At 38.8% G+C, this 140,237-nt stretch overlaps 13 protein-coding genes and 2 long non-coding RNA genes across 21 annotated transcripts in view; 1 reads left to right on the top strand and 14 right to left on the bottom strand.

Annotated features, from left to right (window-relative positions):
• Positions 1-12,072: 12,072 nt before the first annotated feature.
• On the bottom strand, positions 12,073-15,438 carry LOC116310567 (CMRF35-like molecule 8). Of its 2 annotated transcripts, XM_031727411.2 has the most exons (5): positions 15,315-15,438; positions 13,627-13,926; positions 13,384-13,425; positions 13,106-13,213; positions 12,073-12,901 (listed from the first exon to the last, which is right to left on the bottom strand). In XM_031727411.2, exons 1-5 carry the CDS (start codon positions 15,352-15,354, stop codon positions 12,600-12,602), a joined length of 792 nt encoding a protein of 263 aa, XP_031583271.1. In that variant the 5' UTR covers positions 15,355-15,438; the 3' UTR covers positions 12,073-12,599. The 2 variants fall into 2 exon arrangements, with proteins under 2 accessions (XP_031583271.1, XP_039469749.1); XM_039613815.1 differs by lacking the exon at positions 13,384-13,425.
• Positions 15,439-15,623: 185 nt separating this feature from the next.
• LOC120440760 (CMRF35-like molecule 7) lies at positions 15,624-19,946 on the bottom strand. Of its 2 annotated transcripts, XM_039613970.1 has the most exons (4): positions 19,778-19,946; positions 19,361-19,681; positions 17,748-17,893; positions 15,624-16,388 (listed from the first exon to the last, which is right to left on the bottom strand). In XM_039613970.1, the coding sequence occupies exons 1-4, from the start codon at positions 19,842-19,844 to the stop codon at positions 16,047-16,049; spliced, it is 876 nt and encodes a 291-aa protein (XP_039469904.1). In that variant the 5' UTR covers positions 19,845-19,946; the 3' UTR covers positions 15,624-16,046. The 2 variants fall into 2 exon arrangements, with proteins under 2 accessions (XP_039469904.1, XP_039469905.1); XM_039613971.1 differs by lacking the exon at positions 17,748-17,893.
• Positions 19,947-20,273: 327 nt separating this feature from the next.
• Positions 20,274-27,436, bottom strand: LOC120440707 (CMRF35-like molecule 8). Its single transcript, XM_039613850.1, has 6 exons — positions 27,106-27,436; positions 26,675-27,004; positions 25,819-25,938; positions 25,681-25,719; positions 25,454-25,602; positions 20,274-21,656 (listed from the first exon to the last, which is right to left on the bottom strand). The coding sequence occupies exons 1-6, from the start codon at positions 27,137-27,139 to the stop codon at positions 21,240-21,242; spliced, it is 1,089 nt and encodes a 362-aa protein (XP_039469784.1). The 5' UTR covers positions 27,140-27,436; the 3' UTR covers positions 20,274-21,239.
• Positions 27,437-31,532: 4,096 nt separating this feature from the next.
• Positions 31,533-35,071, bottom strand: LOC120440768. The gene is made up of 4 exons (XR_005613497.1): positions 34,992-35,071; positions 32,444-32,552; positions 31,983-32,048; positions 31,533-31,573 (listed from the first exon to the last, which is right to left on the bottom strand). It is a non-coding gene; the product is annotated as an uncharacterized LOC120440768 (long non-coding RNA).
• An 11,749-nt stretch (positions 35,072-46,820) lies between these two features.
• On the bottom strand, positions 46,821-52,229 carry LOC116310584 (CMRF35-like molecule 3). 3 transcript variants are annotated; one of them, XM_039613855.1, is made up of 6 exons: positions 52,077-52,229; positions 51,665-51,988; positions 49,820-49,939; positions 49,697-49,738; positions 49,475-49,623; positions 46,821-48,318 (listed from the first exon to the last, which is right to left on the bottom strand). In XM_039613855.1, exons 1-6 carry the CDS (start codon positions 52,111-52,113, stop codon positions 47,893-47,895), a joined length of 1,098 nt encoding a protein of 365 aa, XP_039469789.1. In that variant the 5' UTR covers positions 52,114-52,229; the 3' UTR covers positions 46,821-47,892. The 3 variants fall into 3 exon arrangements, with proteins under 3 accessions (XP_039469789.1, XP_039469790.1, XP_039469788.1); XM_039613856.1 differs by having other exon boundaries at positions 49,820-49,918; positions 51,665-52,229; XM_039613854.1 differs by having other exon boundaries at positions 51,665-52,229.
• Positions 52,230-57,335: 5,106 nt separating this feature from the next.
• Positions 57,336-65,210, bottom strand: LOC120440708. Its single transcript, XM_039613851.1, has 6 exons — positions 64,328-65,210; positions 63,882-64,202; positions 59,645-59,761; positions 59,525-59,566; positions 59,284-59,432; positions 57,336-58,572 (listed from the first exon to the last, which is right to left on the bottom strand). Exons 1-6 carry the CDS (start codon positions 64,476-64,478, stop codon positions 58,135-58,137), a joined length of 1,218 nt encoding a protein of 405 aa, XP_039469785.1. The 5' UTR covers positions 64,479-65,210; the 3' UTR covers positions 57,336-58,134.
• Positions 65,211-66,096: 886 nt separating this feature from the next.
• LOC120440567 lies at positions 66,097-71,426 on the bottom strand. 2 transcript variants are annotated; one of them, XM_039613256.1, is made up of 8 exons: positions 71,209-71,426; positions 70,804-71,124; positions 69,810-69,980; positions 69,569-69,679; positions 69,433-69,474; positions 69,215-69,357; positions 68,571-68,612; positions 66,097-68,377 (listed from the first exon to the last, which is right to left on the bottom strand). In XM_039613256.1, the coding sequence occupies exons 1-8, from the start codon at positions 71,306-71,308 to the stop codon at positions 67,937-67,939; spliced, it is 1,371 nt and encodes a 456-aa protein (XP_039469190.1). In that variant the 5' UTR covers positions 71,309-71,426; the 3' UTR covers positions 66,097-67,936. The 2 variants fall into 2 exon arrangements, with proteins under 2 accessions (XP_039469190.1, XP_039469191.1); XM_039613257.1 differs by lacking the exon at positions 69,810-69,980.
• A 6,896-nt stretch (positions 71,427-78,322) lies between these two features.
• Positions 78,323-79,846, bottom strand: LOC120440649. The gene is made up of 3 exons (XM_039613510.1): positions 79,693-79,846; positions 79,314-79,462; positions 78,323-78,846 (listed from the first exon to the last, which is right to left on the bottom strand). The coding sequence occupies exons 1-3, from the start codon at positions 79,844-79,846 to the stop codon at positions 78,541-78,543; spliced, it is 609 nt and encodes a 202-aa protein (XP_039469444.1). The 3' UTR covers positions 78,323-78,540.
• Positions 79,847-83,545: 3,699 nt separating this feature from the next.
• Positions 83,546-84,272, bottom strand: LOC120440466. The gene is made up of 3 exons (XR_005613269.1): positions 84,235-84,272; positions 83,926-84,034; positions 83,546-83,841 (listed from the first exon to the last, which is right to left on the bottom strand). It is a non-coding gene; the product is annotated as an uncharacterized LOC120440466 (long non-coding RNA).
• A 4,548-nt stretch (positions 84,273-88,820) lies between these two features.
• LOC116310568 lies at positions 88,821-95,203 on the bottom strand. Its single transcript, XM_031727412.2, has 6 exons — positions 95,170-95,203; positions 94,149-94,472; positions 92,357-92,476; positions 92,229-92,264; positions 92,008-92,156; positions 88,821-89,648 (listed from the first exon to the last, which is right to left on the bottom strand). Exons 1-6 carry the CDS (start codon positions 95,201-95,203, stop codon positions 89,070-89,072), a joined length of 1,242 nt encoding a protein of 413 aa, XP_031583272.2. The 3' UTR covers positions 88,821-89,069.
• A 5,722-nt stretch (positions 95,204-100,925) lies between these two features.
• Positions 100,926-105,123, bottom strand: LOC120440785. Its single transcript, XM_039614021.1, has 6 exons — positions 104,935-105,123; positions 103,101-103,445; positions 102,592-102,750; positions 101,391-101,486; positions 101,265-101,296; positions 100,926-101,149 (listed from the first exon to the last, which is right to left on the bottom strand). Exons 1-6 carry the CDS (start codon positions 104,972-104,974, stop codon positions 100,994-100,996), a joined length of 828 nt encoding a protein of 275 aa, XP_039469955.1. The 5' UTR covers positions 104,975-105,123; the 3' UTR covers positions 100,926-100,993.
• Positions 105,124-107,782: 2,659 nt separating this feature from the next.
• On the bottom strand, positions 107,783-111,134 carry dnajb1b (DnaJ heat shock protein family (Hsp40) member B1b). The gene is made up of 3 exons (XM_031727489.2): positions 110,635-111,134; positions 108,583-109,181; positions 107,783-108,438 (listed from the first exon to the last, which is right to left on the bottom strand). Exons 1-3 carry the CDS (start codon positions 110,843-110,845, stop codon positions 108,205-108,207), a joined length of 1,044 nt encoding a protein of 347 aa, XP_031583349.1. The 5' UTR covers positions 110,846-111,134; the 3' UTR covers positions 107,783-108,204.
• A 2,141-nt stretch (positions 111,135-113,275) lies between these two features.
• tecrb (trans-2,3-enoyl-CoA reductase b) lies at positions 113,276-127,686 on the top strand. Its single transcript, XM_031727490.2, has 12 exons — positions 113,276-113,423; positions 117,443-117,493; positions 122,939-122,990; positions 123,110-123,154; positions 123,267-123,370; positions 123,743-123,858; positions 124,950-125,055; positions 125,216-125,288; positions 125,403-125,446; positions 125,551-125,608; positions 126,064-126,152; positions 127,041-127,686. The coding sequence occupies exons 1-12, from the start codon at positions 113,409-113,411 to the stop codon at positions 127,212-127,214; spliced, it is 927 nt and encodes a 308-aa protein (XP_031583350.1). The 5' UTR covers positions 113,276-113,408; the 3' UTR covers positions 127,215-127,686.
• Positions 127,687-127,820: 134 nt separating this feature from the next.
• Positions 127,821-130,543, bottom strand: ndufb7 (NADH:ubiquinone oxidoreductase subunit B7). Its single transcript, XM_031727414.2, has 3 exons — positions 130,275-130,543; positions 128,938-129,106; positions 127,821-127,983 (listed from the first exon to the last, which is right to left on the bottom strand). Exons 1-3 carry the CDS (start codon positions 130,384-130,386, stop codon positions 127,896-127,898), a joined length of 369 nt encoding a protein of 122 aa, XP_031583274.1. The 5' UTR covers positions 130,387-130,543; the 3' UTR covers positions 127,821-127,895.
• A 4,241-nt stretch (positions 130,544-134,784) lies between these two features.
• The window catches only part of zgc:136908, a 9,965-nt gene continuing 4,512 nt past the window's right edge, over positions 134,785-140,237 (bottom strand). For both annotated transcript variants that reach the window (XM_039612968.1, XM_031727491.2), the window contains exons 9-18: positions 140,228-140,237; positions 140,039-140,151; positions 138,782-138,946; positions 138,494-138,616; positions 138,189-138,401; positions 137,890-138,068; positions 137,663-137,792; positions 135,860-136,018; positions 135,395-135,546; positions 134,785-135,312 (exon numbers count right to left, since the gene is read on the bottom strand). The exon at positions 140,228-140,237 is cut by the window's right edge and continues 126 nt beyond it. In XM_039612968.1, coding sequence (XP_039468902.1) covers positions 135,213-135,312; positions 135,395-135,546; positions 135,860-136,018; positions 137,663-137,792; positions 137,890-138,068; positions 138,189-138,401; positions 138,494-138,616; positions 138,782-138,946; positions 140,039-140,151; positions 140,228-140,237 — 1,344 coding nt within the window. In that variant the 3' untranslated portion in view covers positions 134,785-135,212. The remainder of the gene's footprint in view (positions 135,313-135,394; positions 135,547-135,859; positions 136,019-137,662; positions 137,793-137,889; positions 138,069-138,188; positions 138,402-138,493; positions 138,617-138,781; positions 138,947-140,038; positions 140,152-140,227) is intronic.

Here is a 140,237-nt window from a genome sequence, read left to right on the forward strand (position 1 = left end):
GGAGGCTGGACGGGCTCCTCGGGCCCTCCAGCGGAGACAGTCACAAAACCAGCGGGCACAGGGGCCCCTGGCAGGAACAAAACAGAACCAGCAGGCACACGGGCCTCTGGCAGGGACAGAACGGAACCAGCAGGCACACGGGCCTCTGGCAGGGACAGAACAGAACCAGCAGGTGCGGGGGCCTCTGGCAGGGACAGAACAGAACCAGCAGGCAAACGGGCCTCTGGCAGGGACAGAACAGAACCAGCAGGCACACGGGCCTCTGGCAGGGACAGAACAGAACCAGCAGGCGCACGGGCCTCTGGCAGGGACAGAACAGAACCAGCAGGCGCACGGGCCTCTGGCAGGGACAGAACAGAACCAGCAGGCGCACGGGCCTCTGGCAGGGACAGAACAGAACCAGCAGGCGCACGGGCCTCTGGCAAGGACAAAACAGATCCAGCAGGTGCACGGGCCTCTGGCAGGATTAACTCTGACTGGAGCTGAGTAACACCTAGGTTTGGCTCAGGCAGCCACAGTTGGGTGCAGTCCTCAGCTGACTTCTTTATATCCAGGGGGCCAGAGTTAACCGAATGCTGATATTTAACCTCTGGGGAGGCCCCGGAAAGAGTAAAAGTCTCAGAGTTAGCCAGGTCTGGAGGAGCAACAACAGTCGGTGTGGGGCTATTTTCCTCCTGAAAATGAGTGGGTGGAGATGGTGGCTGAGGAGCTGGCAATACAAGAGAGTGCACTGAACTCGACTGAACAGGAGGAGACTGAACTGACTGGAGAACAGGTTGTAGTGGTGGTTGTGGTAAAGGTGGAACTGGTGATTGAGTGACTGACAGAGCAGCAGGGGACTGAACCGGGGACCGTTGGGCAGCTAAGCGAGCTTCTGGCTGGGCAGCTAAGCGAGCTTCTGGCTGGGCAGCTAAGCGAGCTTCTGGCTGGAGAGTTGGTTGCAATGAAAGAGAAGTGGGTGGTGGCATAGGTTCTCCTGAGCCTCAGAGCACAGTTACCCTGCTGGATGAGCTCAGAGGAAACGGTTTTCCTTAGATTCTTCTGCTCTAAGTGAACGGGCGAAAAACAGTCTGGACTCAAGGAAGAAACAGGAGGCAGAGATGGCTCAGCTGAGCTGTCAGTGGAGGGAAGAGGCTGCACTAGCTCAAAAGTCTCAGGAAATGCTAGTTCAGCAGCAACAAGCACTTTCCTGGAATTTTCAGTCTCACAGTTGACCTTCAGTTTATTTGTTATGGTTCTGGGCTCCAAAGGAGCATGAACAAAGTCCTTTAAATTTCCTGAGATGGAACAGCCCCCTCAGACGGAACAGGAAAAGTGTTTTTCTCACTCACCCCAGCTGGCCGCTCAGGAGTTCCAGAATCCAGCTGAGTTAAGGGGGACTGGCGGCGTGAGCGGCGTTTCCTCCCAGATAAGGGAACAGAAGCGACGGAGGAAACTGGTGATGGTGGAGGGAGGAAAACTTGCTCCTCATCCTCGGACCACATCGCCGCCAAGAAGGAGGCCGGTGAATTGGGCTTGGAACAGCACGCGGAGGGATCCCGCGGCAGAGGTGTGGAAACGCCTCTCCCCCGTGACGGTCGCTGCTGCCTAGCGGGAAGCTCCGTGCCCCGCGGCTGCTGCTGCGGTGGCTTCGGGTTAGCAAACTGGGAGCGGGCAAAAGCTGCGAGCTCCCGAGCTTGTAGCACCTCCTGGGCTTCGTGCAGCTGGTCCATATAGCCCATAAATCCTCTTAGCTGGCGCAGGTGAGGATTTCCCTCCAGGATTGCTTTGATAGCGTTAATCCCAACCGCCATAGCCTTGGAGTCTTTAGTGAGGGAAATCCGCTTCATCAAACCTTGGATGCGGGTGAGATCATACTCCCACCATTCATACTGCATTAGTTGATTTTCTTCAAATGTACCTGTCAGCCAGTGTTGACAGAGCTGCCTGCATTTCCCATTACAGACAAAAAACTTGCAGCAGCTGTTACAGAAAATTAAATGAATAAAACTATAATTTCATCATAACACTTAAAATAAGTTTCAGCCCCAAGAAAATCAAACAGCAGAATAATCTTACCTGATGATTTGTAATGATGTTGTCTTTGTTTTGGTCAGAAATGTTTTATAGTTTTCCACAGTTTTAGTTTCAATCTCTGCACAACTTTAAGTTCTCTTTCTACCAAACATCTTGAAGTATTTTTATGATGTTGAAGAAAGAGGATCTGGATCTGTTTCTGCAGAAAGAGTGAGAAAACTATAGACTAAAAGGAGAAGAGATGAAGAGATAAACTGATGATGACTCAGAATATCTAATCACCTGCTGCAAATCAGGATCTCTGTTTGAAAAAACAACTGTCAGAGAGCAATGTCCCTCTTTGGATCAAAACAATACCAGATATTAACATCCCAAGTGTGTTGTTTTTCCCCTACATTAGTCTCCAGCATATTTAATGCCTCCTTTTGCATGTGTTCAACATTGTGTCTAATGCATGTTTCATCTAGAAAAAATACAAATCTATCTATCAAATCTATACACACAGAAATTCATTCAGTATATTTATTTTTTTTATGGAAAAAGTATGCATATCTGTTTTGCAGGAACAACCAATGAAACTGTGTGTACTTATTTTCTTGTATACAAATTTTCCAAGTGACAGAAAGGCAGTATGGCAACCAGGCAAACCAAGAAATAACAGACCAAAGATAAATCTAGCCATACCTTATGTTCTTGAAACGGGGTGGAAAATACATCACATTAAAAAATAAATTATTGTTTCATGTAGAAACCAGTTTATATTTAAATGCTCTTAGAATCACTTTGGAAAGTAGTCTGTAGAAAAAAATCATCTTGCAGTTTAGTAATTAATAAATCAGGAAAAGTATGATACGTGTAAATAAATTAAACTGGTACTACTAATTACAGACAACATCAAGATTCATTCCAATGCTTACACTGCTGTAACATATCATGGTGATAGTCTGGTGGCATACACACTGACAGAAAAGACAGCAAAACATGAACCTAACAGAAGTTGCACACCAATTTGTCCACAAATAGTGAATGGACTGGTTCTTATATAGTACTTTTCTGCTATGAGAATTCAAAGAATTTTAAACAACTTGCTTCATTCACCCATTCACACAAGCACTTTTTTCTATGCTCTTTCTCTGTAAGTGCTTTCTAGCTAAAATTTATACGCATTCATACTCCGATGGGTACATCGGAGAGCAGCTTGAGGTTAGTTAGTAGAGGGATATTTGGCAAGCAGACAGGGAACAAGCCACCAACATTTCAAATAGTAGGTGACCAGTTCTACCACTTGAGCTACAGCCACAAGACAGCGTTGTGGAGAAAAACAAGAAACGGGGACAGAACAGAAAATAAAGCAGAAAATAATTTAAGTCATATGTGACTTTTAGGTATAATGTGAAAATCCTTATGTCATAAACTCAATAAAATGTTTAAAATGTTATAAAATATTAACTTGTGTTATAAAAGTATTCTATACAAAAACTGTTGTTTGACTCCACATCAGATGTAATGACATACTGAAATTTATAAACAATAGGAACAGTGAAGCAAAATGAGAAACACACCTCTTAATTTATATCAAACGATGTGTATTGCATCATATAACAAAACTAAAGCCAAACTAGCTTATAAACTGAAAGTTGTTTAACATTTCTTCTTCTTTTCTAGGTGTATAGATAGGGTTTAAACATTTGTCACACTGTGACTATATTATTGTTGTCCCTGCTTTGTGACCGTGGAATAGAGATTTGGCTCTGCTGTTGGACGACCAGTGGCTCTCTTCTCCTTTTCAGAGAAGCCATTTTTATTACTGTCAGGAAGTGTGTTTCCATCCTTCTGAATATTGACAGATTCATAGTGGACCTGGTCTGCAGGAGGACTCACAGTAGCATAAACAGTTTGCAATGAAGTCTTTTGCTGTTTCTGTCCATTTGTCTCATCATAATGTTGAGAATCTCCAGTATTTCCCTAGGAAGAAAATAACAGGATGATAGATGCAGGTGTAGTGCTCATATGCAAACTAAACACACACACACACACACACACACACACACACACACACACACACACACACACACACACACACACACACACACACACACGTACCTCTTTGTTATATTGAGACTGTATCTTCTGCTTTGATGATCTCTCGGCAACACAACATGCTAAGATGGAGGAGGAGGATTTGAATAAATGTAAAGGACATAATATTTGTTTGTATGTCTGTTTATCCTGAGCGAGTAAATCATGTCATTTAAACCGTTAACGCTCTGTTATAAAAAATTGGAGCAGAAGCGTTTGTTCAGATGAACCACAAAGTGAAGCTTTACTGTAATCCTGGCAGATCTGGCTGATCTGATAGCTCAGCTAAACAACTTTTTATGCAACAAATGCAATCTGCAAGCTGCTGTTTAACATAGCTTCACCCTAGTTCTTCCATTCATGCTGTATCAAACTTAATCAGTCTCATATCTGTTATTACTGATGCCTGCTCTGGACTGTACATGAGTATTTTTGTAGCTCTCCCTTCCCTGAGCTTTACATATATGGAACATAGAAGGAGCGAGAGGTGAGGTGGAGGGCTCAGAAGTGAGTCATACCACCAAGGAATAGTGAAATATAGTGAAATAAAATGAAATATTAGCATAGCTCACATTTAAGAACTGTCAGCTAGTCAGTGATACTGTTTAAATATAGATGAAAAGTATGTCTGTATCACAATTTGCGTGTAAGCATTTTTGTCAAATTTCTAGTCCTCACCTGGCCTCCTGAGGAGTTTCTTTCTGTACAGTATTAGTGCAATCACAGAAATCACCACCAGTGTTCCCAGACACACCCCTCCAATAGGCCAGCCTGCAAGAAGGTATAAACAACAAAGCATACAATTTATTGTCCTCTGGACTGGATGCATAGACTAGTGGATCTGTCTGTGTGTCATACCTATGACGTCTGGTGCATGTGTTCCAGAACTGGGACTGGTGGTTGCATGAATGGAGGAGGATGGGTTACCGGAGCCAGAGCCAGAGCCAGAATCACCAGAACCGGAACCAGAACCAGAACCTGAACCTGAACCAGAACCAGAACCAGAACCTGAACAGGATCCGGAAACAGAAACAGAGCTGGAGTGTGCAGCACCAGAGTGTGTAGAACCAGGCATGGAGTCCAACACTCAAGTGCAGGGGTCCCCAATCCCAGTCCACGAGGGCCGGTGTCCCTGCAGGTTTTAGATCTCACCCTGGGTCAACACACCTGAATCACATGATTAGTTCATTACCAGGCCTCTGGAGAACTTCAAGACATGTTGGGCGTTTATCAATATGCGTATTGTCCTCTCGTGTACTGTGATACGTCATCAGTCGGAGACCAAGTACTGTTCCAATTGGCACGCATCACGCCGAGAACGCGAAAAAGTCCCGGATGTGTTCTCGATCCGCCCATTTTATCGAGCATGCATCGGTGTAGACTTGGGACAGCTATATATCCCAGAATGCATTTCGTCCAAAACTCAACAGCGGACTCCCCGGCACATCGCCCCCGCTCATGGTCTTCTCACTACTGAGGTTAAAGAAACCCCAGCAGCTGTCTATAGTATTGAGTGTCCACTAGAATAGAAATAAAAGCGTTCTAACATCTCACCTGCTTGTTTTTATTAAGGTATGTACACGTATGTACATGTACACTATTTTTATTAATAGAGGTTTCACTACTGAGGTTAAAAATGATATATAAGTCACGTAGATCACTTCTAAATGTTAATGTTTGGTTTATTTCAGTGTGTTATTTGTTCCTGAGTAAACCGGTTTGGCTGTGATTAAAGGTAAGCTTCATAACATGTTACTTACAGTTACATTAAGAGGGGACGGCAGTAAAAACTCCGGACCTGTGACATCATCACGCACGCTGGTGTTCCGACTGTACAAATCACGAGTCCGTGCTCGCGTGCTTGAGAATTGAAAGCGGCCAACGAGTCCGTGCTCGCGTTCTCGGCGGGTGCGTGCTCCCGTGCGTTCTCGGCGATGCGTACTCACCGAGCACGCGAGTACACAGCATGCTGGGCATTGATAAACGGCCGTTGAGAGGTAATTTATCCATTTAAATCAGCTGTGATGGATCAAGGAGACATCTAAAACCTGCAGGGACACCGGCCCTCGTGGACTGGGATTGGGGACCCCTGCTCAAGTGTATCATGTTTAACAATTAGTATTAGCAGAAAAACTCTTTTCGTATAAGATCAGTGTAAGCACAGCACAAATATTAATTTCTAATCAGCAGTCTAGAAGGGAATCCGTGAAGTGAAAAAATATTGCAGTAAAATGTCTTACAATAATGAAAGTAATTCTAAACTGCAATGTTAATTCTGTTTTCGTAATTTACACTATTTAGTGATTAACATGAATCTCATGATAAAGCTACAATTTTAAATACAGATGGTTTACAACCAGGTGCAAAACACTGGTTACTGTTAAAGCAACTCTGCCAGAAAACATCTCAAAAGACCCGAACAAATTCTGGAAAAAGAAATTCTCTTGACAGATAAAACCAAGATTAATATGTACAAAAATGATGGAAAGACGAAAGTATGGGAAGACGAGAAACAGTTTATGATAAGAAGCATACTTTAACTGTTAAACGTTGTTATGGAAGTAGGAAGATTCTGAAATGTACAAGGCTATACTCTTATACTTTGCTCAGATTCAAGTCAAGTCAAAGTTTATTTATATAACACATCCATGTGCCAAAGTGCTGTACAAGTTAACAAGTTAAAATATGAACTACATAGAAAAGGCCGCTAAATCAACAATATATATATGTATAAACTTAAAATCAAAAAATTCAGTCAAATGTTCAAATGTTCAAAGGCCAAGTTAGTCAACGGATCTCAAACCAATGCAGTTTGCTCTTTAGTTACTGAAATTCTGGAAGAATCAAAAAACATGCAGCCACATTCAGTGGCTGCAGTAAAGGCCTATAGCAGGGCATATCAAGGAAGGAAACATTTAGCATTTGGTGATGTAAAGATCTTTAAGGTGAAAGTCTGCACCTCAGTTGTTTGATTTAAAATCTGCAGGGGTAGTGGTGTATATAGTTGAAATTACAAAAGCTCACAGCAGCTGTTATAAAATTTAAAAAGCAACAGAAATGTTATTTTATCATAATAGTTCAAATAAATGTAACTCTCAACAAACAAAAACATGAGAACGATATTACCTGTCACTAAGCACTAAGTGACTTTTGATGATATCCTCATTGTTTGAGTCAGAATCCTTTTATAGATTAAATTTAAGCTAATGTTGAATTAAAAACTTCTCTACAATCAGTCAGACCTGTATTTTATTTTGATCTAGTTATATTCTCACCGCCACACTTTCCATATTGCTACACAAATGACACAGTGTCGTGCCTTTCTTTCTAATATAACTGGAAGTATTTGCATGATGTTACAGAAAGTGGATATGGATCTGGATGTAGACAGAGCTTTACACAAAAAGTGAGAGAAACAGGGGGAGAATGGTACAAGAAAAATGCTTTATACATCACAGAATCATGTCTACAGTATATTTTTTTATCTTTGCAACGAAATATTTATTAATTAATTAATTATTTTATTAATACATAAGTCCATTCACCCAGCATGGAATTATGAAGCTTACTTTGCTGTAGCCTAAAACCCGTATGAAAAACTGTGCATATCTGTCGTGCAGTTGCAAAACATGATTTGCATAAAAGTAATGCATTTGCACTCGCACATACACAAACACACACAGACCAAGTATGCATAAATAGAAACAATACTGAAGAAGGAATTTTGGTTTTGGTTTTTTTGTCCATCACATTAAAATTGTAGCTCTTCTATTGTCTTGAGAAGAGTAAGGTGATGATAAGTTATAGCAAATAATAAATCATAGAAAGTATTATATGTGTAAATATATGAGACTAATACTACTAGTAATAATAGATGATACAGTGGGTACGGAAAGTATTCAGACACCCTTAAATTTTTCACTCTTTGTTATATTGCAGCCATGTGCTAAAATCATTTAAGTTCATTTTTTTCCTCATTAATGTACACATAGCACCCCATATTGGCAGAGAAACACAGAATTCTTGACATTTTATTTAAAAAGATATTAAAAGAGATTTATTAAAAAAGAAAAGCTGAAATATCACATGGTCCTAAGTATTCAGACCCTTTGCTGTGACACTCATATATTTAACTCAGGTGTTGTCCATTTCTTCTGATCATCCTTGAGATGGTTCAACAACTTCATTTGAGTCCAACTGTATTTGATTATACTGATTGGACTTGATTAGGAAAGCCACATACCTGTCTATATAAGACCTTACAGCTCACAATGCATGTGAGAGCAAATGAGAATCGTGAGGTCAAAGGAACCTGAAGAGCTCAGAGACAGAACTGTGGCAAGGTACATTTCTGGCCATGGTTACAAAAAGATCTCTGCTGCACTTAAGCTTCCTAAGAGCATCAGGTTCCTAAGATAATCCTTAAATGGAAGACATTTGGGACGGCCAGCTCTAGGAAGGGTTCTGGTTTGGGACGACCAGAACCCTTCATAGAGCTGGCCGTCTGGAGTAAAGAAGAACCCAGAGATCACTGTGGCTGAGCTCCAGAGATGCAGTCGGGAGATGGGAGAAAGTTGTAGAAAGTCAACCATCACTGCAGCCCTCCACCAGTCGGGGACTGTGTGGCAGAGTGGCCCGACAGAAGCCTCTCCTCAGTGCAAGACACATGAAAGCCTGCATGGAGTTTGCTAAAAAACATCTGAAGGACTCCAAGATGGTGAGAAATAAGAATCTCTGGTCTGATGAGACCAAGATAGAACTTTTTGACCTTAATTCTAAGCGGTAGAAAACATAGAAAACCAGGCACTGCTCATCACCTGTCCAATACAGTCCCAACAGTGAAGCATGGTGGTGGCAGCATGATGCTGTGAGGGTGTTTTTTAGCTGCAGGGACAGGATGACTAGTTGCAATCGAGGGAAAGATCAATGCGTAATCAGGTTTGAGGGACACTTAGGAGCTCAGGGGTCAGTTGGTAAAGTAATTGTGTGTGTGTGTGTGTGTGTGTGTGTGTGTGTGTGTGTGTGTGTGTGTGTGTGTGTGTGTGTGTGTGTGTGTGTGGACGTGTATTACTTATTGTTGTGGGGACACAAATCTGTTTACACACTCACATTGTGAGGTCTCGTCTACTTTATGGGGACAAATTGCAAGGTAAATCATTAAATTTTAGGGTGAAGACTTGAGTCAGGGTTAGGGTAAGGTTAGGTATAGGATAAGGTCAGGCTTAGGGTTAAGTTCAGGCAGGGACTTGTGATGGGTGATGAATGAATGTAAGGTAATATATTGTCCCCAAAAGTGATGGAAACACAACATGTGCAGCGCTGCCACTGGAGCTGCTGCCAGAGAAAGTGCCGCCACCTTGGCTTCCTAATGAGTCTCAGTTAGTAGAAACATCACAAAATTTATTGTTCTCAGAATTCATGTGTAGACTTCAGGATCTATCTTTGTGTGTTTGTCAGTGAGATATACGTGTGACATGTGGTCTACTGCTGGAGGCAGAGCCGGCATCAGAGGCAGAGCCAGAGCCGCCGCCTGAGACAGCACCACCACCAGGACCATTAACTGAGTCACCAGCTTCACTGTGGCTGCTGGACCCACTATCGTAGCCACTGTTGGAGACAGAGGTGCTGCCATCAGAGTCACCGCCGTCAGAGCCGCTGCCAAATGAGTTGCTACTATGGTCCTTACTATGGCTGCTGGACCCGCTGCCGGAGGCAGCACTGCCACTAGTGCTGCCGTCAGAGAAAGTGCCACCACCAGGCCTACCCACTGAGTCTCAATGAGTATAAAAATCAAAGCACAAAATTAATTTTTTTCAGGATTCATGTATAGACTTGAGGATCTTTCTTTGCGTGCTTCTTAGTGAGACATACCCGTGAAATATGGTCTAGTGCTGGAGGCAAAGACAGCACCAGAGGCAGAGCCAGAATCGCTGCCGGAGACAGGACCACCACCTGGACCACCAACTGAGTCGCCAGCTTCACTGTGGCTACAGTAAAGGCCTAGTATGTCAAAGAAAGAAAACATAGCATTTGGTGATGTTCATAGGCTCAAGACTTCTGGGAGTCATTGACCTCAACAAATTTTCTTCTAAGTGTTAAAATCATTCCTTGAATGTACAATTATTTTAGTTTGTCCAACAGATTGAGGCCTGTTAAAAATTGGGGTCTATGGATAAAAGTGGCTGTAATTCCTAAATGTTAATGCAATACATTTGTTAAATAACTTGAATTAAAGGCCTTTGCACCAAGCATGTTGTGACAAAACAATAAAAAATTCAGAATTTTTTGGAAGCAAACTTGTTGTGTAACAGTAAAAGCATCTTTTGTGAAAAATTTGTCCTAAAAAAATGCAGTACAGAAAAATGGAGTAGATGCCAAGTGATGATGGGCTGGTTGTGATGTTTCTAAACGGCTGCATTAAGGAATAGGTGAGTCTATAAACATATTTTTAACCCAAATATTGTATGTGTCCAGTGTGAAGACCTTTAAGGTGAAAGTATGTTCTTCATTCACATCTATTGTTTGATTGAAAGTGTATAGTGGAGAAATTACAAAATGTTCCACTGTCCAAAATCTGTCTGACCACTTTATTTTTGTTACTATGCATGTGTGATAAATTTTATGGAGTAAAAAGCACAGCTACAAAATCAGCAAGAAAATGAACACAAGTACCCAAGTAAGTACAACTACATGACAAATTTGTGTTCAAGTAAAGTAATTAATTAGTTAACTTATATATCGTGCAAAGGTCTTTCTCATGATGCTTTCCATGGTTACTGTGCTTACAGCTTATGTTGACAGGTCTGTCCATCACACACAAAAAGCTCACAGCAGATGTTATATCATTTTAAAAGTATGAATGATAATGATATTACCTGTCAATATGCAGAGAGTGAATTTTAATAATATCCTCATTGTTTCAGTCAGGATCCTTTTATAGATTTAATCTAAGCTAAATTTTCCCAAGATCAATCACAAAACCTGTAATTTACTCTGATCTAGCTGTTATAGCCTCACTGTTACAATTCTGTATTTCTACACAAATAAGAGCATCCCAGCTCTGTGTTTCTACATAAATTGAAATATTTGCATGATGTTACAGAGGGAGGATCTGGATCTGGATGGCCCTTTAAACAGAAAGAGTGAGAGAAGCAGAGGAAGAATGGGACAAGTAAAAGAGAGAGAGATAAAGGGTGACCGTGTTGACTCATCGTCAGACCAGATAATCACCTGCTGCATCTGCTTGGAGCAAAACGCTGTATGCATCACAGAACAATGTCTACAATGTCCCTCTTATCTTTGGATTAAAATACTTATAATACCAGATATTTATATCCAGACAACAGATATTCTAGTGAAAAGACATGTTGTTCTTTATCCAGAGGCAAGGAATTATGTAAATCTACTGCAGCTACTACTGCTGTAGCTTGAAAACTGTGTGAAAAACTGTGCATGATGCAAGATCATCCTGCCAAACAAGAAATATGAGAGACACAGAAGAATGTTGATCGCACTTTCTTGAAGGGATTTGAGTTAAATTGTGTCATATTAATATAGATTGGTAATATTAATTGATGTAGACAACAAGCTTAAATGTTCTAAAATGGTTTGCAACCTGGAGCCCCTTCCGGCTCTCACAGGGCAAGAGGCAAACTGACGAGGTTCTCAACAAGTTGCGTACATTTGTATTTACATACAGAACAACACTAATCCCCAAAGAAATAATTGACAAGTAGGTTCTGGAGGCACACAAATCATCTGTGTGTTTTGTATCCAGACTCACAGTATAACTCTGCCTTTCTTCAAACTGTTTCGTACTTACAAAAGACCTTGTGGTGACTGATGGGTCTAGTTGTCTTACCCAATCACAGCTCTGTCAAAAAGGCATGCAAAAGGCATGCTACTGCTCAGTCATCTTCAAAGGGGAAACGAATGTGCAGAATGTGAGTTGTTTATGAAATACTTGAACTGTTTGGTTTCAGAGATTTTATTTAAACAAGATTTTAGACACACAATAAATCTGTTTGAAATCATTGGAAAAAGAGATGTGTTGTGCTCAACACTCACTGCACAGTCAAATGGTAAATGGTCTGAGTCTGAAGGGTCTTTTTTTAAACTTTGGTTTCAATCCATCAGGTTTCAGGTCACCAAGTCAAAATTCAAACTAGGGCTTTGATCCTATTCTAGGGACCTTAATCAAAACAAAGCCAAGTTAGACACATGCGAATGAACCCATGACCTCTTTCTTTGCGCATATCACTTTCTCAGTTTCAGCCTCATATAAATAAACATGTATACAAAACACATATACAATAGAAAAACAGAGTCTGAAAAAATCTATGTATTGTTTGCTATGTATATAATTTTCACATTACACAGTATGTATGATATGAAGTTAAATAATGACTTGAAGCTGGATTTTTAAAATATTTAAACCATAAGAAGAAAATACATAAGTTACATACAAGAAATGAAATATTCCATTAGAAATACTTTGTCTAACATCAGCACTGAGTTGAGATGTTGCTATAGATTGTAGATTCTTCTGTCGATTTTGGCTTAGAGGATGATTTTATAGACGCTACACAGTGGGATGAAACCATGCTGGACTCTGTTTGATTTGTGAAGGTAACAGTCGTGTAGATGAGATTGCCTGATTCCTTCTGAGGCTCTGATGTATCTTGATGCTGATTGGCGCTCTTAGTTCCACCATCTGTTTCTTGATCCTCCTTGGATGGAGAAGCGTTCTTGTCATGGCAGGCATCTTGTTTTTGACAGGACCTGAACACTAGGTCATAGTACCATCCTATAAAGAGGTAAAGATGAACCAGCAGTCAGTCATTCCTGTGATATCAAAATCCTTACTCGACTTTGACTTCCTGAGAATAGTTAGTTATGTAGTTCCACATTATTGAATTAATCAGCCAGGGACAACAAGTGTGCTGTCTGAAACTGCTGTTAAATTAGTATTTTGAAGCTACGCAAATAAAAATTCTTAAATTTTTTATACCAGATGATGTGCTGATGTCACTGTTTCGATGTCTGAAGAAAATCAGAAGGCCCACACCCAGCACTAGCATCACCACACCAAGAATTACTCCAGTATACACCACCGTCTCTGAAAATGTTATAGGTCTTATAAATCAGTAACAATATATCACACTGGACTTTATCAGATATATGTACACACACACACACACACACACACACACACACACACACACACACACACACACACACACACACACACACACACACACACACACACACACACAGCCATTTGCTTACCAGAAAAAGAAGCATGTGTATAATCTGTCTTATCTTGGTTAGCTGTGTATAAATAACAAAAAGTGAAGTAAGTTAATTTTGCCTCAGCTCTGCTGAGCTAGTGTCTCGGGGTTTTTTTACCACCTGGTGCAGAAAACACAATTTGAGACCCTGTTCTGAAATACTATTGTCAATGACAAGAAACTTGAAAGTCAGACAAGATAACATAATGAAAGCTTTATGTACAGAATATAATCAACTCACCTAAAACTGTAAGGGTTACTTGATTATATGTGTCCAAACCAACTCGTTCAATTCCACACCAGTAAGTTCCAGAGTCATCTTCTTTCAGATCAGAGATAGTGACACTGAATGTATTTCCTTTATCTTCAATTTTGTATTTTTTATTTGAAATGGTAGTGCTGTTTATGAGGATGTCTTGATCTGTGCATTGTCCTTTGCAGAAATATTTGACATTGTAGTAGGCGTTGGAGTGAGAGCAGGTTACTGTGATAGAGCTGCCCTTGTTTCCTGTTACTGAGATAGCTTTAGTCTCCCATAATCCTAGAAAAAAACACGCGCACACACACACAGAGCAGCAACAGTCAGGTCATGTTGTGGTTTGTAATCAGAAGTACATATTTGAACTATACTCTGTATTATCTGTAGTTCATCCACTATCTGAAGCCATTTTTGCTGTCTTCTCTTTAGGACTACTGCCTTTCAGCCAACATACGTTGAATTGGCTGTTCCAGAAAAACGAAATAAGAATAATAGGTAGGCAGCTCTTCTTAGCTAAAAGAGATAACCTGAGATAACCATATTATGAATATCCCCTCTCTTCGGCATCATACAGAACCAAGTGTGGAAAAGTATTCATTACATTTGATATAATATATAATCCTTTTTACTTCCCAGCAGTACAGAGTCCATGTCTATAATGCCAAATACAGTTAAAAGAAATCAATGTATTTTGCCTACATACAAAATAAGCAAGGAGCTTATTTTTGTTTTTTGTTTTTTTCAAACATCAATATAGTTTTATTCTAGATGCTATGCTTAGATTTTTTTTTTTTGCTTTGCACTCGTTAACCAACTTATTTAATGAAACCGAAAACTAACAGTTTTAAATCAAAATTATTAGCCGCTATGATGTGAATAGTCAGTTGTTTATTCCTTTTGCTGGATAAAGACCAGCAGTCTTTTGTTGTAGTTTTCAATAAGTCTCATGCTGAGCAATTCCAGCTATTTTTCTTTGGGAAATCTCTCAAATTCCTCCAGATTTAGTTTAGTCTAGTCAACAATCTTCAATGGGTACATCTTTCGCCATCTTACAGTGCTGTGATTGCAGCCATTCCCCAACTCTCTGTGAATGGTACTCATGGCCATTGATCAGTGGTCTTTAATCAATGGTCATGGGAAATTGCATATTAATGATCAAGGAACTGACCTCCCAGCTCATTGTTCCTTCAGTGGTGCTAGTTTCAGTCATTATGCAAATGTCCTGTTTATAAAATTGGGGAAACCTGCAGTCAGCTGAGACTGAAGAAGTCACTTGGATGAGTGACGAAACGTTTCTCCCATTGAAAACGCTGCGTCCAGATGAACAGAATCAACTTTTAGGGATTTACTTAACTGGATGATTGAGCATGCATCAAGATATTTCTTGTTCTGTAACATTGCAGTGATTGTCTTCTTTAAAACTACAGTTACCGACTTAGTTATTCACTAATTTCTTGGCAGATGTTTTCAGGTCTTTAGACACATCTCTTTCCTTTTCTCTTCCTGTTATTCTGTACTGTGTGGCTGTCTTTGAACTTCTTGATGATATTTCTCACTATCACTCACTCCCACTTTGATAGTTATTTTTGTTACACAAAAATATGGTATTTTCCATGAAATGTGCAAAGGTCTTTGTAAAATGATCAGTTAACAGAGGACAATAAACTTACCTTCCAAAAGAAATATCAGAAAGATCAAAGTCATCTCCATGCTTCACGTAAGGTTTCTTTTTGTTACTGTCCTCAGGCTTTACTTTAATCACCCTGATTCTTTGCCCTTGCAAGTCTTTCTAAATGAATACCAAGTCTGCTTTTCTTCACGGGTTCCTCTTTTTTGTTTCACTTCCTGTCTTTCACCAGTTTCCTCTGTCTAATTTTCTCCTCAAAAACCATGACCATCAGCATGTCCCTCCCATGCACTTTTCTCACAATTAGTAATCAAGAGGTTACAGGTCAGTAAATAATAACTACAAGAAACACTTCAGATATGAACCTGTTGGTTTATTTTGGCAAATATAATACAAATCATAGAGCAAACTGATAGTGCTTAAACCATCCACTCACAGTTTTTGGTTTTTCTTTTTTTCTTTTTGCCATTTAAACAAAACAAAAATGTACACTTTAAGAAATTGCATAAAGATCCAAAAGTTTTGAATTACTCAGCTCTTTCTTTCATCCAAACACTGTAAAAGGATAAAACTAGTATATTAAATCAGGATCAGGATTGGTAATTTCATTTCATCTTTTTAATTATCAATTACATATTTACCAAGCTACTCTATGTCACTATGTACTATTCTATTCTATTCTATTCTATTCTATTCTATTCTATTCTCTGTGTACTTTTTGTGAGAGGCTGATTGAAACCACACTACTAAGACTTAAGGTGCGATTAGCCTAGAATTATCTTTTGACATTTAAACAGTTCATCTCCTCTTTAATAGGTTCGTGTTTAGGACAACTATGTACATGAAGACTTTGATAGACATGCTCTTCTAACTGGCTGAGATCCAGATGTTGGTACTGGCAGATGTTTCCTAGTACATCCACATCAACATATTCACCAACGCCAAATGAGAGAGCAGACTCCCGATGCTTTGGTAGGAAGCTGGAGCAGAGGTCAGGTGGTGGTGCTGATGGTAATGGTAAAGATGAAGGATCACCAAAGTTTGGGGCCGAACAGCTGCAGCAACATTGAGGCTCAGCTTTTGGACCTGGCATCATAGTCTCATAGTCAGACGTTATCTGCAAGATACCAGAAGAACACTTAGAGTGAGATCATGTTTTCTTTGTGCCGAGTAAACAATGTGGCATTCTCTGCAGTCAAATTACACATTGCAACACTATCAGCTTTCGGAGTCTGTGCTTTGAATTTAAAGGACTATTGTGTATCTATAAGCATACATGGAGTGTAGGATTCATAATTAGATTTTGATTCATCACCTGTAACTATTTATGATTGTGTTTTTGTTAGCTTAGAATGAGCCTTTTCTACAGAGCTGGCCTTCTTTAAAAAAGATTCAGTAGGCCAGAGCAGACAAACCAAACATTACATTCAAGTGAAAGCTGCCAAAGATTCTCCTACATGTTTAGTCAGGGAAAAGGGAGGACGATAATCAGTTTGTTGGTCATCAACCTCATCCTCAATACCAATTAATTTATTTTAAATACATTATTGAAAAAAAATAGATAAGCGAAAAAAGTTTTAATGAATAAGCGTCAGAATGGTTTTATTTTATACTTTATATGGAAATCTATCATATGGAGTCACCACCTCTGTTCATGCACCAGTGGGGGCACAGCCCACAGTTTGAGAACCTCTGCCTTAGAGGAAGGGTTCATTGGAAATCAATACGCCGTCAAAAACTACCAGTTTTTAATCAAAGCACCAAATGATTGGATACCTTTTGGGGAAATGAGCCTCCATCTCTCTTGAGTTCTTGAGACTTGGAAAATTAAACAAGTCATTACACGAGTAATTACACACAGATTTCAACTACACTACAGGGCTAACAAGCATATCATTCTCCAGTGCATTTTGTGAACATACCTCCATGTCAATTCCTTCGGCTACCCAAAATTTAAAAAAAAAAATGCCCAAAGAAGTAGTGGGGATGGTGGGACATATTACAAACATAGCAAAGACTAAGCTTTTAAAGCTGCCAAACTGAAAATCCAGACCTTTTATCAGGACAGAGAAGTGGGATAACTCAGAAACTTGTCAACAATGTTTTTGTTTTTGTAGGTATCTCTGCTAACACACAGCTTACATTAGGTTTAGGAAAATAGTTACCAGAAAACATTTGCCAGGTAAAGTTATTTTGTGAGCCTGAACTCCATGCAGTGATTTTACTATTATTTCCTTTCTGAAGGTGTGTTTTTCAGAGTAAGCTTATGACATGTTATGTTCTACCTTTATGACTCCTCACTGACATCCTCTTCACATTTTGACCTGTTATTGCCATATAGCTTTAGGTTTCATGAATGTTCCACATTTCATAAATGTTACTGACTAATAATGAGAAACTGCAAATGTACAGTGTTGAACCGCTTTGCTGTTGCTTATATTACTAGCATATCTAAAAGTGTCTGTGGTGGACAAACCTCTTTATTCTGCGGTCGGTTTGATCTTCTGTGTTTCAGAACCAGTAGAAGACATAATGTGAACAGACACACAAACATGAGTGCTGCCATGCACATAACAGCAGTCAGGACCAGCGGCAGGTGGAACAACAGCTGAGGTTCATGTGCTGGAACATTTACAGAAATACAAATCTCAGTGCTAATAAAACAGATGAAAACACATCACTTACTCTCTACTGCGTCTTCAGTATAGGCTGGTATTACTTTTACAGGATAATGAAAATACGAAAAGAGGAATTTATAAATGAGCACATAAAATGAAAGTATGTACAGAGGTACTCCGGCTTCCTCCCATGCAACTATGCAACTAATGAGGTTAGGTTAATTTGTGATTTTAAATTGCCCCATAGTGTGAGTGGTTGTCTCTCTCTATGTGTTAGCGCTGCGTGAGATTGGCGGCCTGTTCAGGGTGTACTTAAGGCCACCCTATAGTGGCTGGGATATAGTCTCAGGCCCTCCAGCCCTTGGAAAATGCATGGAAATTTCTAATTAAATTCTTATTCTATTTTTTAATACTTTCCTTTGTCAAATTGCTAAATATCTTACTGCAGTGTGACTTTTTCATTGCAAGCATGTAAACCACTGGGTGGAAACGTTTTCATGAGACTGAAGTACCACTTCTCCTTGCTAAGAGTGAAGTTGATTCTGTGCACGTGTTCAAGCCCAAAATAGCTACCACCCTGTTTGATATGCTGCTGCATCGCTCTTTTCCTTTTTTATCTTCATAAATGCTTCCATCTGTCAGGCTGTTCAGGCTGTTCAGGCCAGAAGTCTCAAACTTTCAGCAGCAGACATGGCTTCCTTTCCGGTCATGTCTGTGAAATACTGGTATGTTACCCAAATGATTTAGTCTTGTTTACTTCCTCAGAAGAAACCTCCAGCCAATTGACCAGAAAGTCCCTTCTGTTCTGAGTTTCACTTATGAAACTATGAATGTTAAACTACACTAATGCTTAAACGGGGAAAAAAGGTCCTTAAATACACTTGAATATTGCTTGAATGTTGTTTACATGAAAAGGAGAAAACTGAATCTGACCTTTTGTAACAAAGCAATAACACAATCAATAACACAAATTTGCTTTTGGTCAGTTAATTATACAAAATTAATTTATAAGTGTTTACTTTAAAGCTTTTCAAGATATTTTCAAATTTACACAGATATATTTTAAAAGATAAAGTTAAAATAAAAAGTCCAACTTTTGGACTCCACTGTACATCTTCACAGAGACAGAAACCTCATGAAAGCAGAACATGGAAGGGGAAAAATTAGTACTACGGATTTCTCATGAATGGAATTTATGGTCGATTATTTTTGGGGTCACAAACAGAATTCATAAGAACTATAATATTTTATTCCTGTGAATTCATCACCTTGCTAGACAGCACATATACCTTCTATCTTTTAACCTTAGTTAACTTATCTAACTTATTTATTTCACCTCAGTTGAGGTTGTCCTATCAGACAATTCCCACTAACCAGAAACCAGTCTGCTCTGAGTAGTTGAAATATGCATAACTGGAGACCATATTTAGCCAGCCAGCTGAGAACTGTGGTGTAAATATTTATACTGTACCTTGGGAAACATTCAGTTTTATGGTGCTGCGATAGTCAGGATTGAAGCTGATATCCACTCCACACGAGTACGTCGCACTGTCATTTAACCTCAGTTTATCCACCCTGACAATGAAGAAGCTTCCAGTGGTGTTGTCGTACATGGAGAAGCGTCCTTTGGTCTCCCACCGGTTATGTTTGTCTGTCATTATCAAGTAACTGGAGCACTCAGCAATACACAGGTACTTCATTTTCTCCGTCAGGCCATTTGGATATTCACATCTGAAGGTAAAACTCTCACCTTCCACACCAGAAAAAAGTGCGGTTTTGGTGGCGATTGCAGCTGTCATAAAACATTGGTGTTAGTTACACATTTTAATTATTTTATGTAATAAGAAGACTATTATTAGGTTTTAAATCTAAATAATATAAAACTCACCTTGGATGTGTAGTATAGTAATAATGACAGCTGTAGTTATTCTCCATGAGTCAAAGATGGTTCCCATTACTTCCAATTTACCTTCAGGCCAGAGTCAGGTTCTCCCCTCAGACACTGAAGAAGGTAACAACCTGGACTAATGATTGTCTCCCTGTGTTAAATCAGGTGCTTTCATGTTCATGGCTTTGAAACTCTTCCTCTTTCACGTAAAAAACTGTACATCCGTAACATTCAACCACTGCAGGAAGCAGTTTCATTTTTTATAATAAACCAACTGTGCTCCAGTTATTCAGCATGTTCAGTGACTGTTGAACTTTCTTCAGCATTAAGCAGGTAGAGAGACTTTATATTTTTCATAGAGATGGTAGAATGATGTTGGAGTAAAATTTGGTAGCTTCTTGGAAAAAAATTTCTATATAGCCCGTTACTCCCAAGTCGACAAAACCCCCCAAAACAAAACAAACAAACAAACAAAAAACACTCTTGAGGTCTAATACAGCATTTATTAAGTATTCTTATTAAGTAGGGGTATTTGCATGTTAACAGGCATGATTAACAAGACTTGGTTGGACAACTAGGTGTGCCGAGCAGACATTTAATTAGAAGATTTAGTTTTTAATATTAGACAAAGTACATGAAACTATTATTTATAGAAAGCATTAAACAAAGAGCTTAGTGGGTTCAACATTTTTGTTTGTTACTCTCTGCTGCATCTTTTTGAAACTGCTTCATGGCTTATTTCCAGTTGGAAATTATTAATTTTCTCTTTGTTTTTATTTTAGATGTAATGTCAAGAAGCGACTGTCTTTTTGACAAACAAATTAAGCCATCTTGAAACAGCTTGTTTTTGCTTCATTGAGAGCTAGGCATCAGTGTGACATTATATTACAAAAATATGATTCAGTTTTGTAGTAAGGTACAGGAAGTTCATATTTGGTTATTTATATCAGTGCTCTCTGCCAACGTGTCTTTAATCATATGGCCACTAGGAGTCATCAGAATACATGCTTTTCCTCCACTGTGGTGACCTCTATTTTTTTTAAAAAGGGAGCTACTGAAACTACCCTCCCACAAAATACTTCCAGATGAGCATCAATCTCAAAATACACTACATGTATCGCAAATGCAGAACTATGTCATTACTACAACTAAGTGAAAAAGTACAAATCACTTACAAACTCACACCAAAGGCAAATACGCAGTCTAGCTGCTAAATGTATTCATTCACTGGGGATGTAGTCCAGCACATCCCCTAAACTTACCTAGAAATATTAACAGTGTCAAATGGTAGTTCACACACATTTTCCTTCTCCAGTGTAAGGTAAATTTGATTAAGACACACATATTAAGCCACATGTGTAATCAAAACACTTAACAGCACCATTTAGTGTAAAAGTTTATAATGATGGAAATAGGTTTTGCTTATAAAAGTCAGAAAAATATATAAATTTTATCTTTGAAATCAACTCTGATTTACTCCTGATAAATCTAAACCAAACCAAAGTGTTCTGGGCTTCTCTTCGGTGGATTCACAGGGGGCTCTAGAGACACAAGGAGATGCACTATTAGTACAGCTCGTTGTATTTTTGCATGTCAGAGGTTTATCTCTGTGTTTCCTACACTTGCTAACACCTGTTCTTTCAGATATTGCATCTGGCAAAGGATTTATGTAGATCCCAGAGTTATTATCGTGGTCATTTTGATGCTCTGTGGGTGAATGTTCTGAAGCTGCAGCAAGTTTGGACACAGACATGTTCTCATAGATATGAAGGTGTACGCTTGATGTCGTTTCTGTTGGTTCAGTTGCTGGTGGATCCTGTCTTTGATGGTGTGTATGAATAGTGGAACGCCCAGGTAACTTCTGAAGATGTTCTACTCCCTTGAAAAGAGACAAACACAAAAAAACCCAAACATAAATAAATCAGAATTTTCTTATATATTCAAAATATTTATTTTATTTTATTTTACTCACATGGCATTGAATAGCATTACCTATATTAGCTTGGTAATTACTATGTCAATTAGAAAGATTTATAATTATTTATAGATTTATAAAAGATTTATAAATCTAAAGCTTTCTACAGTAAGGTTAGAGGCATGCACAGTGCCATCAAAATGTATTTCTCCTATTCCTGATTTCTCAGTTTTTTGCATATTTCTTACACTTAAATATTTCAGAGCATCAAATACATTTTTGTTTATTACTTAAAGAGAACTGGAGTAAATACAAAATGCATTTAAAAAAAATGTTTATTAAGGAAAAAACGTAATCCAAATCTTTCTGGCCCTTTGTGAAAAAGTAATTGCACCCTCTTGTTAAATCATCAAGTAATTAATTAACCTTTTTTTGAAAAGCTGAGTTCAATTTCACTACACATACCTAGAATTGCTAACTTCCAGACCTGTTTGATAAAGAAAACACTTAAATAGAGCCTGTCTGCCAAGGAAAAGTAGGCTAAAACACAAGATGCCACAATCTAAAGAAACAGCTGAAAAACAAAGTCATTGACATCTATCAGTCTAGAAAAGGTTACAAAGCCGTTTCTAAAGTTTTGGAACTCTAGCAAACCGCAGTCAGAGCCATTATTAACAAATACAAAAAACTTGGACTAGTAGTGAATCTTTCCAGGGGGTCACTGGCCGACCAAAATTATTCCAAGAGTAATAAACAAAAAAAGAATCCAGAAAAACATCTGGAGAAATGCAGGGATGACTTGCTTTAATTAAGGTCAGTGTTCATAATTCAACAACAAGAAAGGAAAAATGGGCATCTATGGGAGAGTTCCTTGGTAAACACCACTGCCAACTAACACGTGTTAGTTTTACAATTTAATAAAAAATGCTTCACAACAACAGTCAAACATGGTGGTGGTGGTGTGATGGTACCCTGACCATCACACTACCACCAGGAACCATGGAACTTCAGGAAATATGAATTCTGAAAACCCAGAATGTCTGGCTATCAGTTTTTGCCCTGAAGCTCAAGCACTCTTGAGTTATGCAGGAGAAAGATGATATGAAACACACTAGCACTAAGGTCTCACGAACGGGATCTCAAAACTGGATTATAGATGGCAGACAGTTGGTGTCGCAAGCCACCGCCTCAGTTCAAAGATGGTCGCTCACAGTGGACATAGATGGCTTCTTTCACTCCTCTTTCAAGCCATCTGTCTTCTTTGTCAAAAATGTTGACATTGGCATCCTCGAAAGAATGACCTTTGTCCTTTAGATGCAGATGAACCGCTGAGTCTTGTCCCATCGAGGTGGCTCTTCTATGTTCTGCCATGTAGAGGTCTGAGCATTCCTTGCTGCACTGTACAGCATACAGCATATTGTTAGGTTTGTGTTTAGGAGTTCTGTCTTTGGGATGAACCAGTTTTTGTCTTTGTTGGTCAGTGGGTCTGAAGTACACTGGGATGCTGTGCTGAGTTTTTCCGATAAACCAGCTACATAGGGGATGGCAATATTGTTCTGTTTGTCCTTCTGCTTCTCCCTAGTTGGTGTCTGACCTTCTTTTCTGTGCATCTTTGCTGATTTGATGAAAGCCCAGTCTGGATAACCACGTTTTGAGAGTTTGTGTTCCAGAGGGTGGTGGGAGTCAAAGACTAGGTCCAATCAAAGACCAGACTTAAAGATGCTTTTGTATGACCTTAAACAGGCCATCAGGCTTAAAAAGCCTTCCAAAGTGACTGAATTTCCTCAAAAGTGATGTGAAAGACTTGTTGTTAGTTGTCGCAATACTTCTTGGTCAAATAGCCCTTCACAGCCTGGAGGTGTGTTTGGCGTCATTGTCTTGTTGAATAACACATGACGGACCAATACGGCAAGGCCGGGATGGTCCATTTGGTAAAGTAAATCCTTTGGACATCTTTCTTGGCCTTTAGACAATAATTCTGATGGCAAAAGAACCAAACGGGACAGGGAAGAAAAAAAAAAAAAGAGAATTAACACATGACGGTCCAACTAAGCGCATGTTGCTGCACGATGCTGTGGTACTCATGTTGGTTCAGTGTGTCTTCAGTTTTGAATAAATCCCCAACAGTGTCACCAGCAAAGCACCTGCACACCATCACACCTCCTGCTCTGTGCTTCACGGTGGGAACCATGCATGTAGAGACCATCAGTTCACCTTTTCTGCACGGCGGGTGTACGCAAAGATCTCAAATTTGGACTAAAACACAGATTTCCACTGGTCCAATGTTCATTCCTTGTGTTTTTTGGCCCAAGCAATTCTCTTCTGCTTGTTGCTTTTCCTTAGTAGTGGTTTCTTAGCAGCTATTTGACCATAAAGGCCGGATTCGCACAGCCTCCTCTGAATAGTTGATGTAGAGGGCTGTCTGCTACTGGAACATTTATCTGGGCTCTAATCTGAGGTGTGGTTAACTTGCAATTTTTGAGGCTGGTGACTCAGATCAATTTATCCTAAGCAGCAGAGGTGGTTCTTCGTCTTTCTTTCCTGGGACAGTCCTCATGTGAGCCAGTTAGCCCTTATTTTTTTGCAATTTTCTGGACTGACTGACCTTCAGTTCTTAAAATAATGATGGGTTAGGGAGTGTTGTTTCTCTTTACTTAGCTGATTGGTTCTTGCCATAATATGAATTCTAACAGTTAGGCCTGTCAGCTGTGCACCAACCTGACTTCTGCACAACACAACTGATGGTCCCGACGCCATTAAGAAGGCAAGTAATTCCACAAATAAACCCTCAAAAGGCGCAGCTGTGAAGTGAAAACCATTTCAGGTGACTACATCATGAAGCTCACTGAGAGAAGGGTGTGCAGAGCTGTTAACAAAGCAAAGGGTGGCTACTTTCAGGACTCTAAAATATAGGAAATTTTTGAGTTATTTATATTTTTTCTTTGCTGCAAATACCCATAAATTTAGCTTCATATATTTGATGTCTGTATGCATCTACAATGTAGAAAGTAGTAAAAATAAAGAAAAATCATTAAATGAGAAGGTGTGTCAAAACGTTTGACTGGTAGTGTATGAGGCTTCTACTCAAAAAGGCCTCTGTGCTCTTCTTCAAATGTAATTCACTACAAATTAAACAGAAATGTAAAATGTTAGTCAGCGTACTTCCGAGAAACTTGAAGACAGAATTCAGTTTCTCTGCGTACCAGATCACCAGACAGAGCCAGACTAGCTATTTCTCCCCCTTCTCACTTTCTTAATTGTGCTTAGTTAACCGTCATGTTGCTTGAAGGTTAGTACTTTTACTTTGCTACTTTTAAGAGGAAGACAGTAGAACTTATCTTTGCATCTAATGGTGTCAGTGAGTGTGTGCTTCTGAAACAGGAGTGACTTCCAGTACCAGTATCTGTTACTGTGCAAGTATACCTTTTAAGTTGACCCAGATTTATTCCCAGAGCTATATACAGTATGACTTTTAATTTTCAATTGTAAGGTGAAGAAGCATTTTACTTAAAATGTCAAACCATTGCTTTAGCACAACACTAATGTAACACTGTGGTTTTAACACATCCCTATTGAAAAACTCCACAATATAGAAAATGAGAAATGACTTTTGGAAAACCCCTCGTCATATACTTACATTTGATGCATGGAAAAAAACAATAATCATTTTCTACTTTATTTAATTTGCTGTCTAAGGCAATCACTAGGAGGGCTGTGAATGAACCTCCTGACAGTGTGATCTCCAATTTTCCATCTCATACCTCTTGTTGCTGCGCACTGCTGAGATCTGTGTTGTTGAAGCAAACTTGTAGTTGAGGTTTTGAGGTTTTTCTGTACTTCCTGAAGCATACTGTCAGCATTAGGAGACAGGTCATAGCAACGCCCCCAACTGCAGCATACACAATGGTGCCTGATGAAAACAAGATTATAGAATCATCTTATTCATCAGTAACTTATACATCAATCACATCATCAAGTGGAAACTCACCTGTGCTGATTTTAGGTTGTTCTTCAGTGGAGAATGATTCTGCAGAACAGGACTCAATATTACTTCTTTATGTAAAATGTATCCAGAATTTTTGTTTGTAAGGACCGTAAATCAATTATTTTTAATAAATTTTTATACCTGTTGAACATTTTGTAGGCTTAATGGTGTCTGTTCCAGTTGTTAACTGTGTTGTGTTGGTATTCTGATATGTCCATGTGGTAGGAACATCAGGTGAGACAGTTGTCTCAGTTTCAACAGCTGTATAAGAAAAAGTGGCAAGTTACGGTACTATTACTCTAATCATACAATCTCAATAAATCCAACAATATACAATATATATATTCTAAAAATAAAAGTTTTTCATTCAAAATTTAATTCCACAATAAGTATTACTGTTTTAAGATACCTTTATTTTTTATATATATCTAAGGATGTTTTCTGTAAAACAAGTTTTGTGTCATGGAATCGTTAATATACTGATGCACAAAGAAATTAATGAATTTTACAGATGTATTCACTTCAGGTTTCCAGAAGCTAGTTTTAACTACTTTGTATGAATATAGCTTATCGAGAGATGACTTATAAAGAGAAAAATACACCGATTTGATTTTTTAATGCTCTGATGTTTCTAATATGTTCTAATATGTTAATAATGTTATAATAATATGTTATAAACTGGATGTTTTTCTTCACTGAGCCTCCAAAAATACAATAAAACCACATGAGAAGAAAAAAGGGGAAATAAATTTTGTAAATCTTTTAACAAGAAGCTCCAGTCAAGCCACGAGGGGAAATTACTTGGAACCACCAGATTATAAACCAGATTATAAAACGCATTTTAATTCACAAGCTATGCTTTTATATGGAGTAACTCTTTCTGCATACAAAACTCTCAGTATTGTTTTCCTTATCTTTTGAAGTAAGAATGCAGATGCATAATTCAAATTAAGCGTATTGATAAAATAAACTTACAAGAAATAATATGATGATATACCTTTCTTTACTGTAAGATGTATCTCAGTATATGTGTCTAAACCAGGCCTGTCCACTCCACACCAATATTTCTGATGTGAGTCTGACAGCTGGAGATGACTCAAGGTCACAGTGAAGGATCCATCTCCAGAATCCACCAGAGTAATCCTCCCGGACTCTGCTCTTCCACCAGATTTTACAGTAGCCAGCCTGTCTTTCTCGCTCTCACATGGATCTTTGCAAAAGTATTTATCATACCCCCATGCAAGTTTGTGTGAGCACGTGAAGGAGACATTTCTGCCTTGAAATCCTTCTACGTTCATCAACTTGATTCCATCTGCCAATGTAGCTGCTAAAATTGGCAAGATATAGGGCATCGAGGAGTTAAACAAATGTTACAAAACATGAATACGTTAATTAATTACATTGATATAATTTTTCTAAGCCACTTACCGCAAAAAAGACAAATGATATAGATGTTCTTCATTCTGGCTGATAAACTGGCAGCTCTGTGGTTCTTATCTTGGTGGTCCTTTCACGTATTTAGAACTGATCAAACTCTGTCAGTTTGCTCCACCACTGTACGAGGTTGTGCGCATGAATTACTTATAATGAATTATATTATAAGTCACGATCGCGATAAAACCGTAAACTAGTCGAAAATATTTACCAAGTAAATGAAATCACTGTCACATTCGTATAAATGATTGCGCAAAAATACAAGGTGCTAAGTAACCGAATATAAGCGCACAGAGCAGTCACGATGTGCAGAGAAGCGTTTGTTTGTGATGAGTGGGGGGCAAACACGCTTCCGCAGATGTGTCACACCTGCACTCCTCTCGCGTGAATTGACCTGACTTGTGAAAGTTTGGAGGCGAAGAAAGGAAGGAGCTGCTTCAAAGAACTGACACCTACACAAACTTGATGACGGTCTCAGTTAACTGACAGTTACTCGTTGACAGCAGCACAGTTTTATGCAATAGTTGTTCATATTGGGGGGATGCGATTTTTTTTCCTTCTTTTTTTTCTTTTGCCTACCGTTAAATTTGTGGACAAGTCATCTACATCTGTAGATGAGTTTGATAGTGAATACATTTTAAAGTTCTGAAACCTTCCTGTCTAAAAGCTTAGCTACAGTGCTTTCCCTTCTCCAAACAGGATTTTACTCATTTTAATCAAAGACCGTACTTTAATTTTGAAAATTGGTTTACTTCCCACCTACATCTGTGCAAGTAACAACATGAATTACACCTGTTCAGTCCAGCTGGTTTTAAAAAGAGGCAGGGGACTCACACAGTGACAGCCAGTGAGGGGCACAGACACAGCAGGGCGAGGAGGAAGCAGCAAAATGGTCATCAAGGAAATCTGACTTGAAACCAGCTCTTGACACAGAGAAGGAGGCGGACTCAGCAGTAACAGCCGATTTGCAGTAACATACACTACACTACATCACTACATTGCTGTCTTAATCTCTTGGGTATTTGTGTTACGGTTGTTTTGACCAGATGAAAATCCAACACTGTTCTGCACACTATTGTATTTTCTTCCGGTGATAAATATTACTATCTAATATGTGAGGCTTTCAGTTGTTGAGGTTGGTTTCTGTTGGTCCAAAACACCTGATTCTGTTTCCAACTTCAAATTAACTGGTAATCCCAGAGGGTCATTTAATTTTGCCACTCATCTTTGTAATATTAGGAGGGAAGAACTCGATTTGAATTCGAATTTTCAGTACAAAAGTGGTAACGGCCCTCATATATTTCCCCACTTATTTAATATTGATTTCATTTTCAATAAACCTCTCACATTGTTGCCTGACACCTACAAAGTCTCGTTTACAAAAAACAAAAACAGGAAGATGTGAAATAATGATGACTCCAGTATGTGCCTACATTTAGTTTCAGTTGCATGGGTATCATTTTGGTGACTTGACAAACTAAACCAAAGCAGGAACTGAAATTTAGATTCACCACAAACCTACAACAACATACTGAATACATCTTACTTTATACTGCTCATATCTGCATCTACTGATGTCGATCAACAACTGTGCAGTATAGCTGCAAATGTAAAAATTAATATAAAATTCACTTTCCATAAGGTATGATTTAGATTTTAAATTTTAAAATATAAAATTTAACATAGAAATGAATTAACGGTTCACAGACTGCAGAACTAAAATTAAAAGATCTACTAGAGGACGCAAAAAATTTTTTTTTTTTTTGATGTTTTATTTTTTTCAGCTCTGCACCTGCCCCATATGGTGGTGAATAATAAGGGTCATTATGAATGATCCAGCCCCCCCACAAAATGTTCAGGTGTCTTTTTCATTGATACTTTATTCAGTACACCAAAAATGTTTGCTCTTGGTTAAGCACCAACGTTTCTCCAGCTGACTCCCCTCAGACACACACACAAACATCACTAAAAAAGGTGAGATATACCTCATTAGGACAACTATCACCTGCTTCATCAGCCGTCCTGGCACTGCCCCTTGAGCAAGGACCACCCCTCCCCTGCAGCAGAGCCAATGACCACATCCCTCATATGATGACATCTGTCATATGATGCATGCAAAAGCAATGTGGCAATTAAATCACTACACAAACTGCTTATTCAGTTATTTAAAAGTGGTGAACATAGAGCATTTTATGAAAATAAATTACAGTCAGGAGTCGGTAGAGAATTCAATTCAATTTTATTTATACAGCGGCAAATCCCAACAACAGTCACCTCAAGGCTTTTTATATTGTAAGGTAGACCCCACAATAATAAATACAGAGAAAAACCAGGCTCAGGAAGGAGCAGCTATCTGTCGTGACCAGTTGGGGTGAGAGAAGGAAGACAGGATAAAAGACATGCTGTGGAAGAGAGCCAGAGATTAATAACAAGTGTGGTTCAGTGCAGAGAGGTCTAATTACACATAGTGAGTGAGAAAGGTGACTGAAAAAGAGATACTCAATGCATGGGAATCCCCCAGCAGCCTACACATTTTGCAGCATATTGTCCTGCCTGTGGTGTGGAGTTTGTGGGAGCAGTGGGGAGAGTAACTGATTCAAGTGAGTAGTGTGGGCTTGTGGGCCTCAACAGCAGTAGAGCTTGCTGCTGCTAGCCACAGGGTGGGCCTGTGGGCCCTCGGAAGTGCACCTTGCTTTGTTGTCTGTTTGTTTGTTCTTTTCTTTGTTGTTGTGACCTTTTTCTTTTTTAGTCTTATTGATAAAGCGGTGTTGCTGTCTCTTTGTGTTAAGATTATTTGTAATAAAACTTTAATATATGCTAAACACCTCTGTTTGGTTTCCTTTTCATTCTTTTCCAGTCCTGTTTGTTACCGCTCCCCACACCTTCCCTTAGACCTCATTTGTGGGGATGTAACAACACTGAATGTAAACGGGGGAGAAATCAGGTCCCCTGTTAGGACACTTGCAAAGGGTGAGTGGTCTGTCTTAATCATTGCAACAATCTTCTGCTTTAACCCAAAGTGTTTTAATACTGTCCACAGATATTCCCACTCTAGCCTGTCAAAGGCTTTCTCCGCGTCATGTAAGAATATTGCACATGGATTATGATAGCCATCTGTGGCATCTATGATATGCAACAGCCTTCTTACGTTATCAGATGCGAGCCTCCCTCGGATGAATCCTGTCTGGTCTGCATTAAATAAAACCTGAATAACTTCTTTCCAAGTGCAATGTGAGAGACTTGGCAAATACTTTGAGATCAGTTGTGAGTACACTGTAAAAACTCATCTATAGAATTTACCCAATAAATCTGAGGTAACAATTTGCATAGCCTTTTTTGTGGTTGGTTTAGTTCAATATATTGTGTATAAAATAGCTTCAATAAAAAGCTATGAAATACTTAATTAAATTGGGTAAAATTTACCCCATATTTATGTATACATTCAACAGCTACTTACTCATTGAAATTAGGTAAAATTATCTCTTGTTTGCTAGTTGGTAATACCTGATAATTACTAATAAAATTTAATTATTATCAGTTGATAAACATTACCTATTCATATAAGGTAAAACGTACCCCCCCAAAAAAGATATTCAAATGGTTCATCATCTCAATGTTTTTATTCCATAAAAACACAGAATAAAGTGCAACACAACAGCTAATGCAGACAACACTTTCAAAGGCCACTTAGTCCATTTTAAAGCCAAAAGCACAGAAACTCTACAAGGTTGTTTCTGTGCATGTACGATATCAAACATATGTATAAATAGAACAGAACACTAACACCAACATTCAATAGTTTCTGTGGTTGCTGTCAGAAGAAAAATTACAGCTCCATCAAGCTATGTCTGGACAAAAGATCCTCTGGGAACAAGAGGGGAAATGTGTGTGCATTGCATAAGCTTATTTTTGAGGCCGTGGACCTTGTTCAGTGGTTTCGCCCAGTCAAGTTCCAAAAACAGTTTTTGAAAAGTGTCAAATGTGTTCTTCAGCTCCTTCGGATATTCGAGGTTGAGGGCATATATCAGTCCCATCAGTTGTACACATGCCTTTGTTCGGCTTCCACATCCCTCCATCACTTGGTTTCCCTCAATCACAATGAACACATCTGATGGATCCTCCTCAGCCATGATGTTGTGGATCACGATCACCTTCATCATATTGTCTGTGTAATCCTCACATTCCTACGTGTTAAAAGAAATAAATAAAAGCATACACATGTTTTATTTTATTTAAGATGCTTTTCAATATATTTCAGTTTATCTAAAAGGAGAGCGGACAGAAGATGAATGGAGAAGGGGAGAACAGGGATAGGAGAGGACAGGAGAGAAGAACATTAGGATCCCTTGAGTTAATAAGTAATCTGTTATCAATATGACATACCTGGCAGTCATGAAAAGATCTTCTTGTCTTTCCCGAGGTAGCAGATAAGAAGATCCCTTTTCTTCTCAATGCTCTGTGTCTGTAGGGAGATACAATTTAGTGAAAAGACTAAGTCGAGTGATTTACATACATTAAGACTGAATTACTTTAAAAACAAAAACATGGCTGATGCCTCTCTTCTGCTTTCAACAGGTGAGAGCCTGGGTACACCCTGGACAGTCAATCACAAGGAAACAGAGACAGACAGGATAAACAACCATGCACGCACACACTCAAACCTAAGGACAATTTAGAGAGACCAATTGACCTAACAGTCATGTTTTCTGACTGTGGGAGGAAGCCTGAGTACCGGGGAACCCACACATGCACAGGAGAACATGCAAACTCCATGCATAAAGACCCTGGGCCAGGATTTGAACCCAGGACCTTCTTGCTACCCACTGCAGCCCTCCATAATTACATATTTGTGAAAAAGTCAAATAACATACATCTTTCAAAGTGTCCAGCAAAGGTCTCATCTTGGAACCAGCAGCTCCTCCTTTGGCACGCATACGCTGCAAAAGATAATCACAATCCTCAAAAACACATGGCACAGGTGTTCAAAAACTGCCTCTCATTGTCAAAAGAGCATGAATTACAGACAATGCATGTGAACGAAAGGATGTTGCCTGGCTGGGATGACTGTGAATGATGCCTTGACAAATGTGTCCTTAATGCACCCCATGGCTTGACAGTGCAAGGGCAATCTGCATGAAGGCAGGGTATGGAGTGGACTCGACCAAAATGCCCATGTATTAGCCTGATGTGTTTCAGCAGGTCTAATCTTTTTGTGGTTGTGAAGTTGCACAACTTGCATTTCCAATTCATTTTCACATAACTGAGGACTTTGGTTAAGATTAACCACATTTTCAAGGTCAATGTGATTTATTTCATTTAGAAACTTGCATACCTGTAAAGGATACACCGGGGTGGGGGCGTGGGTGGGTGCGTCAGCCCTAGAACTGGTAACAGTGTCGTCGATCAGCAAGCCTCTGCGTGTAAAGGACACACGTGAGGACCTGAAAAAGAGGCAAATAGTGAGTGTCCACATACACAGATTTTTCATGCAACAAAAATAAGAAAATACATTACACAAAATAAATTTTCAGACATGTACCTGGTTACAAGTTTTTATCAACCCGAGTCTCTTTAATGAAGGTAGAAATTAAACATAAGGGGAATATTCTTCTTCAGTTTTTCTTTGCTCCTCTTATCTGAGAAGTCTGTCTGTATGTTATACTTAACACGGGTCTGTTATGCAGAAATTACAGATTGTGTAATTACCTCACTAAAATGAAGGCATTGCAATTGCATAGATTAATATTCATGCGTCATGGAATTAGCTTCATAGATCATATTCATAGATGTAATATGCTTCACAGAACATGCCGTATTTCTCCAAATTATAGCCCAGACATATAATATTCAAAATTAATTTGGACCCAAGGTGTTTAAAATAACCAGGTTTCTATATGTGACCCGCTGAATAATTGGGGACATATGATTATGAAAACAATTATTAAGCACTGACGTTCTAACACTACCCAATATAATATAAAATATATTCAAAATATTTTACTTGATCCCACAATTCAAAAAAATCTTAGGTGCAGCAACAGTGGGTATTTTCACACGTACTAGTGGGATACAGTAGTACTTTGTTTTATTTTTAACATCTGCCATTTCAATATTTTAGAAAAAGCTAGCATTGACAAATTTTTTAACTTATAACAAGCAGTCAGACAGTCATGCACAGGCCTGGACTGGGAAAACATTTCAGGCTGAGAGCTTTACCCCCTGCTTTTATTTTGGTGTGACACCCTGGGGCACTTCAGCTACTTTCTGTCAGAGACCGTTGGCAACACTGATGGTCTCATGAGACGCCCTCCCTCTCTCAGACATACTTGTCCCACCCCGTGAGCGAGTATCTTAATCATCAGTAAGTAGGAGAGACTTTCTATCCAATCAGAGGTGAGGAAGGCGGGACCTGCCCCTACTTACTGAACGTATGATACTCTTTAACCACACATCAATAAATACAGTTAATAATTCAAACTCTCAGAGCAGTCTTTGTTTTTACTGATCGTTTCACGTTGGCTTTATTTGTTTTGCTGCTGAAAAATCTCCCTATAGCTGGAGTTCATGATGCTGCTGTGTCCCAGTGTTTCCCCGCAGTGCGAACAGCTGAGCGGATTATGAAGCAGATACGGGAGCAAAGCGGTATCTATCACATTTTAAATACAACCAAGCATGCTTCAGAGCTTTTCAGAAAGTTCTGGTGCTGCTAAAACAAAACCGCCAGTTACAGCTGGGAGAAAGCTTTCATTGAGCTCTCCGGGATGACGAGGTACAGTGAAGATCAATGGGGAGACGCAGACGGATGCAACAGCTGTTTTTTAAGAGTTTTAAAACACGGCTGTTGGGAATGATCTGCCCAGTGTTCATAGAATTTCAAAGACATACAGGATTTAAGTTTGTTTACCTGCTTTATGTGTTGACCCAGAAGCAGAGCCACCACAACTTAATGATTGCCGCTCTCATTTCTCAAAAAAATAATAATAATAAAGATCGTCTGACGTCCATTTTCTTTTCCATCAAGGAAGGAAAGTAGTTTGCAATTATTGGGGGTGTCCAAATTCATGGGCTGCATCCTCCCAACGTATTTGTAGACCGATTACGTCACACCGACGCGCCGAAATCTGACCAATGCGTCCTCATTTTCCCCGAATTTGAAAGATGTGTCGGGTGTGTCCTTCGTGGCCCACCATATCCCAGAATTCATAGCGCGGCCCAGCCAAACTCCAGTTTCCGGCAATGGCGGCCGCTACTACGTTTTAAAATTACTCTTATTATTCTTTCTGGGTCACATAATAAACTTTTAACATATTTTCAGGCGAGAATGTGGGTGTGTAAATTTCAAATATCTGCTCAGTTTATCAAAATATCGCATATTTGCACAAGTGCTTCGACATTTTCGGAGACGTCTGTTACCCACAAGCTCGATAGCTAGCCGAGAGCTCGAGTGTCACTAGAGCCGCCGAGAACGCACAACCCCGCACATCATTTTCAGATCACCGCTGTCTTTCGCTACTCAGGTTAAACGTAGGTTTACATCCGGCCTACCCGACCTTCTGAGGACCCGGTCACATAGCTCGCAAAGGCCGGGCCCTCAGGAGGATTCAGCCCATGAATTTGGACACGACCTCATTGTTCCGATTACCAGTCCGGGACTGGTCATGCATGCTGACTGATAAAAGCGCACCACAAACACATTTCATTGCAACTTACCGACAGTTGTCTAGACGGTTAACAGACAGCAACAGATTCAAGGTTTTATTTCAAGTAATGGTGCATTACACAGACCTAAGCAATACAAGTAAAGTGTAATAGCTCATTACTTGAAAAATTACAATTTGCATGCGCTATTATATATCATTCACCCTATGTAAATAGCTTACCTTCACTTCTGTGGTTCGATCGGGTTTGATGGAAGCTGAAGAAAGGACCCAGAATTTGCTTGCTGTCCCGCTCAGTCAAAAGCGCGGTCTGGCGCATGCGCAATTAGGAACATAAGACTCACGGTTTGGGGGTATATTTTACTGCATTTTTTAATGTAATGTCGTTACTCTTAGGAAAAGGATATAATTAACCCATTACTGTATAATTCCTTGGCTGAGTGCAATAATAGAGTAAATCTTACATGATTTGCATAGATTATATATACCTCTCTCCAAAATAGCTTTTATCAGTGTAGGGATATTGGTCTGAAACTAGATCACTCAAGAGGATCCTTTCCCTTTTTTAAGAGAAGAGTAATAAGTGCTTTTTTCTCATCTGTATGGAAAGACCCATTCTGGACTGCAAAATTAAGAGTCGAGCGTAAGTGAGCCTATCATATCCTAAAGCCATCTAAACCAAGATTTTGCCTTTATGTAGACCTTTCAGCACTCTATGCAGCTCATCCAGAGTTAATGGGGCCTCCAGTTTGTCCTGATCTGCTTGTGAGATTTGGGGTAGTTCCAAACTGTCAAAACTCTTACAAACAGACTCCTTGAAATTGATCTCTGATTTATACAGATTTTCAAAAAACAATATAAATGTGGTAGTGGTATTGATTGGGGGTTTGTTGCAATTTTACCATCTGCAGCTTTTATTACTGGGATGTGTGTCCTTGTTTCACATTCTTTAAGCACAAGTACCAACAGATGACAAGGACGCTCTGATTGAAAATAGCACTTCTGTCTGGTTCTATGAAAGATGAACTCTGCTTTAGATAAGGTTACTCCATTGTATTCATCTTTCAGTGATGTGGGGAGTATAGACTGATCGTCTGACAATTTTTTTTTTTTTTTGTAAATTCTGTAATAATTCTATTTGATTTTCTAAATTAGAGACCTGAGCAACTTTTGTTTTTGCCAGCATAGAGGAGAATGAGATGCAAAAACCATGAATAAAACATTTTGTAGTCTCCCATAAGACCTGTGGGTCAGTGTCTTCATTGGTGTTGATATCTAAGAAATCTTTCAGCTGGAGCTTGAGCAGGCTAAGAAAAGTAGGGTTGGTTAACAGGGGTGTATTCAGTCACCCCCTAGGGATCCTAGTCTTAGTGTTAGGCAGGTCAACGCTGCATAATAATGCTGAGTCATTGGATAACAAGATTGGCTGAATAGAAATAGAAGTACTGCCTGAAATTAGGCAAGAACATATATGACAAATAAGTAATATATGAACACCCTGTAATTAAATGGTTAAAACACTTTGAGATAGGAGCCGTGAGATACACGTGGCCTTGTTGAAGCTTCAAGATAAATGGTCTCAGCAGAAGGGTGGGTGTCAAAACGTCATTCTTAAGGAAGACAAACAGGAAAAACAACTGAGGTATGCCAAATAACAACACCTGGAATGAAAATATGTGACGAACCAAAATTTGAAAAGTTTGGTTCCAGTGTTGTATACCCATCTGTAAAATGCGGTGGAGGCTTTGTCATTGTTTGGGGCTGCATTTCAGCCAGTGGTGTTGGCGATCTTATCAAAATTGATGGAATTACGAATGCAAAAATGCATGGTCAACACTATTTCAAAAAAATTGATAGAAGGCCCCAAACAAGACTCTTGATTACCCAGGATGTTGATTGGATGTGTACAAAAAGGACGTTCAATATATAGCTTGTTCTGTGAACAACATAAAAACAATGTTTAAACTGTGTGAACACTTTCTAAGACCTGTAAGTATTTGTTTGTTTTCATATATTATTCATTTTCACTTCACACAAGAGAGTGAAACATTTATCATTTTACTGTTGAGGCCATGACAAAGTAATTCATCTGAAGATGGTTAAAAATGGGAAAAAGAATAAAAAGTAGTTAAAGATTATTTCTTTGCAAAAGATTAAAGGTATAAAACACAGACAGTTTAGTTTGTCCTGCCACTCTTGGTCTTTTATTCACTTTAAGCTGTCTTTTGGCTTGTGTCCAGTTCTTTAATTTATCACTATCCATCTGCTTCTCCAGTAAACATGGCCTCTGTAACAAAACCCAGGCAAGAAATGTTGAAACTGCCCTTTTGCTCTTCATTGTAAATTACAGATCAGTGTGGTGTTATTTTTTTTTTAAAAAAAACGTTTTGCCATTTTACAGTAAAATATTGTTTATATCAGTGCTGACCCTCGCAGTGTCTTTATTAATATATGACCCCTGGGAGGGACAAAAATTATCTAACATGTTATAGGAGGACAGAGTATCTGTAAAGACATGAGATTACTCACATTTTCATAAGGTCTCACCAACTGCAAATACAACCCCTGTTCTGTGACAACCACAATATTCACAAGTATGGTCATGAAGGTAAACATAAATGCACCACAGCATACTACAGTAACTAAACTTCATCTACTGAACTTCCCTCTTCCCCTGACCGTAACCAGAGGAGTTAACCATATGAAGGGGTATTTCAGACCTGGTTAACCTTATGTGAACACGCTTTTTGTATTCAAATGCAAAATAAATTTGAGTTACAGAAACACAGGCAGCTACAGGGATAAATTAGAAATAACCACAGTAAAATTTAGCATACACCCTTAGTGTGATGAAGATTTTAGATAAGGTTTTTAATACCTGGAGAATCCACTTGTCGAGGAATTTCCATAAAATGTACACAAATCTCTTATATCTTTGCGATCAGCTCTGATTTATTCCAGACAAATCTAAACCAAACCGTCTAACGGCATGTTGTCTGACACAACACAAAATCCATAACATCAACACAGCTGGTACAACTTCTAATGACTTACTCTCACTTTGCTCCAGCAAATTCAACCTCGAATATGTTTTATGCTTTATTTTATTCACAGTGATTAGAGATCACCCTGATCACTGCCTTTGATAGCAGTATCTGATTCATACATCTCTTTTGTTTGCATTTCTCAGATCTGCCCTGTTGTTGATTATGGCTCGCTCAGTCAATGCTACTGCAAAAGCCAATCATATTATTAGAAGAAGGCATCTACTTGGACATTTAAACGAATTCATGTATAAATTTAGGACTTCACTTACCATATAAAAGACAGGAGATGAAAGAAATGCTGGAAAAAGTGCCAGCTCTGTAGTTTTTTTTTTTTATTTTAAGTGGTTGCTACAGACTCTGCATTTGGAGTTACAAAGTTAAAGGCTTATAGCACCACTGTACGCATCTGCAAATGAAACATATTTATTAATAAACAAGAGCAGGTCATGAGCCGATCCAGTGACCTCTTTCAATACATACACAGCACGCTTCATGACCCTCAACCTCATTTAACTGCCACACACAGTGTTACTCTGTGGAGGAAGCATGAATGTCTGTTTTGAGTGTTTATAGGTGGTGTCTCAATTTTTGGGTTCATACGCTGACCGGCTACATGTTTGCATTAAATATGTGACTGCTAGTTAAAAAGTAGGTGACAGAAACAGAAGAACAGTGATGATAAAGATCATTGATATGAATCTTTGTGGTTCAGTACTCTTCACAAAGGTTGTTGTTTAGGCTTTTGTTTGCAGTAGAGTTGTAAAAATATCTCTCACTGACTTCTTGTTTGAGCAGAGTTGCTATGTTGCAACTATAAACTGTCACTGGTTTTCTCTGACTTTTACAACTGACCTCCTCACACCTCTCAGTGAAAGTGACTCAGAGTGATCCTGATTACCCAACACATTTCAGCGGACGCCCACATATGTACAAATACTTTGGATGTTACAGAGCATACTAAAATTATTTTATTGACTAAATGATGAAACAGAAATGTATTTTGCTGTTACCATAGAAAGCAATCATTGATTTGTATGTTTGCTTATAACACAATAAGAAAAAAGTTTTACACTTCATAAGCCATCATCATTCATTATATTGTCTGGATACAACTGGATGTAAATGCCACTTCCCTTTTCTATTTACTTTTTGTTGCTTTTAATAAGCACAGGGATGTGACAGCAAGTGACAGACAACTATAAATTAAATGGGTGAAAAGGCTTGTAGCTGTTTAAAATGTGTTCTAAGGTCATATTTTTTTAGGCTGTCACCGGAAGAGTCCAAAGACTGAATCATAAGAAGTACCCTCCTTAGCATTTACTGTGGCATTATTTAGAATTTTATTTAAAGAAACTCACAGCAGTCAGGCACTGTGTGGGATGTTTCTATGCTGTTGTTTCTAATGGCTCATGTGGTCTTTTACAATATAATATCTAAAGGTTCAGACATCAAATATAGAAATATGAAAAAGCGCTCCAAAGTAAGTAGTTTCCTTTATGAGATGTAAGATGCAAAGACGAAAAAATTCCAGTGTCCAGCACATGGCTGCATATATGCACGTGTCGTTAGTATCAATCTCTTTAACAGTATCTGCTTTAAAGTTCTGCCGTCCCACCACATTCTGACAAGATGAAACATCTGCATTTTCCGCACAGTGATCATTCATTGAATCAATCGTCATTAGCTTCATCTGTGCAGTGAAAAATAATGCCTAAAGCACGATATACAAATTGACTTTTAAAATAGTTTTATAACAAAGTGTCATTCATTTCCTCCACTTCGAATGTTATAAATCCATTCAATGGACATTATCAGAAGGCCCCTACTGGCTCATATCTATGGGGCTGATCACTGCTAATAGCGCCCATTGAATGGACTGATAAACATTTCTTTCTTGACTTCTGTTCTGTTTCGACTTTCTGAAACAGACAAAATTCATTGAAATGTGTTTGAGCAATAACCTGATTATAATTTACTATGGAGTTCGTGCATTTAGTGTTTGTGCACTTGTGATACTAACCTGCATAACTCGTTCAGTGTGCACAGAACATGCCAAAAGTTCCCCAAGAAATGATCACCATCCTTGTGCCGTTTCCCAAAGTGTCTCTATTGAAATGGCCACAAGGGGGCACTAGATCCAAGTGTTTAGCATACTATAACCAGACTGCATTAGTGAAGGTATAAAGTCACTTTTATTTTCACACATTCTCACAAACTGGAAAAACACAACCTGTTGTGGTACTTCACACTTTGTTAACCTTATATGGATAAGCTTATGGTCTTTAAATGCAACACAAGTTTATTTTACACAGAGCACAGCAGACATGGAGTGGAAACAATAACTTTTAATTCAGTGTATAGGCATATTATAATGAAAACAAGTGTTGCTCATAATTGGAAAATGTATTTTTCTCCAAATGTCCACAAAAAAGTACAGATTATAACTTAACTTCCTGATAAATCTTAAACAAAAAAGAGGTGATCTGGGCTTTTCTTCACTGGATTCATGTGGGGCTCTGGAGACACAGGGAGATTCAGTCTCTGTATTTTTGCACATTTTAAATTTAGATGTGTGTTTTCTGCAAGTACAATCACATGTTCTTTCATATATTAAAGATGGCAAGAGATTAATGTAGATGCCAGTTATTATTATTCATTTGAGCCCTTTATGGGTAAATATCCTGAACCTGCCAGAGGGCTGGAGAAATAAATGGCTTTATAGACAGCAGTGAGTATGCTGCATTTGGTTTATATGGGTTTAAATGTTTGTAGAGCTGATCTTTGTTGATAAGTAGAGACAGAAGAACTTGCAGACAGCTTGCTACAGTTGTTTGTTCTCTTGTCAGTGTCATTGTACCCAAAACTGACCTATCAAAAAGTGACAAAAAAGTGTTGAGATTGTATATAAAAATCCAATGTTTTTAATGATGCAGTATGAAAGACACACACAGATTATTAGATGGATTATTAGATTAGATTATAGTAAGCACACTGGAACATAAATCTTCTACCATTTTTGGGTCTATTTAACATGGCCAGCAGCCTAAGCAAAGGTGCCCAGCCTCACTCCATAGCTCTCCTGGTAAGACACCGATATGTTGGTATGATGCCTGGGTACCAATTGAGGGAGAGAATATTAACTTCACCAACATGTCTGGTCTGTCCAATCGTAAAATGCTTTTACAAGACTTTTACTTAGAAGGAGCTCTGACAATGAGCCCCTGTATATGAAACCTAAATATACTTATAGGGAGTGCAGAATTATTAGAAAGAATATTTTGTCCACATCATCCTTGGCTGTTGTCTTACTGCTTAGCTTAACTCGAAAGCCAGAAACCAATTAAGCATATTAGGCATATCAATAAAAGGGGTGTGGTCTAATCCATCAAAGACAAACAAAAGGTGTGCATAATTATTAGGCAACTTGCATTTTCCTTTGGCAAAATCAGGTCAAACAATTTATTTTGACATGATCAGAAAAGTCAAAAATAGTGAGATATCTTTGCAGAGGGCCATTTAATGAAACTTGCAGGAGTTAAGAAGCGTGATCATCGAACAATCAAACTTTCATTCAAAATAGTCAACAGGGTCCTAAGCTATGCTTATCTGGTAAAACCAGACAAACCATTTCTCCCACTGCCCATGAACTGAAAATCTCAGACAACCAGCTGCTGTTTTGCCATTATATTTAAGTTTGGCCACATTTCAGTGCTGCAACATCACTGGGCCCAATAACTCACAAGGTGTGCAATACTCAGAGACATGGCCAAGGTAATTCTGATTTAGGCTGAAAGTTTTATTTTTTATAACTTCTTTTACTGAACAAGACAGGTGTCAGGGTGTTTCCAAGACTGGGCCATAAATATCTCAAGACTGATTTTCTAAGGTTTCATGGACTGATGAAATGAGAGTGAACCTGTGATGGGCCAGATGGATGTTCCCGTCTGGATTGGTAAAGGGCAGAGAGCCAGTCCCACTCAGAGACAGCAAGGTGGAGGTGGAGTACTGGTTTGGGCTGGTATCATCAAAGATGAGCTTGTTGCCTGATGTATTGAGGATGGAGTCTTGCTCAACTCCCAGTCCTTTATGCCAGTTTTTTCATCTTACACCTTCTTCAAAAGTGGTACAGGAAGAACTCTGCATCCTTCAAGAAAACATGATTTTCATGCAGGGATTTGCTCCATCACACGCAATGTAGAAGCGTATCAGAAATTTATAAAAGAAGAAAACTAATGACATGGCCTCCTTGAACCTTATCTGCACCCCATTGAGAACCTGTGGTCCATCATCAAATGTAAAATTTACAAATGAAAAACAGTACAATCTCTAACAGTGTCTGGGGGCTGTAAATTGCTGCTTGTCAAAATGTTGATGGTGAACAGATCAAACACTGACAGAATCCATGGATGGCAGGCTTTTGAAAATTGCAAAGAAAGGTTATATTGGTTGATTTGTTTTTCTATTTTGTTTTGAATGTCACTTTGTTTGGGTTTTGAATGTGGTAGATGTTATATTGGTTTCACTGGTAAAATAAATAATTGAAATGGGTATATATTTGTTTTTGTTCAGTTGCCTAATAATTATGCACAGCCTATCACCTGCACACTATCCCCATAAAATAGCAAAAACTAAAAGCAAACTAAAAATTACTTCAAAAAATTTCAGCTTTGATATTAATAGTTTTTGGGTTCATTGAGAACATGGTTCTTGTTCAATAATAAAATTATTCCTCAAAAATACAACTTGCCTAATAATTTTGCACTCAAGTGTATAGGTTGGTGAAATATGAAAGTTTATGGGCAGCCAGTTGGCTTTACTCTGCTTAGTTTAACTGAAAGACAGAAAGCATGGGGTATAGGCTATCAATAAAATTTAGTCAAATTTAATCCATCAAAGACAAAAAAACCCTCAAACAAACAAAAACAAGGTGCATTTTTAAGGGAGCCGTCAGCCAGACAATTTCTTTGACATGATTTTTATTTTTTTTTTTTTTAGTTTTGTCGACTGGCCATTTAATGAATACTTGAGGAGTTAAGGAGGCTCTACTAGAAGTAAACTGAGATGTAAAAATGTTAGCAAGTGCCCTACGGCTATGCTTATCTGCCAGACAAACCATTTCTCCCATTTCCCAGTGCCTGAAAATCTCAGACAACCACCTCCTGTTTTGTCATTATATTTAAGAGAAGGACATGAAAGTGGTTTTGGTACATCGTTGGGATTGTATAACTCTCATGATTTACTTTTCAATATAATTCTGTAATTCTACCCAGAAAGTTTTATTTTTTTATAACTTCTTTTATATTCCTGCTTCTTGACAGGTGTCAGGGTGTTTTCCATTTTCTAATTCATACCTCGCTTTCATTTGAATTTCTGGTGTGTGCTCTGTTGGTGTAAACCTGTAGTTTATCGTTTGATGTTCTTCTGGATTTCCTGTAGCATACTGCCATCATCAAGACAGAGATCAGAATAACACCCCCAACGGTAGCACAAATGATGTTGCCTGATGTATTAAAAAGAAATCTTGAATCATGTAGCCTTTATACAACTTTTTCTTCTTATAATGCAAAATATCAGACAGAACTTATACCTGTTGTTGACTTTTCCAAGGTGGGATTTGGATATGGCAATGTAGAAGAAATATCAGTCTCATTTTCAACAGCTGTGTAAGAAGGAGAGGTAGAAGAGTTATTTAGAGTAATGATAACTTCTGTAAAAATAATACAAATGAAACCATTAAAATGCTAAATTGTCTTTGGTCTTAAATACAGAAGTTTGTCAAAAGTGTTATCTGCTTAGTATACTTTGACATCGAAGTAGGCAAGGAAAAAAATGTGCACAAAAAATGTTTTCTCAGTTATTTTTTTTTCTATTAGAGTATCTGTGGACACTTTTGTTTGGGTTTTTTTTTCTGGTACAACTTGTGATATTTGCTCACTTCCATCCATCCATCCATCCATTCGCTTCCGCTTATCCTTTTCAGGGTCGCGGGGGGCGCTGGAGCCTATCCCAGCTGCTCACTTCAACATGAAATTCAAAAATAAAGTAGCATTCTCTTCTTTTTTCACTAAATTTCATTTAAAAAATACTTTACATTTTCACGTCAGTAGTTCTTTTTTGCAATATAATGTTTTTCTTAGTGTTGTCATGGTACTTGGTCATTTTGAACCAGTGTTTTTGAGTTGCTGTGTTTTGGTGTTCCTTTGTATTAAGGTTTATGTTTTAGGTACCACCGCTCCCTCTACATCCCTTTGACAAGTGTGCGTTCAATATTAGACTTTACAGGACAGGTTGAGTTTTTTTAATATCTTAATTATCCTTTCATATATTAAATACTTGAAAAGTATTTAATATATGAAAAAAAATCACAGCATTTATGTTCAGAGTTTGTAACAATGGTGTTTGTAATATATTTTTGCTAGTAAGAAATGAGTACGTCAAACTTTACCGACCTTGAGATACAGCTATAGAATTCACTGTAGTGATTAATTTTAAATCAAGCTAAAAGAAATAGGATTATACACGTACATTTCATTACTGTGAGCTGTACATCAATGTATGTGTCCAAACCAGGCCTGTCCACTCCACACCGGTATTTCTGTGAGTCTGACAGCTGGAGATGACTGAAGGTCACAGAGAAAGATCCATTCGCAGAGTCCACCAGAGTTATCCTCCCTGATTCTGCTCTTCTGCCAGATTCTACAGTAACCAGTTTGTCTTCCACTCTTGTGCAAGGATCTTTGCAAAAATACTTGTGGTTTTTCCATGCAAGTGTGTGCGAGCATTGGAAGGAGACATTTCTCCCCTCGAATCCGTCTACTTTGATTATGACTCCTTCTGTTAGTTCAGCTGCTAAAACAAATGACATTACAGGAAATAAGGCATCAAACTGAACATTTAAAAGAATTAATGTATACATTTTAGGTAGTCACTTACCATATAAAAAACAGGAGAAGAAAAAAATGCTCTTCATTATGCCTGACAAAGTATCAGCTCTGTAGATCCTTCTCATTCTAAGTGGTTCTCAAGGGCTCTGCATTTACAGCCTAAAAGTTAAACATTTGTACCACAAATGGAGAACAGACCCAATCCTGCAGGCTAAAATATCAGCTGCATTCTGTTTACGCAAACTGATCTCACTCTTGAAGGTTTGGAGGCAGACATCAAGGGAGGAGCAGGTCCTATAGTCTCTGTCAATCTGACATGTACACAACGTCCTTCATGACCCTCCGCCTCCTTTAACTGTTACACAGTTTCTTTGTGGGAGTAGTATGAATGCCATTTTCCTTCACATTTGTTTATACATTAGAAAAAATAAGGTTTGCCAAAATAACTATCAAAGTTAATTTTACTCTATGTCAAACTTTGATTCTATAGATCTCTAATTTATAAAAACATATTAGTCATATCTTTCTCACAAATTGGAAAACACCTGATTTCATACAGCATAAATTTTGTCATCATTTGTCATTATATAGAAGAATTATAGCTGTACCTCCACATCCCAAATGTACTCTGCTGAACTGATATCTGGTGACTGTAGTGACCATTTGAGTGCAGAGAATTTGTATTCAAGAAATATTTCTGGTTGACTTCACGTGACCAGAGATGTTATGTCGCAAATGTATTTATACTGCTTTTCTCTGACTTTATCACTGTCCTCAACACATCATGTGTGCAGTATACAAATACTATAGATGTAGTCAAAGAGCATACTGTACTAAAATATTTTTGTTAAAATCTCAAAGCAAAGCCACTTCAAAAACTGAAAATGTTTTATTGTCACCATTTCAAGTATTTTTACATACTCATACTTGCTTATTATCTGCTTAGGAATAATGCAACAAAACTGACCTAATATCATAGCTATAGGAGTTATATGCAGTTATTGCAACTCTATAAAGGTAATTCCACTCTTCTATTTGATTCCTGTATAATACCCAGAGACAAAGGTGATGCCCAGTTTCTTCCACAGAGCAGGCTGTTACATTCAATCTTTGACTTTTATACACGCCTGCAGTATGTATAACAACAAGCAACATACAAGTGTGAATTAAATGGGTGAGAAGTCTTCAAAATGGTTCAAATGTGACCTAAAGCCATATTTTTTTTAAAAGGCATAAGAAGAAAGAGTGCAAAGGTGGAACCATAGTACATGTGTGCAGTGCTTACTATAACACCACTTTGAACTTTGTAATGGCAAAGTTGTGGCAAATGTTCTCCTTTGCAGGTTTAGAATTAATACTTTGTGTGTGTGTGTGTGTGTGTGTGTGTGTGTGTGTGTGTGTGTGTGTGTGTGTGTGTGTGTGTGTGTGTGTGTGTGTGTGTGTGTGTGAAAATAGGGAAATGCAGTCCCAGAATAAATAAATCATTCATCCACTTTGCTGGGGCTGGGTCACAGGGGCAGCAGCCTAAGCAGAGAAGCCCATACCAATTGGATTCAGGTATGGACTATGACTATGACTGGGCCGGTAAAACACCTGATTCTTTTCTCTTTTGGTCATTCTGTTACAGATTTGCTGCTGTGTTTGGGATCATTGTTCTGCTGTCAGACAGACAGCCTTACATTTGGCTATGGAATATTTTGTTATACAGAGATCATGGTGATTTTCTGACTGTAAGGTGCTCAAGTCCTTGCGAAACAAGCCCAAATCATTATCCTCCACCCCTTCCATCACCCATGCTATTTTGGTTTTGACAAGGAGACGCTCTAAGCATCAGACTTCAGCTTAAGACCAGTAATACAAAGGTGGCTTTAATGTTTGCCTGCACAACATTGAATTTTTTGGGCATGATACAGTTTCTGCATCTGCCTAGGCCCACTTGTGTCAGAGTAATGTGAATTTCATCACCAGACAGTGAGCTAAGGCTCTGCACAAACATCTGTGTACCTGTCATTGTTTTGTGACCACGTGTGGTCATCAGTGAAGACAATACTACAATATGACAACTAGACATGGTTACTTTGCGACTTCAAAGCACTATAACAGGAGTGAAACCTCATTTGTCATGTCTGCAGCTGCCTGTGTCCTCGTACACAACAGAGTGTAATCCACGCTTAAGTGCATCAGTAAACTTTTGTTTATTCTGCAAACAAACATCGTATTTACTGGATTTTGTTTCACTCCATTTTTTGGGCCCCACCTGCAGTAGCACCATGTCTCACTAATGGAGTCCTGCCCCACAGTTTGAGAACCACTAGCTTACAGGGTGGTCTTAAAGAGAGAAGTGATGTTTCAGATGAACTGGGGGACTGCTCCAAGATCCAGCAGATGCTGTGGGCATCAGATATCAACTCAGGAAAAGTGAGAGGACATTGACTTCAGTGTGTATACACACTTAATTTCAGTCAAAGGATTCTATCATTAGGATGAATTAAAAAAAAACAAAAAACAGAACAAACCAGTACATGTAGCTTACATACATATATGATATGTATGTAAGCTACATATCATTCATTTATTACATGAACACTTGAATAGAATAGAATAGATCTTCATTGTGAACTACACATCACTGTGATGTTATATTGTTTCACAAGTTGATAGTAATAAGTATAATTTGGGTTACTCATATCAGTGTGCAGTGGTGTCAGCTATGGCGTCTCTATTAAAATAACTACTAGGAGGAAGCAAAAACCAAGTCTTTAGCATAATGAATTGTATACACAGTTTATCGTAAAGACATAATTCACTCTCATTTTCACAAGTTTTCATTAACTGTGAAGACACAGACTGTTCGGTATTTACATGCTGACATTAACCACAACAGCACATGCTCATGAACATAGGCACAAAGTGACACAATGCTTTACTAATGCTTCCCCTGAACTTAACCAGAAGTATTAACCTCATGAAGTAACATTTTACGCTTTTAACTCTGAGCAGAGAAGCTTTTAAACGTGTCCTTAAATGCAACAGAAGTTGAATTTACACAAACACATGAAGCCAGAGACATGAAATGGAAATATTAACAGTACAACTTAGTGTACAAGTTAAATAATGATGACAATGAGCGTTGCTCATATATTATTTATGGACTTGTCCATGAATGTCCATTAAAAAATCATATCTTTAAGGTTAACTCTCCTTTATTTCTGATAAATCTAAACCAAACCAAAGTGATCTGGGCTTCTCTTCAGTGGATCCACAAGGGGCTCTGGAGACACTGTTTGTGCAACTCTCTGTATTTTTGCATGTCTTATGTTTACCTTTGTGTTTTCTACAAGTACCATGATCTGTTCTTTCATGCATTAAGTTTGGCAAAGTATTAATGTAGATTCCAGAGTTATTATCATAGTCATTTTGTTCCCCTGTGGGTGAATATCCTGAACATTCAGGAAGTTTGGGGGAAGAGATGTTTTCATAGATATGAAGGTGTACACTTGCTGGGGGATCAGATGTTGGTAGATCCTGTCTTTGTTGGTGAGTAGGTACATAAGAACTCTTAGGTGACTTTTTCCTACACTTTGTCCTCTTCTCAGTGTCATCATAACCACAGCTGACCTGTTGGTAAGTGAAAAAGAAACAACAAATCAGCACTTTCGTATGGGACTTGCATTTATTGGGTGTTTGTACTGCATTTATTGAAAAATCGGAATAAATTCGGGAGAATGGTGGCTCTGGGAGATTTTCGGGAGGGGCACTGAAATTCGGGATTCTCCAGGAAAAATCGGGAGGGTTGCCATGTATGAGTGCATATACCAGGGCATCCAGGCCATCAACTACAAGAAGACAACACCTGCCTGCGATGGTGACGCCTCCTTACCAGATGCACTGAACTACTTCTATGCACAGTTTGATGCTCAGAATGACGTGTTTGTACTGCCCTCTGGGAAGAGGTACGGGAGCATTCGGGCCCTCACTGCCAGACTGCGAAACAGTTTCTTCCCCCAAGCCAACAAACTCCTGAACACTCAGTGACTGGGCTGATACACACACACACGCATGCCTTCATACACGTCACTACCAACCACTTATCTGCACGATCTCATACACACATACACTAACACCTTCACACATCAGTTACTTTTTGCACATCGCTCAGTCTTTTGCACATTCTATTGCACTGTTGGGTCTGCACTGTCTTGTGTCGGTATCGTTCTGTTTTTTTCTGGTGTTGCACTGTTTTTGTTTTGTTTTATTGCAATTTTGCACATTGCGCTTTATGCAGTCTGGTATTGATTGACAATAAACCCACTGGATCATGACCTTGAGTTAGCTTAGCTCAGCTTAACTCAGTTGCGCCTCGATAGGCAATCAAACAAGCTCTGAATTTGATCCATCCAAAAGACGTGTAGTTTGACGAGGGTTTTCAGGCAGAGGATTTCTTTGAATACTTGAGGAGTTAACAAGACTCTACTACAAATAAAACTGAGATGTAAAATTGTTAAACAGTGCCTATCAATGATGCTGTTAGACATACTTGGTTTTGCTGCAGGTAGAGCTACACTTCTTCCAGTTTTCAGTGTATTTAAAATTCTCAGTTGAATGCCATGAGAGTGGTAGTGGTAACTTTTTATCTAATGGTATATTAGTCACGCTGAATCCAAACAGTGTAATGTCTGTTGATACACACTCACTACATTCCTGTAAATTCAGCTTTTTATTTCTGGACTACAAGCACAGCTTTCAGATTGACCTACATTTTTTGAGTTCATACCTTTCTTTCGTTTGCATTGGTGAAGTCTGCACTGTTGCAGTACACGTGTTGTTTAATTTTTGAGGTTTTTCTGGACTTCCTGCAGCATACTGCCAGAAGCACGATAGCGATCAGACCAACACCACCAACAGTAGCATACACGATGGTGCCTGATGAAAACAAGAACATTTCAGGTCTTGTTCATGCAAACACTTTAAATGATATTATCAAACTAAGCTTTACCTGTGTTGATGTTAGGTCCTTCTTCCGCTGTGAAGTTTAAGGCTGTAGGACAGAATAGAATATTCTGTCATATAAAGTTATCTGTTATTCATAATGAATAAGGGCTGATAAATATATTTATACCTGTTGAGAGTTTAGTAGGCTCTGTGGTGTCTATTCCTGTTGTTAAATGTGTTGTGTTGGTATTCCGATATGTCCATGTGGAAGACACATCAGGTACGACTGTTGTCACAATTTTAACAGCTGTGTAAGAAGGAATGGTGTAAGAGGTATTTACACTATTGGTACTTTTATTTTTGTAAAAACATATACAGGCCCACTTCTGGAAATATATGGTATGTAAAATTTAAATAAATGTAATAATTGTAAATGTAAATAATTGTAAAATGCAAAAAAAAAAAATGAATCCAATGATTTTCAAATCTTACAAACTCACATTTTATTTATAATAGAACACAAAAAATATCAAATGGTTAAAATGAACATGGAGCATGTCTCAGAAGTCTGGAAAACTAAGTAGTTATACAAATAAAATAGCTGGAGGAATGCTTTGCAGATAATTAAGTTAGTTAGCAAGACATCTGCAACATGACAGTGTATAAAAAGTATTTTAGAGAGGCCAAGTAATGGAAGCAGAGGTTAGCCAATCTAAAAAAAATAGTGCCCACAAATTGTGGAACACTTTCGAACTAGAGTTCCTCAATATTAAATATCATTAAGAGATATAAAGCATCTAAAAAAATCTCTGTGGGTAAGAGAGCCTGAAAATCAATGACTGACGTCCCTGATGGCTGGGTCCTCAAATGGCACTGCATTAAAAGCAACTAATATTCTGTCAGGCAAATCAGTACACAGGCTCAGGATCACTTTTATATGTAATTGTCTCTGAACACAGTTCACTATACCATCCAGAAATGTAGGTTAAAGCTCTATCATGGAAAGATGCCATATACTTTATGAAGATAATCCAGAAAAACATTGTCCTCTCTGAGCCAAACCTCATTTAAAATGGCCTGAAGTAAAATATTATGTGATAAGACAAATTGAAACTGAAGTTATTTTTCAAAACCTGGGTTTTCTCCTGGCTTGTGCACATTTCGAAAGCTTGTATCTCTGATGATATGAGAAGTCATTAGTGTCTATGGAATTAGCAGCTTTGCACAACTGAAAAGTCTCTATCAGCATTGAAATGCATATACTGTACAGGTTTTAGGGAAACAAATGCAACCATCCAGATAACGTTCTGTTTTGTTTTTTAGGAAAGGCCTTCAGTAAGCTTCTTTTACTAATAATATCTTAAATAACATACTCCTGATGCTGCTAAAATTTATATTGTTAACAACGTTAATTATGTCACAATGTGTTATGGGCCACATTAAGGAGTAACATGGTATGACAAGGTAAGGTAATAAGTAGTGCGACAAATTACTTTCTTCAAGGAGTAATTAAGTAACATATGGCATTAGTACATTACTGTATTCAATAACAACCCCAATAATGTTCAGAACCCCACCAAAGTGTGTAATGCCTTTTTCAAGAGGTGATTTATGGATTTAAAAAATAATTTTAAATCCACTATAAGTTAGAAAAGCTCATTCGGATTTTTTCTGCATTTTTCAAAATACTCTAATATGTTTTACCTAAAAATATTTGAGAGAATAATAGAATAAAGAGGAAAATACAAAATAATAGAATTTTCAGAGTTAAAAGAAGTTTTAAGTCTTGTGAGCTCCAGTCAAACCAAAAGACAAAAAAAGTGAACCAAAGGATTATGAAAATTTTAAAATTATTATTAGCATATTATTTTATACCCCCTATCTGTAACATAACTTCAGCAGTGGTAAGATACTTGTAGGGTAAATTTAAATTTAACTTTATTCCTCTTCTAGTGAAATATGAATGTGTAAACTTTACAGAACTTAATGGTATTGATGCATTTTATTTAAAATGATAGGATAATACACATACCTTTCTTTACTGTTAGGTGTACCTCAACATATGTGTCGAAACCAGGCCTGCCCACTCCACACCAGTATTTCTGTGAGTCTGAAAGCTGAAGATGACTGAAGGTCACAGTGAAGGATCCATCCCCAGAGTCCACCAGAGCAATCCTCCCTGACTCTGCTCTTCTGCCAGGTTCTACAGTAAGTAGTACGTCTCCTGTGCTTGTACATGGATCTTTGCAGAAATACTTGTTGTTGCTCCATGCAAGTGTGTGTGAGCACTGAAAGGAGACACTTCTCCCTTCGAATTCCTCTATGTTGATTATGGTTCCATCTGTTAGCGTACCTGCTAAAATTGAAAGCACTGAATGCAGAATTAAATGCACTGAAATTAGCATTTAAATGGCTTAAACTGGTAAAATTGTAAAGTCACTTACCATATAAAAGGCAATAGAGCAATGAATTGATCTTCATTGTGGCTGAAAAAGTTACATCTATGTTGGTTTTTTTTGTTATTCTAAGTGGTTTCTTCTTGTCAAATATATCTACATGATCCACTGTTGTCCGAATTTGCCACAGTGATGATAAAAGTAAACGTGTTGACAGGTACTTTCACAGTTTACTATAAAATTGCATAACAGGGAAACCCCAGTGCAGACAGATGTGATTGGTCAATGGTGGAGGACAGACTTGCTTCCGCAGTCAAATCAGGTCTGCTCGCAATTCTAACTTTCAAAGGTTTGTGGGCATGAAAAGGAGGAAACAGCACCTACACAGCCTCCTTTGTGACAGCCTCTTTTAACTGTGTCATCAACACTGGCTCACAACATAAGTGCTGTTTTATGTCACATCTGTTTATATTTTGGAAGTTAAAAATTTCTCCATCATAACTTGTTTAGCTTCTGAGCAAGCTTTGAAACCTCATGGTTTAAATGCTGGACTGCAGCGTTCTCCTTTCTCCAGACATAACATTTAAAGCTAACTCAATAAACTATTTCTTCAATTATCTCCTGGCTTGACCATGTGATCTTCAGTAAAATGTAGAATGTCAGCAATAGTTACTGAATTGATATACTGCTGTTAATCATGGTTTTCCATGTTAAATATGGCCAAAGTGTTAAATTATGAGATCAGCTTATGAGCAAGTAACTCTCATGACCCAAAAGTTTAGGCCTTAGATTGCTCTAAAGTTGTCTGCGGTAAAAGAAAGCACAGAAGCTCCACCTACGTGCTACCTAAACGTTGGCAAGGGACAAACAAACAAACACATACGATATGATTTAAAAGCTGATCAATTACTAATCATAAAAAGGAACGAAGCTGACTTTTAGCATATCAAAGCACCAAATCACAACAACAGTCACATGAAGGCACTTTATATTGTAAGGCAAAGACTCTACAATAATACAGCCCCAACAATCAGATGACCCCCTATCAGGAAGTACTTTGGCGATAGGGGGAAGGAAAAGGAAGAAACCTCCAGCAGAGCCAGGCTCAGGAGAGGGTGTCTGTGTGTTTCTACCATTCTTCCTTATTAAAACAGGTTTTTTTTTCTTTAATTGCACTGCTTTCACAAACAGCCAAATACTGAAGTTTTCAGTAGCACAGCTATATTTTTAATATATTTAGTTTCTATCTCAAATCGCTGAGACAAAAGCTGACAGGTCGACAGTTGGCAGGCATAGAGAAATCTATGTATGACATCTTTTTCATGAGAAAGTTCAGTCATGAGAGGCATTGTGTTTTAGAGTTGTGGTTTTGTGGCTTAAAAACTACCTCTGACTTCTATCACTAAGAACATCCTTCCTGTAAAGTAAGTGGCAATGAGTAACAAAGACTTTCCAGCAGACATATATGTGTGTACATGTATACAAACACATGTCTGACAGATGATGCAGTCACAGAGCATAATAAAATAATTTCCTATATAAAAAAAACAAAAGAAGTCAAAGCAAAATTTACTTTAGAAACTGAAAAGATGTTTTCATATCATCATAGCAATTTTTTGTCTCCTTATCAATAATCCAGTAACAAAATGATGTACAATATTCACACGCTGGTGCTGTTATTTTTTTTTTTATCTCTATGCCAATAAGTCTGAAAACAACTGTGTAAAAATCACTTCAGTCTTCTATTCGCTTTCTATTTAATTATACGTTGCTATACTATACGAAATATAACTATACGTTACACAGACATAGCTTGCAACAAATGTTGCACAAGTATAATTTCTGGTGACGGCACTGGCATCTTGCAAGGGTTATGTCATAGGCTCTGCGTAGATTCATTGTGGAAGCATAAATTAAGCTTTATTATAACACTGCTTTGAAATTTATGAAGATAATCTTAGTAACGAATGTTGTTGTTTACGTTTTTAGAAATAAATCCTGTACACTGTTTTTTATGCAGTTCTTTCTAATGCCTGTGTCTTTTTTATAATATAAAAAAGTATCAAATACAAAAATGTGGAAAAATATAAAATATATGGAGAATTATATTCAAATAGTTTCATAAAACATAAAGAAGAAAAGAAATTCTCAGGACTGAAACAACTCAATCCTAGAATAAATCTAGTTTTACCTCAACTTTAACTCTCAAAACAGACATTGGCTATGAAAAATCATTTTAAATGATTAAACATAAGAATGGGACACTCACATAACCCTTGTTATTTTGAGTTCTTTTTGGACCTTCAGAAAAACTAGTGATATAATTCGATTGAGTGGTAAAAAACTGTGGGGTTAGTGTACTTTAATGTCTTTATGTCTATAACAACCAACCTGCATATCTAACCTGCCACCTGCCAGTGTCCATTGAACGCATTGGAATAAAGGCACAGATTTTTTCTTTTTTTTTTTCTTTCTTTTTTCATGCCCCGCTTCAGATGCTGTGAAAAAATAATGTCCCAGACTTCACAGTTTGTATTAATCACTACCCACAAAAAGGGAATAAAGTTTATGGTCATGTTACAGTTTCTCCATTCTGTCTGAGTGTGGTCAATCTTATCATCAGACAGTGAGTTAAAGCTGCCTATGTCCAAGTATGCAACAAATACAAAAAATTTATTCACTGAACTTTGTTTCACTCTATATTGTTCTGTAGTCATCCTGGCCACACCCGCAGTAACATCATGTCCCACCAATGCAGCCCTACCCCAAATGAACACTTCTTTCATTTTAACATGTTTAAAAATGACGTATGTAGAATTTAGCTACAGGTGAATTTGTTGTGTAACACAGGCAGGCTCAGTCGTGTCTACGCCCATCTGGACCAGCCAACGAACACTATGAGGGTTATGTTTTTTTATTTTTCCAGTGCATTCAATAGCATCAGGCCAACCCTTCTGGGTGATAAGCTGACAGCGATGCAGGTGGATGCCTCTCTTGTGTCCTGGATTGTTGATTGCCTAAGAGGGAGACCACTACTGGACTGGGTTATAAACACCGCTGCACTATACAGGAAGTACCAGAGTGGTCTCTATTTTCGGAGGCAGCCGAGGTCTTTCAACATCTGTTGGACAATGTTCAGGATTTTTTTACGAGTCTGTTATGGCCAGTGCTATCCTCCATGCTGATGCATGCTGGGGCAGCAGGTTGAGGGTCGCAGACACCCACAGACTCAATAAACTGATCCACAAGGCCAGTAATGTTGTGGGGTAGCTGGACTGCCTTAGGGTGGTGTCTGAGAGGCGAATGTTGCCCAAGATAAGGACAATGCTGGATAATATCTCCTACCCACTCCATGATGTGCTGGCTAGTCACAGGAGCACGTTCAGTAAGAGACTGAGATTACCAAAAAGCACCACTGAACAACACAGGAAATCATTCTTGTCTGTGGCCATCTCCCTGTACAACTCCTCCATCTAATACACTGCACACTGTACACATTGCAATAGTTACACCCGATGCACATGCTGTACAGTAAAATAACAAATGACAAAGTTTCACAGGTTAGATTTAAATGTCAATCGTATATATTACACCTTTGTAATATTCTTGGCATTTATAATTGAGTGATTTGTATATATTAGTCCTATTTCTTACATGTGTAAACTTTGTAATATATCATATTATTTAATTAGTTTATTCTGTTACTGTTACTGTCTTGGAGCAACTGCAACCCACATAATTTCCTTAGTGATTATTAAAGTATTCTGATTCAGATTTCCTTCTCATTTTAAACTATCTCTTGGGTGTCCAAACTTTTTCACTTTCTTTTTGCTTTTCCTACATGGTTGCCTTTTTTAACACTTTACAGTAAATAAAAGTCTAAACTGACCTTCTTTCTTTGTTCTTCATCGCATAGTTCACATCAGTGTAATGTTATATTGCAATATGTATGCTTGCAATATTGTATATCTGTGTGCAGTGCTGTCTGTTTGGTGTCTTTATTGAAAAGATCACTAGGGGGCATCAAAATTCAAATCTAAGACATAATGAATTGAGACAAGCAGACATTAGCAATTAAATAAAGATCTTAAGCACAATATTCATGCACATGCTCGTAAACACAGTCACGAATGTAAAGAATATAACAATGACTAATGTTCACACACTAGAGATGTAGCAAAATCCTTCCCCTGATATCTTCACCCTGCAAAGGAGTATTTCACAATTTGTTAACCAGGTGTTGCACATAATTGGAGAAATTTAGTTGTCCTTGAATGTTAGTAAAACATTTACAAATGTCCTGATAGCTCTGATTAATTCCTGATAAATACAAACCAAACCAAACTGATCTCAACTCCTTCAGTGGATCCACAGGAGGCACAGGGGAAAGAAGTGTCTGCACAGCTCTGTTTTTTCTATGTTTTAGTTTTACTGCTCTCGTCATTTTATGTATTAAAGCAGGAAAAATACTGATATAGATCCCAGAGTTAGAGTGTTTTATAGCTATCAGAGTGTATACTACATTTGATTGCTCTGGGTTCAGAGGTTTGTGATTTCTGTTGATGACTGGCAAAAGAATTCTAGATAACTTTTTACGGTGGTTTTTTCTCTTGTCAGTGTCACTGTACAAAATCAGCACTACAGTAGTTATCTACTGGTACTGTGCTGATGAGCAGCTCATATGGAAAAAATAATGATGCAATTCATTTGGAAGCCTTTTACAAGGATTTTGTTTAAACAGAAATTTTATAATGGCTAAAAGAGTATTTTAAATGATATTGTCCGTGTGAGAATATGCAAATATGCAAAATTTGCTAACACATTTAAAGCTAGTCCTTCTACCATCAAGAGGACAAAAAACAAAGCAACAGCTATATTTAAATTGTCATCAGCCACCTGTATCCTAATGAGGGCATACAACATTTTTCTTTTAGTATTTAGTATAAACACACAGCCAACAATGCAGTACTTCAAAGTGATCTTCAAAGTGATTCTACTGCAGAAATGTGCCCGCTGAAAGACTGCACAGGCTACAATGTTGTACAAGCCTGACTGCTCGTCACTACTTTTGTTACCTTTTGAAGTTCAGAATCTAGCTGTTACATTTAACAATGATGCAATAACGCAATGTATTTACGGTAATCCATTTAACCCATCACTTATCGTCACATATACTGGTACTCAAATTATTCAAACTGGTACCGGCTACTAAAATTAGTCATTTGTAGGCCTATATGTGGAAAAATAATGATATAATACAGTTTGGCAGCCTATTATGAAGGATTTTTGAGAGTTTATTTTCAATTTATCACTGTCTGCAAACAAACAGCCTATTAGGTATATACATGCTAACATTAACCACAACAGCAGATGTCAACACATGCAAAAACACACAAGATACTACACTAACTAACTTTCACCCACTAGAAATGTAGCACATTTCCCCTGACGTGTTAACCATATGTCAGTGTCAGTTCTCACTTTAGCTTTGAGTCAACAAGCTATTAGACTTGTTCTTAACCCTATAATGCCCTTTGTGTCGTATTTGCTACATGAGTTTCTGAGACCTCATCAACATGATCAATACTTGCAATAATTTCAAAATGTTATGGACCAAACTCTTTTTTTTGTCTAAAATTAACATTGTTGTTAACAAAAAGTTGCCAAAACGCCCAATGTATCAAATGTGATGCAAATAATATATGATAAAAGTATATAATAAACAACATCTATCCATCCATCCATCCATCAATTTTCTTCTGCTTATCTGGGGCTGGGTGGTGGGGGCAGCAGCCAGAGAAGCCCAGACCTCCCTCTCCCCAGCCACCTCCTCCAGCTGTTCCGGGGGAACACCAAGGCGTTCCCAGGCCAGCCGAGAGATATAATTTCTCCAGCGTGTCCTGGGTCTGCCCCGGGGACTCCTCCCGGTTAAACAAAACCAAAGTATAAATTACAAAAACAGACAGAGACAGCCATGAAATGGAAACACTGACAGTACAATACAGTGTGCAACTTTAATAATGGTGAAGACTGTTATTGATGATTAGTGAAGAAGTTCACTTTTCCATAAATGTCCATAACAAATTTACAAATCAGATCTTTGAAACTAATTCTGATTTATTTCTGATAAATCTAAACCAAACCAAAGTGATCTGGGCTTCTCTTCATTGGATTCACATGGGGCTCTGGAGACACAACGGTTTGCACAGCTCAGTGTATTTTTGCTTGCATTAGGTTCAGTTATTTGCTTTCTACAAGCACCATCATCTGTTCTTTCAAATATGAAAGCTGGCAAATTATCGATGTAGATTCCAGAGTTATTTTCATAGTCATTTTGGTCCTCTGTGAGTGAATATCCTGAACATTCAGGAAGTTTGGGGAAAGAGATGTTTTGATCAGTATCAGCGAGTACACTACATTTGGTCGCTGTGGCATCAGATGTTAGTGGATCTTCTCTTTTTTGGTGAGTAGAGACAGATGAACTCTTAGGAGACTTCTTACTGCCCTTTTTCCTCTTGTCAGTGTCATCATAACCACAGCTGACCTGTTGGTAAGTAAAAAGGAAACAGCAAATGAGCCCGATCTTATATGATCTGCATTTATTGGGTTTGTGTAGAAAATCGATTTTTTAAAATGATTATTAGATTAAGTACAAAAAACCCCTGGATTTCTGTAAGTATCCATACATTTATAAAGATCTGGATCTGTGTTACAGAGTAACTAGTCTAAACAAAGCTGATCTACCTCAGTAGTGAGGTACCCAGAGCTGTAACTCTGTCAAACAAGCTCAGTCCCAAAGAAAACAGATTAAAGTGTGTTTTAAGTGTGTTTTAAGCTCGTTTTTAGCAATTTATTGGACAGGGTCAGTCATTTTATTTCATTTCCTAACACTGATTTTTGGCTAATCAGGGCATACTGCAGAAGCTAAAGAAACTCTACTAAGAATAAAACATGAGATCTAAAATATTAAATGATACCCTTGAGTGATGTTGTTGCACAGGTTTATCTGTGGATAGAGGCAGTAGAAAGATTCTTCTCCTGTTTTTTCCATTATATGTTAAAGAAAGGCATGAGGGTGGTAAGAGTAATTTTTCATCTAACAGCATGTTAGTTGTGCTCTGATATAACACAGAAGGATTTACTCACATTATACTCCTGTAACTACAAACATGAACATCTTTTTGTGCTTCAGTTTATATCCCCTCTTTTTATTTGTGTACTATTTTCATAGTGATCCCCGTTTTCTGATTCATACCTCTCTTTTGTTTGCACTGGTGAGGTCTGCACTTTTGGAGTAAACTGATTGTTTATGTTTTGAGGTTTTTCTGGACTTCCAGAAACATACTGCCAGCAGCAAGACGGAGACCAGACCAACACTACCAACGGTAGCAAACACGATGGTGTCTGATGAAAACAAGACAATTATTATATCTTGTTCATGTAAACACTTGAAGCCAATAAGCTATTAGCTAAGCTAATATCAAACAAAACTTTACCTGTGTTGATTTTAGGTTCTTCTTCAGCTGTGAAGTTTAGGGCTGTAGGAAGAATAAGTATTACTTCATGTAAGTTTATCTGTGATTCATATTCATAAGGACTGATATATGTATTTATACCTGTTGAAAGTTCTAAAGGCTTCACGGTTCCTGTTCCAGTTGTGAAGTTTGTTGTGTTGGTATTTTGATTTGTCCATGTGGCAACTCCCGGTATGACAGTTGTCACGGTTGCAACAGCTGTTTAAGAGAGTGGTTATTTACAAGGTATTTATACTATTTGTACTTTTACCGTTTTCAAAACATATACAACCCCACTTCCAAAAAAAGCTGGGATGTTGTATAAAATGTCAGTTTAAAAAAAGATGCAATGATTTAAAAAATCTCATTAATTCATTTTTACATTAAAAAAAAATGTATCAAATGTTTAAACTGAGACATTTTTAATATTTTTGGTAAAATGTTAGATCATTTTATGGAAGCAACATCCCTAAAAAATGGGGTGGGGCAACAAAAGGCTGGAAAACTAAATAGCTGGAGGAGCCTAATTGGCAGCTAATGAGGTTAACTGGCAACAGGTTGATAACATGATTGGGTATAAAAAGTGTCTTAGGGTTTCTTAGTAATAATTCCTTGGTGTGACAATAATCTAGAGATTCAGAGAATTTGTAAAACACTCTGTAAGAGACAAGCCGGATACTCAGTACTGGATGTCCATGACCTTTGGGTCCTCAATTGGCACTAAATTAAAAGCAGCACCGGTTCTTTTGTGGAATTAACTGCGTGAGCCTCGAAATCATTGTCTGTGAACAAAGTTCACAATGCAATGCCAGGTAAAGAAGAAGCCATATGTGAACATGATCTAGAAATACTACCGTTTTCCGTGAGTAAAAGCTGATTTTAAATGCGCTGAGGCAAAGTTTATGTGTTCAGACAAATCAAAAATGTATCTCAAATTCAGTTATGACATTAGTCACCTCTCTGGTGGGGAAGGAGCCTGAGTTAGTGCGTGAGGTTGAGAGGTACAGGCTAGATATAGTCGGGCTCACCTCTACGCATGGCTTGGGCTCTGGAACCAGTCTCCTGGAGAGGGGCTGGACTCTGTCTCAGTCTGGAGTTGCCCCTGGTGAGAGGCGGCGAGCTGGAGTGGGTATTCTAATATCCCCTCGGCTTGCTGCCGGTAAGGGTCCTGACTGTCATCTGCGCTTATGCGCCGAGTGGCAGTTCAGAGTACTCAGCCTTCTTAGAGTCCCTGGGTGGGGTGCTGGAAGGTGCTCCACCTGGAGACTCTGTTGTCCTACTGGGAGACTTCAATACTCACGTGGGTAACGACAGCGAGACCTAGAGGGGGATGATTGGGAGGAACGGCCTCCCTGATCTGAACCTGAGCAGTGTTTTGTTATTGGACTTCTGTGCAAATCACAGTTTGGCCATAACGAACACCTTGTTCGAACATAAGAGTGTCCATAAGTGCACGTGGCACCAGGACGCTCTAGGCCGCAGGTCGATGATCGATTTTGTAATCGTATCACCAGACCTGTGACCATATGTTCTGGACACTCGGGTAAAGAGAGGGGCTGAGATGTCAACTGATCACCACCTGGTGGTGAGTTGGATCAGGTGGCGGGGGAGGACGCTGGACAGACCCGGTGCGCCTAAACGCGTAGTGAGGGTGTGCTGGGAACGCCTAGCAGAGGCCCCAGTCCACGAGATCTTCAAAGCACAAATCTGGCAGAGCTTCAACAGCATTCTGAGGGAGACTGGGGACATTGAGTCCGAATAGACCATGTTCAGCGTCTCCAGAGCTGCAGAAATGCAAAGCCCGACTATAACTAGAAAATTGTCGGGCGGTGGAAGGAATACTTCAAGGACCTCCTTAATCCCACTGACATGTCTTCCGAGGAGGAAGCAGAGTCTGGGGATGAGGGGGATGACCCGCCAACAGAGCCCCTGGTGTTGATGCGGTCCACCCCGAGTTCCTGAAGGCTCTGGACATTTTAGGGCTGTCCTGGTTGACACGCCTCTACAATGTTGCGTGGAGATCAGGGGCAGTACCCCTGGACTGGCAGACCGGGGTGGTGGTCCCCATCTTTAAGAAGGGGACCGGAGGGTGTGTTCCAACTACAGGGGATCACACCTCAGCCTCCCTGGGAAAGTCTATGCCAGGGTGCTGGAAAGGAGAGTTCGTCCGTTAGTCGAACCTCGGATACAGGAGGAACAATGCGGTTTTCGTCCTGGTCGTGGAACACTGGACCAGCTCTTTATCCTCTCAAAGATACTTGAGGGTGCATGGGAGTTTGCCCAACCAGTCTACATGTGTTTTGTGGACTTGGAGAAGGCATTCGACCATGTCCCTCAGGGTGTCCTGTGGGAGGTGTCTGGCCCATTGCTACGGGCCATTCGATCCCTATACAACCATTGCAAGAGCTTGGTTCGCATTGCCGGCAATAAGTCAGACTCGTTTCCGGTGGGTGATGGGTTTCGCCAGGGCTGCCCTTTGTCACCAATTCTGTTCATAATTTTTATGGACAGGATTTCTAGGCGCAGCCAAGTGGGGTAGGGCTTTCACTTCGGTGGCCTCAGAATCTCATCTCTGCTTTTCGCGGATGATGTGGTCCTGTTGGCTTCATCGGGTGATGGCCTCCAGCTCACACTGGAACGGTTCGCAGCCGAGTGTGAAGCAGCGGGAATGAGGATCAGCACCTCCAAATCTGAGGCCATGGTTCTCAGCCGGAAAAGGGTGGAGTGCCCACTCCGGTCGGGATGAGTTCCTGCCCCAAGTGGAGGAGTTCAAGTATCTCGGGGTCTTGTTCGCGAGTGATGGGAGAAGGGAGCCGGAGATCGACAGACGGATTGGTGCTGCGGCTGCAGTGATGCGGACGCTGCACCGGTCCATCGTGGTGAAGAGGGAGCTGAGTGTAAAAGCGAAGCTCTCAATTTACCGGTCGATCTACGTCCCGACCCTCACCTATGGCCACGAGCTGTGGGTAGTGACCGAAAGAACGAGATCGCGGATACAAGCGGCGGAAATGAGCTTCCTCCGAAGGGTGGCTGGCCTCTCCCTTAGAGATAGGGTGAGAAGTTCAGCCATCTGGGAGGGGCTCAGAGTAGAGCCGCTGCTCCTCCACATCGAAAGGAGCCAGCTGAGGTGGTTCGGGCATCTGACAAGAATGCCTCCTGGGCGCTTCCTGGGTGAGGTGTTCCGGGCATGTCCCACCGGGAGGAGGCCCCGGGGCAGACCCAGGACACGCTGGAGAGATTATATCTCTCGGCTGGCCTGGGAACGCCTTGGTGTTCCCCCGGATAAGCTGGAGGAGGTGGCTGGGGAGAGGGAGGTCTGGGCTTCTCTGCTTACGCTGCTGCCCCCGCGACCCGGCCCCGGATAAAGCGGAAGAAGATGGATGGATGGATGGATGGATGGCATTACAATTACAATTGTGTCTTTACTTGCGCTACAAATCCAGGCGCAGTAACACAAATGGCGCAGATGACCACACACACACTGACAGATGCACACACGCATCCACACATGTGCAGTACCAATAAGTATAATTTTTCTAAGAAAACATAGTATTTTATTCTATTTTATATGGTATGTTAATCTTTTGATCTTATTCTATTCCACAGTTTTTCTTCATTTTTACTGCTTGTAATTTTGCACTGTCCACTTTCTGCTGTGACCCAAAAAATATATTCCCACATGTGGGACTAATAAATGTTTATCTTAAATGTACTTCAGTTATCTGCACGCTGGGTGGATATGTGTCTTTCTTCCTCTGGTTTGATTTCAGTTCGTGAGCGGGAAGGAGAACAGCGGTGGACGAAATTAACATGAATTAACAATTACATTTTTTTTTTAAATATTGCAATATGTTTAACCTTAAAAACATTTGTCTAAAACAGACCACTATATATAGTTATGCAAGTTAAAAGAGGGTTGTAAATCTCTTGGTTTTCACTAGGGCTCCAGTCTAAGCCACAGAGAAAAATAGGTGGTGACCATCATTGTTGAGATAGGGTTGAGAAGCGTTATATAAGAAGTGGTCCATTTACCAAAATAACTGTGAATCACAGGATTATAAACATTTATAAATGCACTTCTAATCATCATTTATAATAAAACTTTAGCTGTAATACATTTTTGTTTATTTCTCTGAAATCAAAAAGATATTTTTTCATAACTGTTGTGTGGAAGAAGTGGTAATAAAAGCAAAACACTGACATATGCAGTATGAGTGGGTAAAATTGTACAAAACTTTGTTGTTAAATTTTTTTTAGTTACATTAACCCACAAACTGAGAATTGTACCTGCAAGAATGTAAATACAAATATAAAATTAAGAGTATTCATGTACACGTACCGTTCTTTACTGTTAGGTGTATCTCAGCATATGTATCAAAACCAGTCCGCTCCACTGCACACCAGTATTTCTGTGAGTCTGACAGCTGAAGGTTGCTGAAGGTCACAGTGAAGAATCCATCCCCAGAGTCCACCAGAGCAATCCTCCCTGACTCTGCTCTTCCTCCAGATTCTACAGTAACTAGTACGTCTCCTGTGCTTGTACATGGATCTTTGCAGAAATACTTGTTGTTGCTCCATGCAAATGTGTGTGAGCACTGGAAGGAGACACTTCTCCCCTCAAATTCCTCTACATTAATTACGTCTCCATCGATTAATGTAACTGTTGAAATTGATGTCATAATGTAATAAGTCATTTAGTAATAATAATAAGTCATGTGATAAGATATAAGACATCAAAATAAACATTTAAATGACAAAAACTACTAAACTTATGTAGTCACTTACCATATAAAAAGCAATAGAGGAAAGAAGTCTTCTTCATTGTAGCTGAAAAAGTGACGTCTATGTAGTTCTTTATTTTAAGTGATCCCTTAGACAACCTGCTTCTGCAGGTTTGTGGGCACAAAGGGAGGAAACGACACCTACACAACCTCATATATGACAGTTTATTTTTACTGCTTCACGAACGGTGGCAGTAGCCAGATATATATATATATAGATATATATATAAAACATGTATTCTATTTCTTATGGAAATAAAAGCAGTGAAGCAGGAAGTTTTTGATTTTGTTTTTTCTTTTGTTTTTTGTTTTTTTATTACAGAAATGTTGGATAATTTCACACAATATCATAAATTTCATTGTAGGAATAGTTTAATATTTTTGAAACTTAATCGAATGCTTTCTCTGAGACAGCAATTTGACAGATATATATATTAAACTGTTACCAGTCTTCCTGGTTTGAAATGTGGAATGTTTCTCAAAATGTTTTTTTTCTTCTGTAATTACACTCCTTTTACAAACAGTCAAATACTGAGGTTTTCATTAGTACAGATATATTTTGAATATTTTTAGGTGCTATCTCAAACCTTTCAGTCAAAGGCTGACAGGTCAACAGTTGGCAGACTCTAAATTTATACAGGAATTTTTTGTCAGTTTACTCATAAGAGTCATTGTGTTTTGAGTTGTGGTTTAGTGGTTTAAAAGCTGTCAGTGCCTACATCAACTTCTATCACCGAGAACATCCTTCCTGTAAAGTGGCAATGAGCAATCGAGACTTTCCAGCAGACATATATGTGTGCATGTATATGCAAACACATGTCATACTGATGACACTATACTAGGGCTGCCACGATTAGTCGACTAGTCACGATTACGTCGACTATCAAAATCGTCGACGACTGATTTAATAGTCGACGCATCGTTTGAAGCTTTGTAAGATCACAAAAGACGCAGGAATAAGTAGTAGGATTTAAGAGTGTAATAACGGACTGAAACAGAAGATGGCAGCACTGCATGTACAAGGATGCCAGCTGCCGTTACACTCCGAAGAAGAAGAAGCAGCAGTGTCCCAGAATTCATAGCGCGGCCTTGCTCAGTTTTCAACAATGGCGGCAGCTAGTTAGTTTTAATATTACTCTTATTAATCTTTCTGGGTCACAAAATAAACGTTTAACATATTTTCAGGCGAGAATGTAGCTGTGTAAACCTCAAATATTTGCTCAGTTTATCAAGACACTGCATATTTTCAAAAGCGCTCCGACGTTTTCGGAGACGTCTGTTACCCACTAGCTCGATAGCTAGCCGGGGCAAGGCTCACTAGAGCCCGTGAGAACACCGGACTCCCGGCAAATCGTTTTCAAACCCACCACTGTCTTTTCGCTACTCAGGTTAAACATATATAAGTCAGTTAGATAACTTAAAAATGTTATTGTTTGGCCTTTTTTTTGAGTATTTTATTTGTTCCTGAGTAAATCGGTTTGGCTGAGATTAAAGTTATAGTTTATACACGACTGAATAAACGTCAAGCAGACAACTGATTATCAGAAGTGTGAGATGTTCGAGAATATACTCCGGTGTCCCGTTATATTTTAGATAGCAAGGAGTTTATTAAACTTTACCGAAACAATCTGTAAATCTCATTAAATTTAATAAACTATCATCTTGTCTTTATTTTTAGTTAGCACATACCCTAAACACTTAAAACTGTAAGCTAATGTTATATAAGAGCAGATGCTGCTGGTGCAATAAGCTGTACGTTTTACGTCCAATGGATGCATGATCCGATTAGTCGACTAATCGCAAAAATAATCGGTGACTAGTCGACTATCAAAATAATCGTTTGTGGCAGCCCTACACTATACTAAAATCATTTCTCATATAAAAACAAAACAGTAACATTAAAACATTAAAGCAAAGTCACTTTATAAAATGAAAGTATGTTTTCATGCCACCACAGCAAATATTCTTTTTTTTTTGTCTCCTTATGAATAATCCAATAACAAAATGATCAACTGGTTACATCCTGTATCATGTTGCATGCATGTTACACTGGAGCTGTTATTTTTTGATCTCCATGCAAATAAATCTGGATACAAAAGTCACTTTAGGATCTAGTAAGTCGAATTAGCGACATGAACTGACAGACAAGCAGAAATTAAATGGTTGTTTTAAGGCTACATTTTACAAATTCTGTCAGGAGAAAGTGGAAAGCTTCAATCATACCAAAGGTGTTTAGCACCCTCTTTGGGTTTTATACGGGGTTCTTCTGCTTCTTTAAATCTGAGACATAGATGCACTGTAATTGGAACCCCTTCTGAAATCCTATGCCATAACGTAACAGCATGTGCACCTAAAAATATAACTATATGCTACACAGGGTACAACTTGCAAGAAATAATGTGTAACGCATATGAAATACAAGGCTACTAAACCCCTTTACGTCATTTAAAGCTATTGCTTATTATTGTCACACAGGGGCGCCGTGAGACTGTTTTGCATTACGACAACCTTAGGTCTGTGAGACTGTCTTATCTTAGGTCTTGTCCACAGGAAGTGTTTTCTGTCTCTGTCTTTGAGCTCTTTCCCTCTATTGTGTCAAGTGTGTGTTGGAGGAAGACGAAAAATATATTGGGCCCAAACTCTGAGGACAAAGATGCTAACATCTGAGTTATTTGTGTTATAAAATCATAATTTGGTTTTTTTTACTAGAAAGGATTCTGGAGAACCACTGATGGCGAGCCCAGCACAAATGAGATTCTGGATGAAATGGTGAGGCCAGCCAGGCAGTCGGATTATGGGAAATCTCTGAAGAACTGAGTCAAGCCATTTCTCGAATTTCAGATAAGCCCTATGCACTATTAGTCCTAACTGGGTAGTAGACAATAGAGTCTGCACATGACAGTCCCTTACAGTATTAATGTTTGGGTCTCAGCGAACATAAAATGACAATTCAGACTGGATTTTTTTTCATTTCAAGACAGAAAGAGTTTATTTTGTTTACTTCATTTTGTTCAATAACTGAAGACCAGACACTTCTGATCCCCCAGGATCAGGGTTTTTCCCAAAAGAAACTACTGGGGGCCGAGAAGATAAAGGGTGTGCAGAGCATAATTAACGCCACCCAAAAAATCATTGGCTGCCCTCTGCCACCCCTGGAGACCATCGCCAGATCTTTTGATTTTCTATGCACTAGCTCCGAGCTCTTTGAAAATATTTTGTCCTCCGGTGTGTGCCTTTCTCTTATTTTTTATATATATTTTGCTTGTTTTTTATATGTATATCTCTCTTGATTGTATATATTTCTCCTGTTTGCTATTTATTCCTCCTGTCTACTATTTATATTTATTCCGGCACAGTTGCTGTGAAGCAACTACAATGTCATTGTACATGTACAATGATAACAAAGGGCTAATCTATTCTATTTTATTTCTATCCCCAGAAAGGACCAGTCCAATTTAACTATGACCAATAATCTGCCTGAGAAGGCAAACCTGCAGACACTGAGGATAGCTGCAAAGGTTAATAATCATAACTGGAGATTATGGTGCACATAATTGGAGAAATCAACTTGCCCATGAATGTTTATGATAACATACAAATTGAAAACTTAAGATTAATTTGGGTTTATTTCTGATAAATCTAAACCAAACCAAAGGGATTTGGGCTCCTTTGCAGTTGATCCACAGGAGACACAAGGAGATGCCTTGTAGGTACAGCTCTCTACATTTTTACACGACTTAGGTTTAGTTGTCTTTTCGACAAATACCTTTTTTTTTCTTTTGGGCACTAGAGCTGACAAAGTATTGACATATATCCCAGAGTTATTATCATAGACATTTTGGTGCTGTGTAGTTGAACATTCTGAATCTGCAGGAAAGCTGGGGAAATAAATGGTTTCATAGATACTGGAGGGTACACTGCCTTTGGTTGCTGCAGGTTCAGATGATGCTGGATCTGAATGGGATCTTTGTTGGTGAGTTGAGACAGAAGAACTCTGAGATGACTTTTTACATTGGTTTGTCCTCTCGTCAGTGTCACTGTACTCACAGCTGACCTGTTGAAAAGTGACAAAGAAAAACAAAATAAGCACATTCTTGTATGCTCTACATCAACTGAGACAAGTTCATATATATTTGTTTATAGAATCTTTATCGATATATTATGAAACAAATTAGTAAATAAATTAAGTATGTTGTATGAATTAGCCAAAAAAACTGGACTTAGATAATTTATTCACACATACGTACATCTTCTAACATTATCTGGACTCGTGCCACAGAGCCGCGAGTCTAGGCAGAGCAGAGAGAGAACATTTTCAATACAAAACTAAAATAAGAAAACTCTGGAAACTAACAGAAATGAAACTAATTCAAAACCAGAAATCGAAAGGAAATAAAAAATAAAAACTAGTTAGAAAATTCAAAACTATAATTACTCAGACTCAGAAATGAATCCAACCAAAGGTGAAGTGTAGTTTGAAATTTGTTTATGCTAGACAGTTACTTGGACAGGTTGTGTGACTTTTCCTCAATCTGCCTAATGATAGTCAAGGATCTCAGTTTGCAGATCAGTGTCTATTTACTCTACTGATTTGCAGCAGAGCAATTTAAACTCTGATCTAAAGTGCTAAACAGTGTTTTAGTGATGCACTTATATTTAGTTTTGTCTGTGGAGAGAGCCAGACTGCCAGTTTCTTTTAGTTCTAATTTCCATCTAACATCAGTTATTTGCACTCTCACAAAATACAGAATCTAGGTGGCATAATGTGCCATGATTCACTGTCATTGTACTTCTATAAATTCAACCCAGAACATTTTTATTATGCACTTGATTTATATCAACTGACTTCAGAGACTGTTTTCAGGGTTTATCTCCAGTTTCTGACTCATACCTCTCTTTGGTTTTCATTGCTGAAGTCTGTGCTGTTGCAGTAATCTTTATGTTTTGAGGTTTTTCTGGACTTCCTGATGCATACTGCCAGTAACAAGAGAGCGATCAAAGCAAAACCCACAGCAGTAGTATACATGATGGTGCCTGAGGAAAACAGGTTGAATTTCAAAATCTTATTCATGCAAAGTTTTTAAGTCATAATGTCAATCAGAACATTACCTGTGTTGGTTTTAAGTTCTTCTTCAGCTGTGAAGTTTAAGACTGTAGGGGAAAATATTATAATAATTAATGTACGTTTGTCTTTAATTTATTTTTATATGGACTGAAATTTAATTATGTTAAATATTTATTATACCTGTTGAAAGGTTTGTAGGCTTCATGGTTCCTGTTCCAGTTGTAAAATGTGTTATGTTGGTATTTTGATATGTCCATGTGGAAGAAACATCAGATATGATACTTGCTGTAACTGTATAAGGAGGAGGAGTGAAAGAGTTACTTAGATTGTTGGTTTTTTACTCTTGTCAAAATAATATGAATCAAAACAAAACCATAAATGTATTTCATTAAAAAGCCCATCATGAGTATCATCAGCATACTTGTCAGGCGTGTCGTGTGTGGAGGCGAGGAAAAGATGACCCAAACGCTGGACTCACGGTGCAGGATAATGGGGTTTATTGTAGGTAGGTTGGATGAACAGAACATGAACTGAAAAGGCTGACTGGGTGGACGACTGACTGACTGACGAACTGAATGGCTGGCTGACTGATCTGAACATACATGCGGAGAGACGACATTAACATCAATGACACGACCAAGAACTGGTGAAACCGAGGAGCTTAAATACACAGGTTGAATGATGACAATGATTGGAAACGGGTGAGTACAGGGCTGAACATAATCTGACTAATGACACAAGCTGACATGGGAAAAAACAGGAAGTGGGAACATTAGTGTGGCAAACTAAACTGAACATGAACAGAACTGAAAACACTGGGTCACCGACCCAGGAACCCTGACAATACTGTACTTCAATCTTGTTTTTCATGTTGATATACTGCTCAAAAAATGGCTTTGTAGTAAAACTACTGAACTCAACTGTGTGCAGTCCAGACTTTTCACCAGTTGAAAGTATTGTACACATTATCGCATAACAAATATGACCAAAGACTGTGAAAAGGCTAAAATCCTGTCTCAGACAAGAATGGGACAACGGTCTTCTTCTAAACATCCAGCAACTGGTCCCCTCACTTCGCAAACATTTGCAGACTGTTGTTCAAAGAGAAGTGGCTGCTACACAGTGGCAAAAATGCTCTGTGCCAACCATTTTGAGATGTGTTGGCACCATCAATGTCAAAATAAGCAAAGTTTTTCTTAAGTCACAATTTCTCAGATTAAACATTTGACATTTTTTCTATGTCCTATTATGACACAAATTTTACTTAATGAGATTTGCAAATAGTTCCCCTCAGAGAATGGATGCATAGATGCACATTATACTACCAATTAGGAGCTGTCCTTCCATTAATTTACAGGTGTAAAATTAAGAGTATTGGTGCATTTTATTTAAAAGTGATAGAACAATGTACGTACCGTCCTTTACTGCAAGCTGCACTTCAGTAAATGTGTCAAAACCAAGCCTGTCCACTGCACACCAGTATTTCTGTGAGTCTGACAGCTGGAGATGACTGAAGGTCACAGTGAAGGATCCATCCCCAGAGTCCACCAGAGCAATCCTCCCTGACTCTGCTCTTCTGCCAGGTTCTACAGTAACCAGTATGTCTCCTTCACCTTTACATGGATCTTTGCAAAAATACTTGTTGCTTTTCGATGCAATTTTGTGTTTGCACTGGAAGGAGACGTTTTTCCCCTCGAACCCCTCTACATTGATTATGGATCCATCGGTAAGTGGAACTGCCAAAATTGATCATGTAACAAGATATGAAAGATGAAATTAAATCATTCAATGAAAAAAATTAAATTTGTGAATTCACTTACCAAACAAAAGGAAGTTGAGAAAAGAAATGGTCTTCATTGTGGCTGAAAAAGTAACAGCTATGTACCAGTAGTTCTTTCTTGCTCCTTTTAGACTCTGCATTTACAGTCTTAATTAAACTTATACTTATAGTATACTACTAAATAAGACAACAAGGTGCATGTAGAATTAACTAGCCATAAGTGCACAAAGCAGACACAATGCACACAGTTAGAATTGGTGAGCGGTGGAGGACAGAGTTGCTTCTGCAGGTAACTCAGTTCTGCTTGCTTTGGTTTGTGGGCACAAAAGGGCGGAAATGACACCTACACAGCTTCCCTGATGAAAGCCCCTTTTAACTGGGTAGCAAACTGGGGCAGTAATTTAAGTGGCGTTTTATACCACATCTGCTTAAAATTACAATTTGCTGCTTCTCTATAAATGTATTTTTTATATATGTGCCCTTAGATATAGTGACAGTTGAGCACTTCACTCTCGGACAGCAGGCTTACTTGTTATTCCTAGTGTGTTTAAAAGTAGAATGGGAGGCAGAGCCTTCAGTTTTCAGGCCCCTCTTCTATAGAACCTTCTTCCACTTTGGATTCAGGAGACAGACACTATCTCTACTTTTAATATTAGGCTATAGTTAGGGCCGGATCAGGAGACCCTGATTCCTCTCTTAGTTATGCTGCGATAGGCATAGGCTGCTGGGGGATTCCTATGATACATTGAGTATTTTTTCTTCAGTCACCTTTCTCACTCAACATGTGTTAATAGACCTTGTACTTGTTATTAATCTCTGTCTCTCTTTTTTCCTGTCTTTTTTCCTGTCTTCCTTCTCTCACCCCAACCGGTCACGGCAGATAGCTGCTCCTTCCTGAGCCTGGTTCTGTCAGAGGTTTCTTCCTGTTAAAAGGGAGTTTTTCCTTCCACTCTCACCAAAGTGCTTGTTCATAGGGGGTCATACGATTTGTAGGGGTTTTGCCGGTATGTATTATTGTAGGATTTACTTTACAATATAAAGCGCCTTGAGGCAACTGTTGTTGTGATTTGGTACTGTATACATAAAGCTGAAGCATCCTGGCCTAAATGCCTAAGTATAAAAGACTTGCCAGCCTTGCCACCCAGCCTCCCCTGGCATTGCTCCCTGAACCCACTTGCCTGCAGCTGCCACAAACTACACCCAGCCAACACAGTGTGCTACCAGCAAGCTAACAGGTAATAATTTATGCATGATTTTGCCACTAACAGATATGTAATATATATTAATACTTGACACAGTTCTTCAGAAACTACAGTATTTTAGACATGCCCACTTCAGAGATCGAAGACAATTAATGGCCCACACTGCATCATTTTTATTAACTATTACCCACAAAAAGGAACCAAGTTGCATTTTATGGCACTGTTTCTGCAAAGGCTTGGATCAGTAAATATTATCATGTAATTCACAAAAGAGCACCAGAAAACATATTTATTTTAAAAAAAAAATGCAGTCTTATTCAGTGAACCTTGTTTCACTTCATTTTTTTTCCCCCAGGTTATCGTCGTCCCACCTTCTACAACACCCTGCCCCACCAGTGGAGCCCTGTCCCACAGTTTGAGAACCACTGTCTTACAGAGAGTCGAGATGTTTCAGATGACCTCCATCTGATGACCTCCAGATGAGCACCAAATCCCAGCATATGCTCTGGGTGTCAGTTATCAACTCAAGAGAAATGACAGAACATTGACTTCAGTGTGTGTGTACACTTAGTTTCAGTCAAATGATTCGATCATCAGCATGAATTAACAAACTAAAACAAAGCAGGAACTGAAATCCAGAAACAATACAAACTGACAACAACGAAGACAATTACACTTTGCTATATATTGCTTAAATTTTCATCTTCACAGCTTCACTCATTCATTTAGCCAACTTTTTGCAAGAGATTAAATTTTATTATTTCACCATATAATCTGTTCTGTCAAAACAAAAGACAAACACTTTTTAAATAATGTTTATTTAATAGTTAATTTGTTAACACACAATAAAAATAACTGGTGAAGGCATGGAAAGATATTTCATTTGAAAATGTCTGAAATACATAACATAAAATATAGGTACATATAAGATAATTACATGGTAAGTTTTTTGTATTAATTGGATGCAGCTTGTTTTGTTTGACCTCTCAATCAATGCTTTGGCTTTCTTTTTTTCATTTAAACTAACCGTTTGCTTGTATATAATGCCTAATTTCACACTTTTTCTTGTTTGTTTTTGGGTTTTTTAGAAAGTCTGCCTTTTATAAAACAAACAAATGAGAAATATATATATTCTTCTTTTCCTCAGGATGGAGGAAAAGATGCAGGACAAAGTGTTATAAAAACAGCTTTGTCCCTGTTGCTGTGACTCAACTCAATAATAATTGTTTTTGATTTGATTCATTTTGTTTCCACCTAATGGAACCTGTTTTGTCAGGTTCCATTAGGTTCCATAATTCAATGTTTGAATTATGATCTAAGGCCACATCTTTTTTTTCTTCTTTTTTTATGTGGCCTCTATTTGAAAGTTTACAGCAAAGAGTGACAGGAAAGCAGAGGGAGAGAGAGAGAGAGAGGAAGAAATTGGGGCAAAAGGCCACAGATCAGGCTCGAACCCAGGCTGCCCGCTCTCAGCCATGTGGATAATGGGTGCCTGCTCACCCCAGTGAGCTAAACCAGTGCTCTCAGGCCACATTATTTTAAAGCAGGGGCGTCGAACTCCAGGCCTCGAGGGCCAGTGTCCTGCAGGTTTTAGATGGCACCCTGGGCCAACACACCTGAATCAAATGATGAGTTCATTACCAGGCCTCTGGAGAACTTCAAGACATGTTGAGGAGGTCATTTAGCCATTTAAATCAGCTGTGTTGGATGAAGGACACATCTAAAACCTGCAGGACACCGGCCCTCGAAGCCTGGAGTTGCCCACCCTGGTTTATAGCCAGTCATGCTGAAAATGGAGTGTCTTCCCAATGATTAAAATCTGATTCTAGTTTTAACTTTCCAATAACCTGGTGATACTTATTCCATAAATAAATGGCCAAGCATATATTTTCTTTCATTTTTTTTTTAAAGTGGACCCATGGGTTGATTTATTTTTGTCATGCACAGTATCATGAAAAATAATTTGTCCCCTTTTTATTTAGTCTTTTGCATATTTCTCATAATAATATTTTAAAATCATCAAACAAAATGTAATATTAGACACAGATAACCCCACTAAATACAAAATGTAGTTTCTACAAAATGAAGAAAACTTGGAATAGTGGTGAACTTTCCCATGAGTTACTTCAAGAGAGAATTAACAATTCATAGCAATTTACAGTTGTTTAGAGTGGTTCACCTTCCCCTTTCAGCCTGATAAGCATGAACAGCATGAACAGCATAACCAGCATGTGTCACGGAGATCATATTTTATATTGATAAATGTTGGTGTTTTTTTTTCAAGTAAAAATCAATTATCTTCCCAATGACTGATGGAAACAACAACTAATCCTAATTCTGCTCTCAACTGGTAATAATTTAATTTTTACTCACTTTTGTCACATATACATGTGTTCCCACAAAATAATAGCTAACAAGATCATAAACACATATTTAATTTGAACATGTTTAAAAAGAAAATATGATACTTAAAGATTTTTTTTTTTAAGTTGAGCAACAGTGTAATGTTATATTAGAAAAAAATATGTTTTGCAGTTTTACAGTAATGTCCTGACAAGAGGTTTATTTTGGATTTGTTGTGTCAGTGTGCAGTGCTCTCTGCTCTGGTGTCTTTATTGATATGAGCACTAGGAGGCATTAAAAACCAAGTCTTTAGCCTACTAAATTGTAGACACACTGTGTTAGTGAAGCCTTAAGCTCACTTGCATTTTTCACAAGCTTTCATTAATTACAAAAACACAGACTGTTAGGTATAGCCATGCTGTTATTAACAACAATATTCATGCACATGCATAAAAACCCAGGCACAAATGTACAAAATGCTACACTCACTAAATTTTACCTACTGTAGATGCAACCAAACATGTCCCCTGACCATAACAAGATGTATTAACCCAGTGAAGTGGTGTTTTGGATTGGTTGACCTTGCGTGGACAACCTTGGTGCAACAGAGGGTTGCATTACACAAAAAATGACAGCACAATTTCACGTACTTAATATGTGAAATAAGATAAATACAGGCGTTTCTAATTATTGAAAACATCTGTAAAGCACTTTTCTGCATGTTTGTATGAAAAGTGTGATTTGATTTAAAGTAGGTCAAACTGAGAAAGGCTACATTGTTGTCTACCCCTCTTATTTTTGCCTGTTTGAGCAAGTGTGTGTGACGAGTATACATACATTAATTCCTGTTGTTTGTTAGTGAATATCCTTTATTATTTGTTTGTTCTGTTAGTGATGATGAAGACTGTGAGCCTCCATGGCCCCCATCTTATGCACAGCCATTCCCCCCATATCATGGCCAAGCCACACAGTGTGTCTCAGCTCCCACTGTCCGCCATCTACTTGAGAGTTATTATTCATTAATAACACTGTTAACTCAGTTTCATTAATGGACACTTCTTATAGAGTTGGCTTTTCACAGATTTGTTTGAATAAGTATTTTTTGTTTTTCTCAGCCGCAACAATGATGACTACGAGCGACTTCCCCAAAGCCAGGCCAAAGATCTACATCTAAGGGTAATCAAAGTGGGTGTCCTTAGGGACCTACAGAAGCCAGCCAGGGAACCTGTGCCTACATCCAGCAAGATAGCAACATGGGCTTTTCTCTCCCTCTTACATAATTTCTTTAATGCATCTGTTTTATGACAAATTGTTGAAAATAGCAAAAAAAGAAGGGGGGCTGGCAAAGAGTTTCAGCAAACTTATTATTACTATTTTTATTATTATTTTCAACAACATTATAAACATACACCACAGAGCTGAGAACCTATAAAAAGCAGGAAAAATGACTTTTCTAAGAAGGCTGAGAGAGGAGATGTGCGTTGGATTAAGAAAGGCAAATATGGATAGACATATCCATATATAGATATGGATGCATTCATATAAAAATGTGCTCCACAGTGCACAATGTGAAGGGGGCTGGCATGTGGAGGGCAAAGGCAGTATGTGTTTGTGGGTGTTGGGTGATCTTGCTTTATCAGATGCTCTCATTGGTTATTACAGTATTCACCAAAACTTGAAGTGGTATAAGACTTTTTTACTCACTTCCTGGACATTGCCATTGTAAATAGTTTTATTTTGTACAACAAGCTACTGTATGCAGGAACCGAAGTCAGGAGTAATCCAGAAAAGGTCATGCTGTGAAATGTTGTCTTTCGCTATAGGCCAAGCATCACCACCACTGCCATCGCCCACACACTATTATTGATACCAAGATGGCTTTCACAGAGTTTATTGTTTTTCATGCAGGAAGCTTACACTGCACTATTAATGGGATATAGCTACAAAATTGAATGTATTGATAAATTTGAGTCAGGATAAAGGAGATGGGACAATACAGATACCTTTCTTTACTGTGAGCTATACCTCAGTATCGAAGTGTTGAAGGCCTCTCCACTGGACACCAGTATGTCTTCCATGCTTTTAAGGTTAATCTTTTCAGAAATTGTTGCTCCCTACAAATGTGTGGGAACACCAGAATGAGACATTTCTGCCTTCAAATCCCTCTGCACTAATTGTGGCTCCATCTGTTAGAGAAGCTGCTAAAATTGATCACAGGACCAGATTTAAGGCATCATGTTGAATGTTTAAATTATTTAAAATTTTGGAGAGTCACTTGTATGTCCAGCTTATCCTGATTGCAATAAAACATATAAATAATATTTAGTAAGTAAACATATTCGCTGACACTTTCCCAGTATATTATAAAATAATACAACATCATGCATGTAGAACTAACCAGCCTACAAAGCACACAGAGCAGTCACAATACACACAGATGTGCACCCTTATACCATGTATACTGTTGATAATCATGGATGTTCATATTCAACAGTGAGGATTTTAATATTTTTATGTGTTTGGGCCTAAAAACAGGTTTCATCTTTGCTTTAAATGGCAGAAATTGTGTTATTTAAAGAACAAATGGCAGACATAGAGGAGTCTTTGTCACAGGAAAGGTCAGTGAAATTAGTCATTGTTTTTTGGAGTTGTGGTTTAGTGGGTTCGAATTGAAAGTTCATTCCTCTGACTTTTATCACAAACACATCCTTCTTGGCAAGGAAGTCACAGACAAATCAACACATTTGGTGTGCATATGTGTACCAATAAATGTTTGACTGATAATGTGGTCAGAGCTTGTGAGGAGTTTTGTAAGTGTGATAAATGTCATCTAAGGCCATATTGTTAAAACCAGTCAGAAGAAAGTGGAAAAGTTAAACCATATCATTTTTAGGTCCAATAGGCAAAGTTATAAATGTATCCTCCTGTGCCCGAAGTACACTGTAACTACATTTGCAGTGGACCTGTCATGTGTTCAGTTATCTCTTGTCATATATTTACTGTTATCATTGTGAATACATATGGTAAGCATACCTTTTTTTTTTGTTTTGCTCTTCATTGTGAATCACACATCAATAGGATGTTAAATTGCAAAAATGCTATTCCTCTTTTTTTGAGCACAAGCTCATAATTTTTCACAAGCTTTGTCTAACTGCAAAAACACAGATTGTATTAATCACAGGAAATGCAAGTCCTCCACAGTTTTGGAAACACAACAGTTTGCAGCATTCTCAAGAAATATGAGGTCATCTTGCAACTTGACAAAGACACCACTGTGACAGAATGGATGCTATTAAAGCAGGCAGGAAAACACCAGGGAGCTTCTTCTGTGTATGACTTGGTCGAAATAGTAAATACAAGTAACCCAGGTGCTTACTTCCACATCAACAAGGTGATTAAGCTGTCTCAAAAACACAGATTGTATTAATCAAAATATTCATGAACACAGACACAAATGCACAGGATACTACACTGACTAATCTTTGCCCACTGGACTAACCAGTGTTAGTGTTAATGAAGTGGTATTTCAGATCTGGTTAACGTTGTAAGAACAAGGTTTTTGCACCAGAATGTTAATTTATGCAAATACAGGTAGCCATAGACATGAAGCTGAAACAGTGGTTGAAACAATGAGAGTGCAATTTCATGTACATGCTTAATAAGATGAAGACATTTCTTTTCATTACTCTTTGAGATGAACTCGGATTTGTTCCTGATAAGTTTAAACCAAACCAACGTGATCCGGGCTTGTCTTCGCTGGATTCACAGGGGGCACGGGAGACACAAGGTGATGCACTGTTTGCACAGCGATCTGTATTTTTGCATGTTTAAGGATTAGGCATGTGTTCTCTACAAGTGCCATCATCTGTTGCGTCATACATAATATCTGGCAAAGGAATAATGTAAATGGCAGAGTTATTAGCATAGTCATTTTGGTCCTCTGTGGGTGAATTTTCTGAATGTGCAGGAAGTTTGGTGAAATATATGTTATCGTCAGTATCAATGGTTACGCTACATTTGTTTGTTGTGGGTTCGGATGTTGGTGGCTCCGGTCTTTTTTGGAGAGTAAAGACACAAGAGCTCTTCTTACTACACTTTGTCTTCTTATCAGCATCATTGAAGCCACAGCTGACCTGTTGACAAGTGTTAAAAAAAACAAATCAGCAACTTCTTATATGTTCTATATTTATTCAATCACATTTAATTTTGGACTTTTTTTTTTTTTTTTACATTTTAGGTTGAATGAGAACAATGTCTGAATTAGACCAAAACAAATCCATACATACAAACATCTCCTATTTGTTAAGGTTTTGTGAGTTTCCAGATGTTACCTAGCTACCTAGTTAACCAGCGTGCTTTAGCAATGCAGTTAGGCATATTTGATTTAATCTGTGGATAGAGCCAAAATACAGATTTTCTTCTGATTATTAGTTTCTTTGGCAACCTCTGGGAACCATCTCCTGCTTATGATAGTTGCACTCTGTCATAACATAGCATCCAGATGGTGTAACGTATCATAATTCAGTCTCATTATATTCCAGCTTTTATATGTAAATCACAAAGACGGTTTTCAGGGTGATCTCCAGTTTGTAATTCATACCTCTCTTTTTTTGTCTTTTCTAAGGTGTGAAATGTTGCAGTAAACTTGTAGTTCTTCTTTTGAGGTTTGTTTGGACTTCCCAAACCATACTGCCAGCAGCAAGACAGCGATTAGACTAGCACCCCCAACAGTAGCATAGATGATGGTGCCTGATGAAAGCAAGACAGTTATCAGATCTTATTCATACAAACTCTTTAAGTCATAATATCAAACTAAAATTTACTTGTGCTACTTTTAAGTTCTTCAGCTGTAAAGTTCAAGGCTGTAGGACAGAATGGAATATTTCTTCATGTAAGTTTAGCTGTGATTCATTTTCTTAAGGAATGAAATGAATTAATATTATCATATATGTATATTTATTCCATTATATTTATTATACCTTTTGAAAGGTGTGTGGGCTTCAGGGTTCCTCCTTCAATCACTAAGTGTGTTGTGTGGATATTTTGATATGTCCATGTAGAAAAAACGTTGAGTATGACAGCTGTCTCAGTTTCAACAACTGTATAAGAAAGAGTGGTGGAAGAGAGATTCATATTTTTTTTACTTTTAATTTTCCCAAAATAATATAGTAATATAATATAATAAAATAATAATAATAATAATAATAATAATAATAATAATAATAATAATAATAATAAATCCATTAGTCTTTTACCAACAAAATGTTATTTTACCAATAAATATCTGTCTTTCAAAATTGCATCATAAATATGATGCACATATTGTAATCTGATGCTGTTATATATATATAATGGACATTATTATGGGTCTACTACTGATTGATTACCCTATATTAATTTAGAGGAAGTATTTTAAAACAGTAAAACATAGTAAACATTTCAAATTAATACATTTGGAATCTGGAACAGTAACTAGTGCTAAAAAGAAACAACAGGAGAAACATTTAGCAGTTAATTCAAAATTCAACATTAGCTAGTATTTTTCTTTATAAAAAAACATTCGATACAGTGTCCATGCGCTATAAATAAAACTGGTTTATGATATTTGTAAGTCGTTATATTTGGTTTTTATTTTCATTTCACTTAGTGCGCCAACAAGGTTCTCCAGTATGACAGTATGATTAACAATTTTCAATTCAATTCAATTCAATTCAATTTTATTTATATAGCGCCAAATCACAACAAAAGTCGCCTCAAGGCGCTTTATATTGTACAGTAGATCGCACAATAATAAATACAGAGAAAACCCAACAATCATATGACCCCCTATGAGCAAGCACTTTGGCGACAGTGGGAAGGAAAAACCCTTTATGAGGAAGAAACGAACCAGGCTCAGGGAGGGCGGGGCCATCTGCTGAGACCGGTTGGGGTGAAAGAAGAAAAACAGGATAAAGACATGCTGTGGAAGAGAGACAGAGATTAATAACAGATATGATTCGATGCAGAGAGGTCTATTAACACATAGTGAGTGAGAAAGGTGACTGGAAGGGAAAAACTCAATGCATCATGGGAATCCCCGGCAGCCTACGTCTATTGCAGCATAACTAAGGGAGGATTCAGGGTCACCTGGTCCAGCCCTAACTATATGCTTTAGCAAAAGGAAAGTTTTAAGACTAATCTTGAAAGTAGAGATAGTGTCTGTCTCCCGAATCCAAACTGGAAGCTGGTTCCACAGAAGAGGGGCCTGAAAACTGAAGGCTCTGCCTCCCATTCTACTTTTTAAATACTCTAGGAACAACAAGTAGGCCTGCAGTGCGAGAGCCGCAAGTGCTCTAATAGGGTGATATGGTACTACAAGGTCATTAAGATAAGATGGGGCCTGATTATTTAAGACCTTGTATGTGAGGAGCAGGATTTTGAATTCAATTCTGGATTTAACAGGAAGCCAATGAAGGGAAGCCAAAACAGGAGAAATATGCTCTCTTTTCTAGTCCCTGTCAGGACTCTTGCTGCAGCATTTTGGATCAGCTGAAGGCTTTTTCAGTGAGTTTTTAGGACATCCTGATAATAAAGAATTACAGTAGTCCAGCCTGAAGTAATAAATGCATGAACTAGTTTTTCAGCATCACTCTGAGACAGGATATTTCTAATTTTAGAGATGTTGCAAATGGAAGAAAGCAGTCTTACATATTTGTTTAATATGTGCGTTGAAGGACATGTCCTGGTCAAAATGACTCAAGGTTCCTCACAGCATTACTGGAGGCCAAGGTAATGCCATCCAGAGTAAGAATCTGGTTAGATACCATATTTCTAAGATTTTCAGGGCTGAGTACAATAACCTCAGTTTTATCTGAATTAAGAAGCAGAAAGTTAGCAGCCATCCAGGTCTTTATGTCTTTAAGACATTCCTGCAGTTTAACTAATTGGTGTGTGTTACCTGGCTTCATGGATAGATAGAGCTGCGTGTCATCTGCATAGCAGTGAAAATTTATGCTATGTCTTCTAATGATGCTGCCTGGGGAAGCATGTATAATGTAAATAGAATTGGTCCTAGCACTGAACCCTGTGGAACACCATAATTGACCTTAGTGTGTGAAGAGGACTCTCCATTTACTTGAACAAATTGGAGTCTATTAGATAGATATGATACAAACCACTGCAGTGCAGTACCTGTAATACCTACAGCATGTTCTAATCGCTCTAATAGGATATTATGGTCAACAGTATCGAACGCTGCACTGAGGTCTAGCAGGACAAGCACAGAGATGAGTCCACTGTCAGAGGCCATAAGAAGATCATTTGTAACCTTCACTAAAGCTGTTTCTGTGCTGTGCTGAGCTCTGAAACCTGACTGAAACGCTTCAAATAAGCCATTCCTCTGCAGATGATCTGTTAGCTGTTTGACAACTACTCTTTCAAGGATTTTTGATATGAAAGGAAGGTTGGAGATTGGCCTATAATTAGCTAAGACAGCTGGGTCTAGAGATGGCTTTTTAAGTAAAGGTTTAACTACAGCCACCTTGAAGGCCTGTGGTACATAGCCGATTATTAGAGATAGGTTGATCATATTTAAGATTGAAGAATTAATTAATGGCAGGACTTCTTTGAGCAGTTTTGTAGGAATGGGGTCTAAAAGACACGTTGATGGTTTCGAGAAATTAATTATTGAAGTTAACTCAGAAAGATCAACTGGAGAAAAAGAGTTTAACTTAACATCGATGGTACTAAAAGTAGCTGTAGATAATGTTACATCTGTGGGATGATTATTGGTAATTTTTTCTCTAATGATAAAAATTTTATTTGTGAAGAAGTTCATGAAGTCATTACTAGTTAACGTTAAAGGGATTGTTGGCTCAGTAGAGCTCTGACTTTTTGTCAGCCTGGCTACAGTGCTGAAGAGAAACCTGGGGTTGTTCTTATTTTCTTCAATCAGTGACGAATAGTAAGATGTTCTGGCTTTGCGGAGGGCTTTCTTATAAAGCAGCAAACTATTTCTCCACGCTAAATGATGATCCTCTAAATTTGTGACACGCCATTTCCTCTCCAGCTTACGAGTTATCTGCTTTAGGCTACGTGTTTGAGAATTATACCACAGAGTCAGGTACTTGGATTTGAGGCCTTAGTTTTCACAGGAGCTACAGTATCCAGAGTCGCATGCGTAGTGAGGAGGTAAAATTATTAACAAGATAATCGACCTCTGTTGGAGTAGCGTTCAGATAGCTGCTCTGCTCTGTGTTGGTACAGGGCGTTGAAGATGATAACAGTGGATGGATTATATTCTTAAACTTAGTTACAGCACTTTCAGAAAGACATCTACTTTGATAAAGTCTACTCTCCGCTGCTGTGTAATCAATTATTGTAAATGTAAATGTTATCAGGAAATGATCAGACAGCAGAGGGTTTTCAGGAAACACTGTTAAATGTTCAGTTTCTATGCCATATGTTAAAACAAGATCTAGAGTGTGATTAAAGTGGTGGGTGGGTTCTTTTACATTTTGAGAGAAGCCAATTGAGTCTAATAACAGATTAAATGCGATGTTGAGGCTGTCATTTTTAGCATCTACATGGATGTTAAAATCACCCACAATACAATACACAGTTCATCAATACCATTTGTATAGCTGTATCTCCATTCATTAAAATACTTTTCCATTAATGTCATTGTATGACCCGTTTATTTTGTTTTTTGTATGCGCACACACCTACGTATTTGTAGGAAAAACCCAAATTTACTATACAATGGTATTGGTATTGATGAATTGTGTATTGATAAAAGATAAAGAGAGATAAGACAATACACGTACCTTTCTTTACTGTAAGCTGTACCTTGGTATATGTGTCAAAAAAAGGCCTTTCTACTCCACACCAGTATTTCTTTGAGTCTGACAGCTGGAGATGACTGAAGGTCACAGTGAAGGATCCATCCCCAGAGTCCACCAGAGTTATTCTCCCTGACTCTGCTCTTCTGCCAGGTTCTACAGTAACCAGTATGTCTCCTGTGCTTGTACATGGATCTTTGCAGAAATACTTGTTGTTGCTCCATGCAAAATTGTGCGAGCACTGGAAGGAGACACTCCTTCCTTCAAATCCCTCTACACTGATTATGGCTCCATCTGTTAGTGAAACTGCTAAAATTGATGATGATGAGATTTTAGATGACATATTGAATGTTTTTGAATGAATTAAAATGTTGATTTTGGAAAGTCACTTACCATAGAAAAGGCAAGAGATGAATGAAATGGTTTTCATTGTGTCTGAAAAAGTGAGTTGTGTAGTTTTTTTCTTATTTTAAGTGTTCCCTTCAAGCTCTGCATTTACAACCTTGATTGTTAAAAACATAAGTGTCAAATATCACAACACAATACACAACTGTGCAGCTTGTCATGATTGTAATAGAACATAAACAATATTTAGTAACCAAAGATATTTACTGACACTTTCACAATATTTTACAAAATAATACAACTAGGCAAGTATATAACTAACCAACCATATGCACACAAAGCAGTCATAATGCTTACAGATGTGTCTGTTGAGTGATGGAGAACAGACTGTCTTCTGCAGGTTCTGCTTGAGCAAATTGTTCTAACTTTTAAAGGTTCTTTGGGGTGCGAAAGGAAGGAAATGACACCTACAGGCTCATTTATAATGCTGACACTGTGACCTAAGTGGTGTTTTTGTACCATAGCTGTCATGTTTCGCTGTGTGGCAGGCAGGAAGTGGACCCAAACGCAAACTCACGGGGACTGAACTTGAACTCAAAAGAACAGCTTTATTGCTGGAAACAGATCACAAACAATACAAAACTAAACTAAACTGGGAAAACTAATCATAATGCATACCAGGAGACACGGGGAGAATCACACACAGCATGAGGGAGAACGCGACACAGAACTGAGGGAGACGCAGACATAAATACACAGAGGGTTAACGAGGGGAGTGGGAGCACACGGGGAACACAGGTGACACTGATAATCATAACGAGACAGGGCAGGAGTGAACACAACATGACGCATGCTGACGAGGGACTGTCAAAGCAAAACAGGAAGTGCACAGAGGTTCAGACAGGCGGAGAGAGGGAGGACAGACATAACGGGCTGGGGAAAACATGGAATAAAACACAAGGAGGGGAGACGAGGGCTCACAGATACACAGAGGGGCACACAGGGGGTAAGTCACAAGGGGAAATCAAATAAGAAACAACTTAACAGAGCAACCCAGGAACCATGGCCTAAATAAAGAACAAAATACAAAAATACATGAAAACTAAGAATGCTGGGCCAACATGGCCCAGGATCATGACAATAGCTGTTTATATTTTAAAAGGTAAAGTTTGCTAAAGCAGCCAATGGTACTATGGTCATGTCAGGCACAGAGTTCTGTCTGTGAGCACAGAAGCTTCACCTACCAGCTCATGTTGATTAAACTTATCAGTCCATAATTTCCCTCCACTCATACCTGCAGAAGCTTCATGCTCTCACAACATGCCCTAAAATTTTAATATCCTCTGCTTGAAGTGAGAAGTGATAAAATAGCCCTTGTTTTTACATTATAAACATATTGCATAATTACATGTTGTGTCAATTTCATCAATCAGTTTTGCTATTTTTGAAAAAAAAGATAGAAAACTAATTACACTCCTTTCATATTACAACCAGACACTGAGGGTTTAATTAGTACAGTTAGAATTTTAAAAGAAAAAAAATACAATTAGAATTTTAGTACTTTGGGGGAGAAAAACTAATACATTAAGTCTTTGCATTAAATAACAGAAAATTCTCTCATTTATTGAACACATTAAATAGCAGACAAGGAGAGATTTTTATCAGTATGAGTCATTGTCTCTTAGAGTTGTGGTTTACTGGTGTACGAACTGACCACGTCTCCCTTTGAGTTTTCCCACCAAACACATCATTCCCAGCATGTAAGTCACAGAGAAATCAACACATTTCATCAGATCTGCATGTGTACACCTGTAAATATCTGACTGACAAATGGTCACAGAGCTTATTCAAATGATTTTATTTAAAAAAAAACAACTAAAGCAGAACTACTTTATAAACTAAAAAGATATTTTTATATCAAAATAATAAATATTCTACTACTATGTTTGCTTTTACCTCCTAACCCAATATCACGGAAAAGTGTGGAATAGACACACCGGCCCGCTATGTGGATGTCATGCATGCAAAAGTTGCAGTAAATTGCAGTACCAGCAGAGGGAGATATTTTCTTCAAGCTAAATGACAGTCACGGGAAAATGTTTAGAGAAACATTACTAACACATCTACACGTAAATACATATCAACCACCTACCTGGCATGGAAAGGGGCTGGAATGTACTTCATACCTTCCTTGGCCACTAGCGACCTATTGGTTTGAAATATATTATTCCCCCTGCTGCTGCTGCTGGAAAGGTTTAATCACTAGTGTAGCACCGTTTCAAGTCTAATAGGGAACTTATGTTTCTACTTTAAATCTATGCCTGAGATATGCTGTAACTGCATTGGACCTGTCATGGCTTCAGTGATTTCTTGTCATGCATTTGGGCACTTTAACCTTTGGCACTTTAAGCTTTTTCAAAATAATATAAATAAAGACAACATTGCAAAATGTCATTTTACCAGTAGATGTTTTATTATCATCTTATTGTATTTTACTACTCTGCAAAAGTAAGTCTCCTATAACTATACATGGCATTATGAAACTGCGTATATGAAGCAACTATATTATAGCAATACAAAAGACAATAGACATATCTTTCTTTTGTGTAAGCTGCATATGTGTTGAAACCAGGCCAATTGGAGAAGTCATTTACCATTAAAAAAAAGGTAGGAGAAAGAAAGAAAACCAACTCTGTTCTTATTCTAAGTGTTCCCTTGGGCTCCAGTTTAAACCCATATTTGTTAAAAACAAAAAGTGTCAAATATATCAAATATTCGACTCATAATCCACCTCTGTATGAGCTTGTCACAATCACAGTAAAACATGTACATGATCCAAATAAATGTCTACTATATTAACAAATTCACTGGCAATGAAAAATACAACAGGGTCTCTGTAGATCGAATCGACTATAGCAGGCACAATGCACATAAATGTGCTTGGTGACTGGTGGAGGACAGATTCACTCCTGCAGGTCCTGCTCTTGCCCCCACAGATACCACAGTTGTGCTCATGCAAGTTTTTCTTACTTTTGAAGGTTTGGGAGCACAAACAGGATGAGCCTGCATTAGAGTTTCTTTCAAACACCTTCATAGCCTCTTTGATAACTGTGTGTTTTAACAGTGTTAAACAGAGTTAAACTCGAATTAAGAAAATGAAAACACAAAAGGTTTTTGGTTTTGTCTCTCCATAAAATACTTTAACAATAGCCTTCTAGCTTGTTCATGTGATGGTTTGGACAATGCAAAACAGCACCAATTATCTTATGCAGGAGCTTTAGCTTTCTTAATGCAGTCCTGCAATGGAGACTAGTGTTGTTGTTTTTCAGTATAATTGTTAGTTTTCTTTATATATGTAGGTAAGTGAGGGTCAGGAGTAGGTGGGATGTTGTTGTATCTCTAACCTTAGTTTAACATCCAGTCACAGAGAGTAGGAATCCCTTTTAACATATTTGTTGTCTTCTTCCTTCAAGGTGTTCTAAGATCATTGCGTCATACACCAGGTGCTCTGGTTTTTCATCATGTGCCAAATGCAAGGTCACTTCAGGCTGCTGGCTAAGACGTAGTCCCTGACATAACCATCCACATGTTTTATCCATGGCCTGTAGTTTTGTTGAGTGGCTTTTCCTGGGCAAAGCTCTTCACACAGGTACTCTGCTGCTGCCTCCAATATCTTTGGGCAATAGCAGCTGCAGGACATCAAAATTAACCTCTAATCTCATTTTGTCAAAGTTAATGACAAACCTACAGATGATTTTGATCAGTGTGTAGAACCAGAATGCCGAGAACTAACTGATGCTTCATTTTTTATACTCAGTGATCCCTTCAGTGAAGGGCTTCTCCAGCATTTCTCATCCATGTTTGCTGTTCACTGCAATCTGCTGCAAAAGCATAGTTTAGCCAGCTGCGTATCCACATTTTCACTGTCCTGATCTTCTTGTGTGTGCATGTGTGCATAGGTACACAATTCAGCAGCAGGTCAAACTCCATTCAAAAGAATACAAGAGATAGGATATAGCGTCCAAGCTTCAGGTGCTTTATTTTAAGCTTTACTAACATATGCCATTGAATTGGAGTGAAAATATATAAAACAAAAGAATACAATAAGAGGAATAAAAGCATGTATCTGTTGGATGATGCTTAAGGTAGATTGTATAGCCACTACTATAATGTTAAAGCAAAGAGAAGTGAAGCTAAATCTTATATATTAAATATAAGAATACAACTGTGAAGGAAATATCAAAGTTTCTTTAAATTTCCTAATCTACTCTACAACAAGTCAAGGGGAGCAATAAACAACAAAAACATGTATATATAATAGGTCATCTTGACTACATGACACGTGGTTACACTAGGAACAACCTAATAAACAAACTTTGGCTTTAGAACACAAACTCATCAAAATCGTGCAAAAGTATTAAAAGTATTAGTATAATGAATAAGTAGTATGATGATTTCGAACGCATAAATAAACAACAGAAAGCATTAAGTACAGGAACCCCTAAGCAAATGCACACTTGTCACATTAATAACAATTTACGTGGTCCAGCAGGGGGCGTTAAACTCACGGCAGAATGGTATATATGTGCTAATCTTAATGACAATATTTATTCAAATGCTAATGATTAGATCCATCAAGGAATTCATAACATTAATGAATGCTTCTATCTTAAATATGATCACTCTATCTCTGTTAATGTGCTACGTATCACAGGCCTTCAAGATAGCAGTAATTAAATCATTACTTAAAAAGCCATTATTTGACCTAACTCTTTTAGCTAGTTAGAGGCTAATCTCCAACCTTCCTTTTACAATATCTCAAAAATGACAGTTGTAAAACAGCTAACTGATCATCTGCAGAGAAATGATTTTGAAGAGTTTCAGTCAGGTTTGCAAAATCAGCAGAGAAAAGAAACAACATTAGTGAACAAGGGTACAAATAATATCTTCTCACGGCCTCTGACAGTAGACTCATCTCTGTGCTTGTCCTGTGACACCTTAGTGCAGAGTTCGATAATGTTGACCCTATTTTATTACAGAAATTATAGCACAGAGCAGTGGTTTGAATCGAATGAATCTAACAAGACTCAATTTTTTAAAGTCATTTCAACTCTAAAGCTATAGAAACAATATCAACAGTTTCATGTACAAGCTTAATAAGATGACAATAGATACAAATCATATCTTTGAGATTAACTCTGATTTGTTCCTGATAAGTTTAAACCAAACCAACGTGATCCGGGCTTGTCTTCGCTGGATTCACAGGGGGCACGGGAGACACAAGGTGATGCACTGTTTGCACAGCTCTCTGTATTTTTGCATGTTTTAGGATTAGGCGTGTGGTCTCTACAAGTGCCATCATCTGTTGTGTCATACATAATATCTGGCAAAGGATTCATGTAAATGGCAGAGTAAATGTCATAGTCATTTTGGTCCTCTGTGGGTGAATTTTCTGAATGTGTAGGAAGGTTGGAGAAACATATGTTATGTTTTCTTGTGTGATTTCCACAAGTGCCATCACCTGTTCTTTCATAGTCAAAAGATGGCAAAGGAGTGATGTAGATCCCAGTGTTAATATCGTAGTCATTTTCCTCTGCTGGCGAATGTCCTGAACATGCAGGAAGTTTGGGGAAAGTGATGTTCTCATAGGTGCAAAGGGGTTCAGATGTTGGTGGATCCTGTCTTTGTTGGTGAGTACAGGCAGAGGAACTCTCAGATGACTTGTTACTACACTTTGTCTTCTTGTCAATGGCAGCATACCCACAACTGCCCTGTTGAAAAGGAACAAAGAAAAAACAACAGCACATTCTTATATGTTCTACATTTCCTCATTCACATTTAATTCTGGCATAACGTGAATTATTTTTATTTTGTAGATTGATTAAGTACAGTGTGCAACAAAACATGTGACATTCGGAAGTTTTGTAAATCTTTTGTAAGTGTCACGGGACCATCATGAACAGAGCTGCCAAGATCTACCTCACCCCAGCTCTACTGTTAGGACACCCACGTGTTCAAAAGCAACAGAGAGAAAATGAATTAATTAAGTTAGTTTAAAGACAGAAACAATAAGTGAAACAGCACAAAGTGGCACACCTACAATCATGCTCAGAATTGAATCCATCCAATAGAAAAGTGTGTATTTTCAATCTGGTTGTGTGTCAGAGAATTTATTGGACAGGATGTGTAACTTAAGTTTTTTGATTTTCCAGAAATTAAAGAGGCACCAATATATTTGTTTTTATCTGTGAATGGAGCTAGAATACCAGTTTCTTCTTGCTTCTTTGGCAAGCTCGTTAACCATCTCCAGCATTTAGCATTGTATTTAGAGCACAGACATGAGTGGTATTCAATCCCTATACAACCGTTGCAAGAGTTTGGTTCGCATTGCCGGCTGTCAGGGTCCCTGTGCCTACCCGGTCGGCTCAGCATGGCTACATATGTTTTTATTTTCATTTTTGTTCCTGCTCTCTCCCTTCCTCTCTTTCCCTCCTCCCTCGGCCTGGGCGGAGCTCACCTGTGGGCTCCTGCCCCTGACCCACGCACCTGTGGCTCATCACGAGAGTGTTCCAGCTCCTTTATAAGATGGCAGCTCTGTGTCTCTCGTCGCTGGACCGTTGCCGACCCTCGTCAGTGTAACTCCAGCTCAGTTAACTCTAGAGTGTTTCTCAGTGACCTTCCGTTGTAATCCCTTCGTGTCTCTGTGTACAGATTCCCTGGACCCACCCCTGTGTTTTCTGAAGTGATCGAGTGTGCTTTCTGTGGAGTGTGAAGAGGAGCGTGTGGAGTGGACGGAGTGTGTGCGTGGACTTTCAGCATCTTTCCCTTTCGTGTGTGGACCCCCGGAGTCTGGCCTTCCCCTCACCTTTGTAAATAGATCACCTGGTGAACTGTGATAAAGACTCTTGTGTTATCGAGACTTAGGGCCTGCGCGTGAGTCCGTTCCGTCCCGTTGTGACAGAGGCAATAAGTCGGACTCGTTTCCAGTGGGTGATGGGCTCCGCCAGGGCTGCCCTTTGTCACCGGTTCTGTTCATAATTTTTATGGACAGGATTTCTAGGCGCAGCCAAGTGGCGGAGGGCTTTCGCCGGCGGTGGCCTCAGAATCTCATCTCTGCTTTTTGCGGATGATGTGGTTCTGTTGGCTTCATCAGGTGAAGGCCTCCAGCTCGCACTGGAACGGTTCGCAGCCGAGTGTGAAGCAGCGGGAATGAGGATCAGCACCTCCAAATCTGAGGCCATGGTTCTCAGCCGGAAAAGGGTGGAGTGCCCACTCCGGGTCGGGGATGAGTTCCTGCCCCAAGTGGAGGAGTTCAAGTATCTCGGGGTCTTGTTCGCGAGTGATAGGAGAAGGGAGCCGGAGATCGACAGACGGATTGGTGCTGCGGCTGCAGTGATGCGGACGCTGCACTGGTCTGTCGTGGTGAAGAGGGAGCTGAGTGTAAAAGCGAAGCTCTCAATTTACCGGTCGATCTACGTCCCGACCCTCACCTATGGCCACGAGCTGTGGGTAGTGACCGAAAGAACGAGATCGCAGATACAAGCGGCGGAAATGAGCTTCCTCCGAAGGGTGGCCTCTCCCTTAGAGATAGGGTGAGAAGTTCAGCCATCCGGGAGGGGCTCAGAGTAGAGCCGCTGCTCCTTCACATCGAAAGGAGCCAGTTGAGGTGGTTCGGGCATCTGACAAGGATGCCTCCTGGGCACCTCCTGGGTGAGGTGTTCCGGGCATGTCCCACCGGGAGGAGGCCCCGGGGCAGACCCAGGACAAGCTGGAGAGATTATATCTCTCGGCTGGCCTGGGAACGCCTTGGTGTTCCCCCGGATAAGCTGGAGGAGGTGGCTGGGGAGAGGGAGGTCTGGGCTTCTCTGCTTAGGCTGCTGCCCCCCGCGACCCGGCCTCGGATAAAGCGGATGAAGATGGATGGATGGATGAGTGGTATTTTTCTTTCCATCTAACAGTATGTTAGTTGTGCAGTGACAAAATATAGAATCCAGAAGTGTAAGTGTCTCGTGATTTAATATCATTATACCTCTGTATATTCAACCCAGAACATTAATACATGCTTCATTTGTTTAATAGTGATTACTTTTAGAGACACTTTGCATAGTATCTCCAGTTTCTGATGCATACCTCTGTTTCGTTTGCATTGCTGAGCTCAATGCTGCTGCAGTAAACTTGTACTTCATGCTTTGAGGGTTTTCTGGACTTCCTGAAGCATACTGTCAGCAGCAAGATAGCAATCAGACCAACACCCCCAACAGTAGCACAGATGATGGTGCCTGATGAAAAAGAGAATTATCAAATCTTATTCATACAAAATCTTTAAGTAATAATTTCAAACTGAACTTTACCTCCACTGATTTTAGGTTCTGCTTCAGTAGTAAAGGCTGTAAGACAGAATGAAATGTTATTGCATTTAAGTTATTCAGCAATTTATTTATATGTAGACTGAAATTTCATTTTGCCATCTTCATTATACCTGCTGACACTTCTGTATGTTTCATGGTTCCTGGTCCAGTTGTGAAGTGTGGTGTGTTGATATTTTGAAACGTCGACGTGGAAGAAACATCAGGCACGAGAGTCGTCTCAGTTTCAACAGCTGTATAACAAAGAACGGTGGCAGAGGTATTGAGATTATTGAAATTTTACTTATAAATTGTTCCTTTAACACCAAAAAATGTCTTTCATTCAAATTATAAGTATTAGTTTACAGTTTTCAGTTACTTTTAAACAACTAATACTGATGTATTCACAGTTTTATTCCTTCCACATGGTGTTAGTTTTAACTTATTTGTGCATTTAGAGTTTAGTAGTTTTATACAGTGGATCACCAGCTAAGTACTAAATCCCTTAATCAAGTGATGATTGACCAGAAATAAAGGTTGAGAGGCTGTGTAACAATTAAAAACAGAACACAATGATTCACAAATCTCATACATCCATATTTTATTCACCATAGAACATAGAAAACATATCAAATGTTTAAAATTATACATTTTACAATTTCTTGAAAAATATTAGCTCATTTTGAAATTGATGACAGGAACATTTTAAACATGTTGAGACAGAAGCAACAAAAGGAAAACGCACATAGTACTGAAGCACTAGAGGAACATTGCAGCTAACTCAGCAACAGGTCAGTGACATGATTGGGTATAAAAAGTCATCTTGAAGAGGCAAATAGAGTAAAAAGGCAGCGGTTCACCAGTCTGCAAAAACTATGTCCATGAATTGAGAAACAATAGGAGAATATTGTTCCTTAATGTAAAATTGTGGCTTGTTACCAGCACTCAGTTCAAAAGCCTGCATCGTTGTTAGTGTGGGGGTGCATTAGTGCTTTGATACTGGCTTAAGGCACCATCAGATCTCAAAGTTAGATACAGATTTTAAACCAACATATGCTCCGATGAAGACAATGTGTTCTTCAGGAAAGGCCTTTCATATTTCTGCAGAACAATGTTAAGTTGGATGTTAAATTTATCGCAACAGCATGCCTTCATAGTTGAAGAGCTGAACTCACTTGCCTGCAGCCCAGGCCATTAGCCAACTGAAAACATTTTACACATTGTAAAATTAAAATTAAATTAAAAGACTCAGGACTGTTGAGCAGCTAGAATCCTGTGTTGGATAAGAATAGAAAAACGTTCCTCTCCCAAAAGTCCTGCAGCTGGTCTTTTTAGTTCCTATATGTTTAAATTTGTTGACACGTGTTACTGTCATCAAATTAAAGATGAGCTAATATTTTTCTTAAAAGAGCACCTTTTCTCAGTTTAAACATTTGATATGTGTTCAAATGTAATTAAAATACCGATTTATGGGAGTTGCAAATCAGTGGATTCTGCTTTTATTACATTTTAACAGTGTCCCAACTTTTTTGGAATTGGGGAGGTCAGTGTTCAATTCCAAAAAATTCCTTGTGACTCATCAAACATAAGGAGCTCCAGCCATGTCACAAGACAAATATACTCGGAGCCACAGGATTATGAACTTTTATAAAAGTTACAAAATGCACTAAAATCAAAATCATATTTTTCTCATGTTTTGATTGTTGTTGTTTAGTACTGGCAAAAATCCCAAGTATGCTAATACTAATAATTATGAATAAATAATATTGTACAAAACTTAAATTAAATTAACTTAGACACAGCACACCACTAATGTGGAACATTGACTTCATGAATGTAGATAAATATATAAAATAATAATTAATGGTATTGATCATCTTTCATCAAGATAAAGGGAGATAAAGTTAGATAAGACAATACACGTACCTTTCTTTACTGTGAGCCGTACCTCGGTATATGTGTCAAAACCAGGCCTGTCCACTGCACACCAGTATTTCTGTGAGTCTGACAGCTGGAGATGACTGAAGGTCACATTGAAGGATCCATCCCCAGAGTCCACCAGAGTTATCCTCCCTGACTCTGCTCTTCTGCCAGATTCTACAGTAACCAGTTTTTCTCCTTCGCTTTTACATGGATCTTTGCAAAAATACTTGTTGCTGTTCGATGCAATTTTGTGTTTGCACTGGAAGGAGACATTTCTCCCCTCAAATCCCTCTACATTGATTATGGCTCCGTCAGTCAGTGTGCATGCTAAAAATGTTCATGTGACAAGATTTAAAGCATCAAAATGAATGTTTAAATGAATTAAAATGTTGATTTTGGTAAGTCACTTACCATAACAAAGGCAAGAGATGAATGAAATGGTCTTCATTGTGTCTGAAAAAATTGACAACGTTCCCTTTGGCATTTTCAACCCTAAACAGTGGTCAGATATGTCCACATGATCCACCACTTTACACCTTGTCATGAAAGCAATTGGTATTTAGTAAGCAAATATGTTCACTGACACTTTCACGATGTTATTAAATAATACAACGAGTGCAGAACGAACCGGCCATGAGCACACAAAGCAGCCACAATGCACACACAGACTAGATGAGGGGTTGAGGACAGACTCACTTCTGCAGGGTCTGCTTGTAAAAATCTGACTAATCTGATTAATCTGATTAATCTGACTAGCGAAGGTTTGGAGGGGTAAACGGAAGGAAATGACACCAACGCAACTTCTTTTATGAGAGATTCTTTAAACTGTGTTTCTGACAGCAGCAAAGACATAAGTTGTGTTGTTATATCTGTTTACATTATAGAAAATAACGTTTGCTAAATCAATTATAAAATTTTCATTTGGGTAAATGACATTTGTTGTGCTGACATCAGTAGATTCTCACATTTTTGCATGTATGTCTCACTTCAAAGGTGGATCAATCATTAACCAAAAAAACTTTACCTGTAGAAGCTCCAAGTTCCAAAAATGGTGCCATGCTCAAAATTTTAAAATAACCTAATTAAAAGGAGGGGTGATAATATATCCATTACGTTTCATATAATAGGCATATTGCATAATTTCTTTTAATATTGTGGATTTTGTTAATATTATTTGAGGAAAAGTTTTGATATTTTAAAAAACTGAAAAATTTCTGGGAGACAGTAACTAGACAAATACGTGTGAAAGTATTAACAATTTTCCTCATTAACTCTTTTCTGGAAGACAAATTTCCACAAATATTGATAAATAGTATTTTTCTGTAATTACCATCCTTTCACAATACAACCAGACACTGATGTTTTAATTAGTACAGTTAGCACCTAAAAATATTAAAATCCTATCTCAAAGTTCAGAGCCAAAAACGAATAGGCTAGGTATTTACATTAAAGTCACAGAGAAATCAGATCTGCATATGTACACCTGTAAATATCTGACTGATAAATGGTCACCACAGTGTCATGGTCTGGGTGTGTGGGTGTAAAATTCTACTGGAATTCCACTGGCCCATGGGCAGGGCCTACAGCCTCCCTCACCTGGAGCTGATTGAGGCAATTAGGTTGGAGATTTAAGCTCCTCACTGACACTGCTTCCTCGCCAGTTCGTCAACAACTCTTTGTTGGTAACCAGGCCTCACGCTTCATGTCGGTAATTCTCAAGTGCTTTGCTTACCTTGTGTTCTAGTTGCTCCCGGATATTCCACAGCGCTGAAAAACTCATCCTGTAAATCTGGTTCACCTGCCTGCTTTTTGGAATGATCTCCTTGCCTCACCTGCCTGCCCTCCTGCCCTCACACTACCACAGAACCAGCCGACACACACCACCAAACCCACCCAGACCTCACCACCTCTTCTTCAACGCTTCCGTCTCCCACCTGCACAGTAAGACAAAGAAATTCATAGCCTCCCATCTCTCCAGAACTCCTCACTGGTTACCATTTTAACACCGCTCTCCTCTCTTCCACTGCGAACCTAATCACCAGTCCAGCTCCCGTTGCTTTCTTGGACCTGTCACTCTGCTTTTCCTCCTCTCTCCAAACCAAGACCCCATGCCCCATTTATCAAGCCTTAAATCAAGTGCTACTGTAAATAATATCCTTGTCCTGGTTAATAAAACACTGTTAAAACCTTTCCTCAGCCTCCGCTTTGGGTTCTCTGAATGTGGGTTCAGTTTTGGTACTCAGCCTCTGGCTGTTTTGTGACACACAGAGCTTATTCAAATTATTCTATTAAGGCCCAAAGTATGGGCCTCCAAGGTATGGAGGCCTATTCCCCCCCCCCCCTCCACCACCACCACTGCCAGTTCCAGACGCCCTCAGACATCAGGTGCATTGGTGGTTCTTTGTGTCCGGGTATGGGCGTCCAGGTACGCATCGGCTCACTCCTGGTGGCTGCTTGTCGGGGCCTGGAGCCTGGGGCTTGCTCGGGGCTCGACCTGAGGTTCTGTTTGTTGTGCTTGGGTTTCCATATTCCAGAATATGTACAATTAAAGATCATTTTAAAGTAAAAGACCACTTTTGAGCCGTGTCTTTTTCGCCGTAAAGAATCTAAAGAACCGGATTTAATAGGCCCCTTCGGGGGGTGGGGTGCCCTTGGCCTCTCGGCCTGGGGCTCAGTCACTCTGGCACAGCTGGCTGCCAGCGGAGCTCATGGGCACGTCACTGCAACCCCCCCTGGCTTCTGCTCCGCGGCTGCTGAGTGACCCCCTCATCTGGGGCTCTCCTCAGCTCTTTCTGGGAGAGTGGCGCGGTTGCCCCTCCGTTGGTTTTCCTTGGTCTCTTGTGCTCTGAGGGCCTCTGGATGTCTGGGGCCTGGATCTCTTCCATACCTGCTTCATGCCCTGGAGGACGGGGCTGTGGCCCCCCACACCCTCTAGCAGATCATTACATGAAGGAACCTTTTAAATACAAGCGCGCTCATGCTCACAGGTGTACACGGGTGCTCACAGACACAAACTACACCCTTTTTGGCTCCAACCTCAAAGCACACTGTGCGCTGTCCATCCTACGTGCTGCATCATAATATTCAATATTTAGTGTTATATTCACATAGATTATCACGATGATGTTGTTTATTATATTGCTCTGTTTTTTTTGCTTGTTTTCTCTTTTTTCTTTCTCAACAGGTGATCCAGGTGATTGATATATGTATTTTTGTCTATTTGTTTTGTTGGTTTTTGTTTTTTGCCCTTTATCACCGTTTCTCTTCCCCACAGTTTTTCTTTCCCTACCTCTTTCTTTCTCCCTTTTCTTTCCCCCAGTCATGTCTGTCCCGTGTGTAGCAAGTGAAAATAAAATAAACAGTAAAAGCAAAAAAAAAAACTAAAGCAGAACTTCTTTATAGACTAAAAAAGATATTTTCATATCAAAATAACAAACATTCTACTTTTTATGTTTGCTTTTACCTCCCAACCCAGTATCACGGGAAAAACGTGAAATAGACACATTGGTCCACTGTGTGGGTATCGCGCATGCAAAACATGGGGTAAATTTCAGTAACAGCAGCCTAGGGTTTCACACCCTAGGCCTCAGGTCAATTTTCATTTTTTTAAATTGTGTCATCAACTCTGTGGCTGTATGTTCTGGACACGGGTGATGAGGAGGGCTAGGAGAGAACTGACTGTAGGCATATTACGTCCATATGCTCTTCGTGACTTCTCATCTGCTTTCAGCACAATGATCCCACAGACACTTGTTGATAAATTACTGACTCTTGGACTGAGCTCCTCTCTTTGTAACTGGGTTCTGGACTTCCTAACCAACAAACCGCAGTCTGTGAGGATCCACAATGTCTCCTCATCTTCCATAGTCCTCAGCACTGGCTCCCCTCAGGGCTGTGTGCTAAGTCCCCTCCTGTTCACTCTGCTTACATATGACTGCTCACCCAACCATCCAGGCTGTCATACTGTGAAGTTTGCGGACAACACAGCTGTGGTTGGTTGCATCACAAACAATGATGAGACTGGCTACAGCAAGGAGGTGGAACACTTGGAGGACTGGTGCAGGAAAAACAATCTCTGCTTAAATGAGAAGAAGACAAAGGAGATGATTATGGACTTCAGGAGGGGAAGACACACACACACACACACACACCCCTGCATGTCGGAGGATCTGCAGTCGAAGTAGTACCCAGCTACAAGTACCTGGGTATCTACCGAGATAGCAACCTCATCTGGAAAAACAAGACTTCCAGCCTGATCAGGAAGGCTCACCAGAGGCTCTACTTCTTGAGGCGGTTGAGGTGTGCGGGACTTGAGAGCTCAGTCCTCATCTCCTTTTACAGATGTGCGGTGGAGAGTGTTCAGTGCTCTGGCATCAACGTGTGGCACAGAAACTGCACTGTGGCAGAGAGGAAAGCTCTACAGAGGGTGGTGAAGGCTGCACAGAGAGTTGTCGGAGGCAGCCTCCCAACCGTCACAGACATATACACCGCCAGATGCAGGAAGAGGGCCACCTGTATCATGAAGGACCCCACTTATCCAGCACACACATTCTTTGTCCCGCTCCCCTCAGGCAGGAGGCTGAGGAGCATTAAATGCAAAACCACCAGACTGAGAAACAGCTTCATTCCAGAAGCTGTGAGACTTCTCAATGCATAAATGGACAAGAACTGATATTGTAGCACCTTAATCACTACTGACACTTACTGACACTGTCACCTTATCAATGCTGGTCATCATGCCCTTTTGCTGCTAAAATATTTATACCTATATTTATACCTACATTTTATATCCATACTCCATACTGGTACTCAGGTTGTTGCACTCTATTTATTTTATTATTTATCATATTATTTTATTACTTGTTGTTCTGTTTTTGTTTTTGTTTTTTTAAATTATTACTTTAAAAAATTTCTTTTCTTTCTTCGTTATTCTGTTTCTTTTCGCTCCGGGACCTTGTGTACATAATTTTGTTCTACCTCATTGTAAACATGTGATGCAAATGACAATAAAGCCCCTTGAATCCTTAAAAAGTGCTGGGCTGTCAACTGATCAACACCTGGTGGTGAGTTGGATCAGGTTGCGCGGGAGGATGCTGGGCAGACCTGGGTGCCTAAAAATATAGTGAGGGTGCGCTGGGAATGCCTGGCAGAGGCCCCCATCCGCGAGATCTTCAAGTCCCACCTTCGACAGAGTTTTGACAGCATTCAGAGGAAGACTGGGGACATTGAGCCTGAACGGACCATGTACAGCACCTCCACTGGTGAAGCGGCTGCACTGAGCTGCAGCTGCAAGGTGGTTGGTGCCTGTCATGGTGCTAAACCCCAAACCAGATGGTGGACACTGGATGTGAAGGAAACCATCAGGCTGAAGGAGCCACATTACCATACAAAAACTGGGGGATGAAGGAAATGGTCTTCATTGTGGCTGAAAAACTGTTAGTTATGTAGTTCTTTCTTTTCCAAATAGTCGCCTCAGGCTGTGCCTTTACAAGGCTAATTGTTAAAAACTTAAAACATATTTAAATATGTGCATATAATCCACAGCACTCCATCTTGTCATATAAACAATTAGTATTTGGTAAATTATATTCAGACATTTTCAGTCAATTAAAAATAATACAACAAGGTGAGTGTAGACCTAACCAGCCATGAGCACACATAGCAGCCACAATGAAGGACAGACTCACTTCTGCAGGTTCTGCTTTTGAAAAATCATCTTTATAAAATAATCTGTCAATTTCTGTTGGCTCAGTTTCCTCCTGTTTTTCACTGAGAAGGTTAGGTAAGCAAGTTGTCTTTTGGTTGAGCTTAGGGCCCTTTAGAGTTTTGTTTGTTATTTTGGCATTGCTCACTGCTGACATAAATAAATGGCTGCATAGCACTTTGAAAAGTATTCTGTTTTTGCTCTTTCTTGGGTGGTGTGTGACCGGGGGTCACTTTTCTTGTTATGTTCAATTCCTCTTTAGAAAGAATTAAAAGCATTAAAAAATTAAAAATTGTTGTTGTTTTTAAAAATTAAATTAAATGGCACACACAAAGTAATCTTTATCTTGAGAAAGCTCAGTAATATGGGTCATTGTCTTTCAGAGTTGTCGTTTAATGGTTTAAGAAATGACTGTGCCCCCCAATGACTTTGTCACCAAGCACATCCTTCCTAGCAAGTAAGCCACAAAGAAGTCAACATTTTGTAGCAGACGTGCATGTGTGTACCAGTAGATGTCTGACTCATCGTGTGGTCACAGTGCTTACGAACATTATGTTCTTTAAAGAATCCTGAAGCAACACCACTTTATAAACTAAAAGTATATTTTCATATCAACAAAAGTTTTAATAATTTTTGTTTCCTTTTGTCTCCTTATGAATAATCCAACCAAAATAATTTACACCTATGCTGCATTATACTGCATGTATGATACACAGTTATATTTTATGTCCATCTAAATAATCTTTACAAACATGTAAAGTCACTCTTCTATTTGCTTTCTGTAGGTTTAAGTAAGCAGTGCGATGTGACAGCAAGTAACAGACAAGCTAAATGAAACAAATGTGACCTAAGGCCACATTCTGTAAAGGCTGCTAGAAGAAAGTGTAAAGGTTGAATATACCGCTTGTGTGTCGCACCATCATTTGGTATGACTATGATACCACTTTGAATTTGCGTTTAGAAATACAACCTTTAAGTTGTTAATCATAGTTCTTTATGCTGTTGTTCATGTTTCTAATGTCTCAGCTTATTGTTTATGATATAAAATCAACTAAAGGATCCAAAAAGAATTATAGTCAAATAGTTACTTTATTTTATGTAAAATTCAAAGAAGAAAATAAACTGTCAGGACAAAAAAGACTTCTCAGTCCATGGTTTGAGGTTCCTGTGCCTGGTAGATGGCAGCATATTCGGAGGTGTAATTATCATCGGTCTCTGGAGCAACATCTGAATCAAAAGCCTGCAGCTCCACTGCAACCTGACCAGATGCAACATCTGTGTTCTCCTCCCGATGATCACCCTGTGAATAAATCACCATTGAAGCTATTTTCCGAGCAGTGAACTTTAATGTTTGAAACAGCCTTTAAATATGGAAACTCAGTTTTAAAATAGTTGAATAACAAATGGTCACTCACCTCACCCTTGTTGTCTTCATCTCTTTTCGGACCTTTTGAGATAAACAAGAAGATTTGTCATGTACCTGAACAATACCCTGCCATGGAATTATTATACTTTACTGTTTCTAAACTTGTGATACTAGCCTGTGTGACTCCGCCAGTGTCCATAGAAAATAACAGGGATGATGGCACAGACCAGAAGAGCTAAGCTCCCTGAGACAATGATGACCATTGTGGTATCTGCAAGCAACAAAAGACTTCTCTTTAGTTTGGAAAACAACAAGTTCATAAAACAAATCAAGACAATTGTCCTAAACACATTTTAAATCTTCTTATTTTTATGGAAAAAAAGCACTGATCAATATCTTGTGTCATGTTAAAGTTTATTTCTGTTGATAATATTCCTTGTATTCTAGGAGTAAAGTTACTTTTATGGTGTACCACTTTGCCAAAGTTTATGTGACAAATGTGACAGTTTAGTTAAAACTTTAAATTTTCATTTGTTACATTTTTTTTTAATCTATGACAACATTTAAAAATTATCTCAGGAGAACTACAAAACATGACAACCTTCACAGACATACAAAACATGACATTGTATACTGTGTTGTTATCTATTTAACAAAACCTAAACCAAAATGAAGAAGCACTGTGTGAAAAACTAAGCAAATGTTTAGTGCTTGCATGGGAATTAAGAAGGAAAGCAGTAGCCAGGTGCTGCTAGTGTAAGTGGGACTACCTCTTGCACTAGTTTTAGTAGTTTGCAGGTCTGCAGCATTCAGTATTCACCTGACTGTCCATAAGACTTCTGGAACTATGTCCCTTAGACAGATGAGACCAAAGTGGAGATGTTTGTCATGTGAACAGTGCCACATTTGGTGAAAGCCAAAAACCCAAACCACTAAAACAATTATTATATTACAAGTAAAATTTAAAGTTCTATCCATTCTCTTCCACTTATCCTTATCAAGGTCGCAGGGGGCTGGAGCATATCGCAGCTATCATAGGGCAAAAAGCAGGGTAGACCCTGAACAGGTATCCATCTGTAGCTAGATTGTGAGTACCACAAATACAACCATGACATATGCACCATGAACACATCAAAACAACGAAAAGGAGAAAGTGTAAGCAAGACTGTGGAATGTCATTATTTTGTTATTACTGAGGAAGTATCTTCATGCCATCAGTTGGAAGCAATGCTATGCTGCAGCACACAAAAAATCAACTTTGGTGTATGTACAAATCTGAGTCAGATTAAACCATTCTTATCCAGAGTTTTGCTATACATACATGCTGTATTTGCTGTTGTTAAACTTGCTATCAGATCCATGCGGCCTTGAAATACCTGTGAGTCGGGATGCTTCATGTCTGTTTCTCTTTCCATCTGAGGGTGAAGATGGTGCTGGTGATTGCTCGGTGCTGGATGTAAAGCTGTCATGTGAAAGAAGTGCTGTTTTGTTCGGAATGATAGTAGTGGAGGAAGGAGATCTGGGAACAGTGGAAGCTTTGAGAGGAGAGGACGCAGGAAGACTGATGAGAGATAATGCTTGTGGGGTCACGTGACACTGTTATTAACTTTGTTAATAAAGAATTTAATATACATTTCAGTCTTAATTTAGTTAAGTATTGCAAATGCCAGCCACATACTGGTGGGCTCAACATTAGCTATTGTCTCCTCCAGCCTATCCACAAATTGATCATATGAATCTTATTTTTGCAAGACAAAGATTTTCATTGGTTTTATAGTCCAGCTGTGCGCAAAAATGATCAAATGATGATTTGATGATTATGCTAACCTACAGTTAAAACTTTAACCTTAAAATGGGTCATTTACCTGCAGGAAACTCTACCTACCTTCTACAACTATGAGATTGATTTCCTGATACAACACATTCAAGGTTTTCTCCACACCACAGCGATATCTCCCTGTGTCCGCTTTCTCCAGCTTCTTTATAGCCACATTGAAGACTCCATCTTCTCTGGCATTGTTAATGCTGTATCTCCCTTGACTTACGACAGTGGATCGCCTCCTCTCACTCTGAATGAGAATGCTTTCACTGGAGCAGACTCCTTTGCAGAAATACATGCTGTTGTGTTTGGCACCGCTGTCTCTGTTCCAGCTACCGGAGCAGTGGATGGAGACCTCACCTCCAACACGGCCGCTCACCTCCAGCACTTCTGAGGCCTCCATACCCACAACTGCAGTTTGACACAAAAAGGCCTGGTTACAGCTTAACACTGGCTCTAACCAGCATACAAATGTGGTGAACACAAATTATATTTCTTGCTGTACTGACTTCTTTATCTTCTCATGCATTTTGATCTTGGAAAACCATTTCATTTCATTCAAAGTGAAACTTGATGTCCACATGACACCCTACTAACCTGCTCAGGGTCATCTTTATACTGTTTGTTTTCTCTGAATGCTTGTCTTCTATCTTTCCATTTCTCCTCACCCCAAATGGTTCAGGCTTTTTCCCCTCTGAGTCTAACACCGCTGAGTTTCTTTCTTTCCAAGGGAACCATTCTCTTTAGCTTTACCTTATGATATAAAATGCCCTGAGAAGAGTGCTGCTTTGCTATAGAAATAAGATCAGCTGATATACCATAGTTAACTGTTGGTTTGAGTCAAGGAGATTATAAAATACAGTTAAATGTCATTACAAGAAAGCACTGTAGACTTCTAATCTTTCAAACATTCTCTGCAAATTAGAAAAAAATTGCATATCCATGCAGAGAAGAGGCTAAACAAAGAAACCTTTTATTTCACAGCCAGAGTTAAGTATCCTCAAGCATAAAAACATTGATGAAAAGATAAACAGTTTGACTCTGAGGATTTCTGCCAGACAAGCTCTCTGATATTTGTTTACTATTTTGAAAGGGACTATTTTAACCCAAACCATGATTCTTTCAGAAACTTAATCAAAATGTGACTGAAGACTAAATTTAAAAAAAATTAAAAATACAGACTACTTCATATTTTAATATACTTGCAATTCATCGCATTGAAATAACAACATTTTCCCAATCTATTAAAATATTATGTTTCCATTTCATTATAAATATGTAAGTAATAAAGTTAAAAAAGCATAATTATTAATAATTCTATGACTGCAACTTATAATTAATATAACACAAAAATGATTACACCAAACATCTTAGCATCAATTTAAGATGATTTTAAGATGATACTATAATAAGAGCAGTACATTCAACTATCCTGAATAAGATCGCTTTTGATGGCTTAACATTATGATTATATTGTATGCATTGCAAACGATCGCAAAATTTAGTTTTTATCTTTTTTTAGAGTTTAAAAAGTCATTGCAGCTGCATTACAAATAAAAACCAGTTAAAGTCTATATATCATATTAGACCAATCTTTGATTGCATTAAGAATAGCCTCATAATTCACATAAATTCAATTAATCAGATCATTAAAAGTAAAATATTCTATCTATTTTAGAAATTACTGGAGATGACCTGACAATTTCAAAACTGCTCTAACAGATCAAAATGATCCATTTTCATTTAAGAAAACGCCATGAAGATAACTCCAAAAATTATTAACTTACACATATTGCATTTATTTCTTCACTTCACTTCATGCATAAGTACACATTAAAAATAGAATATAGCTTTTACTGATTAAAACAAACGTCTCTGGATAGAATTGATCAAAACTCACCTGAGAAGCAAAAAAACACAAGGACATGAAGGGGCTTCATTTTGTTATCCGAGTAGAAAATAAGGTAAGTAAAAAAAATAAATAGCACAGCAGAAATGTCTAGCAGTCTGCCTCAAATTAGTCATCTGATTCACTGCTCAAAGATTGAGTAAAGCTACAAAGCTGTGATTGTACCAAGAAATGATTGCATCTTGTTTGCCTTCAGCTCCTGTCATTATTAAATGGGCATGATGTTGTTTGACCGTCCCTCTTTAGCTTAAAAAAAAGAGAGAAAGAAACAGGGAACATACCATATGGAAGCTTTCATCAGTCTTCTAAGAAGAATTAGTTCATGACTCTTTCAGGGTATGAACTCTTCACCACTGGCTCTTCCATTTGTTTTAGTACATATAGTGCATGAAGCTCAAGGGCATCAAACTCAACAAGCAGACTCTGCTGACCATGTCACGGGTATCAGAGGACAGTCTGAGGATTCTTTCATATTGCAAGGTAGCCATTCAAACCACAGTTATATAAGAAAATACTACTTGTGTTCATTAAAATACTCCCAATGAACTCTCAGAAACTAACTGAAATGAGGAGGGGCCGATCCAAGGCATCTTCTTGGCATTGTTATCTCTATTATTAGCTTAAAAACTGAAATGCTGCATCTTCTCAATATCTCAATATTATAACTTTATTAGGAAATTTACTTATTATATCTTTGTTTTATAGACATTACCTTGAGTGAACCAGGGCTGCATGGCCCTTTTTATTTAGCCCAGATTAGTCCTGCATGTTGTGAGCAAAATCTGTGATGTGCAATGTATAAAACTGAAATAAAGATATGACTTTTAGGAAGCATTGAAGTTTTTTAACGTATGTCTATGCTTTATCATGTAATCTGGTAAAACAGACCAAAAACACTAAATAAACAAATTAAATAACCTATTACTAATACTTTTATTGAATTAGGACAAATGTTAACATCCTGTGCAGAAATACATGGGTTCAATAAATAAAATGACATTTCCTTTTGTGAAATGGTTATCATGTGCATATATTGATAATAAAGAAAGCATTATTCAGAAATGTCATAACTAGTCCAGATTCTGAATAAAGGCCCTAAATGAACAACATCAGGATGAATATCAAGTTCAAAATGTAAATGAAAAAAGAAGCAAATCTAAGTACTAAACACTGCAGGTGCTGTCAAGCCTGCCTGGTGATGTTGGTTGGTGGTTTGTGCAGAGTGTGCCCTACCCAGCACCATCTTTTCTTCCTGATTTCTTCCTCTATTGGGAGTTGAGAGGTTCTTTCCCATAGGTTGATGTTGCTGATGGTGTCTGACCAGTAAATGTGGGGGTTCCTTCTGAGACAACTATTGAGGAATGTCTGGATTTCTTTCTTTGAAGTTTATTTTGTCTTCCAGGTGTCATCCCTGTACAGCAGTACTGACTTCACGTTGGATGCCCAGATGTTCTTGATGTGGATGAAAGCGACTCTTGCTTTGCCAATCGTTGCCTTGACATCTGCATTGGTTCTACCTTGTTGGTTGATGATGCTGCCCAAGTAAGGGAAACTGTACTTCCTCGAGAGAACTTCCATTAAGGATGCTTGGGTTGTTGCTATTGGAGTTGATCTTGAGGATTTTAGTCTTCTCCTTGTTGATGATGAGCCCACCATGTGCTGATGTAGCTGCCAGTCAGTCCATTGGTCTTTTTTTGCATCTGCTGCTGGCTGTGAGAAAGAAGTGGCAGGTCATCAGCAATGTCTAAGTCATCAAGCTGACTCCAAAGGGTCCACCGAATTCCATTCCTGCATTCACTGGTGGAAGTCTTCATGATCCAGTCGATGACGACAAGCAGACAAGCATCCTTGTCTTTAATCTGCTTAATTTGTCATAAAAGTGACAAGAGAACAGGACTCATCTGACCATGGAACCTCTTGTCAGCCAACAATCCAGTTACTTTTGAACCTCTAAAACTGGGCAAATATGTATAAAAAAAAACAAAAAAGGTTGTACGTCCATTAATACAATGTTAATACAATGCTTAAACCCCTTGAGTCGAATCTTATAGTCTGCACTTTAGTTCTATGTTGTTTGATTTAAACTTAACTGTGGTGGTTTACAAAGGCAAAATTACAAAAATTTCAAAAGTCCAAAAACATATGGGCCTGTCCATATAAAAGCCCAGCTTCTTCAAGTCTTTTTGAGACACTCAGTATCTGAAGTTCAATGAGATTAAATTATAGAATTAAGTATGTGTATTTATAGTGGCAGCAGACAAGACTTTGAATTTTAAACCTTGTTAGTCAAAACTGACATCGAACTTAGTGAATGTAGGAGACTCAGACAATTTTGCTCATGGTGTTCCTTTCATCTTTGTTAAAGAGCAGACATTCACCAGAGGAAGAAAATCATGGGGAAAAAACTTGCCCTTATTGAATTTTAAATTTCCTTCCATTACATGGAAACAGTATCACTTTTGACAGACCTTAATTTGAAATACTCACAGAGCAATAAAAAACAGAAAGACTACTCTCTTTAACATTAAACAATTTTAATGTCTTTATTGTCCAAAGATAGTGCAACACTTGTGATTTTAATGTCACTCCTTACAGCATCAACTGCAACACCACTCATTCAAACACACATAAAATTACTTGATGTCAAGAAGCAAGTCTCTCAGAAAAGGACATTTTTTATCCATCATAAGAAACTTTATAGGAGCTCTATACTAACTATGTAACTTGTGCAGGTGAAACCAAAGGAAGATATGTTCACCATATTTTCTAGTCTTTGGCTTAGAATGAAGTTGGTTTGGAAACATGCAAATGTTGCTGTTGTCCAAGTAGCTCTTTTGGGAACCACTGATGTAAACAAATGCAAATGTTCCTGTTGTAATTTCTTACAAAATAAAATAAAATAAAATAAACTTCTCAATGAGACTTTTAGAATGAACAACAGCTCCCTCAGAATAGTGCGCATACATTTTATATATTATACACTCGTTGTCATCAAAATATAATATTCAAGAAATCAAACAACACACAGTATTGGTCATATATTTACATTCTAGTCTGTGAATTGCTTCACCCATTCAGGTAAGCATGTTCCAAAGGTGGTTCTCACACTACAGATGATCAAGTAGACCAAGGATGATCTGACACATCAGTTTGTCCTTTATTGGCTGGAGTGAGTTTAACCGCCACAAGTAACCACGTGATATTTGACAAAAATATATATTGGCAGCTTTGTTTAAGTTTTGTTGGTATGATTGTCTTTTTTTAAGATCGAGGAAGGACCTGAGCGATTGTGTCCCGCACGTTCTGAGTGAGCCGCTCTGGGAACCTGACCTCATACTCTACTATTAGGTCTCCCCGACGATCAGGTCGTTTGGGATAAGGTAGCCCTTCTCCACTAATTCGTCGCTTCATCCCCGGATGCACAATATCTGTTGATGACACAGTGACTGTTCTGCCATCTAGTGTGGGTGCATTGACTGTACAGCCACACAAAGCCTGGTGGATCAGAAGAGAAGAAGATAGAGAAGAAAAACATTAGGAATTCCAGTTAAGTTCATCTGTCATTTAGTTAACATTTAAACTGATTAAAAAAAAAAAATTGAAAAAGCATTTTTAAAGTTATATGTACTCTTAACTTACATCTCTGAGTGAGATCTTGGCGGTGTAAATGATGTCAGAGCCGTCACGTTTGAACACTGGATGTGGCTTGTCTTTCAACACAAATACAATGTCAGCTGGAATGTTTGTAGGAGTCTCGTCTCCCTCTTTAGGAAACGTAATTTTAGTGCCCTCTTTCCAGCCTTTCTTTATTTGTACCTCTAGGATTTTCTCTTCTTTCCTTAATGTTCGGCCATCAGGGTTCAGCCTTTTCCGAGAGATTTTCATTTTTTTGGTGCAACCCAACAACACTTCCTCCAAGGTCACCCGGAGATCATGAACTACAGGAGGATCCTGCTGCTTCTTTACCACACTAGTGTGACCGCCCATACCAGAGCTGAAGGAGCGAGGGAACCCACCCATTCCCCCCATTCCGCTGCCACCCATCCCAAAGCGGGCAAATGGGTCATCAGTGTCCATTTCCTCATCCATGCCTCCATTCCGCCCGCCAAAGAACTGTTCAAATGGGTTACGTCCACCGAAGAACTCTGCAAAGATGGCATGGGGGTCGCCCTGGAAGGTGTAGCTGAAGGTGCCAGGACCACCACCACCACCACCAGTAGGGCCTCCGCCTTTCAGTCCTGGAAACGTAGTAGAAACAATCAGATTAAAAGGATTCAGTTTGGGTTTGGCACACTGCAGTAAGTTTGTTTGGGGTTTTTTTATTCTTGTAAGAAACAGTTGTTAGTCATCATTATCTTACTTTTGTGCATCTTATTTACTGCAAATTACTAATTTTAGATCTTTATTAGTAATGATTTAAAAATATCCCATACACTAATGAGGTTCACGTGAATGCTGCTAAAAGAGAATTTTATTATACCATGTTTTTTCACTTAAACAATAGTATGAACAAAGTTATTCTGTGTTTTGATTTTGCAAACACCCTTTAAAGTACAAAAGCAGATGTGAAACTAGCATAACACTAAAATCAGCCAGGAAACAGGGCTAAAACACATTTGTCATGTTAGAATTAATAGCCCCCCACACACCCCCAAAAAGTGCCACAAACCACTGCTGTATAACCAAAGTTATACAGCAGCTGCTGTTTAACTGTGTGCCAAAATATTACTTGTCAGCATCCTTATTTGGAAATGCTCTCAGTTCAGGAGGTACCAAGAAGAATGTGAATAAATACAACATGAATGCTTGTGTAATGCTGTGATCCCTGGGGATAACTGAGGTTTCACTGCATGAGTGCACTGGATAACTGCACTGGATAGGTGATTTTTCACAATTTTACCAGGCTTTACTAGGAGTAACTTAAGTATTCCATGAGAGTAGCTGGGATATGTCCAGTTGGGTGCATGGGGTGGGACTGCCCCCCCCATACCAATACCCTTGCTCTAGAGTACTGTTAATCTCACAATGTCCATCATCATTGTCTAACAACATGAATAGGAGTAATGGTATACTGCAGCGTAGTACAACGAGGACAACGCTGAAGCACTTGAAGGTTATGCTTCCACTTCACTATACTTTGGATGTAAATTTTGTAAATTGATATCCATTTGTTTTAAAGCTTTACTTTGTTGTTGACTTTGAAGACTTTAAACTATAAGCATATTATGCTTTATACTTTGGCTTGTTGTAACAATAAAACATTTACACTTAAGTAGAATTTTCTACCCTTTAAGGTTTTCGTGCACTAAAAATATCAACACCGAGGTTAGCTAGTCATCGTTACGGCCTAAAAGCCGAACCCCCCGCCCCCTTCCTGTCCCGTCAGATGCAGAACCCTCCAGCTTCTCTCCGTACTTCAGAGTTGTTGCAGAAACGTGCAATGCGAGTTTTGCCGTCAGCAGACCAGTTCTCCTGTCCTGGCTCAGAGACAAGCCACTGACTGAAGGTCGGAGGACAGGAGGATTGCCAGGACAGCGCCATGACACTCAGGATTATCCCAGTTTAGCCTACACATGTTCAGAACTGTTGTTTCCGCCCAGCCTTGTTGACAGCTCGTAGCCCCAAGTGTGTTAAATGTTATTCTGACAGCGCCTTGATGCCCAACAATATTGAATGATTAAGAAAACTTACCTTCTTCGCCAAAACGGTCGTATATATCTTTTTTCTTAGGGTCGCTCAAAACGTCGTAAGCTTCAGCAATCTCCTTGAATTTGTCCTCGGCTCCCGGTGACTTGTTTTTGTCAGGATGGTAACGCAGAGCTTGCTTACGATAAGCTTTCTTGATGTCATCCTCTGATGCTCCTTTCTTAATCCCCAAAATCTCATAGTAGTCTTTACCCATTTTAACCAACCAACGGTCTAAATTGTTGTAGCTGTTGGTAAATTGCTGGTGATGAACTTCTGCCGCACGTCCTCAGTCCTGTCTCAACTCGGTCCGCTCAGCCCCCCATATTTTCTTTATAAACAGTGTGGAAACTTCCAGAGTTTTCCATAACCAGCCTGAACAATCTCCTCGGTGACGCTGCTGGAGGGACACGCCCAGCGGGACGTCACGCCATGATGCCTTCATGTGCTGTCGGACATATTTCTCAACCTACGTTTCATGCCTGATCCAGGAGTGTCAAACATATTTTAGTTCACGGGCCACACACAACCCAGTTTGCTTTCAAAAGGGCCAGATCAGTACTCCAGTAAGTACTACAGAACAACCTACTCAAAACAGTTTCTGCTAATTAAGCTGAATTTGTTTTTATTTAAAATTATATTAATGACATATTAAGCCCTATATGGCTAGACTCGTGTATGTATATGCATGTATGCTTTATAACACCAAATGGCCTCTCAGATCATCTGATCGGGGTCTCTTTCAACAATCTTATATTAAAACCAGAGTTGATCACTCATTTGAGGTTGGAGTGCATAAACTTTGGAGAAGCCTTCCTCATCCTGTCAGGGCAACTGAATCTGTGGTCTGTTTCAAGGCACTGCTGAAACCCCCTTTTTATAGGTCAGCTTTTCTGAATCCTTCTCCTATTATTTTTGTTTCTGGTATGTTTGGCAGCCCTCACTGTCTTGATAAACATAACTTTAGGTTTATTTTGATGCAAAACAAAATCACAAGTCCACTCTTGATTACTCCAAAATATTTCAAACATTAGAAAAAATCCATTCCTACATGTCCCCTGGGATTATTGGCTTGGCACACCAAATGCAGTCAGTCTGAAGCTGAGTGAACTGCTGGCAGGAACTTCCACGCTTGGGTGCGGCCCAGATTTAAGACAAATAAATTCACTGCTTACTGACTGGCAGAGTGGTGAACAGGAAGGTGTAACAATAACACTGTGCCATCAGGAGGGATCAGCCTTTTTTAGACCTGTTACCTCATTTAGAGGAAAGCAGACAAGAAACATGTGAAAGAGATACAGAAACTGCCATGTTTGATGGGATTAAACTGCTCAACTTGGCTCTATTCTACCATGTAGCCGCATCTGGAAGCCCACTTTTTCATCTCTTTAAACTGCATTTTTTTTAAATCTCTGTTTTGCACGAACTGATTTAAATGTTGAAGCTAGATAATACATAAATGTAATGATTTGCAGCGATTGCTAAGACCACCTTTTCATTGTTATTATTATTATTATTATTATTAATCACTTATTTTAAAAAAGGATCCAAGCTAAATCTGACTTAAGTACAAAACACAAAATTCTTCGTCATGTGAAGGAAAACTTGTTTTCCAGGCGAGTGCTGCTGCCAGTACTAACTGAAAGGGTGGTAACAGAAAGACCCACCCAAATCACTGTAGCAGTGTCCTTTTTTTTTTTTTTTTTTTTCATAGGACGACAGGCAGGGTACACCCTGAACAGGTCGCCAGTCTATTGTAAGATTAACAACACACCAGACTGAGTAGAGACAGACAACCATTCACACTCATACATTTGGCTAGTTTAGAATCACCAGTTAACTTAATCCTAAACCTTGTGTGTGTGTGTGTGTGTGTGTGGGGGGTGGTTGCTGCTCTCATTCCCTTTGCTTATTACCAACCCACAGCTGCATGTTGAGCAGCATGCAGAAGAATTTTGGAGGCTTGCACAGAAGCACTTTTACACCAGTTGAAAACAACTAGGTAAATAGGTATAGGTAAACAAAGTTACATAGGTAAATAATGTGTATTTACCTATGAGCAGTGGCAAACTGACACAATCGGACTACCATACGTTAAGCACAAATCTCAACTGCATGTTGCTCGACTTGGACGATGCTGTCCATTGGTCAAATGTTGAGTGGTTGAAAAGTGATTTTGAAAGAGGAAATGGAGTGACAAAAGAGTCCACCAGTAATGTGACAAAGAAAAACATACAGAGACAGTAATGCATTAAATTTGAGACATTGAAGTGACACATGACAGGTAATTTAAAAAATCAAACTTTATTAATACAACACTTAATTTACAAGGATAAGATGACCCATTAGCTGGAATAGATGACCCAAAGATCTAGCAAACATTTAGTTTAAATGATGTAGTTCCAGTCAAAAAACATCCAAAGTAAAAGCAATTAAACATTTAAAAAAAAGTACTAGATAACTGAGAACGAGTGACTGCAGGAAAAAACCGTTTTTTACAATCTCTTGTTCACTTGAGAGAGCTGCCCTTTAGACTACAAAAAAATCCAACAATATCGGCGTAGAGGCGACCGCTCCCAATGCTCAAGTCCCATTGGCTACATCCCTGATAAGCCGGGCGTGTACGCGCAATTGATGCGGGAGCTGATTGGCTGCGGCGCGATCGCAGTGCTGACCTATGGTGCACGGCTCTGTGCCTCAGCAGTTGTGTATTACTTCGCTGATTGGACGCTCTCCTGTCACTCATCTGGGATACTAAGGAAGGGGTGCAAACTGCCAAGATGAAGCACTACGAGGTAAGTAGTATCTATGAAACTTTATCCGTCAGTGGGGCTACAAATGAATTAATTAAATAATCCCACAAGTTCCCAGACAATTCTCCAAATCAGCGAAAAGAGGTTCAAATTTAAAGCTTTAAACGTGAGCAGTGAAAATAGCACGCTGCTGCATCGCCGCCTCTCATATACTGTGCCCTATATGAACGAGGTGCTGTGGCCTGTTGTCGTTAAAGGCGCGGTTTAATTGGCTAATCCTGTATCCGAAACACAAACAACACCCGCTGATATGATTAATTATACTTAAGCTGAGCGTTTGATAAGTTCTCATTGTAAATTGTAGGCTACTTCTCTGTTAGCTGAAGACTGATAACTGGGTGTAGGATAATGCTCGGCATCATCGCCATCTCTGGCCGGAGTGACTCATGGCGCTTCTTATCTTATTCTTACCCAATGCAGGTGAACGGTCAAGTGCGCAATCTCAGCACTTCTAAATTAACCCCCTGTAGTATAACTGTGGGTTAAAAAATAATAAAAAAATACATTTTAAATGAAGTGGAATGAGTAAAATAATTGAGATATTTGTATATTAAGAAGGAAAAACGTACATAGGGGCCTCTTTACTGCTTTATCACAAACGTGAAAAGCTTCCTGTTGCAAGCAGCCGTTTTACTTGTGCAAGCACCTTACGTTTCTCCAGATGTTAACAGTTTCATGAGCACAAAAAAACCCATCAGACAGGATCTGAAGCAGTCTGACAGAAACCAACCCACCCAGTAACGGCTCTGGCTCCCCCTTTCTCCGTTGACAGGTGTCGCTTTTGAGACCTGTTGGCAGGATTCGAATTTAAATGAGAAAAAAAGACCGAAAATGATTAAAAAAAATATCAAAGAACAAACTTAATTAGATTATCTCTGAAGTAAAATGCATACTCGTATGCTTTTAAATTTTATAATACAATAAATCATTTATTAAACATTGGTTTAATTTAACAATTTAGTCTTTTTCACACTGCATCAACTTTATTTGCACTGTAAGGGCTTTTTTCCATGCTTACAGTTTGTCTACAGCACACTAGGGCATGCAGCCCTTATGTTGAGTTAATTTAAAAAAAAATATGTACATTTCATTGATTTATGACTACTTATTGTACTTCATTACTTTTCTGGTGATTTCCTCTAACTCTGGTTAAAACCAGTATGGGAGGGTGCCAAACATTCCTCAGTACTGGATAAAAACTTGACTGGCCAATGTGGCATAACTGTCTCCTAAGATCTCTGATCAAGCTGCCTGACTCACCTTATCTCGTCAGTTATCACTTGAACCAGCTAAAGGGCTTGAACTTGAGTACAAACCCTTTAGCTGGATTTGAAAATTCTAAACATTTTAGATGTGTACATGGAGTTACTGTGTAATAACCACATGTATGCCAGAGCATCATGGAATCACATACACCAGGTGTTTATACTAACATTTGTGACTCAGATTATTTGGCAAAAACACCTATTAAATTGGTCAGTATTCATAAATATTAAGCATGGTTGTTCATTGACTTTTGAAGCAAAATGCACATGTTAAACTTTAATTAACATCATATCTGTGGTTCTTTGTCTCTTTTGGAAACCAAACAGCTAACCTGGATTCAGAGCGCTCTGTTATCTTGACTAACTTGACTTGAGCTAAAATCAATCCACCACATCCTGGGCTCTGTACGATGAAGTGAATTCAACATACCCAGGGTATCTTTCTGTTATCTAGATTCACTAAGTCAGAATAAGCAGTCACATGAAGCAGATTATTAACTACCTAATACTCAGGTTTCTCCTCTAATCTGGCACATGACCTTCTCCGTAGCAGGTTAGGTTCACAGCATAAGTTACTATGGCGATCTCCAAAAGTTGATTCTGTTCATCTGGACGTAGCGTTTTCAGTGGGAGAACCTATGGCAATGTAGCCCAATAACAAGTGAACCACCTTTGTAGTCCTGAAAAATCAGGTTTACCCTAAAATTAACTGGATAACACGAAATATATATGTGTATATATATGTATGTGTGTGTATATATATGTGTATATATATATATACGTATTTTGTAAAACATATATGTATTATGTAAATACATATGTATTTATTTTTTGAGTTAATCAGTTTAATCTCTGTTTTAATGCATTTACACTAGATAGCACCAGAGAGCAACTTCACAGTCATCAACATGTAATGAGTATCTAGAAATGTGTAGAAAAACCAAAATGTTTCTACTTATATTGGTGAAATATTTTAAAATGATCTCTTACCTTGAATAAATAGGTTCTGTGTGGTCATTATTCAAGTCCACTTAAGCTTGGTGCTCCCTGTTTCCCACTCTCACCCCAGAGTGTATTAGCAGCACAGACTGTCACTGCCAGAGCTTTTATATAGATAGATGAGACGGGGGGAGGTACTCAGGCAAAGGGGGTGCCTGACACAGAAACTGAGATAGGGATATTTCCCCAAAGTCTCTGCAGCAGTGTCATGTGTCTGGGAAGAAAAAAAATGAGGCAATCTATGTCACTACTTTTTTCAGGACAATAATTAACTAATTAAATCACTTCATTTAATCAGACAGGCTGCCTTGCAAAAATGACAAAACAATGGTCAATGAGTCATCTGAGTCTTGTTGTACATTAAATCAAAGCGATGTGAAGGTGAACAAGTGTTCACAATTCTGACATTTAAAACTTAAATACTAAATTATGAGCGACACTAAGTTATTTTTTTAGTTATTCATCTATTTTTTAAACCAGAATAACATTCAATTTTAGCCCCTGTTTAAATCTGATGTTTGGATACAGGTAGTGGACATACGGGTAATTCGTTACTCAAGATGGTCTGCATTTACACATCCAAATCCAAGTTCGAATCTGATCCTGCTGCCACTTGTGACTGCATGTCTTTCATTCATTTTTTGAAATTGTATCCCAAGTCTCCGTCCTAAGGTAGTGGAATGGCAAAGTTTGCCAAGGGGAATGCCCTGACTAAGCCCTCAGACGGGGGGGGTATTATCACCCTGAGGTGGCAGAAACAGGCGACTGTAGTCGTATGTGACTGAGACATCTGGCTGTTCAGTTTGGTTTCATACTGTAAAACTCCTGTAGGCTGTGATAGTGAAACCTTAAACTGGTGTCACAGTGTTTACTTATGGACATGGGGGTTGAAGTTAGGAGCAGATTGAATGTCAGCATAGTGTGGTTAACAGTAAAAGCGTGACATCACAGAATAGACACAGATGGGTGTGGGGTCTGTAGGGGGAGAGGTCGGGTTATGTGGACTTAGCAGGAGGTGTTTTATATTTAGCTGGGTAGAGGAAGACTGGGGGGGTCTAACTAGAAAGGGGTGTTGTTACTCTACCTCTCCTTCATCATTCTACTTAGCTGGGAGTTGAGAAGTGTCAGTGGTCATCAGGCGTCTGTTTTTAGGAACGAGTTATATTTCAAATGCAAGTCACTGCAGCTCTGAAAGGAAGCTACTCCTCTCAGCTCTGGAAGTTTCTTTAATGATAAACACAGGTGACAGCTGGGGAATACTGGGCATTCCTACATATGCGCACAAACACACACACACACACACACACGCGCGCGGCATATGTTTGTGCTGCAGGGGTCGCCTGGGAGTTAAAGTGGCACAACAGAAGTGAAGGAATGAGTGGGGTGCAGACAGGGAGGGAGGGAGAGTAAAAGAATGACAGAGGAGGAGGAGGAGAAGGAAGAGGGAGAGACAGAGACAGATTTATTTCCACAGCTGAGAGCCTCCTCTCTCTTCTCCAGCTTAGCCTGCATCTGAGATAAACATTTGAGAGGTGGAGAGTGACGAGAGAACTGAGGGGAAGACGGGAATAAACCGAGAGCAGGAGAAGAACTGTGGACATGGATGCCCTAGCATTAGAGGCCACAGGCAACAAAAGGGTGGCTAACGGGGCAGTAGTGCCGGCCCCGCTGCCGGTCCAAGCCCAGAGTAAACGCAAACCTGCCAAAAAAACTAAAAAGGCTGTTGTTTTCTTTGAGGTGGAGATTCTGGACGCCAAGACCAAGGACAAGCTCTGCTTCCTGGACAAGGTAAGACATCATTCCTCTTTTTTTACACATTTGTGGAACCTTTTTTTTCTTAAATATTTATGCAACTTTAATTTTACTTTCACACCTAACTTACTTTGATACCCAATCTTTTTAAAAACTGCTTGTGCACATGTAATCTTTGCTTCTCTGCTCAGTCCAATAGATCCAATATTTCTCTCCTTATATTTCAGTAGAATGGTCTTTTTATGTAAGTCAGGTGTTTTCTAGAACATGGAAAAGCTGCTATAGCTGTAGTCCCCACTGTCTGTCAGTGGGTGTGCACAGCCTCTGAGTGCTGCTGTCTGTCAATGGTGCACACACTGAAGTGCCTTTCATACATACAGCACAGCACTACTGGTTTTATTCATCTGTATATGGTAGAGGTTATTGACGCACATAGAAGAAGACATGTACAAAATAAGAGTAACAACTGCAGCCTAATGCAGTCTGTGTTACGTCTGTAGCCTGTATTTATTCCCACACTTATTATTTTGGAGGGGTCGGACAGACGGTTCACTTAAAGCACTGGGCATTACAATATAAATGCAATCACAGTTGTGCATGGCCTCAGAAATGCATGCGCTTATGTGCAGTGAAATATGTTGATAATGTATGATAAAATATTGCTAGACACTTTGAAGGCATTCCCATGTTGCACTATGACACTTTATAAAATATGACCAGAACCACTTTTCAGTGGTTGCCTGGTGATTGTTAACAGTCATAAGTAGGTGTGATGAACAGCTGGTTGCTCAGAAGTTCAACATGCAACACCTTCCACCTTTGGGGAAGCACTTTTGAGGTTATAGGACACCTGGTATGAGGCATCCTGTCTCCAAACAGTCACAACTCAACTCAGACTGACTGCTGTCTGTTATGCATATTGGCAAAGGTTTGCAAGTAGCCGTGCAATTTTTAGACAGACAGATTTTCAGCAGTCATTCTGAGTCAGTCTGAGCCGATGACCGTAACTCATCTGCAACTCACCGCTTTGCAGTGAGAGACTTGATTCAACTGGTTGCCAACTGGTTGTATTCTGGTTAATCTGGATCCTGCAGCAACTATTTCTCTATCTGTAGAGGGATTTCTATTTCAAATCTATGTGCTTCTGGCTGGATTCTGGATAAAGGTAGCTAATATGATTATCAGTGTATGCAGACAGCATCAGCATCATTACCCCTTGTTTGTCACTGTCTGGTCAGTGGTATTAATCATGACAATTATATTGATCTCATATATATATATAAAGTGTGTGTATATGTATGAGATTCAGGTTTGACCCTGTTTAACCACTCTGACAGTCTTTGAAAAATGTGAATATTTCTGCTTTTATGCTGTTTGTTCCAAAATGTGATTGAACCTGTTTGAAGATACACAAGATATTAAGACAAAAAACAGGAACAATAGTCTGTTGATTGCATCAGTTTAACTTTAACAGCTTTAGTAGCTATAAAATCTATCACAACAGAAGCTGAATTAGTACAAGATCGCTTTAGACTTGACATTAATTGACATTTAACGTCAGTTTTAAAATTCTTTTTAATTTTGAAGTGTGCCCTGTTTCACTGCTGCAATACAACAAACCATTTACACCGCTGTTACATTTGACCAATGTGTTGACTGATGGACTTCAGTTGTGTTTACAGTTGGGACTAAGTGGGTATCAGTACTGCATTAGCCATATTTACTTTGAAAGGATGTTTAAGCCAGCTTTATCAGACATATTTACAGTTATTTCTACTCCCCCTGTGCTTTTGTTATTGTAATGTTTGACAGATTTAAATTGTTAGTGCTCAGCCTGCAGGTTATTGCTCTTGCATTAGAACTGTTTAGTGTATTGTTGTTGTGAGTCCTGTGAGTGTAGAGTTGCATTAGTCAAATTCACGGTGTGATCAGCCACGGCAGACTCGGCTTATTAAAGGCCACTCCTCAGAACCGCAGAGTATAAGGTTGTATCCTTATTGGATTATACTCTGTTGTCAGCTTAGCAGAGTTTCTATGGTGATAACATCATCAATCTTACCACCTCTTTGGAGGCAGCTTGACAGATGTGACAGATATAGATTTGGATCTGGACAGAAGGCCCTTTGGGAGAGAGGTTTGGTCCTCCAAAGTAGGCTAACGGAGCTAAACTGACAAGCTGTGTGACACATTTAAAAAAAAAATAAATAAATAAAAATCAAGTTCTGTATTATGTCTGGCTCGGTGTGTGTATATGACTGACTAACTGACTTCATACTAAATGAGGCCTGTAGAAAGAGTGGGAGTTCAGAGAGGTGGTTGGTCCATCTAATTCAACCATAGTGATGTCACCCTGCTGAAAATGGCATGTGGTCTTCGGGGGGACATGAACAGAAGCCAAGTCAATTACAACAGCAGACCTGCTCAGTCTACTACTGATTTGTCACACGATCTTTGAAAGCTAAGACACTTTAACAGGCAGATGATGACAGAGTGTAAAGCAGTATCTCCTTACACTCCTTGTGAGCACTGAAATAAGCAATCAGCAAGACAATGCAAGTTTGATTTAAAGCTTAAAAAATAGTTCACATCCTTTCTTAAAGACAATTGCAGAGATGGCTTACCATTGCTAAACTGTCTACACTGAAAAGTGCTGGCCTGGCTAAGAAATTGTATCTCTGGACCTTTGATAAATAGTTTATCCAAACTTGATGCTATCAATCAAACTCATAAAAAGCAAATCATAAGCCTATTTAACAGTTGAATTTTAAAATAAAAAAATAATGGGGTTAAGTGGTTCTATAGTAATATATACAGTTACATATCTGAAACATGAAGTTCTTTCCTATTAAATCTTACTTGAATATTTATTACATTGCATTTGTTTGGGGACTTTTGATTGTGTAACATTCTCAATGCACACTACCTCGCCTTATGTTTTGTTTTTGCACTTTTTAACATTGACATTTTTAATGGCATTTTAGTCTTAACATAGTGTAGTAGTTCTCACACTGTGCAAAAAAGGTCCCTGGTTCCCAGATGGAAAGAAACGCAGGCTCGTTATTGATACTCACAGCTTGCAGACAGCAGCATTTTAAAGTTTAAGTAAAGGAAAGGCATTTTCCTTTTACAATGAGCTACTGCTGTTTATGAGACTGTACCTAATTTAAAGAGCGAGTCTACTGAAAAAAGGTGCCCGCAGCAGCGTTATGGTACAATAGTAGTGACCCAGCAGTATATCCAGTGATATACTATAAACCAAATGTAAGCACAAATTTAGCTTAGGTAGTGTTTTCCCTGGAAATTTTAAGAAAAAGTATAAAACAACTGTCTCTAGTTTAATTAAATTAACTTAACCTTATCGTGGTTAAAATATTGTCAAATAATAAAACAGAAAAATATTTTGTACCAAGGAGTTGAAGCTTGGGTTGAACTTTTTAACTAAATGCTTAAAACCTTCATTTTCAATCTGCTTGCTCTTCCTGTCATATTCAGTGCAGTTAGCGAGTGCTCCAGCAATTCTTGAGGTCATTTGTTTACATTAAGTTCACTGACCACCAGTTACTACCATCTCCTCTTCCTTAGCCTTGTTGTACTTGATGGTGTTTTTGCCTTAACTGGTGAAAGAGTTTTCTTGTATGTTTTGTTTGTTAGAGGAGGCTGAAGTACCTCCCTTTGAAGGTAAACAAATCAGAGGCTAAGGCACAGCTCTCGCTGTCAGACTTGCCCGGGCTTGTCTCATTTTTATGGGCACTAGTAAGTGGAACAGGATCAGAATCAAATACTTAGTCCCCAAGGAAAATATGTTGTTACAGTTGCTCTAAGACAATAAGAACAGTAACAGACTGAACTAAATTAAATAAGACATCCATCCATCCATCCATTCGCTTCCGCTTATCCTTTTCAGGGGCGCGGGGGGCGCTGGAGCCTAGGGCTGTTCGATATAACGATATATATCGGATGACGATATAAAAACGTCTATCGTTTCATTTTACGCTATCGTTTGTTTCGTGGTGTCGCAAAATAAACTGTTTACGGCAATATTTTTTCATTATTTTGATGGTCACTGTAGTGGCTATATTAATTTCCTAAAGTTCTCTCTTTCTCTTATATTTAATATAACCACACTACAGACGGACAAGCGCTTGTTTTTATGCGTTGTCGTTAGCAACAACGACGGTAAAACCACCTCGTGTCCGCTTGTTTATTTTCCACATAAACCTTTCACAATAAAGCTCAAGATCCTGTTGAGACTTTTCAAAATAAACTGAATCACTTGAAAGATGCAGAGTATTTACGGATGAGAAGCAAAAAAGAGCCGCCAGGTGCTAAAAAATAAACCTTAGACTCAAACGTTAGAACAGGCTTTTCCCCGCAACACGCCGTGTAATAAATACTCACAAAGAAAACGGCGGCTGTTACAACTTATGTCTAAAAATGTATCGTTTCATGCATCAGTTAAAACACTCGACTCCAGGTACGCGACGCCCAGCTGGAAACACTTCACGCAAGTCGAGCTGCCCGAGATTCACAGAATTTACAGAAAACGTTACATTTTTGTGATTTATATCGTTATCGGACGATAGATGTCTTAATATCGGGATATGAGATTTTGGTCATATCGCACAGCCCTACTGGAGCCTATCCCAGCTGTCATAGGGCGAGAGGCGGGGTACACCCTGGACAGGTCGCCAGGTCGCCCTGTCGCAGGGCCAACACACGGGGACAGACAACCATTCACACTCATATTCACACCTAGTGACAATTTCGATTATCCAATTAACCTATCCCCACAAGCTGCATGTCTTTGGACGGTGGGAGGAAGCCGGAGTACCCGGAGGGAACCCACGCAAACACGGGGACAACAGGCAAACTCCACACAGAAAGACCCCGGCCTGATGGTGGAATTGAACTCAGGACCTTCTTGCTATGCGGCAACAGTGCTTGCCACCGTGCTAAGACAATATATTATAAAGTTACAAAATATAAGAAATAGCTCTAATATTTATAAATAGCTCAATTATAGATATCTAGATATTTTGTTTGAATGCATGCCTCCTTAGCTTAAACAGATAAAACCACTTGTTCAAATAATTGTGATAGTGATTATTACTTTAAACAACAAGATTCAAGCTAATTCCAGGGTTTAACTGTTTGTTGTCCTGTAACAACTGTTCATGTCCATATTTACCTTTGTGCGCTCTTCGTGTTTCTGTTTCGTCGTCATTCCTTTTTTATATTGGGGGGTTGTTGAGCCATTGCTGGCAGCCTGGCATGAGGTTGTGTACTTTGGCTGTGCGTCTCTGTGCCAAGTTTCTTTGAAACCCTAATACCAGCTGTTAAATAGCTCCCATCCATGGAGTGTGCGCACACAGTCAAAGCTAAATTTACCCCTAATCACTATCATGAATGGAAAACAGGGTTATTATCTGTTCCTTTGTGTGTACATGTCCCTGCACTTATTTATTGTGATGTTATTTGTAGGTTGAGCCAAATGCCACCATCGGGGAGATCAAGTCTATGTTCCACAAAAGCCGTGAGTGCCATCTGTCTGCAGCCTCATAAATCTAAGTCAAGATCAAGGAAATCTTCTAACGTAGCCTAGATAAATACTTCACAACAGTCTTAAGAAGATCTGTTTTCTGTTTGTTTCAGATCCTCAGTGGTACCCAGCCCGACAGTCCATTCGCCTCGACCCCAGTAGGTCCACTTAAATCAATGTTCTCCTTCTGACTTGAAATCATTTATTTTTATAATTTATTTATTTTAAATACATTTTAAATCTCATATTAAGTAACGTGTGTTTTTTCAGAGGGGAAGTCTCTGAAGGACGAGGACGTTCTGCAGCATCTTCCTGTAGGGACTACAGCTACCTTCTATTTCAGAGACCTGGGAGCTCAGATCAGCTGGGTCACAGTGAGTACAACACAAAGACAGCTCCAAAGACAGGAACATATTGTGCTGCCATGAACGGGTCCAACAGCCCTGTCAAGCCCAAATACATCAGTGCAAGTGGGATCAAGCAGAGCTATATAGAGTTTTCCCTGTGTGTATAAATTGAGTGTGTGTTTGTGGGTCAGACGTTTAGACCTAACTTTGAGGTTAACTTGCTACACAGAAATCCACTTTGACAGTGAAGGTTGTTTTGACTCTGCAGGGAGATGCAGGACAAGCAGATGGAAAATAATATATGACCAAGGTTAAAATGACTGAGAGTGTATGTTCATTGTTTGAGTCTCCAAAGTTCTGACTAATCTATTCTACTTTCTTGTTTGTTTGTTTTTTCAGGTTTTCCTAACAGAGTACACCGGTCCACTGGTCATCTATCTGTTGTTCTACTTCAGGGTTCCCTTCATCTACCCACCCAAATATGACTTTACCACCAGTAAACACTGGGTTGTACAGTGAGTGTCTCAAACACACTTTCAGAACACTTGTGTAGTCAAACAGAGCCTGCTTGTCCTCTTTTGTGACCATCTCAACAGCTTAAATAGAAGATTAATAACACTCTTGTGCCTGCCATCTAAATATAAAGCTTTAGCTGTAGTAAACAACATTGTAAGCTGAGTGTTGTAAACACTTCTGATGAGTTTTATCCCTAATTGTATATCAAATACAAACACTGATAAGCGGACATTAAAGTATTTGCCTTATTTTAGCTCAGTGGTGTCAAATGTGGTCGTATAGTGTGAACATTGCACATTTAGGATTTTAACGATATTTTGCAATCCAGAATGGATCGCATCAGGAGAGTCTCAACTGAATTTGAGAGTCAGGGGTTTGAATCATTGAGGGTTTTTTCTTTTGCACATTTTCTGGGATAGGATCAAACTAATGACCTGCCAGAACTTTAGATGTAGACTACAAACTGTGTTCATCGGTTTATAAATGGATTTTATTAAATGTGAACTAGTCTGTAGTCTGACAAAACCCCAGAAACTTGCTGTAAGCAGTCAAAAGAAAGTTGCACTAAATAATCTAAACTAAAAGAAGCATTGCTTTGTTTGTAACTTAATGAAGGACGCCTATTTTATTTATTTATTTATTTTAAAAAGGCTGATGGGTTATTGTTGTCACCCTGCCGGGGAGGCAACATGGGCTCCCAAGTTCGAGATTTGGGGTGGTGTAGGGGTTTTTGAAATTCATACCATAGGTGCATCTGCTACAAATCTTGGCTGAGTGAATCCTGGTGACCTTGAGGTCAAGGTCAGAGCTCAAGTTTTCTCAAAATCTTGTGAATCTGATCACTTAAAAAGGAAGTCATGTAGGATTTTCAAATCCATACCATAGGTTTGAATCCTGGTGACCTCAAGGTGAAGGTCAGAGGTCAAGTACTCTAAAAAATCACCTAGGATTTTTTTTTTTTTAAATCCATACCATAGGTTTATTTACTAGGAGGCTAAGAGGTTTCAAAAATACTAGCAGCTGCCAATATTTTTTAAGTTATTTTTTAGATAAATGTAATAAGGCTAATCAAGTGTCTATATTTTTCCAGTCTTGCCTGTATGTGTCACTCTTTCCACTACGTTAAGAGACTCCTGGAGACGCTGTTTGTCCATCGCTTCTCTCATGGAACAATGCCGTTACGCAACATCTTCAAGGTGACTTAAAAATGCATATCATTTACATTCGTCCATGTTACCTTACCTCACGCGAATATGTGTTTTGAAGATCTGATTTAAATGAGTACAAGATGAAAAGTGTTTAATTTTCTGACTGAAAATGTTGGGGTGACAATGCTTCTGTCACATTCTGTTTTAGAATTGTACCTACTACTGGGGCTTTGCAGCATGGATGGCTTATTACATCAACCACCCGCTATATACACCACCCAGTGAGTATGCATGCAGCTACAATTTCTTACAATCAACGCTCACACGTGCCAGTGTGTCATTGTAACTCTTTTTTTTTTTCCCTTTGCTGATTACAATGATTGCCTCTCTTGCAGTTTATGGGGAGCAACAGATCAGAATTGCCCTCATCATATTCTTGGTAAGAACATTTCTATGCTTAGATTTTTTTTAAAGATTGATTTTTTTTTTTTTTTTTTTTTTTTAAATTTAACATGTTAGGAGTGACATGGTTTCTTTTTCCAGTTCTGTCAGATTGGCAACTTCTCCATCCACATTGCTCTTCGGAACCTTCGTCCACCAGGTAAACACACCTGTCAAATCTGTACATCAATATCTCCATGCCTTTTCTTCTCTTTCTAGAAATAATACTTGAAGAGTATTACTTCAGAAGAAGTTTGTTCTGAATGTATGATTTAAATATTTCCTAATAGAAAATGACAAAAACTCAAACTACAAAAAGTGACTTCCTCAAGATATTGATAAGTTATGATGAAGTATAATATGTGACATTAGATACTGAAATTTTCAGTGTAAAATAAAAGCTTCATATAGAACCCTGTTTTCGTGTGTGTGTGTGTGTGTGTGTGTGTGTGTGTGCTATTTTCATAGTCCAAATCTGACTGAAAAATGTTGGTCTCTTTGCAGTCTCAGTAGTTTTAAACAAAACATTATTCTGTCAACAAATAATAAAACTAAAGATGACTGCATGGATTGAAAATATTTTGAATTTTCATTCACCCACCACCCTAAATCCAGGCTCTAAGACCAGGAAGATTCCCTATCCAACCAAGAACCCCTTCACCTGGATCTTTCTGCTGGTCTCCTGTCCCAACTACACCTATGAGGTAACAGGTTTAATGACTTGGGTGGCTAATAGTATTCTGTCCACTGTAGTAAAAAATCAGTTTTAAGAGGGTCATTGATGCTTTAACCATGCAGCTGAATGTACTCTCACTTGAGTATATAAATTGTAGTGTCTCACTTGTATTGAAGTATGTTCAGTTTGTTAAACTGTGGGGTGAGCCAGTATAGGTCTGGGGGGAAAATATGGATTGAAACTGCAGATTTAATCTTTTTTTCCCCTATGCTTTTCCTTGTGCTTTAATTCAACTCGGACCCTTTTATTGTTAACAGCTTTTTTCCTTCTTCTCAAGGGGGGGCAAGTCTGAAGGGTTCAGAACTGCTGCATTAACCAAAGAGTTTGCTGCCCTCTGGTGGCATTAGTACATTTTTATCACATAACTGGCTTTTCTCCTAGCGAGAACTATACGTTGTTCATTTGTAACTTAAAAGCCAAGTGCCAAATATTGGGGAGGTTCCACCACAGCTCTCATCTGTCACGTTATGGACCCAGGAACTTCTGTCTTACAACAGATTTTTGGGACTTGTAGTTGGATTGGTGGAGCTCTGTTTGACTATCTATAGCAGATAATCTAGTGTTTGGAATCTGAAGTCTGGAAATTAGGTCAATTACATTGGTGAAAAAAAAAATCTGTTATTTGTCCCACCAGATTTTAAATCTGACTGTAAAATAAATCCATTGTGTAGTTACCTCATTAATCTTTTATGGAAAAAAAGTCATTTCCATCACATGTATATGGATTCATAAAAATCCAAATTCTCAGTGTACTGCTCACTGTTGACAGCCATCTCTGTAAGAGTGTAGTGACAAAGGAACCAGATAAGGGGAAAAAGAAAACTTATGTGTCACATCCTTCTCCTTCCTCCTGCAGTTGGGCTCCTGGCTTGGCTTCACCCTCATGACGCAGTGTCTGCCAGTGGCCTTCTTCACTTTGGTGGGCTTCATCCAGATGACCGTTTGGGCCAAGGGGAAGCACCGCAGCTACCTGAAGGAGTTCCGAGACTACCCTCCTCTCCGCTCACCCATCCTGCCTTTCATCCTGTAGAGGACTAGTCAGCACTGCCTGTTTGTAGGAATCAAACCCTCCCCTTTTCCTTGCTTTAAAATCTACACTGGAACTTGGACTGGGAAAAAGGAGCCTGTTTTTTTTTTTTTCCATGATGTTCAACCTTTGTTTTCCCTTCCTGTAATCTGCCCCCTTTTGTCTTGTTTGAGAATGTAAAACACTAGTATTGCTCTAATTTTTTTATCGAAGACAGACAAACCCTGATTGGTAAATTGAGTTTTGATGTGTGTTTGCTTTCCCAGAGCAGTTTTCACCTTTAAACTAACCAGTGTATATATGACACCACAGTTCCTCTTTTTTTCATCCAGTACTGTTGTTTAGGGGTTGATTTTGCACCTGGTGATATTCAGCATAGAGTTCTCAGTTTTTATTTCCATAAATCCAAATCTGAAACCGTGACAGAACTTAATTTGTTAATGTCTGATGTAATTTATTAAAAAAAGTAAACCAACATGTGGTTGTGTCATTTCAGGTTAATTCATGACATCTACACTACCTTTTAAAACAGGAATGTTCAAATGAATCAAAATCATTTTAAGGTGAAATGGAACATCCGTTTTATTTTCAGTAATAAGACGCTGGATGTAGAGCTTAAACAATATTGTTTAATGTGAACAGTAGCAGGTATATACAAAGAAGTAGAATCAGAGGATGAACTGATTATGCCGCTTGAGCCTGAGCCTCAATTCTCTTCTTCCTCAGCTGGAGCCTCCTCTCCCTCTCGTACTCTTTCATACGCATCACATAGCTGCAGGCAGAAACACACAAGCATCACGGTGAAGTTTATTGATGAAATCTGGGGTTTTGTGTTGCTTTGATATTCAAAGAAGAAAACTAGTTGCTCTGTTTATACCAGCAGGAATTTCTGAGGCTTAAAAATTAAGAAGTGCAAGAAACTTCAGTTTCAAATGTGAATTGATCCTCACAGACTTCCATGTTAAAATCCCCGATATGCTCCACTTTTTGGTACAGCTACGTCAAGAACTTTAACATTTTGGTGAGGGTCTCAAGAAATTTAACCTCCTAGGACCTGGCGTCCACATATGTGGACATCACATTTTGAGTTGTCTAGACCAAAATACTAAATTTTGCTCTACAAGGGCCTGATATCCACTTACGAGGACGTTATACTGCCACTGTTATAGAGAAATTTAAAGCAAATATCCTCTTATGTGGATCTCATTTTTGTCAGAAACAAATCAGGTAAAACAAAAAACTGGTGATTCTTTGTTTTTACGCTCATCAGGTCTCAATCAGCTCAAATAGCAAAGAGAAATTAAAAATGCATGGCATGAGAGAGTTCGGCTCTTAGGAGGTTAAAGGAAAGCTACTAAATGGACCTAATGTTTTGTAGACTCCACATGACCAGATTGTTTTCAGACTTCATAATTACTTTAGATATGAATCGTGCGTGGCTAAGATTTACTGACATCTGACAGTAATACATGCTTCCTCAATATCGATAGTTTTAAAAAAGTGAATCTACTATAAATAAACATCTACTCATAGGAGCAGACCTCAGTTTTCACTTCATATATATATATATATATATATATATATATATATATATATATATATATATAATATATATATATATATTTTATATTTAAAAGTTTTATTTTTAAGTTTAATTACTATTTATTGTTTTAAATGGCAGCACTAACAGCAACAAAGAAATGTCTATACAACTGTAAGCACTTACTCCTGGTGCTCGCAGTAGTCCCAGTCGTGTCTCTCATGCTTGCAGGCCAAGAAGTTGGGCCAGTTGTCCCTCTTGCACTTCATGAGTTTCAGGAGGTAATGGGCACAGTAGTCCCTCTGCTCCAAAGGCAACTGGGCCAAGTTCATCTGCTCCTGTGTCGCAATCATCTCTGACGAAGGGACACAAATTTTGAATCATTACCAAGTAAAACATCCTGATGTGCTAAATAGAATATGATATAGAAGCTTGCAAGAAAAAAATAAGTCTTCTGACCTTATTCTTAGTCCTAATTATGGATAAACACAATATGGCTAAACTAATATCACCAAACATTTTCATGTCTTGATTGAAAATATTGAGAAAGCAGTTAAAGGGCAGTCTGGAAAAACTAAGTGAATCAGAAAAGTAGCTGCTTCTGACACTTTTCAAACCATTCCTTGCACAAAATCGTTTGATTTTATCAAAGTTTCTGGGGTGATTTAACTTTACAGCCTTTTCAATATCACACAAAAACATGGCAGCAGGGTCGAGGTCGGGACTGTTTTCAATTATTGTTTTCAATAACAATGAATATCTAACTCCACTAAATATGGTATCCTGGGAAAAGTCATTCTTTCCCACCAAGGATCTCTCTGTGTATTTTACATAGCTTTTGCCTCATCTCCCCAAAGTAGTATTGAGGAGCTTCCTTGAGGACTTCTGCAATGTTGCACTGGCTTCTGCCACTTTTATTACAGTCGATACATAAATATAGGTTAAGCAAGTCAGAGGTAGGCATTTTGAGGTTGCTTTTGGGACGCCCATTCACCATGAGAATCGAGAATTTCCTCCATTTCTAGACAGGATGTCTAATTGTAGTTTGATGAACACTCAGACATCTGTAAACTGTTGCGAAAGAGATAATGCTCAAACTAAACTCTTGAGAAGAGTAGACTGCATCAGTATAGACTTTGTTTGTATACTTTTGTACACCAGACTCCAAGTATCTCGGCACAGAGGTCCATAGAAAGTTTCTAGCCTAATCTGAACTTTGAGTGATTAAACCAGTTGTGCAATGCAACCATGAAAATACAACTTTTTGTGTGATATAAACTTAGTTTGATGGCGGAGATAAGAATCCCCGTCATGAGTAATCTGTGCCGAAATCCTGGTACAGCTCATGACAAACTAACAAAACCAGTTAGCTGATAAGCTAACCAACACATTACTGCAAAGCTAACAGTTGGCAGGCCAAACTAGCTGCTAATAAATCAATTCCAGTCTCAATTAATTAAAAAAAATAAATAAATATAAAGAGGCAGCTGTAAAAGTGGCCGAGCTGCTAGCTGCAGACCAACCTCTCTCCTTCCTTTCTGCAAAGCCGAACTGCGGGTCGAACTCGAATTTCTTCGCCGGGTCGGGTTCGGTGTCCGTCTCGGTGGCATACTTTCTGACCAGGTGGGCTCCCATGACACCGACTAAACGTACACTGTTGAAATCAACAAATTCTGGTCGCTTTTCTTTGGCGCTAACAAAATCTTTACAGAATTACTCTGCTATCTGCCATTCGGTCACCTCCACAAGCCTCCTGCTACCATTTCCGGCTGTCACCGGAAAAAAACAGCCGAGCCGAGCCAGTCGGGAAACAAGATAAATGAGAAAGGTTCCGCTTGTAACCCCGTCACTGCACGCACATTCACTTTTCTCGTTGTATTTGTAAACACTCCGCTGTTGTTTCTACATATACTTCATTACTACTGATGAGTTTCTCATTTGAATCCAGGGGTAGACAACCTTTCTGATGGCGAGTGCCATTTAAAATTTCCTCAGAAGTCAGTGTGCCATATGATTGCATTAGCAATAAATTTAATAACGCTCTATATGAACAGTTACACACTATATAGAACCACTTTATAGAATTATATTTGTTTGCAAATGTTGGCAGCTATCAGCGAATAGTTATCAGCTATTTTGAAACAAAAAAAAGACACTTTTTATTCATAACAAGAACTCAATAACAGCAAATGAACTGTACAACAGAAAATACAAATGCTATTTATGGTCTCCTCACAACAATGATAAGAAAAATAAACTGGGCCAATATGGTATGTTTGTTAATACACAGACACACATGTTAATGTGATCTCTGGTCTCCCACTCAGAGACACAGGTCTCCGAGTGTCCAACATTCAGACGGCTACCTGAGGACACTCATGTGAGAGAAAATCTGCTCACACAGATATGTAGAGCCAAATACTGTCAATAAGGCCTCTGCAATGTTCTGAAGACAGTTAAACTTGTCAGGTAGTGATGTCCAGCAGGTGAAAATGCAAGCTCCATGAACATGCACAGCTGTGGATTCCAGCTGCTTTGATGTCGCATTAACTGGCATTAACTCAGCCAGTTAATGCGAGACAAATCTAGCTGCTCATTAAAGATTTCTGGTTTGATCAGAAAATAAAACATTGGTCCATACACCTGAAAGTCCCAAAAATGCATTGTGTCTCAAGTCTATGGATGCATTTTGACTAAAGACCGGCCCCCCCAGATATTAAAGCCATAAAGCCTTTGAATGAAAACAAATGCTGTTGTGACAGTGACACTGTCTTGTTGGTAAATGTATGATTTCTATTCATTTTACGTCAGATAAAAACTTTGGTTGTAAGCTTCAGATAATTATTTAATAACAGCCAGACATTTTAAATGAGAATAAGAAAGTATTTCTTTGTGCCCCCCTTTCCCTGTTAATGCCCTACCTGGCCCCCTGGCATAACTTTGCTAGACCTGCACAGTTACCAGCTGTCAGCTACGTAGAAAAGGATCCTGGTGTTATTTGTCTCTCAGAAACAGTTCATAACTTCCCTCCAACTCATTCATGTCACCTAAAAGGTAAACCTGTTTCTCCATCACCTGTTCAGCTCTGATGATTCAGTAAGGACATCTCCTGGTTTCATCTTCATGTTTCCCTCTCACCAGATGTCCAAACCGATATCATGACCAGCAGCTTTTACAGCTGTGGCTCCAGCAAACATCAGCTGATACTAGAAATTAATTTTAAATAAATTCTAACAAGAGCTGATCAAGCTTAAACGTGCTGCTGTTGTTTAGTGCGACATCCGCTGGTTTCCTCTTTCTGGCGCAAAGTGAGCGATAAACAAACAAGAGAGAAAAGCTGATCAGCTGATTATTGATCAGTTTCATGATTGAAGTAGCAACAGGAGAGAGAGGGGAGAGAATGAGAGGAGAAGAGGCAGCTGTGCAGCAAAGACACAGAATAACTCCAGCTTTGTGTCTTTTTCCATCCTGGCTGAAGTCCGGGACAAACTGTGTTCCTTCTCAGCTCAACACGAAACGCGTAATAATTTCTCTGAATGCAGGACAATTCCGTTTGTACAGGACGGTTGGCAACTCTACTAACTAACCTTATGAATAAAATAAAGTTCACTATCAATAAAATCATAGCACCCACCCAGCTGTATAGAAACTCCGTCATGCTAGCTAGCACGCAGTACGAGTTATTGTAACTGACTGTAAAAAGTCAGCACAATGAAAATAAACTACACCTAAACTTGGTTTATATCTGACCCAGATAGACTGCAGGTCATAACTTCTTACCTGAAGTTCAGTTCACCTGACGCTCCGACCGGCGGCTGCCTCGGGTCTCTCCTCCTGCCTCCCCTTCCCTCATCCACCTGCTGGCCTCCACCACTTGTTAATTTTACTGAATCTGTGGAAGCTACGCCATAGCCATCACCAAACAACTGAGTTATTTTTACACACCGACCAGCGTCTGGCCAATCCACCACCAAAGAAAAAAAAAAAATCATCGGGCCACCGAGCAAATGCCGGTATGTCCGATGGCCAGTCCAGCTATGGTCGTGCGTGCCATCAGTTAACCCTTCGCGTGCCAACGGTGGCACGCGTGCCTAGGGTTGCCGACCCCTGTTTGAATCTCACAACTCATCAAACAGTTTGTGCTTTTGTCAGTCAGAACTGCAGAGTCGTCACTTACCTAAATGTTGTCCAGCATTGCACCGGTGCCTTCAATCAAATCTTTTTGTTTTGTTTTTCAGATATGGATTTCTCTTTGCTTTGGAGACGGTGGCAATGACAATAAGATACGACGCAGAGCTAAAGATGTTAGATTGTCACTGGGAGTGACCAGGAGGGATGGATCAGCTTTAGAGACAAAGCTGAAATTGTTTGGACATGTGGAGGTCAGGGTTAGTGTATACATTGGACAAAGGATGTTGAAGATGGAGCTGGCAGGCAGAAAGAAAAGAGGAAGACATCAGAAAATTTTTATAGATGTAGTCAAGGAGGACATGCAGAGGGTTGATGTGACAGAAGAGGATGCTGGGAATGAAAGTTTTTCTCAGTTTCAGCAATTATATTGCAAAAAGTCTTTTTACACAATGTAATTGCGAAAAAATACTTTTTTTGCTTTGGCATATGTGAAAAAGGGTTTTATTGTTTTAGCGTCTATTGCACAGTTGAGTCTGTTATGAGAAAAGCCTTAATTAAACTATAATTAAAATGTATTCCTGTTTATTTAAATGTCTCAGTGTAAGTAATTATACCATAGTTTTGTGTTTCAAATTTGTAATTAATTAAATTAAATTAAATAAATCAGTCTGAAGAAAGAAACACTGAAGAAATTGTGAGTAACAAAACATTTCTCCCACTGAAAATGCTGCATCCAGAAAAACAGAGTCAACTTTTTGGGACTTCCTTACCTGGATGATTGAGCAGACATTAAGACAAAGTTTGCTTTTCCAGAGCTGAAACCTCATCAGCTAGCTTATATTTTCACATTCTTATTAATTATTAATATAAGTAATATTATTTATGTTTAAACTGTAATTAATTCATTATTATTTTTATGGTCATGTTAGTTAACTATATAGCTTTGAGTGATGGCACGTGAAACAAACAGACCCTGAAAATGCTTTTCCTGGCTAAGAATGGGGCTGTGGAGGTGACTATGTACTTAACTACAGTCACTCTGTATGCTGTAAAGATTTGTTTTTGCAGATCATTTTCTTGGGCTTTCTGATCATTTGATAAATAAATTAACAACAACTGTGCAAATGAACCAGTGTTGATGTGAAGCAACAGTGCTTGTGTGTTTGCACACGCATGTTTTGTTTTTTACTTAAGGGCACAAGAAAATTCCTTTGTGCAGGTAAAATTTCTGTAAACTCACATTTCAACTTATTCATTTTATTATTTAAACAAAAATGCAAGTCATTTAAACTGTAACATGGCAAAATGACTTGTGTGAAAAAGCTCTTATATGATATTATTTGGTACACAGTACAAATCACATTCAGTATACTACTTATCAGCACAGTGTGAACATCTTCATGATGCTCCCAGTGAGCGTGAAAGGAATTTAAATTAAGCCTGTATTTAGCTTGTAGCTTGATCCAAGACCTTCTGCTGGCTGAGCCAAGCTTTGTCATATAGAAACTCACTGCTGCTAACGCTACTCATAAAATACAAATTTTCAAGGAGAAGAAGTTTTTATTCATTTCTTAACTGTTAAACAGAAAAGTGCAAACTGATCACAGTGACAACCAAAGCATGTTGTTAGGGTAACAAGATTTTAGACTTGTTTCATAAGTTGACTGCGTGGGGGCAGTAAAACAAATATTATTCTGCTGGTCTGGAGCATTCAGGTGTGAGCATTCAGGTGACACCAGTCACCCAAAAAATTCACCCCAAGGTCAGACCATGCAATGCTCAGACAAACTATAAAATCCTAAGTGCTACATCTCCGACTCTACAGTGACCTCAGTTAGTATGTTAAATGTTAAAAAGTTCATGAGTTGCATCCAAACAATCAATAAGACTTCTAGAACAATATCCTTAGACAGATTTTACTGGAGATATTTAGCCATATTGCACAAAGACAGCAAATCAAATACAAATACATCATATCAACTGACAGACACAGTGGTGGAGGGGTCATGATCTGGGCTTTTTAGCCACAGGACCTGGACACCTAATTTAGTCACCCATGAACTTTGCTGTGTATCAAAGTATTCAAAAGTAAGGCTGTGCACAGCTGAAACGATGTTGTAAAGAGGAGTGGGCCAAAATTCCCAATGATGTGAGAGACTGTTGTACAGAAAATGATTTATTATTCACCCTCTTGTTTTATGATTTTATTATAATTTTAAAAAGTTTGTCTTTCTTTATTGTTTTTTTTTTGTTTACAATTTTTTACTTCCTTTAATCATCTGTCTCATTCCTCCAAATAAGCAGTACACAGTAGCTGACTGCAGTTTTTGTCACTGGTAGAGATCATCATCGCCTTCATCTCTGTACAGACTCGGCCTCCCAGATCCAGAGCCCTGACTTCCAGACTGGGAACCAGTAGCAGAAGGAAACCTGGGTGGGGAGAAAAGAGTTTCAAGTACAACTAAAACAAGACTGGCTTGTCCACAACTACATGTTTGATAAGCATGTGCACCTGAAGTTTCCAAAACCTCGGCTCTGTTGCAGAGTTTGAGCAAACATCTCATATTTGCGGATGTCGTTGTCACTAACAGAGCGACGGGCAAATCGCATCGCCTCTTCAAAGTGGTCCTTCCTGATCTCTGGGACTGGATCAAAGTCCTCATCCTGCAGTCAGAAAAAAAACAGATAAGGATTTCATGCAAAAATAATACACTTTGAACGTGTGTGTGTGTGTGTGTGTGTGTGTGTGTGTGTGTGTGTGTGTTCCCAGTCCAAAGGCTGAAAGTTACAAAACACACAGCCGCCCTTTAGGGAACGTTTTATCTCCCACAGTCTCTGTCTGTACCATGCACACACAGCCTGGTACAACTTTGAGATGTGATTTTGTAGCAATAATAAAAGAAAGCCAGAGAAGCCCAATTAGCATTTTCTTCTATAATACAAAATATTTTGGTGTAAACAAGCTTGAGCAGCTGACCATAGGGATGCCTGGTCTGTTCTGCCTCTGACGCTCAGCCTTGATCTCGGCCTCTATTGCCTCACGGATGGCCAGCTTACAGGCCCGCTGACAGATCTCTGTCAGATCAGCTCCAGAAAATCCATCTGTGATGCCAGAAAGGTATTCAAGATCCACATCCTGAAGACAAGAGGAAGAGTAAAAGACAGAAACTAAGACACTGAGAAAACTAACTTCTGTTTCTGCACACTCCCACAGTGGGTTTTAAATCAAACAGTGAAGATGTGATTGAAGCAAAGTGAAGGGATTCAACAAAAGTTGAAGCTGTTTAGGAATTTCAGTCATTTTTTTACAATCTGCCCATTTTCAGAGGCTCAAATTCATTTGACAAACTAACATAACTGTAAATACAGGGATTTTTCAGAATAATGAGGAAAACTCTTGAACCAGTGGGCATCACATCAAATGCTGTGTTTCCTCTCTAGAGAGGCTGTGACAGGACTTTACTGAAGCCACATTCAGTTGCTACTTTTGTGCCTTTAGTTTTGTCTTCAGTAACTGAGAAGCATGTTTTATTTGGTTGAAGCACTGTCTGATCAGTTTCACAGCATTTAGTTGAACCTGAGGAGACACTTGAGATTTCATCCTGGTTTTTTGATCAGCAGTCACATCATCTATAAACACTACAGTCACAGTTGCGCTGGCAGCCATACATGCCGATGTCATAATGCTGTCTCCACCATGTTTGACAGATGATGTGTTACGCTTTGGATTAAGAGCTGTTTCTTTCCTTCTCTACACATCATTTTGGTACAACTCAATCTTGGCTTTATCTGTCACAAGATATTTTTTTCCAAAACTGGATGGGATTTTATATGTCTTGTGACAAAATCTAATCCGACCTTATTCTGGATTGTAATCCGTGGTTTGTACCTTGTTGTAAACTCACTTGATTTCCATTCATGAAGGCATTTCTTGATTGTAGACTTGCAATAATATGCTTACCTCTTCTAGAGTATTCTTGATTTGGCTAGATGTTGTGAAGTTGTTTTTCCTCTCAAACAAGGAAATAATTCTGATCATCCACTTTATTTGTCTTCTCTGGTTTTTCAGGGAATTTGTTGTTGACCTGCACATTCAATTTTTTGAAAAATGCTTCAGATGGTTGGTTTAGCTGCTGCTAGTTTTTGCTCTCTCTGATTTATTTTGGTTTATTTTGTTTTTCAGTCTGATTATAGCTGCCCTCACTTGCTTCAATGTCTCATTTTGTATCTCATATTGATAGCTCCAGTGAACAAATTGCAGCGTCAACACTTGGAATCACCTACAGGTCATTTATCTGGTTAATTTGTCATGGAATAATCAGGGAGCAGGACTCATCTGGCCACATAACTGCTTCTGAATTAATTGTCCAATTACTTTTTAGCCTGCAGTAAAGGCCTGGCAAAGCGTATCAGGGGAAAAAACACAGCATTAGGCAAGGTCCATGGATTTTAGACTTAAGGCAGTCATTGAAAGCAAAGCATTTTCATCCAAGTATTAATAGCAGTTCCTATATTTAAAATTATTTTAGTTTGTCTGACTACTTTTGAGCCTCTGAAAATGGGGGACTATGCATAAAAACTGCTGCAGCTTTGAAACTGTTAATGCAATATGTTGGTTAAACACCCTGAATTAAAGCTGAAAGTCTGCGCTTCAATCACACCTCAATTGAGTTTAATATCCACTGTTGTGGTGTACATGGGTAAAATTTCAAAATTGTGTAATTTTACAAAACTTATGAATCTAACTGTATAGAGCAATTAGTTTTTGTATGCCACTAACTCTTGCAACAGGGGATTTGCGTAGATTGGCTTTAAGAATTGCTGTGCGAGATGGCTTATCAGGCAACGGGATGTAGATGAGCTGATCCAGACGACCTGGCCGCAGAATGGCTGGGTCTATAATGTCTGGCCTGGGATGACGAGAGGAAGGATGAAAGTGAGAAGAAAAGTTAGTAGAGTTTCATTTATTAACATTTGTACGATACAGACACGCAAAAATGTGTGCACCTGTTTGTGGCACCGATGATGAAGACGTTCTTTTTGTCCGACATGCCGTCCATCTCTGTGAGTATCTGGTTGATGACTCTGTCAGCTGCACCACCTGCATCACCTGCACCGCCTCCTCTAGATTTAGCGATGGAGTCTAGCTCATCAAAAAACAAGATGCAGGGGGCTGCCTGTCTGGCCTGGAGGCAGAAGGAAAAGGTCAAGAGGTCAAGAAAGGTTAAAGTGTAAAGCCAGAACTACAGATTTGATAGAGTACTTTAGTCTGTATCGAGCTCACACTTTCCTCTCTCCACTCTTACCTTATCAAACACATCCCTAACATTTGCCTCTGATTCTCCAAACCACATGGTGAGCATCTCAGGTCCTTTGATCGAGACAAAGTTAGCTTGGCATTCATTGGCGATGGCCTTAGCCAGTAGGGTTTTCCCACAGCCTGGAGGGCCGTAAAACAAAACTCCACGAGATGGGGTCATTCCAAACTTCAGGAATTTGTCAGGATACTCAACAGGGTACTATGGTGAAGTAAAATGAAGATTCACGGATTATGGATTGAGCTTGTTTTTGTAGTATTGTGGCAAAATTAATGCATGAGTGTTTCTTCCACCTGGACAAGCTCTTGCAGTTCTCGCTTGACCTCGTCCAGTCCACCGATGTCCTCCCAGTTGACCTGAGGCACCTCTGCAACCGTTTCTCTCAGAGCTGATGGGTTGCTCTGACTTAAAGCCCACTAAATGCGATGTTTGGTAAAGAGATGCATATCTCTTCATTTATTAATTCCTCAAGAAATATTGCTATACATCTCACATTCATGTGATATGTTGTTCTTTCACTCAATTCTTATAGTTCTACCAACACAAAGAGCTAGATTCATGTGCATTCATGTCTTTTGTACCTGGAAGTCATCCATAGTGACAGCCATTGAGTTGAGCAGGTCAGCGTCGATGGTCTCATCCTCCAGATCTATGAGGGTCATTTTCTTCCGGATGGCTTGCAGAGCAGCTTCTGAGCACAAAGCAGCCAGGTCAGCACCCACGTGGCCATGAGTCTCTGTGGCAATCTGGAGTATTTAAAATAAATCACATTAATAGTAACATACTAACTATCAAACAAGCAAATAATATTTATTCGTATAAAATTTTTTACTGACAAGAATCACAAAGGGATTTACAGAAGAAGAAAATATCACATAAAACTATTAAAACAGTTAAAAGGAAAACAAAATTTAAGGTGCAGAAGTTTAAGTATTTGGTGAGTTTGTTTATATCACCCTAACATTCAACTATATTAAATTAAACTGACCCTATATTAATAAAAAATAATTGAATTTAAAAGAAATAATTTGAATAAATATCATTAGTTTGTTGCATAGATTCCTATGTTGCCCCTTCTCAGAGAAGGTTATGTTTTATAATGCATACTGTCTAATACAAATTGCAAAACTTACTGTAATAAAAGGAGGCACTGTCACATTCAATTACAAATTCCATTTAAAATTTCTGTTTTATTTCAGTAAAATCTGTTATAACGAATCATCATAGTCTTTACATTTATGGGGAATACTCTAATTAAATGATACTCTCTTGCCATAAGTTCAAGCTGTAATACAAGAATATCAAATAGACCTACTGCACCTAATGATCCTTATTCATCTGCCAGGGCAGGAGGGCCAAGGTGGATCCTTGGTAGAGAAATGCACATTTTCATCCTGATCAGTTTATTTAAAATTGCAAAATAGGACACTGGCCTTGGTACAGGATGTGCTTCTTGTTGCTCTACTTGCAAAACATGCTCACCTTAACGTTCTAGTGCTAATTTGTAGACTTGTTACCAGTACAGTGCTATAAGATATTAATTTTGTTATCAGATCAGCTACTTTCAGCTGTTCCCTTAGTCACAAGGTTTCATCACGGCAGAGAGCTCCACATATGTGATTTAGCAGATTTTTAATTTTGCGTAAATTACCACACTATGAAGCCACTAGCTTTGGTATAATGTTCACAAACTCCACAATTTAAAAAGTTGGTGGCTTTTTTTGCTTGAGCCTTTAAGGCGATTGATGAAAAAATAGCAGATTTATTTATTGTTATTTAACTCACCATTTCAGTTTTAATTTTATATTAAAGCATTCATTCATTTTCCCCTGCCTCACCCTCTCCAAATCGACATCTTGAGCCAGTTTCATGTTTTTGGTGTGGATCTGCAGGATCTCCAATCTACCAGTCGAATCTGGGATTCCAATATCAATCTCACGGTCAAACCTGCCTGGAAAGAAATTGTCATATTTGTAAATGCGTGTATGTGTGTGTGTGTTTGTGCATATGCATGTGGTTCTCCTGACCAAAGCGCCT

Source organism: Oreochromis aureus, linkage group 6 (genome assembly GCF_013358895.1).
Source record: "Oreochromis aureus strain Israel breed Guangdong linkage group 6, ZZ_aureus, whole genome shotgun sequence".
In the NCBI taxonomy this organism is placed as follows: Eukaryota; Metazoa; Chordata; class Actinopteri; order Cichliformes; family Cichlidae; genus Oreochromis; species Oreochromis aureus.

What these genes read in the sequence shown, in the direction of transcription:
- LOC116310567 (XM_031727411.2), bottom strand. Translation starts at nt 15,354, where the DNA reads ATGGAGATGACTTTGATCTTTCTGATATTTCTTTTGGAAG. An exon ending in TCTGATATTTCTTTTGGAAG is followed by an intron (nt 13,927 to 15,314) that starts GTAAGTTTATTG and finishes GTTTTTTTCTAG; the next exon opens with GATTATGGGAGACTAAAGCT. An exon ending in TGACATCAGCACATCATCTG is followed by an intron (nt 12,902 to 13,105) that starts GTATAAAAAATT and finishes ACCTCTTTATAG; the next exon opens with GATGGTACTATGACCTAGTG.
- LOC120440760 (XM_039613970.1), bottom strand. Translation starts at nt 19,844, where the DNA reads ATGGGAACCATCTTTGACTCATGGAGAATAACTACAGCTGTCATTATT. An exon ending in TACTATACTACACATCCAAG is followed by an intron (nt 19,682 to 19,777) that starts GTGAGTTTTATA and finishes GTTTTATGACAG; the next exon opens with CTGCAATCGCCACCAAAACC. An exon ending in AAAACTGAATGTTTCCCAAG is followed by an intron (nt 17,894 to 19,360) that starts GTACAGTATAAA and finishes TAAATGTTCCAG; the next exon opens with CACATGAACCTCAGCTGTTG.
- LOC120440707 (XM_039613850.1), bottom strand. Translation starts at nt 27,139, where the DNA reads ATGAAGAACATCTATATCATTTGTCTTTTTTGCG. An exon ending in ACATCTTACAGTAAAGAAAG is followed by an intron (nt 25,939 to 26,674) that starts GTATATCATCAT and finishes TTTCTTATACAG; the next exon opens with CTGTTGAAACTGAGACAACT. An exon ending in GCCTACAAAATGTTCAACAG is followed by an intron (nt 25,720 to 25,818) that starts GTATAAAAATTT and finishes CCTGTTCTGCAG; the next exon opens with AATCATTCTCCACTGAAGAA.
- LOC116310584 (XM_039613854.1), bottom strand. Translation starts at nt 52,037, where the DNA reads ATGCTAATTTCAGTGCATTTAATTCTGCATTCAGTGCTTTCAATTTTA. An exon ending in GCCTACTAAACTCTCAACAG is followed by an intron (nt 49,739 to 49,819) that starts GTATAAATATAT and finishes TCTGTCCTACAG; the next exon opens with CCTTAAACTTCACAGCGGAA. An exon ending in AGGACCTAACATCAACACAG is followed by an intron (nt 49,624 to 49,696) that starts GTAAAGCTTAGT and finishes TGTTTTCATCAG; the next exon opens with GCACCATCGTGTATGCTACT.
- LOC120440708 (XM_039613851.1), bottom strand. Translation starts at nt 64,478, where the DNA reads ATGAGGTTGTGTAGGTGTCGTTTCCTCCCTTTGTGCCCACAAACCTGC. An exon ending in AGAACCTAAAATCAACACAG is followed by an intron (nt 59,433 to 59,524) that starts GTAAAGTTTTGT and finishes TGTTTTCATCAG; the next exon opens with ACACCATCGTGTTTGCTACC. An exon ending in CCAGTGCAAACAAAAGAGAG is followed by an intron (nt 58,573 to 59,283) that starts GTATGAATCAGA and finishes ACTTACCAACAG; the next exon opens with GTCAGCTGTGGTTATGATGA.
- LOC120440567 (XM_039613256.1), bottom strand. Translation starts at nt 71,308, where the DNA reads ATGCAGAGTCTAAAAGGAGCAAGAAAGAACTACTGGTACATAGCTGTT. An exon ending in GCAGCTTGCAGTAAAGGACG is followed by an intron (nt 69,981 to 70,803) that starts GTACGTACATTG and finishes ATGTATGTTCAG; the next exon opens with ATCAGTCAGCCAGCCATTCA. An exon ending in GCAATGAAAACCAAAGAGAG is followed by an intron (nt 68,613 to 69,214) that starts GTATGAGTCAGA and finishes TGCTCTGCCTAG; the next exon opens with ACTCGCGGCTCTGTGGCACG.
- LOC120440649 (XM_039613510.1), bottom strand. Translation starts at nt 79,846, where the DNA reads ATGAATCTCTCTTCCACCACTCTTTCTTATACAGTTGTTGAAACTGAG. An exon ending in GCCCACACACCTTTCAAAAG is followed by an intron (nt 79,463 to 79,692) that starts GTATAATAAATA and finishes TGCTTTCATCAG; the next exon opens with GCACCATCATCTATGCTACT. An exon ending in GAAAAGACAAAAAAAGAGAG is followed by an intron (nt 78,847 to 79,313) that starts GTATGAATTACA and finishes ACTTGTCAACAG; the next exon opens with GTCAGCTGTGGCTTCAATGA.
- LOC116310568 (XM_031727412.2), bottom strand. Translation starts at nt 95,203, where the DNA reads ATGGCACCATTTTTGGAACTTGGAGCTTCTACAG. An exon ending in ACGGCTCACAGTAAAGAAAG is followed by an intron (nt 92,477 to 94,148) that starts GTACGTGTATTG and finishes TTTGTTATACAG; the next exon opens with CTGTTGAAACTGAGACGACT. An exon ending in ACATACAGAAGTGTCAGCAG is followed by an intron (nt 92,265 to 92,356) that starts GTATAATGAAGA and finishes TCTGTCTTACAG; the next exon opens with CCTTTACTACTGAAGCAGAA.
- LOC120440785 (XM_039614021.1), bottom strand. Translation starts at nt 104,974, where the DNA reads ATGAAGCCCCTTCATGTCCTTGTGTTTTTTTGCTTCTCAG. An exon ending in ACACTGGCGGAGTCACACAG is followed by an intron (nt 101,297 to 101,390) that starts GCTAGTATCACA and finishes TTATCTCAAAAG; the next exon opens with GTCCGAAAAGAGATGAAGAC. An exon ending in ATGAAGACAACAAGGGTGAG is followed by an intron (nt 101,150 to 101,264) that starts GTGAGTGACCAT and finishes ATTTATTCACAG; the next exon opens with GGTGATCATCGGGAGGAGAA.
- dnajb1b (XM_031727489.2), bottom strand. Translation starts at nt 110,845, where the DNA reads ATGGGTAAAGACTACTATGAGATTTTGGGGATTAAGAAAGGAGCATCA. An exon ending in CGACCGTTTTGGCGAAGAAG is followed by an intron (nt 109,182 to 110,634) that starts GTAAGTTTTCTT and finishes CTACGTTTCCAG; the next exon opens with GACTGAAAGGCGGAGGCCCT. An exon ending in CCAAGATCTCACTCAGAGAT is followed by an intron (nt 108,439 to 108,582) that starts GTAAGTTAAGAG and finishes CTGATCCACCAG; the next exon opens with GCTTTGTGTGGCTGTACAGT.
- tecrb (XM_031727490.2), top strand. An exon ending in AGCTCTGCTTCCTGGACAAG is followed by an intron (nt 117,494 to 122,938) that starts GTAAGACATCAT and finishes TGTTATTTGTAG; the next exon opens with GTTGAGCCAAATGCCACCAT. An exon ending in GTCCATTCGCCTCGACCCCA is followed by an intron (nt 123,155 to 123,266) that starts GTAGGTCCACTT and finishes GTGTTTTTTCAG; the next exon opens with AGGGGAAGTCTCTGAAGGAC.
- ndufb7 (XM_031727414.2), bottom strand. Translation starts at nt 130,386, where the DNA reads ATGGGAGCCCACCTGGTCAGAAAGTATGCCACCGAGACGGACACCGAA. An exon ending in TGCAGAAAGGAAGGAGAGAG is followed by an intron (nt 129,107 to 130,274) that starts GTTGGTCTGCAG and finishes TCCCTTCGTCAG; the next exon opens with AGATGATTGCGACACAGGAG. An exon ending in GACTACTGCGAGCACCAGGA is followed by an intron (nt 127,984 to 128,937) that starts GTAAGTGCTTAC and finishes TTCTGCCTGCAG; the next exon opens with CTATGTGATGCGTATGAAAG.